Source organism: Peromyscus maniculatus, chromosome 1, assembly GCF_049852395.1.
Source record: "Peromyscus maniculatus bairdii isolate BWxNUB_F1_BW_parent chromosome 1, HU_Pman_BW_mat_3.1, whole genome shotgun sequence".
In the NCBI taxonomy this organism is placed as follows: Eukaryota; Metazoa; Chordata; class Mammalia; order Rodentia; family Cricetidae; genus Peromyscus; species Peromyscus maniculatus.
The window spans coordinates 51,970,246-52,080,465 of NC_134852.1; the positions used below are offsets into that span (position 1 = coordinate 51,970,246).

Sequence of the window (110,220 nt, forward strand, 5' to 3'; positions counted from 1 at the left end):
CTGGCTGCTTCTGCTTCATACCTGCTGAGTGGCTCAGCTGGACAGACAGCAGTGTGGCGTGACCGAGACAGCCCCGGCTGGAAGGACAGGTTTCTCCCTCCTGGCTTCTTGCCCAGAGACCAGTGCCTTTGGGTAAGAGGGGAGCAGAAAGGTGTGGGCCAGGTCAGAACGGGGATCTTAGGAGAAGGGGTAGCCACCTGGTGTCCGTTCCTCCTGCAGCCTTCCAGCCTTTTCGGGGCCGCATCGTTCTTCCACCTCTCGCCAGCTGTGGCACCTCAGCACCCCGTTTAGTTCCTCACCTGACGCGGAGGGTCCGTGGGGCTTGGTCCCTCGCCACTTCCCCATGCTTATCTCCCTGTCCTACCCTGCTGAGCGCAATGGTGCATAGCAACCAAGCAGGGCAAACCCCAATTCTATTTCACCCAGGAAAGTGAGTTTGTTGTTGTTTTTCATTTAAATGTACAACTTGCATCCCTTTACCCAACCAGTTCCGCTTCTGTGAACCTGTTCTGGATATTCACTTAGAAGTGCGTGCAAATGCATATCATCACAAGGAGATTCAAAAAGTAACAACTGGCCAGGTATGGTGGCACACACCTTTAATGCAGGATCCAGGAGACAGAGGTAGGAGAATCAGGAGGCCAAGGCCAGCCTGGGCTACATAGGGAGTTTGAGGCCACCTTAGGCTACATAGACCAGGAGATCCTATTTCAAAAAAACCAACAAATAGTTGGGGGGAGGTGTACATGCCTTCAGAGGCAGGTGGATCTCTCTGTGATCTACATAGTGAATTCCAGGACAGCCAGGGCTACATAGAGAGACTCTATCTCAAAACAAACAAACACTGCTCCAGGATTTGAGGACCCAAGAGAGTATGAATCAGACCCGTCTCTCCCTTCATAAAATTTACTTTCAAAGCCAGGTGTGTGGTGCACTTGGGAGGCTAAAACAGGTGATCTCAAGTCTGAAACCATTTGGGTTACATAATGACACCCTGTCCCTCATTTAAGAAGAGGGGCGGGTCTAAGAGTTGTAGTTCCTCATATAACACTTGCCTAGCCTGCCCAAAGCCCTGGGCCGGACCCTCAGGACCATAAAAACAGAAGAGAGACACGCGGGCCAGTAAGATGGCTCAGAGGTAGCAGAGCTTGCGGCGGTGTTGAGTGCTTTTCTGTTGCTGTGATAACACACTGTGACCAAGGCAACTGACAGAAGAAACACTTTATTGGGGCTTATAGTTTCAAGGGATAAGAATCAGTCACAGAGGAGCTGGAGAGATGGCTCAGCAGTTTAGAGCACCTGCTGCTCTTATAGAGGACCGTGGTTCAATTCCCAGCACCCACATGGCAGCTCATAACTGTCTGTAACTTCAGTTCCTGGGGATCTGACACCCTCATACCAATGCACATAAAATAAAGTTAAATTAAAAAATTTAAAAAAAAAGAATCAGTCACAGACAGGAGGCAGAGTAGTCATGCTGGCTGGAGCAGGATGCCGAGACATTGCATTTCCAACTTAAAAGACACTGGAAATGGAAGGAGAGATCTTACATTCTCCCTCCCTGTAACTTCTCCCAACAGCCCCACCAACTGAGGACAAGGATTCAAATGTCTGGGCCTATGGAGGACATTTCTTTTCTTTTTTTGGTTTTTCGAGACAGGATTTCTCTGTGTAACAATCCTGGCTGTCCTGGAACTCACTCTGTAGACCAGGCTGGCCTTGAACTCACAGAGATGCACCTGCCTCTGCCTCCCGAGTGCTACCACACTCGGTGATATTTCTTATTCAAACCATGAGAGTCTAACAACCTAAGTTTGATCAGGGGAAAGGAGAGATCCAAAAGACACACCCCAGTGACCCACTTTCTGTAACTGGGCCCCAATGCCTAATAGCCCACTCATCCATGAATTCATCAACTGATTAATCCATTATTGAAGTTAGTGCTTTCATGATCCCATTACTCCTCAATAGTGCCACCAGCTGGGGACCAAAGATGACACTCTTCCTGCCCTCATCCTTAAGCAGCTTGGGAGAACTTAATCTTTCTCCCTCTTTCTGAGGCAGGATCTGATCATGCCAACTCTTCACGACTAGATCCAAGCCTAAAATCCAAACAGCCTAAAACCTAATCCCTGGAACAAGGGAGATCTGCTCAGTGGCACAAGCAGGATCAGAGTTCAAATCCTTAGAGCCCTTTGTTTAAAAAACAAAAAACAAAAAACAACTGTGGTAGGCTGTGCCCACAACCCAACTGCTATGCGGTGGACATAGGAGGGTGAGACAAGAGGATTGCTGGGACTTGCAGGCTGGGAGCCTAGCTCCAAAAGCAGAGAGAGACCTTGTCTCAAGGGAAGAAGTTAGGAAAGCAAGGACCCCCGACATCCTCCTGGGATGGAAGAGTGGGAGTGGGTGAGGAGTCAGCGCCACGATTAAAATGTTCATGTATAAAATTCCCAAAGAATTAGTAAAAGTAAATTTTAAAAGCAAGAGACAGGTCAATAAATATTAGAGCAGGAAAAAACCATAAACCCCCATTTGTAGATAAGGCAAATCAGACCACGTGACTGCAAGGGCCACATCGGATCCTATTACACATCTACAAGGTCAACTCTGTTTAATCATAATGTAGTGTTTTGTTAGTTTGTCTCTCTTTTTCTCTGGGACAGGATCTCGATATGCTGCTCAGACTGGCCCCCTGCCTCAGATTCCCAAATGCTGGGATTACAGGCGAGCTCCACCATTCTCCACTCAACCGGACGTAGCTCGAAGGCAGGCCTCTCACAGAACAGGGACTGAACTTGTGTAACTTGAGACAATGATCACCCCTCTGACCTTCAGAGGTTAACTCTATAGAGGTGCACAACGCGATCTGTGGAGAGGGCTCATCAACCGCTGCTAACGCCACAGTGCTTCCTTCCGACCTCGCAGCTAACAGCTGTGGGTACTGAATGATACAGGCTCTTCCTCGTGCTGCTCTTTTTAGGATACTCATCCCACCCATCCCCACGTCTCCTCCTTTCTGCTCTTCCTCCGTAGGTCCCACGAAAGGAGGTGCGCCCGGCCGGGAAAGGCTGCAGGCTCCACGCCTCCGGCCCCCTGATCAATCAACAGCGAGAGCAGCCTCGGAGCCAATCAGGAGCGGCAGCGGCAGATCAAGGCCTGCCCCTTTGAGAGCGCCCTCGTGTTTCATTGGTTGGGTGCCGGGACCAGCCAACGAGCGGTGCCACCGCAGGCTGGGCCCAGAACTGGTTTGTGCAAGGTGCCTTCCTGGCCGAGATCCAGGGATTGGGCGCTGCAGTGTACTCATGGCTGCTGGCTCAGCAGGCCGTCGAGCCAGGGAGAATTACAAGTGCTGTATTCAGCAGAGTAGTATGGAAGTGTTTGTGGAAACAGGCCAATCATGGTGGGTCAAGGCGCTGCTACCCACACCCACAGCCGGCAGCTTCCCTGCCAGGACACGGCTCGTCATCCAGTCCATGGCGGTTTAGGAAAAGAGGCAAGAAAGGGGGCTCTCCAACGCCCTACTTCCCCTCACTTTGTTAGTGACAAGGCAAAGCAGATCCCTTCAAGGGCCTAATGCTGGTGAGTGCTGTCGCACCTTCAGAACAGCCTTGCATTGCTGGAGCGGTAGCTCGGTGGTTGGCAGAGCACATTGCGCTTCCAGAGGACCCAGTTTGGTTCCAGCACCCACGTTCCGGAGTTCATAACTGCCTGTAACTCCAGTGGATCCGACACCTCTGTTTTCTGAGGGCACCTGCACACATGTGGGTCACACACACACACACACACACACACACACACACACACACACACACACACACACACACACAGAGAGAGAGAGAGAGAGAGAGAGAGAGAGAGAGAGAGAGAGAGAGAGAGAGAGAGAGAGAGAGAGAGAGAGATTGTGAGTGGGGACGGGGACAGAGTTTTACTATGTAGCTCTGGATGGCCTAGCGCGTACTATGTAGACCACGCCGGCATCAAGCTTATAGAGATCTGTCTCCGGAGTGAAAATAAGTTTTTTGTTTTATTTTTAATCCTTTCTTTTTATTTTCAGGTAAAATTTTATGGTATAAACTAGGTATATGTAGGAGCGTACCTTTCCACGGTGTATCCCCAAAATGGGTATGTGTAGTCTTCCTAATAAATTCCTCACCCCTTCTTTGATGAAGAACACCCCCTTAGAAATTATTCCTGTGTTCTCCTCATTTGCTGCAGAAGATAAATCTTTCTCCTCTCTTTCATGCCTGGCTCTATTTATTTGGACTTTGCACTTACCAAGACGCATTCTCATTGCGTTAGGTAACATCTTCCCTGTGCATTGTAAATTTCCACATTGTCGGGGTTGAGAGAAAGGCTGGGTTTTCAGATTGGAGGTGCTCAAACAGAGGGCATAAACAAGAAGGATGGGGTGTCCTTGAGTTTGTGTGGAAGGAGCCTCCACGGCCATTAACAGTGACAGGGAGGGCAGAAAAGGACAAAATCTAGCCCATCCACACTGTCGCTGCTTGGTGACACATGTCATCTCAGCTTCACGCCTCGCCGCTCACACCCCCACCCCGACCAATCAGACTCAAGGCCCGAGCTCCGCGGCCAATCAGCTGCAGGGGAAAACCAGGCGCTTGACTGGCTGGTCGGCACCCAACAGGCACCAATAAGGAAAGAGCAGGGCCAGAGCTCCAGCCAATCAGCGCCTGCCTCAGGACCAAGCCGCGGAGGCTGTGCGCGCGCCGGTGGCCTCGAGCTTGGCCTGGCGTCGAGCCCCGCTTCCTAACGGCCACTCCGGCCTGTGCTGCCCTCCAAGTGGGAGAGGTTGATGTGGGAGGAGACCGAACTGGTGAGTGCCGTGGCTTTTCTTCCTGGCTTTCTTTGATATTGGGCCCAGCCCAGAGATTGCTAGGGCTGGGGTGGGGTGTCCTTGAGGTGTCGTCGAGGATGCGCAGTGGCTTTAGGGCGTGGGCCCAGGTTGGGCAGAAGGCGAGGCGGCGTGCCCGCGGACTGTTGTCCGTGTCCCCGAGGCCAGCCTCTGCCGAGGTGGGCAGACCGGGAGCTTGCGGTTCACTGGTGTGCGCGTGGAGGGAAGTGCTCTGGGGGCTTTGGACCCAGCTCGGACTGGGGTCAGTGTTCATGAAAGCCCACGGGGAAACCGTCGGGGCCATTTCCCCAGGCTGCGAACATGGTTGTTTTCCCGACATTAGGTTGAAGCGCTGCTCAAGGGTTTTCAGCATTGGGTCCAGGTTGGACAATATGACCAGGGCGTTTGGCCGGTGGTTCTCTGGAGGTTCTGGGGAGGAAGCCTTTAAATCCCAGCCAAACCTGTTGCCCAATAGGAATTAATATTTCCCTGATGGGATCTGTGGCTTCAGGAGCAGTTGTGCTGGTGTGTGACGGGGAGCTAGCTATGTGAGATCCTCTATGCTGTAGGGAATCATCTTTACTGGTGATCTTTTATTTTATTTTATTATTTTATTTTTTTGTGACAGGGGCTTGCTATGTGCTTAGTCTGACTCCAATCTTATGATCTTTTCGTGCCTCAGCTTCTGGAGTGATGGAATTATAAGCATGCGTTCCCACTCCTGGTTCACTGAGGTTTTGTTTTACCCTTGTGGGGCAGTGTGTTGACACCTAATTTCACGTCGCTGTTCAGTGGTGTTAAAGTTCTCAGAGTAGTTCAGGGTACACCCAGGATGTAGACATGGAAGACTGGACTTCCATGGTCCGTTTGCTCTGGAAAATCATAAGGAAATGTATGCACTTGAGTGTATTCAGTGGGGTTAAAATATTAACCTGCATAGGCACGGGCTTCAGAGCAATCTGTGGGATTTATTTTGTTATCCGTTCATGTGTAGAATGGTATTAGTGTCTAAATGTTCAATGTAAAGGGCTGCTCCTATGTCTGGATGGTGAGATCCTGAGAGGCTAAGAACCACTGTACTATGTATAGATTCTGGGCAAGACCACACCCATTGTTTCCCATGCTTGCTGTTGATCTCATTTTTTAATTTAATTTTAAACTTATTATTATTTGTTTTTTTGAGACAGGTTTTCTCTGTGTAGCCCTGGCTGTCCTGGAACTCGCTTTGTAAACCAGGGTGGCCTCAAACTAAAATTCCTCCTACCTCTGCCTCCCAAGTGCTGGCCAGGGTGTATGCCGCCACTGACCAGCGCGTTAGTCTCGTATACTAACCTGCACATCCATCTCCAGTCAACATGGGCCCTCAAGTATGCATCTGTTCACAGATAGTCCACTCTCAGGAACGGACAGTTGAGGTCCATGTGGGCTTAGCATCATTTGGTCCAGTAAACTTGGGGCTCTGGATTCCCAGATTATAGTCTAGGGATGTGTGGGTGGGTTTATGTGTGGGGTTCTCTCAGTACCCAAGTGGGCACTTCCTTGATGCCCTGGGACTCTTCAGCCCACAGGGGACAAAGCCCAAGAAGGCTAGAGTGAGGCCCTCTGCTTGGGTTTAAGTGAGTATTGATATTTGGTCCTCATCTTGAAGCAGCCCCCATAAGGAGGTTGAGGATTTGGGGAGAGGTTAGCGAAGATGTGGAGGTGCCTGTGGTTTCCGATGGCTAGCCCAGATCGTTGTCACCTAATCCACACAAAGTGCGCTATCACCGGGTCTCATGACCCAGGTTCAGCCCCCCCCCCCCCCCCCCCCCGCCCTGCCCCCCCAGTGTTGACTATATTCTGTTCTTGGGTTACGCCGAGTGCAAGTGCTTTTTTCCTTTTATTTATTTTTTCCTTTATTCCCATGTGCTGGTTTAAGGGAAGCAGGGAACAAATTCCCAGGTGTGTCTCTGCTCTGGTATGAGCGGGGTGTACTTGAATAGTGAACAGCTCAGAAGTTCTCAGATTTGGATAATTGGTCTTAATACATGTAAATACTGTGGAGAGTTTGGGAACCTTGCTTGGGGGGGGGGAAATGTGCTTCTGGGAAGACTTTTGCTTTAACAGGATTTTTCTAAATTGAATCTGTTTGGCTTGGCTTGGGGAGTGGACTCAGTATTCAAAACCCATGAGACAAAAAGGAGGTGTGATACCTGTAATCACAGCACTTGGGAGGCTGAGGTGGGAGGACTGACAGGAGACCAGCCTGGGCTACACAGTGAGCTCCTGTCTCCAAACAAAAAAGGGTGGGGGAGGATGAAAAGAGAACATTTTCCATATGAACAACCACGCTGGCATACTGTGATGGTCTAATTGTAATAGTTAAATAGAATCAGTACTTGTATTGCTCTGATGACATTGTTACATTAAGCTGCGTTTTGCATTACAATACAGTGATGTATATAGAATCTTTGGTTTTTAGATCCAGGCTGTGTGCACTGAGCACCTCACACATGTTCCCTGTATTGTCATTGACCAATCCTATCAGTAGGAATAAAAATGTCAGCCCTCAAGTTTGATTCAGTAATATGGGTGTTACAGAGAACAGAGGAATCTGGTTTGATGGCTCCTTCCTAGAAATCCCAGCACTTGGGAGGCAAAGGAAAGGCAAAGATTTCCATGAGGTCAGCTTCGGGTATAGAGTGAGTTCCAGGCCAGCCTGGGCGATAGACCTTATCTCAAAACAAAACAACTAACAACAAAACAGTGAGGCAATCATGCGTCTCTTTCCCAAATAATTCTCTTCCAATCATATGTCCTATCTATTCTCTTTAGCCTCTGCCTGGACACAGGCTGTGTTCTCCTGTGTAGATGAACTTCTAAATGGTCTTATTAAATAAAAAACACGGAGCCAAATATAGGGGTGAAAGCCTTAGATCAGGGAAATAGGAAAAGCCACCAGCCAATCTTACTTCACCAGCTCTGCAGCTTCCAAATGTGAGCTACTTCCTGTCTTACCTATGCCTTTATTGCCTTGCTGTTCTGCCCTCTCATTGGCTCTTAGCCCAGCTACCTCACTCCCTTGTCACTGCCTGTCTGTACAGACCTCCAGGTCTCTATGGTTGGTACTGGGATTAAAGGCGTGTGTCACCATGTTTGGCTCTGTTCCCTATTATGGCCTTGAACACACAGAGACCCTGCCTGCTTAGTGATCGGGATTAAGGGTGTGTGCTGCCTGACTTTGTTTACTTAAAATGGCTGGCCTTTCCCCCCTGAACTCCAGGCAAGCTTTATTAAAGCACAAATAAAATATCACCACACTCTTGACCTGTCCTTCCTTCCTTCCTTCCTTCCTTCCTTCCTTCCTTCCTTCCTTCCTTCCTCCCTCCCTCCCTCCCTCCCTCCCTCCCTCCCTCCCTCCCTCCCTCTCTCCTTCCTTCCTTTCATTTTTTGAGACAGGGTTTCTCTGTGTAGTTTTTGGTGGCTGTCTTGGATCTTGCTCTGTAGACCAGGCTGGCCTCGAACTCACAGAGATCTTGTTGCCTCTGTCTCCCGAGTGCTGGGATTAAAGCTGTGGGACACCGCCCGGCAACCTGTCCTTCCTTGACTCTGTCCCAGGGTGATGGTGGCAGATGATGCTCTTTGCATGAGCCTGGGAAGCAGAAAATGGGGACAGTGTTTGTTGTTTCATTCCTAGTGTCTCATGTTGCTCAGGGTGACTTCAAACTCATGATCCTCCTACCTCAGCCTCCTGAGTGCTAGGATTACCACCAACCAGCAAGTGTCACTTTCATCAGAGGAAAACTTGTTCCAAGAAAACTGAATCAGGTTATAAATCAGAAGCCAGATGCAGCAGGTTGGTTAGCTTGAGAAAAGATCAAACTTTGAAATGACCCCTCAGAGCTGGGCGGTGGTAGTGCATGCCTTTAATCCTAGCACTTGGGAGGCAGAGGCAGGTGGATCTCTGTGAGTTCGAGCTCTGGTCTACAGAGCGAGATCCAGGACAGGCACCAAAACTACACAGAGAAACCCTGTCTCAAACAAACAAAAAAATATCCTAGAGAGGTACTTCATTAGGAGAGAGTCTCAGCATAATAGGGGTCTTGAAGAAAAACCATCTGATCCCCAAGGATTTTTCTGACTTGTATAGGTTTCTATGAAGTAGCAGGAAGTTTCATACCATGTGATTTAGTCTAGTGGGATCTACATGGAGCCAGGTACTAGATAACCTTGTATTGTAATGAGAGGGAGAGTCTGCAAAGCCACAGAACAGCACCGCTTCTTAACTGTATCTAGAGAGCTGGAGAGCAGCCGAGGAGGTGGCTAACTGTCTGGGATAGCGAGAAAGGCACCCAGAGGGCCTGGGATCTAACAGCATGTCCCTACTCTTGGCAGTCCAAGTCTCTGCTCGCTGCAGGGTTTCTGTTGTCATTGCTTAATGCCCAGCGTCTTGGACTGCCCTTCCATGGCTGTAGGAAGAAGCTAGGGAGGGCCTCAAGTGTCACCAGCATACGGGCTCAGGTTCAAAGACCCTGTCAATACCTCTAAGGGGGATAGCCTTACCATGGGTGACACCAAGTGGGAGGCAAGATGGGGTTTCCTATTCTTAGGGGGCTTCTGTTTACTCAGTGGGAGTCCCCTTGCTCATTTCTCCCTTTGAGTACCCCGAAAGCTCACTGTCACCCCCATCAACTATCTTTGCTTACAGAGATACTTTGAGCAGCCCCCACTTCTTGGTCATCAGTGGGTAAAGCACACAAGTGGGGCAGCTGAGTCACTGGCAGGGGAGGGGAGGGGAGGGGAGGGGAGGGGCTGCCTCCTCTGGTGATGAGGCTTTTGCCAGACCCCAGCACCTTCCCCTCTACCACTGTGGCTTTGCCTCACTTCTTGTTTTTAGAGCCCATGTGTTTGGTGTTGGATGAAAGTTTGTGTTTGCACACCTATCAGGAGTGCACTTTGTGTCTGTGACATAGGAGTGTCTAGTGTGTTCCCAAGTGTGCGATGTTAGGAATTAGAAGGCTCAGAAATGGAAAATATTTAACATTCAGAGGAGCAGATGAACAACGTTGTCATTTGCATTTTCCTTTTCGCTCTGACTCATCTTCCCCTATCTCCACCCTGCTGCCCCTTCACCAGCCTCACCCACCGACACACCCAGACTGATCTAGGAAGGTTTGACACCTGCCTGCATCCTAGCTAGGACCAGAGGGAAGGAAGGCATCCTGGGTCTGGAGGGAGAGAGTAGCAGAAGGCAGGTCTGAATACCTTGGATCCTGGAGCCAAAGGGAGAAGAAAAGCTAATCTTACCTGATTGGGTCTAGGAGGGGGCTGGAATCTAGGGAGAAACCTATGGGGACTCAGACTGATTCTTGTCACCACAGCGGTCTATCAACATCTGGCTAGTTTCTCTCCTAGTTATTTATTGCACCTATAGGACACACCAGACACAATCCATGAATATCCCAAAATATCTGTTAAGTGAATGAAATGACCTGCTGAAGGATCAGATTGATGGAATGGAAAAAAACAACAGAAAAAAAAAAAAAACTTGAGTCTCGAAGGCTTTATCCCTTCTTCATCTGAAAGTACCAGAGCTGGGTATGGTGACACTGGCTGAGGCAGGACAGAGATTTTAAGGACACCTTGAGCTACACAGGAAGAGGAGAGAGAGAGAGAGGAAGGGAGGGAGGGAGGGAGGGAGGGAGGGAGGGAGGGAGGGAGAGAGAGAGAGAGAGAGAGAGAGAGAGAGAGAGAGAGAGAGAGAGAGAGAGAGTCTAAAAGTGTGAAAAGAGACGGAAATCTCCAGGGACCTTGACCCCTTGAGCAGAAAGTGAAAGAAGCCCCCTGGTTTTGATTTCAGAGAAATGTCATTTGTCATCAGCCCAGGAAAAGGAGATTTTTCTCTTCGAAGACCACCACAGGCTTCCTGGGGTTGCCCCCCCTCAGAGTCTGCTGGGAGGATCTGAGTCACACACACCCAGTCCTTGCTGTGGTCCAGGGAACAAGGGTCAGCCTCACAGAGTAAGAGGGGCTTAATGTACTAAGCCAGGGAGGGAGGGACGAGGTCCCGCCTTCGGTTCCCCTGTGCTTCAAATTCTGTTTCTGTCCTTATACTATGAGGTATCAGAAATGGTCCCCAGCTCCTCCATGCGACTCTCACCTCGGAGACAGAACTAATAGCAGCCGAGTGTTGTGCTAACTCACAGACCACTTCCTCATGAATGCCACTTCATCTCCCCCTGCGCACACACCTCGGAAAGATCACTGATATTTGATGCATGAGGTGACTGAGGCTCAGAGAGATGACTTGCCCAAGGTGATCCAACTAGTAAATGGCAGAGATGAGGCTGAGACTCAGACTAGTCCAAAGTTCCTGGCCCCACGGATTCACGTCTAATAAGGTAGAGGTAGAGTGAGGAACTGTCCGGGTTGTCAGAAGGAGATGGTAGTCTCTTGTAGGTCTCAGGCAGAGACAGAAGGTATAAAGCCACACCCCTTTGGGGGACTGTGGCAGATTGATACTTGGGATGACTGAGGACAGGGGTGGAGCTAGCTGGAGGGGAGCCCCAAGAGCAGTAGAGAGCATGCGGTGCTAGGAGGCAGCTACAGAGGTGAGTGACTGTCTCCCCGCAGCTAAGCCTTTCCTCCATTCCAACCTTTCTGTCCGTCCCTGCCACCTTGCACCACTCACCCCAAGGTGTCCGAGTAGTAGCCCTCCCTCCTACAAGGGCCCCTCACTCATGGAGCGGCTGCAATGGACGGCTAGGCCTGCTGGGTGCCAAGACACTTGGGCTATTTCTCCATCTCCGTCTCCAGTATTCTGGGAGGCCCGTGTGATGGTTTTGTGGGTGATTAAACTCTTGACTTGTTGGGCACTTGCTGGTCTTCACTTTTGGCTTATAAAAACAGAATCAAACCATGCGTTAGGCTCATTCTGAGAGGAGACAGCTTCCCCTCCTCAGGGTTCCCTTTCCTTTCTCTCCGTTCCACGGGCATCACAGCCGCCTCTAAACTTGTGCTGTGGCTCTCCATCACTGGACAGGAATCTCTGGGCTTCCTAACTCCTTCTCTGAGGATGTCTTCTGGACATGTCAGCCTTGGAGAGTGACGCCCTAGAGCCTGCTCTCCTGCTCTGTGACTTGTCTTGCTGCCTGCTCTGGCTTTCTGGGCTCACAGTGGGGTGGGGATGGGGGGACCCACAAGCTTTATGAGCTCTTTCATCTTACTCCATTAATGCCAGGTTTTGTGCGAAGTGAGGAAAAGCCCAGGCTGCTCAGAGGGTTTTCCCTGCAAAAGAGCCTGGGGAAGCAAAAATCTTGCAGCCTGAGTTGGCTAAACCCACTACTTGATACCTCTGCTAACTGCCTGGCTCTTGCTCCTTAGGCCCCAAACCTGACCCAGCATGGATTCTTCTACTGCCATATCCCCACACCTTGCCTTTGACTTAGTTTGACTCATTCAGGACACACAGCTCCAATCTGAGACCAGAGACTCACTCTTTCTCCCTTCCCCTCCACAGGCCTGAGAATTTGCGGTATCTTCCTCCCCTTTCTGCCATGGATCCCCCATTGTGACTTTTCTTCTGAAAACGGGTAGATTAGCCAGGAGCCATGCCCCAGACCCCCATGAGACTGATCAGCCCCTATGGCTCTGATAGGTTGGTGCAGTTAGCTGCTAGGCTTCGGCCAGCACTCTGTGATACCCTGATCACTGTAGGAGGCCTGGAGTTCCCTGCTCACAGCTTGGTGCTAGCAGGCGCAAGTCCACGGCTGGGCTGCAGGGGCCGGTGGGCTCTGGTCGAAGGCATCAGCCCTTCTACCTTTGCTCAGCTTCTAACCTTTGTGTATGGAGAGAGTGTAGAGCTACAGCCTGGGGAGCTGGGGAACCTGGAAGAGGCAGCTAGAGCCTTGGGGGTGCAGGCCCTGGAAGAGGCATGCAAGAGAGCTCAAAAGGACAAGAGTGAAGATGAGCTGGAACCAGGACTGAAGAGGCACCAGGAGGCAGAGGAACTCAGGAGGAAGTCTGAGAGAGGACTTGGGGGTCCTGGAGAGAAACAGAAGCCAGAGAAAGATTTTAGAAGTAGTGGGAGAGAACAGGAGATGCTAAATAAGCGCAAAGCAGCCAGAGAGAGCCCTGAGAGGGCAGGGATAACTAGGAAGATGAGATCAGAGGAGGCCCTCAGCCCAGCCCCTGTGGGCCACAGGGGAGCAGAAAGGAAGCAAGGAGAGGCCATACGAGGTATAGAGAGCCCTGAGCGCTCTGAGGAGTGTCTCCGTGGGTGCCCTGGTCCCCTTTCCCCACCAGGTTCCCTCCTAACCAGCCTCATTCCCAGGCCCTGGTGGGCTGAGGCCCCTTGGTGTAGAGAGGGCCAACCTAGCCTGTGGAGCATTTTCCTGTGGCCGCCCAGCTCTGGCACTCCCTTCTCCCTTAGCACCTCCATCACTGCAGCCTGGCAGGTCTGGCCTCAAGACCAGAGGTGAGTGAGGGCTTAGTGGAAGGTCTCCAGGCGGGAGGGAGGAGCTCAGGAGAGGCAGCAGGAAAGGGTGGAAGGGTACCACATCTCTGTACATTTCCTGAGTTAAGGAGACAGCGAACTATTCTGGTCAGGAGAGAGGCCAGAGTTGGTTAGGTTCTCAGGCTTCGCCAAGGCTGTAATTCTTCTCCATCCAGGATCCCACTGACCTTGAGCCACTCCAAAGGTCTCTGGAGTCAGAATCAGCTGGCCTCCTCCAGCCCCACTCCAGGTAAGCCCCTTATTCCGTCCAGGGCCTCTGCACAGTGCCTGGGCTCCAGGAGTCCAGCCTTAGCAGGGCCTCCAATTCACTCTACTTGCAGGATCCTTTCCCCAGGGCCCTGAACAACTCAGCCCTTGGGAGATAGAAGAGTCTGGGCCAGGGCGCACAGGTAAGCAGGGTAGGAGAACTGCTGCCTCTGCCCCACCAAAGCTCTCCATTTCTTGCCTGGATGTATTGATTCAGCCTCAGGGATTCTGGTCATGCCATTTTGACTTCTCTGTCCACACAGGCACACTGGCAACCTGTGTGGGTCAAGATCACACACTGAGCTGCCCATCTCACCAACACCCACCTTTACCCCCTCCTGCTCGCTCTCGGCCCTATTCTTGCTCTGTCTGTGGAAAGAGGTTTTCACTCAAGCATCAGATGGAGACGCATTACCGAGTCCACACAGGTATGGGCATCCTGCCCAGTGTGAATTTGTCTATTTGTGTTCCCATCGCTGGTCTGCCAGCTCCTCCTTGCCCCGTGGCTCGACGCACCCCTAGCTTGGCCAACTTTTGCCCATTTCTTCCTTCTCTGGCTCTCCCCTCCGCCTGTAGGAGAGAAGCCCTTCTCCTGTAGCCTCTGTCCTCAGCGCTCCCGGGATTTCTCGGCCATGACCAAGCACCTGAGGACACATGGGGCTGCTCCCTATCGCTGCCCTCTGTGCAGGGCTGGCTGCCCCAGCCTGGCTTCCATGCAGGCGCACATGCGCGGCCACTCGCCCAGCCAGCTGCCTCCTGGATGGACCATACGCTCCACCTTCCTCTACTCTTCCTCGAGGCCGACTCGGGCCTCGATCTCTCCTGGGAATCCTACCTCCTCCTCCTCTGCCACCTGACCGAGTGTTGCGAGCGTCCAACCCAAGAATGAACGGCGGGCGGGCGGGCTCGGCCTGTCTCTAGGGCTGCCAGGCTAATTTGACAGAAGCGCTGCGGGACAGGAACCACGAACCCTCTCCGGATGAGTGAGGGTTGCAGAAGTCTCGGCAGCTGGCGGCGAGTCCGAGTCAAAGACATTTAAAGTTGGCCGGAGTGAAGAGTAACTGTGGACTATCAATTTCATCACTATAATAAAGAGTTTCCTGTGTTCTGTAGTCAGGCTGAGTCCAGACTTTTCGTCTGTGCGGGTTGGGGGAGGGTGGGCAGTGGCGGGGGGTGTCCAACCCTTGCCCCTTGTCCTGTAGCGGCCCCTGCTGGGCATTCGCCCACTGAACAGAGGGTCAGACATTTTATTTCTGGGGATTCAGTATAATTCCCGAGGTAGCCCGCCGCAAAGGCACTCCAGACCCTGGGGGACGGGGAGGGTGGCTGTGAGGCCTCCAAGACAGGTGCGTTCCACAACAGTTCACCGCTCGCGTACGGCAGGGCTGGAGGAGAGCCCAGGCTCAGCTCGTGGTTTCGGTCACCCGTCTGCTCTCCCTGAGAGCAAGGGACGGGGGACCTGCCTTTCTAGCATCTCCCCTCCGCGTCGTGCAATGCGGCTACGGAATTGCGCCTGGAAATGAGCCTAAGCCAATATCACCGCCCTTTCCTCAGCCCACGCCTAGCGCAGTGGCTAACTTCGTTTGCCGGTGTCTGTCGGGTTCCCAGGGTCCGAAGCCCGCGGTACCCTGGGAATGGTAGTCCATGCAGGCCGCTAGTTCCGACTAGAACAATGGGAGGAGTCTGAACCGGGGACCACACCTCCTCGAGACCAGGAACTGGCTCTCCTGATCTCTGTGGCTGACCCCGTAGTCCCAGTTCTCGCGCCCTAGCTGTGGGCGGAAGGAGCAAGGCCGTCTGGACTACATTTCCCAGAGGCCCTTGCGCCTCCCGCTCTCAGGCCGCGACGCGGGGTCTGCTTTCCAGGTGTGGTCTGAAGGTGACGGGCGTCCAGCCCGGACTCCTGCTCCCGTGGTGCCCCGCGCGTGGCCAGCCCAGCCCCCGGCTCCTGCCCGCCCCGCAGCGGCGCTGGTTGTTGTCGTGAGCCGCAGCCGCCCCGCTTCGCCCCTCCCCTCCTCCCCTCCCCCCCGACCCTGCGCACGGGCCGCCCCTCCCCCCGCCTCCCCGGCCCCTCTCACGGTGCCAAGATGGCGGCGGCGGCGGGCGGCGGCAGTTGCCCCGGGCCTGGCTCTGCACGGGGCCGCTTTCCGGGCCGGCCGCGGGGTTCCGGCGGGGGCGGGGGCCGCGGCGGCCGAGGCAGCGGAGCCGAAAGAGTGCGGGTAACCCTGCGGCGCGGCGGCGGCGCGGCGGGGCCGGGAGGAGCCGAGCCCGGGGAGGACACGGCCCTGCTCCGTTTGCTGGGGCTCCGCCGGGGCCTGCGCCGGCTCCGCCGTCTGTGGGCTGGTCCGCGCGTTCAGCGAGGCCGGGGCCGCGGCCGGGGCCGGGGCTGGGGCCCGAACCGAGGCTGCATGCCGGAGGAGGAGAGCAGTGACGGGGAGTCCGAGGAGGAGGTGAGGCGGTCGGAGGCGTCTCTTGCGCGGGGTGGGGCGGAGGCCAGGGGCTTGCAGGGCTCCGGATAGCTCCGAAGGGTGTTGTGGACAAGTGGGATTCTCGGGGCTCTTGGAAATAAATAAGCATGAAGGAAGCAAGCTGCGCGGAGCTTTGGGGTGGCTAGGGCCTTTGAAAGTGGTCCGAGAAAACCTGACTGCAGCTAGACGCCTGGGCTCCAGGCAAGCCCTGCTGGTGTCCTGAGCTGATCTTTCGCGGTAGCAATGGCAGAGCAGGAGAGGAGTGGGTGAAGAGGCCACAGGGATTGCATGCCCGACCAGTGGTGGTTGACAGCAGCAGCGTGGCCTTAATGGACCAAGGCTAGAGCCTCATGGGCTCTTACTTGCAGGCTGCCTTTTGGGGCCTTATAATCCGCGACACATCCCTGGGTTTACCAGTGTCCCCGTTGCTCACTGGTTCTAAGGTAGAGTGGAGACTTCTGGCACAGGTTGAAGAGGGATAGACTGCTGCTGAGTCTTGAGTCGGGAGTGAGTGCAGCTCATGATTTATCCCTCTCAGCCTTTTGGAAAAGGAGGAGTGTGTGGATTCTATTGCTTAGGAGAGCTAGTAGTCCTCTGAGGGCTCAGAGTGGATTCTAATATGATAAACCATCTGCTCCACCTTTCATTCCCCACCCCCACATTCCCCATTCCCTTTTAGGAGTGCCCTAAAAGGGTGTAAATGAAGGACCTACTTTGTATTAAGTTGGAATTAGCCCTCGTTATAATGTCTACTGCTTAACTTGAGGAGAGCCTCGAGTGTTGTCTTCTGGGCCAGAGAACCACTGGTGGCTGTGCTGGTGTGGTCTGGTTCAGGAATGCATAGTACCTTCATTCCCTCTGACCTGGCCTCAGTCTTGTGAGTTCTTTGCTAAATAAGCAGGAGTACGTTAAGGTGGAAGCTGAGTATTATATCCTCAACACCTGAAGCCCAGGTGGAACCGGGGTTTTGGCACTGACTGCTGTTTCTCCCCTTCACCCCTGGTCCCCTAAATCAGGAGTTTCAGGGTTTTCATTCAGATGAAGATGTGGCCCCCAGTTCCCTGCGCTCTGCGCTCCGATCCCAGCGAGGTGAGTGATGGGGAAACTCGACCTCTCTAGTGGACGGGGATGCTCTGGCCCTTTGTGTCAGCTCTTTGGTGTTCACCTAGTTTCCACCAGGGACTGAGTGTGTTCTGTGTTCAGAGTCCAAGCTAGCCTGGGCCTTGGGGGACACAGACAAGGAAGACTTAGTTCCCTGCCCTTCTGGGGTGCTTTTATTAAGTCCTCAGGGCCAGCTTGACCCAACTCCCCACAACTGTTCTCCTTTTAGGTCGAGCCCCCCGGGGTCGGGGCCGAAAGCATAAGACGACCCCCCTTCCTCCTCCTCGCCTAGCAGATGTGGCTCCTGGCCCCCCAAAGGCCCCTTCTCGGAAACGGGGCGAGGAGGGCACAGAGCGGATGGTGCAGGCACTGACGGAACTTCTCCGGCGGGCCCAGGCACCCCACGCCCCCCGGAGCCGAGCATGTGAGCCCTCCACTCCCCGTCGGTCGCGGGGTCGGCCCCCTGGACGGCCAGCAGGCCCCTGCCGGAAGAAGCAGCAAGCAGTAGTGGTACCAGAAGCGGCTGTGACAATCCCTAAACCTGAGCCTCCACCTCCTGTGGTTCCAGTGAAGAACAGAACTGGCAGCTGGAAGTGCAAGGAGGGACCTGGTCCAGGACCTGGAACCCCCAAACGTGGAGGACAGCCTGGGAGAGGAGGCCGTGGAGGCAGGGGCAGAGGCCGAGGCGGACTTCCCCTTATGATCAAGTTTGTTTCAAAGGCCAAAAAAGTGAAGATGGGACAATTGTCCCAGGGACTAGAATCAGGTCAGAGTCATGGTCAACGTGGAGAAAGCTGGCAGGATGCCACCCAAAGAAGAGATGAAGATGAACAGGAAGGGGGCTCTTGTTGGAAGAAGCCAGAGCAGAAACTGGAGGAGGAGAAGGAGGAGGAGGAGGGGGGAGAAGAGAAGGAAGGAAAAGAAGAGGACACTGAGGACAAAGAAGAGGAAAAAGAGGAGACTAAGACAGCTGTGGCTGAGGAAGAAGGGATGCCAGTGAAAGAGAAGGAAGAGTCGAAGCTGCCATCACCACCCTTGACTCCTCCAGTCCCTTCACCACCACCTCCTCTCCCACCCCCTTCAGTATCTCCACCTCCAGCATCCCCTCTGCCACCCCCCGTTTCTCCTCCCCCACCATCCCCTCCCCCACACCCAGCCTCAGAGAAGCAAGAAGAATCTCCTCCTCTTGTCCCAGCTACATGCTCTAGGAAGAGGGGCCGGCCTCCCCTGACTCCTAGTCAACGGGCAGAGCGGGAAGCTGCTCGGTCAGGACCAGAGGGCACCCTTTCTCCCACTCCAAACCCCAGCACCACCACAGGAAGCCCTCTGGAAGACAGTCCTACTGTGGCCCCCAAAAGTACCACCTTCTTGAAGAATATACGGCAGTTTATTATGCCTGTGGTGAGTGCCCGTTCCTCCCGTGTTATCAAGACACCCCGGCGATTTATGGACGAAGACCCTCCCAAGCCTCCAAAGGTGGAGGTTTCTATTGCTCGACCTCCTGTTGCAACGTCCCCTCTTGCTCCCCAGGAGCCAGTACCAGTCCCCTCTCCACCTCGTGCCCCAACTCCCCCATCTCCCCCAGTCCCGCTCCCTGAAAAGAGACGGTCTATCCTAAGGGAACCCACGTTTCGCTGGACTTCACTAACCCGGGAGCTGCCGCCGCCCCCGCCTGCTCCTCCACCAGCCCCATCTTCACTAGCTCCATCCCCACCACCTACCCCCGCCACTCCCTCCCGGAGGCCCCTGCTCCTTCGGGCCCCTCAGTTTACTCCCAGTGAAGCCCACCTGAAGATCTATGAATCGGTGCTTACCCCTCCTCCTCCTGGGGCTCTTGAAGCCCCTGAGCCAGAGCTGCCTCCTGCTGATGACTCTCCAGCTGAGCCTGAGCCTAGGGCAGTGGGGCGGACCAACCACCTCAGCTTGCCTCGATTCGTCCCTGTGGTAACCACTCCTGTTAAGGTGGAGGTGCCCCCCAATGGGGCTCCAGCTCTCAGCAATGGGCAGCAGCTTCAGGCTCAGCTCCAGCAGCCCTCACAGGCCTTGCAGACCCAGCTCCTGCCCCAGGCACTACCATCACAGCAGCCACAAGTACAGCCACAGGTACAGCTGCAGCCACCTCCCTCACCGCAGCACACACCACCACTGGAAAAGGCCCGTGTTGCAAGTGTGGGGCCGCTGCCGCTGTCGGGGGTGGAGGAGAAAATGTTCAGCCTTCTGAAGAGAGCTAAGGTGCAGCTATTCAAGATCGATCAGCAGCAACAGCAGAAAGTAGCAGCTTCAATGTCGGTGAGTGGGGTGCTTTGAGCAGGCCCCTGCACTCAGTCTGTGCAGCTGTCTCCCTAGACAGTGTTGGACCAGTGTCTCTCCTAGACGAACACTGGACCAGTTCCCCTGTATGTCCACCTGTTTGTTCCCTAGTCCCATCCCTTCCCTCTCCTGTCCCCGTCCCCACGGGTCCTCACTTGGCAGCCTCTAACCCTGTTTTTTCCCCCACCAGCCAAGCCCGACTACAGTGCAAATCGAGGAGGCTGTGGGGACTGTCAAACAGACCCCAGACAGAGGCTGTGTCAAGTCTGAAGAAGAACCCGTAGACGCCAAGAGAGATCGAGCCTCGGTATGCAGTGCGAGGAGGGTCTTCTGAAGAAGGCTGGCTGCAGGACTGACAGTAGGGAGCCCTTTCCCACACCTTTCCTGCTCTTTCCTCTCCCAGGGCCCCGAGTCACCTGTGCAAGGCCCCCGAATCAAACATGTCTGCCGTCACGCTGCTGTGGCCCTGGGTCAGGCTCGGGCCATGGTGCCTGAAGATGTACCCCGACTCAGTGCCCTCCCTCTCCGGGATCGGCAGGACCTTGCCACCGAGGGTAGGGGACTTGTGTAGTGGGAGGCTTGAGGACAAGGTTTGTGCATGAGCAAGAGCACCAGGGGGCCGAGTGGAGGGATTTGGTGGGGCTTAGTGGGTGAGTGGGTTGGTCTTGGACAACCCCAGTTAGTGCCTGGGAACCTGTAGCCTGTCAGCATGGGAAAAGAGGGAGAAGCAGGAAGTGAGGTGGGATACCTAGCGTTTTGTGGCTCTGTCTCCCCTCCACCTGCTACAATAGATACATCGTCAGCATCAGAAACGGAGAGTGTCCCATCCCGATCCCAGCGGGAAAAGGTGGAATCCACAGGGCCTGGGGGAGACTTGGAGCCTACAGGGTCTGCAGGGCCCCTGGCCCACACGCCACGGCGGTCACTGCCATCTCACCACCATGGCAAGAAGATGAGAATGGCTCGCTGCGGGCACTGCCGGGGTTGCCTGCGTGTGCAAGACTGTGGCTCTTGTGTCAACTGCCTGGATAAACCTAAGTTTGGGGGCCCCAACACTAAGAAGCAGTGCTGTGTGTAAGTAGCTGGAGCGTGGCCTCGGGTCCCGTCTGGGGTTGTCAGTCGCCTGAGCCTCCTGCCCCAGCCCCTCTTGTGCCCAGCCGGACGGAGCAGTGGGATTGGCACCCTTGTGGAGAGCTTCCTCTCTTCCCCCAGACCACCAGTCCCCTACCCTGGTGACGTGCTGCTCCCCTCCCCAGATACCGGAAGTGTGACAAGATAGAGGCTCGCAAGATGGAGCGGCTAGCGAAGAAAGGTAATGATGTCTGAAGAGCTTCTTCTCAAGCCTTGCAGGGGTAGTGCATGACAGCAGAGGCCGCGTCGTCTCTGCTCCCTGCCCCGCCTTTGCGTTTGCTGCGCGTCCTTCTCCACCAAAGCTTGCATCTCTCCCGCATTCCTCCTCTTGTGCAGCACTTTGTGGCTTTGCTTTGTCCTGGTGCCCATGGCCCTTGCTGAGTTCAAATCCTACCAAGTCCCCTGTTCCCACAGGCCGGACGATAGTGAAGACGCTGTTGCCCTGGGATTCCGATGAATCTCCTGAGGCCTCCCCTGGTCCTCCAGGCCCACGCCGGGGGGCGGGAGCTGGGGGGCCCCGGGAGGAGGTGGGGGCCACTCCCGGGCCCGAGGAGCAGGACTCCCTCCTACTGCAGCGCAAGTCAGCCCGACGCTGCGTCAAACAGCGGCCCTCCTATGATGTCTTCGAGGACTCGGACGACTCAGAGCCCGGGGGTCCCCCTGCTCCAAGACGTCGAACCCCCAGAGAACATGGTGCGTTCTCAGTGAGCTTGTCTTACCTCTCTTTTCCTTTTGGACATTCTGGGGGTGGAATTCAGGCCTTTCAGAAGGGACAGGGATCCCAGGTCTGTCCTTGAGGGTAGCTGGGGACAAAGGAGGAAGTAGTTCTAGGGACGTACCTACACGGTTGGTGTGAGGCGCTCACTGAAGGTTTTCCTTGTGAGCCCTGGTTGGAGGAAGCCCTGGACGTCGTAGGTGCAGAGGGGTGGAGGGCCTGGCATGGGAAGGGTCAGCTGTCCTGTGTCCTGCCTAGAGCTGCCAGTGCTAGAACCTGAGGAGCAGAGCCGGCCCCGCAAACCCACCCTGCAGCCTGTGTTGCAGCTCAAGGCCCGAAGGCGCCTGGACAAGGTCAGCACGGCCCGCTCCGAGAACCCCAAGCCCTGTGTGAGGCATGGCTCCTGCTCTCCAGGAGCTACCTGGCAAGTCAGGGTGATGGGCACACCTGAGTGTCGTGGTGTGTCCTCACCAGAGGACAGGTCCTGAGGGATGAGGCAGGCCTTGCCTTTCTGGAAAGCCAAGTGGGATCTGGGCAAAAGGCAGGGTCTGGCAGGTTGGGGGAGGCCAGTGAGGAGAGGAGTCTGCAGAGGGGTGGGGTTGGCATCCTTTGACAACCCCGTGTCCCTCCTTAGGATGCTTTAGCCCCTGGCCCCTTTGCCTCTTTCCCCAACGGCTGGACTGGAAAGCAGAAGTCCCCTGATGGCGTGCACCGGGTCCGAGTGGATTTTAAGGTACAGGGTTGGGGGGTGGTTGTAGAGCCTGTGGTGGAAGAAACTTGTTGATTGTATCAGGAGTAAGCAGCTTTCAGCATGGATCCGACCTGTGCTCCTGGCTGCTTTCCAATCCTGTCTTCCTCCCTCACCCAGGAGGATTGCGACCTAGAGAATGTATGGCTCATGGGTGGTCTCAGCGTGCTTACTTCTGTGCCGGGGGGTCCACCGATGGTGTGCCTGCTGTGTGCTAGCAAAGGCCTCCACGAGGTGGGTACTTTGCCTTTAAAAAAAAAAAGAAAGAAAGAAAGAAAGACAGACAGTCCTGGCCTCCCAAGTCTCCATTTGCCCAGGGGTCATCCCCTGACTGTCCAGCCTCAGACTGTCCGTCATTTCCTTACTCCTCCTAGTTGGTCTTTTGCCAAGTCTGCTGTGATCCTTTCCACCCCTTCTGTCTGGAAGAGGCAGAACGGCCCTTGCCCCAGCATCGAGACACCTGGTGCTGCCGGCGCTGCAAGTTCTGCCATGTCTGTGGGCGCAAAGGCCGTGGGTCCAAGGTGGGCACTGGCAGCCTAGGGCAGGTAGAGGCCTGGGGTGGGAGGAGGTATCCTTATGCTGTGTGTTTAACACCGCTTTCTCTTCCACTGTCTTCCAGCACCTCCTGGAATGTGAACGTTGCCGCCATGCTTACCACCCAGCATGCCTAGGACCTAGCTACCCGACTCGGGCCACACGTAAACGGCGCCACTGGGTGAGAGATGAGCCCATGTTCCTTGCTCTGGCATCCTGCTTGTTCTGCCCTTAGATTTAACCTAGGCCGAAGCTCTTGTAAAGATGGAAGGGCTGAACGTCACTCTGAGAACGTGATAGGCAGAGTAGACACCTAGACAAGCTGCAGATGAAGAATTGGATTTTAGGAGCTCATGGGTTCAGGATTCCCAGCCTGACAGGACCTGCCCTGCCCTGAGGTCCACTTCTGCCCTCCTTTCCTCCTCCTCCTCCTCCTCCTCCTTCTCCTCCTCGTCCTCCTCCTCCTCCTCCTCCTCCTCCTCCTCCTCGTCTTACCGTCATCCTTGTACTAGTCCTGCACTGTTTTCCTCACCTGTCAGTCTGCTTCAGCCCATGTCCAGTTCTTCTAACATCACCCTGCTCCCCCAGATCTGTTCAGCCTGTGTGCGCTGTAAGAGCTGTGGAGCAACTCCAGGCAAGAACTGGGACGTCGAGTGGTCTGGAGACTACAGCCTCTGCCCCAGGTGCACGGAGCTCTATGAGAAAGGTGGGACCTGGTAGGAGAACAGGGCTTGTGGGGCAATGGTGGAATGGGCCAGGCTGGACTAGGACCCCACTCAGCCTCCAGCACCGAAAGGAAGAGAGCCTAGCAGATTTCCAGCTGTTAGCTACAGAACTTTTGCTTTGATTCAGTACCCTTCAGGCAGAGTCCTCCAGTATACAGATCATGAGCACAAGCAGAGCCACTCTGAGAAGTACGAGGCTCGGGAACCCGCCTGTTCCCTAAGAGCCCTCCTGGAAGAACCCCAGGCTTCCACTGGGCAGCTTGGAGACCGTGCTTTTGTCCTTCCGTCACCCAGCACATCTAGCAAAGTCTCGTTTCTTTTGGAGAGGTGTTGGCTACAGAGAAAACAGGCTTTGTCTACAGACAGCTTGTTAGGCTGAAGGCCATAGTGGAAGTAGCTTGTGTGGTTGTCAGGTGTGTGTGGCATCTGCACATGACTCAGCAGACATCAGTCCTGGCTGCTCTTGACTTGTACCTCTGACTTCTTCCCCCAGGGAACTACTGCCCAATTTGCACACGCTGCTATGAAGACAATGACTACGAGAGCAAGATGATGCAGTGCGCACAGTGTGACCACTGGGTGCATGCCAAGTGTGAGGGACTCTCAGGTGAGAAGAAGAATGCTTAAGGGCCCAGGTTCAGCCCTTGGGGGACCCTTTCCCCACCACAGGCCTGTAGAATGGCAGGTACACTCCCTGTCCTTGGGCTAAGGTGGGATCCTGGGAGCCCTTAAATCTTTCCAATCTGTTGTCTCCTTTGTCATCGGCTGTTCTAGATGAAGACTACGAGATCCTCTCTGGGCTGCCAGACTCGGTGCTGTATACATGTGGGCCGTGCGCTGGGGCAACACAGCCCCGTTGGAGAGAGGCTCTGAGTGGAGCCCTGCAGGGAGGCCTGCGCCAGGTGCTCCAGGGCCTGCTGAGCTCCAAGGTGGCAGGCCCATTGCTGCTGTGTACCCAGGTCTGGAGGGCCCCGGAGAGAGGCAGGGTGGGTGGGGCTGGCTCGGCATCAGCCCTTCTGACTTCCTGAATTTGTAGTGTGGGCAGGATGGGAAGCAGCTCCACCCAGGACCCTGCGATTTGCAAGCTGTGGGACAACGCTTTGAGGAAGGCCACTATAAGTCTGTGGTGAGTGGGACATTGGGGGGAGCAGGTGGCTGCCATGAGAAAGAGGGCAGAGCTGGGCTGGGGCTGGAGTCCGGGGTAAGGGCTCAGACGCTAAGAAACTCCCTTACAGCACAGCTTCATGGAAGACGTGGTGGCCATCTTGATGAGGCACTCAGAAGAAGGAGAGACCCCAGAGCGCCGGGCTGGGAGCCAGATGAAAGGACTCCTACTGAAGGTGAATGCTGGGGTGGAGCTAGAGAATGATCTGAGTGACAGTGGGGACAACAATGTGTCCTTCAGAGCCTGCCCCCATCTCTTCCTGAGGGAAGGCAGTTCTCATCCTGTTAACCCATTTCCCAGCTGCTAGAGTCTGCGTTCTGCTGGTTTGACGCCCATGACCCTAAGTACTGGCGACGGAGTACCCGGCTGCCGAAGTGAGCAAGGCTGAGTAGCTGGAGGGGGACCAAGGAGTCAGGTCAAAAGCAAGGGCACTTGGGATTCCAGGGATCGGGCTGGGAAAAGGAGCAGGGTTTGGGAAAAGGCTGGAGAGGAGGGTGGTGGAGCCAGGGCAAGCTTTCCTCATGACTTCTAGACTAGCAAAGATGTATGTGTGTGGTGGCTCTGTCTTTGCGCTTTTTTTTTTTAATGATTTTATTTTATGTGCATTGCCTGTATGTATGGCATGTATGTCCGTATGAGGGTGTCTGATCCACTGGAACTGGACTTATAGACAGGTGTGGGCTGCCATGTGGGTGCTGGGAATTGAACCCAGTTCTTCTGGAAGAGCAGCCAGTGCTCCTAACTGGTGAACTATCTCTCTAGCCTCTGTTTTGCTTTTTGAAGGCATTTGGGAAGTTCATGTTTCAGAGAGTAGGCAAGCACTGATGGCCCAGGTGGTTAGTGTGGTGATGCGGAAGCCCAAGAGGTTGTGGGAGCCTAGACAGATAAGCTGCTAGAGTCTAGGGATCAGGGAAAGTGTTCTGGAAGGGTGAAACCTAAGCTGAGCGGCAGAGTATTCCAGGAGCATGAGGAACAGCACGTCTAACTAGCACAGAGGAGCTTAGCTTATTTGGGAGAAAAAAAAATGCACGTGAGAATGGAAGAAAGGAGTCATGGTGTGCTGAGGCTTCTATTGCGGGTGGGCTGCAGTTGAGTTGCCTTTGTTGAGCACATCAGATGCTAACCCTGCCTCCACAGCGGAGTCCTCCCCAATGCCGTGTTGCCCCCATCCTTGGACCATGTCTATGCTCAATGGAGACAGCAAGAATCAGAGAGTCCAGAATCTGGGCAACCTCCAGGGGATCCTTCAGCAGGTACTAGGAAGCAGAGGCTGGAACCTGATTGGTTGGCCACGTTCTAGCTCCTGACTCATAGGTTTACTTTCCCACATCCTTTGCAGCTTCCCAGAGCAAGGACCCAGCTGCTTTCTCACACCTGGATGACCCCCGTCAGTGTGCACTCTGTCTCAAGTATGGGGATGCTGACTCCAAGGTAAAGGTTCCTGTGCAAGCTCTAGGTTGTGGGGCCTGGTCTTTGGAAACCCTCACCTCCCTTAATGCCCCTCCTCCTCCTCCTCCTCCTCCTCCTCCTCCTCCTCCTCCTCCTCCTCCTCCTCCTCCTGTTCTTCTTCTTCCTCTTCTTCTTCTTCCTCTTCTTCTTCCTCTTCTTCCTCTTCTTCTTCTTCTTCCCACAGGAGGCAGGGCGGCTCCTCTACATTGGGCAGAACGAGTGGACACATGTCAATTGTGCCATTTGGTCAGCTGAAGTATTTGAGGAGAATGACGGCTCCCTTAAGAATGTTCATGCTGCTGTTGCTCGAGGAAGGCAGATGGTAAGTGCATGGGCCCGGGAGGGTGGACAGCTCTCCGGGGTCACAGGTTGGTACTTCCTTCAGTGTATAACTATTACATGGACATGTCCTTCCATTCCACTACTGGTCCCTGGTACCTTTCTTGTGCTGGGAATTAAAATTAGGGCCTCACATGTGCTAGGTAAGTGTTTTACCACTGAGCTGTATTCTCAGTGCCTTCCCCACCCTCTTTTTTTTTTGGAGACTTAAGTCCTGAGCCCTGGCTATCCAGGTACTCAATGTGTATCCCAGTTTGGTTTCAAATGTAATCTTCCTGCTTCTGCTTCCCAAGTGCTGGGATTCTAGGCATGTGCTCCTTGTCTGGCTCCCTCAGTGCCCATTTGTTTGTCTCAAGACTCTGGCACTGATGATTGGCAGCACTTTTGATCTAGGCCTGTATCCCAAGAGATGGAAATTAAACACCTTGTTGATGGTACCTTCGTAGGACACCTTCCAAACACTGCCATCTCCCTCTTACTAGGCAGTCTCCTCCAGCCCACTCAAGTCAGCTTCAGAATCCTTTTTTTATCTGGGCGTTGTGGCACACGCCTTTAATCCCAGCACTCAGGAGGCAGAGGCAGGCGGACTCTGGGAGTTCGAGACTAGCCTGATCTACAGAGTGAGTTCCAGGACAGATAGGCCTGTTACACAGAGAAACCCTGTCTCAAAAACAACAAAGGAAGAAAAGAAAGAATCCTTCCTCACAGTGTGCCCCTGGGTAGAGTCTCAGAGAAGACTCTGCCCTTGGCAGGAGCTATTGTGATGGCTAGTGTGAAGAAGTACCAATCCGTAAGAGCTGATAGTGTTCTCCAGATGTCACTGGACGTTTCTGAGGTTGTTTGGGTGTGCCCCTGGCCCTGGGTACAGTTAGGGAAACTGTGTCAGATGCTAGGCCAGCCAGGGCCTGTGCAGATTATCAGTGGTGCTGAGCCACATAGTCTTCACTCAGCAGTCCCTTCCTCCCACAGCGCTGTGAGCTCTGCCTGAAGCCTGGCGCTACAGTGGGCTGCTGCCTGTCCTCCTGCCTCAGCAACTTCCATTTCATGTGTGCCCGGGCCAGCTACTGCATCTTCCAGGACGACAAGAAGGTTTTCTGCCAGAAACACACAGACCTCCTAGATGGCAAGGTAGGCCAGGATGCTGGGATCAGGTTTCCCTGTGGTCCTATAGGCCAAGCCCTTGAGTGCTGTGTCCCTGCCTACAGAGCTTTGCCCTCACACTCCTCTACCTCCTGCTAATCCAGCAACCCCCGTTTGCTTCTTGCCTCCCAGGAGATTGTGACCCCTGACGGTTTTGATGTTCTCCGGCGAGTCTATGTGGACTTTGAGGGCATCAACTTCAAGCGAAAGTTCTTGACTGGGCTTGAACCAGATGTCATCAATATACTCATTGGTGAGCCACTTGCTCTCTTATATACCATGCTACTGACCTTACCTGGCCCTACCCTGCCTGACCTCTCCTTTGTATCGCAGGCTCCATCAGAATCAACTCCCTGGGCACCCTGTCTGATCTCTCAGACTGTGAGGGTCGGCTCTTCCCCATTGGCTATCAGTGAGCACTCCAGGGCTGGTGGAGGGAGGAGGACTCCAGGGCTGGATGTGGTTTCTGGGTTCCTCTAACTCTCTTGTCCCACGTCTCTGCTCCAGGTGCTCCCGCCTGTACTGGAGCACAGTGGATGCTCGGAGGCGCTGCTGGTATCGGTGCCGAATTCTAGAGTATCGCCCTTGGGGGCCAAGGGAGGAGCCGGTTCACCTGGAGACAGCAGAGGAGAACCAGACCATTGTGCATAGCCCCACCCCTTCCTCAGGTAGCACTTGGGTGCTGCCTCACCCTATTCCTTAAATGGGGCCTCTCAAAGCTGTTAACCCCACCCCCATGCTCTCCTTATCTTGAGAAACTTCAGGATGTACTTATTCTTCCCTTTCTTGGATTGACAGAAGCAGTAGTAGTTGGCTTTGACGCATCCCCAGGGGCTGTGCTCAGCATTTCACAGGAAGTGAGGGAAGAGCACTGGGCTTCCAGTTCTAGGGAACCAGGAGTGTTCATAGCTGGCTTCCTAAGGGCTGTGTGCTCTTGTAACGTTTGATTGATCTTGCTAAGGTCACAGACTCCACTGCATTATGTACAAGGGGAATGGTTTATCTCTACAATAACGGTGGTTATTTCCTTGACTGTGTACATGAGCCGACAGAGGCCAGACGGGTCAGATCCCCGAGAGCTGGAGTGGTTGTGAGCCACTTAACATGGTTGCTGGGAAATGAACCCTGGTCTTGTGGAAGAGGAGCAAGTGCTCTTAACTGCTGAGTCGTCTCTCCACAGACTTGAAGGGGCATGTGTTGGGAGGTCTGGGGTATGGAGCCCCCACCTCCCCTAATGTAATTTTCTTGCCTTTTCAGAGCCCCCCAATCATGAAGACCTGCCCGATGCAGATTCCCTGATTCCTGGAGATCCTGTACACCACTCACCCATTCAGAATCTGGATCCCCCACTTGGGACAGATTCAAGCGCTGGCCCTCCTCCCACCCCCCGCTCCTTCTCAGGGGCTCGGATCAAAGTGCCCAACTACTCGCCGTCTCGGAGGCCCTTAGGGGGCGTCTCATTCGGTCCCCTGCCCTCCCCAGGTAAGCACATGGTACCAAGAGTGGGTAGAACAGCCGGGTGGTGGGGGCGCACACCTTTATTCTTTGCAGTCAGGAAGCAGAGGCAGGGCGGATCTCTGAGTTCCAGGACAGCCAGGAATGTTACCCAGAGAAACACTGTCTCCAAAAAAAAAAAAAAATGAATGAGTGGAGCTAGGAAGTGTGGAGCTGCTGGCTGATACTGACCCTTTCCTTCACAGGAAGTCCATCTTCCCTGACCCACCACATCCCTACAGTGGGAGACTCGGACTTCCCAGCTCCCCCGAGGCGATCTCGCCGTCCTAGCCCTCTGGCCACCAGGCCACCACCATCCCGGCGGACCTCCTCTCCTCTCAGAACTTCCCCTCAGCTCAGGGTGCCCCTGTCTACCTCAGTCACAGCCCTCACACCTACCTCAGGGGAGCTGGCTCCCCCTGACCTGGCCCCATCTCCTCTGCCACCCCCTGAAGACCTGGGCCCAGACTTTGAAGACATGGAGGTGGTGTCAGCACTAAGTGCTGCTGACCTGGACTTTGCAGCCAGCCTGCTGGGGACTGAGCCCTTCCAGGAAGAGATTGTAGCTGCCGGGGCAGTGGGGAGCAGCCAGGCAGGCCCAGGGGACAGCTCAGAGGAGGAGGCCAGCCCCACCACCCACTACGTTCACTTCCCTGTGACCGTGGTGTCTGGCCCTGCCCTGGCTCCCAGTTCCCTCCCGGGAGCACCCCGAATTGAGCAGCTGGATGGAGTGGATGATGGCACAGACAGTGAAGCGGAGGCTGTCCAGCAACCTCGGGGACAGGGGACTCCTCCTTCAGGACCAGGAGTGGGCCGGGGTGGAGTCCTCGGAGCAGCAGGGGACAGAGCCCGACCTCCTGAAGACTTGCCTTCAGAAATTGTGGATTTTGTGTTGAAGAACCTAGGGGGTCCTGGAGAGGGGGCTGCTGGTCCCAGAGAGGAGTCTCTCCCTTCAGCACCTCCCTTGGCTAATGGCAGCCAGCCCCCACAAGTCCTGTCTGCTAGCCCAGCTGACCCTACCCGGACATTTGCCTGGCTCCCTGGGGCTCCGGGTGTTCGGGTGTTGAGTCTGGGTCCTGCTCCAGAGCCCCCTAAACCTGCTACATCCAAGATCATCCTTGTCAACAAGCTAGGACAAGTATTTGTGAAGATGGCTGGGGAGGGTGATCCTGTCACACCCCCAGTAAAACAGCCGCCTCTGCCCCCTATCATTCCCCCAACGGCCCCCACCTCCTGGACTCTGCCCCCAGGACCCCTGCTCAGTGTGTTACCAGTAGTAGGGGTAGGAGTGGTCCGGCCTGCCCCACCCCCACCCCCACCCCCACTAACGCTGGTGTTCAGCAGTGGGCCCCCCAGCCCACCACGCCAGGCCATCCGGGTCAAGAGGGTATCCACCTTCTCTGGCCGATCCCCTCCAGTACCTCCCCCAAACAAAGCTCCCCGGCTGGATGAAGATGGAGAATCCTTGGAGGATGCCCACCAAGTGCCAGGGATCAGTGGCAGTGGGTAAGTGTGGGTCCCAGGCTGATGTGGCAGGTAGGGGAGGTGGGCAGGAGAAGGCAGTTGGGCCTTCTGTGGTTCCTTCCAGGTTGAGCCGCGTGCGGATGAAGACGCCCACAGTACGTGGAGTTCTGGACTTAAACAATCCTGGGGAGCCCCCTGAGGAGGAAAGCCCTGGGTGAGTGACCAGCTCCCTTCCCTGGAGGCTGTGGTCCCCCTCCTCCCCGGTAATTTTTGCCTCCTGACAGGTCTCTCTTCACAGGCCCCTTCAGGACCGGTGCCCTTTGCTGCCACTTCCAGAAGGTTCTGCCCGGGGCCTTGATGGTTCTTCAGACCTACTCTTTGAGTCCCAGTGGCATCACTATTCAGGTAGAGATCACCGTTTCCCTCACTGCCTCCTTGTGTTTGGCCCAGTGGTGACTGACGGATCCTGAATTGGTTACTCAGAAACTCAGTGCACACCAGGGCCTGAGGCCTTGGGCTCATTCTCTTAACACCAGAAACAGACAAAACCAGCATGCACTCTGGGTACAAGCCCAAAGTTAGGTGCTAGGGTTACACAGTTACTCATAGGGAGCTCCTGGCCTTGTGGCAGAAACAGAAGTAGTGTTAGAAATCAGGTTTAGTGGCCGGGCAGTGGTGGCGGCACCCACCTGTAATCCTCAGCACAGGAGCAGAGGCAGGCGGACCTTGGCGTTCGAGGCCAGCCTGGTCTACAGAGCAAGGTCCAAGACAGCCAGGGCTACACAGAGAAACCCTGTCTCAAAAAAAAAGCAACAACCAAAAAAGAGAAAGAAAAAAAGAAAGGAGGTTTAGTGATGTATGCTTGTAATGCAGGCAGTGCAGGCTGAGCCGGCTTTGATCAGATCCAGCAGTAGACCCTCTCTCAACAAAAAGAAAACGTCAAGGAAAAACAGTTCCATGTACAAGCTCAAATGGCAGGGCTTTGTGCAGCTGTGGGGTGCTATAGGGGTGCCTCTAATGGTTGGGATCAAAGTTAGTGACTAGTAAAGTCAAAAAGGGGGTCACCCAGGAAGGGTTGAGCCCTAGAACCCAAGTGAGGGGCAGGAACAATAGGACGGACGACTAGAAGAGTCCGGTGTTCCAGGGGCCAGGGATGGGGTTGTCAGCAGGTCACCTGCCACAGTGAGCCACCAGACCAGGCCTGTGAGTCCTGGATTGGCAGAGTGCATGAGCAGGTGGCATGGGGCGGGTAGGATGTTGAAGATAGTGGTTGGTGAGAAGCCAGAGCAGCACCCAGGCAGCTGGCCAAGAAGTTGAGCTAAGCATCAGGAGGAGGGAGGGCAGCAGGTCAAAGAGCTTGAGGCTATGAGGGCTGCAGCTTCAAAGCTGAGGGGAGGGGGAAGGGCAGCGGTTGAGGGAAAGGAAGGACATGGGAGAATAGTGATCATCTTGGAGCAGATGGCTCCGGGGTAGGAGAAAAACCAGGCAGGTATCCCTGCAGGTTGGATCCCAGGTGGGTGCTCAAGTGGTTTTTGTCTGCTCAACTTGGTGAGACTGGAAGTAAGGCTCTCTGGTGGTCTCTGGGGTCACTCAATGGAACAGTCAAGTAAGCTGGGGGGCAAGCTGGGTTTGCAGTGACCCAGCCCTGTCCAAGTGTTTGGGTTCTCAGTAGAGAGCTAGCCTGGGAGCACCAGATTAGAGCCAAGTGGACTAAGGCTGCCTAACGTGGCATGAGGGGATGATGGTGATGGTGATGGTCACATTCCTGTTCTTCGGGACCCAGGCATGGCCGTTTTACAGGCCAGGTACCCTGCCTGTTGGCTAAGCCGTGTGAGACGGAACAGTGGGGGAGGAGCAGCAGATGAAGTAGGGGGAGGTGTTAATGGAAGGCCTGAGGCCTGGAGATGATCTGACTTGTGTAGCAGGGGTCAGGGCTGTCGGACTTAGGGCTGGGGAGGGTGTTGGACAGACTGGCAGAGAAAGGCTCTGGTGATTGACTGGCGTGTGGGTCTTGCTCCCGGGTCATGGTTCCCTCCTGCTGTTGTGCCCACCCCTGCCCTAGAGACGGTGGTGGGTGGGCCTCGTGTGCAGTGCACAGGCTGGCAGCAGCACACGTGCGCTCTAGCCTCCCTCCTGAAAGCACTTCCTGCCCTAGCTTCCAGGACCCCGCCTTGTCCTCTCGCCTGATCATGCCTCCCTTGTTTCACCCTTCCGTTTCTATGTCTCAGGGCCGTGGCCTTGTGTTTGTGTGTCTCCCCCAGCCTGCTTTCTGGGACTTGGAGGCTCTTAATCCTGTCTGTGTTCTGATGGCTCCCACATCACTTTACAGCCCAGCCCTAGTCCCTGGGCTGAGCGCCTGCTCTCTGCTTTCTCCTGTCTGTCATCTCCACCATCAAGTTGCCGGGGATATTCTTGTGAGAGAGCTCTAAGTTAGCATGTCCCAAATAATCCTTGACTTTGACTCCAAAGTGTTCCTTATCCTCACCATGACACTTGTTGGTAACCTTACCTTTACTGTGTTCAAACCCCAGACCTCAGGGTTGCCCTTAACCATTCCTTTGTCACATTGTCTGCTGTATCTGGAGCCCTGTTGGCTTTATCTTCACAGTGTGACTGAAGGTGGTGTACATCTGTGATCCCAGCTACTCTGAGTTTGAGACAGGAAGGTCTCTTGAGTCCAGGAGTTCAAGGCCAACCTGGACAATGTAGTAGTGAGACCCTGTCTCAACAAAACTAACTAAATACAGACAGTCCCCAAGAAGACCCTTAAATGGTTTATTACAGTGGTTCTCAAGCTTCCTAATGCTATGATCCTTTAATCCAGTTCCTCAAGTTTTGGTGACCCCAACCATAAAATTATTGCATTGCTACTTCATAACTATTTTGCTACCATTGTGAATCATAATGTAAATATCTGATGTGACCCCAAAGGTCACAACCACAGGTTGAGAACCATTAGTTTATAATATAGAGTGTACTTGAATGTCTTTGTCCAATCTTACATATTTTAACATCTATAAACATGTGCTGTATATATTGACCTGGGTATGTAGATTGGTGATACAATGTTTACTTCACACATACAAGACTCTAGGTTCAGTTCCTAGTGCTCCCCCCATATATTATTTACTTCATATAAGTAATTCTCCAGGATCTATAAAGTCTGTTTTAGAAACAGGATAATCGTAGGTGTATGGGTGTGTATGTTGGGCTGGCTTTCAGTGAGCCTGCAGAACCCGGGCCTTCATACTTCTGTGCGGCTGCTCTATGGTGGAATAGTTTTCCAGGCCCCTTAGAACGTCCAAAGCAGTGCCACTAAGGAATTGACCCAAGTGGAGGGCCATCTGTCCCCTGTATCTGTGCCCAGGGGTGAGAGAGATTAGTATCAGTTGGGAATCAGGGGCACTGGGTCTTTTTTTTTTTTTTTTTAATTGAGACAAGGCCTCATTCTGTGTAGCCCTGGCTGTCCTGGAACTCACTCTGTAGACCAGGCTGGCCTCTCCCCCCACCCCACCCCCCAAGTGCTGTGATCAATATGTACACTGCTATCCTGGCAGCAGTGGCTTTTGAGTCAGGAAGGTGATCCTCTCCAATCTTACCTTCCCATGGAAGCAGGGGAGGCCTCAAGCTCTGAGGAAGAGCCTCCATCCCCAGAGGACAAGGAAAACCAGGTTCCGAAACGAGCTGGTCCTCACCTGCGCTTTGAGATCAGCAGTGATGACGGCTTCAGTGTGGAGGCAGAGAGCTTGGAGGGTGAGTTGGGGGTAACAGCAGCCCAGGGGGAGTGTTGAGACCTCATTCTGATGGCTCTGGCCCTCGTTCCAGGGGCGTGGAGAACTCTGATTGAGAAAGTGCAAGAGGCTCGAGGGCATGCACGTCTCAGGCATCTCTCCTTCAGTGGTAAGAGGTATCCCCAGGAATGCTGGGAGCGGGGCAGGGTGGGCCCTCCGTGTGATTGCCGTGTCCTCCCCCGTTCTCAGGAATGAGTGGAGCACGGCTCCTGGGCATCCACCACGATGCTGTCATCTTCCTGGCCGAGCAGCTGCCTGGGGCCCAGCGCTGCCAGCACTATAAGTTCCGCTACCACCAGCAGGGAGAGGGTCAGGAGGAGCCACCCCTGAATCCCCACGGGGCTGCCCGAGCAGAGGTCTATCTCCGGTGAGTGGTTGGGAAGAAAGTCTAGAAAGATTGCAACTGAGACACTAGGCCACTGGAAGAGTAATCTGTAGACTTCATGTCAGAAGAGTGGACTCCCACCTACCTCCTCTTGCTGACTTCAGCCTATAGTTAGTTCTTGGCAACGCTGGCCCAGATCAAAAAACGGCTAGGCAGCATCTCTTGGAAGGGATGGCTGTGACCCTCCTACCTTCCTCCCACTTGCAGGAAGTGTACCTTTGACATGTTCAACTTCCTGGCTTCCCAGCATCGGGTCCTCCCTGAGGGGGCCACCTGCGACGAAGAAGAGGATGAGGTGCAGCTTCGGTCCACCAGGTATGCAGAGCATTTGGAGTCCTGGGCCTGGTCTGAAAGGGCCCTAAAGAGGGTGCTGTTCCTGGGTACCAACTTATATGGTATTGCTCTCCCCTACCAGACGTGCCACCAGCCTGGAGCTTCCCATGGCCATGCGCTTTCGCCATCTCAAAAAGACGTCCAAAGAGGCTGTGGGTGTCTACAGGTGAGTGGGGTTGCCGGGGGTAGGGGGGGGGTGTCCCTTGGGTGGACAGATATGTGCCACGATAGGGAGCTGCCTGGTGTCATGTCCCCCTGCCCCTGAATTCCCCATGGCGCGTTCTGCCCTGCAGATCAGCTATCCACGGACGAGGCTTGTTCTGTAAACGCAACATCGATGCTGGTGAGATGGTCATTGAGTACTCTGGTATTGTCATTCGGTCTGTCCTGACTGACAAGCGAGAGAAGTTCTATGATGGAAAGGTAAGTGCCATAAGGTTATGAGGTGAGTGTTCATGGGCTGACCTGCAGGACAAACAGCTACTGCCTTCCTCCCATCCCTGTAGGGTATTGGGTGCTACATGTTCCGCATGGATGACTTTGATGTGGTAGATGCCACCATGCACGGCAATGCCGCCCGCTTCATCAACCACTCATGCGAGCCCAACTGCTTCTCCCGTGTCATCCATGTGGAAGGCCAGAAACACATTGTCATCTTTGCCCTGCGCCGCATCCTTCGAGGGGAGGAGCTCACCTATGACTACAAGTTTCCCATCGAGGATGCCAGCAACAAGCTGCCCTGCAACTGTGGCGCCAAGCGCTGCCGTCGCTTCCTTAACTGAGGCCGTCCGGGGCTGCCCCAGATGCCTCATGTGCCCGCCCGCCCGCCCGCCGCCATCTCACCCTGGCCTGTGGCTCCCTAGTCTCTCAGCGTCGCCCTCCTCCTCTCCTGTTCATGGTGGATGTGGGCATACAGGGGCAAGAGCCCTGCCTCCAGCCCACCCAGCCATCGCCTCCTTCCTGCCCTGGGGACCCAGGATGTAGATATTGTACAAAGGTTTCTAAATCCCTTCTTTTCTATGCACTTTTTTATTTAAGAGGGTGGGGTCCCAGGTGGGAGTCCCCCCCCACAATAAAGTCTGTCAATGTTTGGAGAGGTGGTGTTTCCATGGTTTTATTATTGTGGTAGTTGTGTGTGTGTGTGTGTGTGTGTGTGTGTGTGTGTGTGTGTGTGTGTGTGTGTGTGTGTGTGTGTGTGCTGTCTCATGCCCATAGAGGTCCGAGGACTGTACCAGAGATGTAATTCAGGGTTGAAGGCTTACATGGTAAGCCATTTTATCCACTGAGCCATCTTGCCAGCCCTGGTCTACAGAGCAAGTGACTTAACTCAGAGAAACCCTGTCTCAAAACACCAGAAAAAAATAAGAAAAGTAAAGGAGGGTTTGTGGAGCCATCACAGCAAGTGTGCTAGTTTTTACCTTTTTGCACAAGTTCAGTACAGACAATCAGTGACTCCAAGAGTGGCCAGGTAATAGGGTCCTGTTCATATTGGAATGGACCCTTTACAGGAAAGAAGGGTGTCTGTTGGCTGGGGGCCCCATCATGATTATACTTCAGGAAGACCCCTTTAATGAGGATAGCAGACACTGGCTTCAAGGGAAACTTTATTGACTGAGTAGTAATCCCCAGCAAGCCCTGACTCAGCCAAGCTTGGAGAGCACCTGCAGTGCGTCTGCCCGCCCTAGCTGGGCCAAGTGTATGCCAAGCTGTCCCAGAGTAGCAGATGGCTCCCTTGCCACCACCATCTCAATCAGGGCTCTTAGGGGTGAGCGATGGGGCCGTAGTGAGTAGGCAAAGGTAGACCAGGTGGCAGGCAACCCGTATCTTGCAGCCAGGTGTCGTGTGGTACCATAAGCCATGATTCCGCTAGGCCCAGGCTCAGGGTCCAGCAGCATAATCAGTTCCTCCAGGACTTCCAGCTCGTCCAGGAGGCGAGCCAGGGGCTGTGAGGCCAGGCTCTGAAGCTCTGGAAAACCAGGGAGGAGTGAAGGGGAGGAAGGACAAGCTTCGAGGTCACCTTCCCTCCTGGGCAGGGCTGCCCCCTACAAACCCCAGCTTGAGAGCTGCAGCAGAGACGTCTTCCGAGTGCTCCTACTTCCCAATACCTCCAGGGAGCCCGGAGAGGACCAGCGTGCAGAGGTGCTGGGGTCTCCCAAAGCCAAGCTGGGACAGGGCTGGGAACGGGCTTTTCTCTTGAACAGGAGGAGCAAGACCACTGCCAGTATCAGGAGCACCACCAGCAACGGTGCCGCCAGGGGCAGCACAGAGGACAGGGCGGAGGTCTCAGGGATGGTTGTCTGCCCCGGCCCTGGGGAGCTAGAGACTCCTGTTTCTTCAGTTGTCAGAGGACAGACCTCCTTGGGAGGGATGGGTTTCTGAGGACAGGTTTGAGAGTGAAACTAGGGCCCCTCAGCCCACGCCTCCTTAGGTCCCTAAGTGGAACACCCTCTCCTCCCCCCACCTGATCCTCCCCCCCAAGGCACTCCACTTGGGGATTCTGCTGTGCTCCCCATCTCCTTCAGTGAGGCTCCCCAACTGTCCCAAGCTTTGCCCATGGAACCCACAGCTACCTCAGGCAAGCCCTGGCCCAGAGCCCAGGCGTCAAGCACCTTTCTACACTGCTTCTGGGTCCTGCTGTGGCTCTCCATGCGTGCGGGGATTGTGGCTCCGCTGCTACAGGGCCTACACAGCTCTGTGCCATCGGGGTTGCAATACCCAGGAGAACACTTTCTGAAAGTTTGTGCCACGGTGTTGCCGAGGTCATCGAGTCCGCAGTTTTCCGTAAACTCGTAGTCTAGGAGACATGGGCTCCAGAGGTACATACATCTGAGCACAGGCCCTCCCTCTTCAAATCCACAGGAGGCCCCACCCCTTTCCCCACCCACTCTACCAAGCACCGCCCACACTCAAGTCTACCTAAGCCCTTTCTCCCCACGCACAGGGAAAATCCGCTTTGTGTTCCCATCCTAACCTATCCTTTCTGCACAGACTCGGTCCACCCTCCCAGTTTTACCTGCCTAAGACTCAGCGCCCCTACTCCCCAAACAAGCCCCACGCCAGCCAGGCCCAGCAAGGACCTGCCACTTCCTAGGCCGCTTATCTCCGCACCATCTAGAGCTCACCAGGGCAGGCAGGGGGCCCGAAACGCTGCAGGCAGCTGCGGCAGCATTTGTTGTCAGGGTTCCAGTAGGCAAGGCGGCCGCAGAGCCGAGAGACTTCCCTTGAAGCAGCCCAGATCAGCAGTGATGCCACTGTGGCTGTCCTGAAAAGGTATCTGGGCCCCATCTCAGCAAAGCCTGCCACCTGAGGGACCACAGGACTTCCACCCACACTTCGGCAGCACTGTCCAGGAAATCCAGGCCAGAAGGAAGTGGTGAATGTGGGGCACAGGATTCCAGGGCCTTCTTGGGAGCTGGTGTGCCCCCTACCCAACTCCAGGCCCACAAGGCCTAAAAAGAACTGGATGTGGATCGTCAGATTATTTCTCCTCACGTACCTGCCTTCTCATTTTCATCTCTAAGATGGGGTAACAGAACTTGCCTCTCTAGGTGAAGGCAGTGTGTGTGTGTGTGTGTGTGTGTGTGTGTGTGTGTGTGTGTGTGTGGTGATCAATCTACTAAAAACATCACAGTAGTCAGGCGTACTGTGTACACCCTTAATTCCAGCACTTGGAAGGTAAAAGCAGGAGGATCTCTGAGTTTAAGATCAGCATGGTCTACATGGAGAGTTTCAGGCCAGCTACAGTTACACAGTGAGACCCTGCTTCAAAAGCCAATTTAAACAAACCACAAAATGAACACCACAGTACCTAGAAGATGGCAAACTCAATTCAATGGGTTAGGTACTGGTGCCTTCATCTCAGGGTGGTGTGGTAGGCTCCAATGTCCAGGCCTAACCTCCTGCAGACTCTTACCAGTCCCCAACCACCTCTCTTCCCCTGCTTTTCTAATCCCCATCTCTATTAGGAATCCTCCAACCTGCCACCTCTCCCTAAAAGACACCTAGAATGGACAAGCCAAGGTCTTGGGTACAGAAGTAGTCCTGACTTACCGGTGCAGACCTAGACCCCAAGCCTCCTTTCACAGCTGGTTCCAAGATGCTCTACTGAGGCTGTGGCTGGTGTGCACTTTTTCTTAGATGTGGGGGTAGAAGGAAACCACAGACTTTTGTTAGACAAACTTCCTAAGCTTTATTAGAGAAGGGATGGGAGGAGGAAGTTACTCTGTTGAACAGATTGTATCATGAAGCTCTGAAGCCTGGGGATGATGGAGCTGGAAAGTGAAGAAGGCTTTGAGAAGGGATCCTGCACAGGAAGAGGCGAAGAGCACCAGTCTCAGAAGCGACCATGCCGGTGGTCTGGGGAACGACGTCGGTTTCTTTCTCGGGGACGGTGGCCTGTATGGGATCTTGGAGGTGACCTGGGAAGTGGGAAGAGGAGTGGACAGAGATAGGTAGGAATAGTTAAGAGTGGCATAAAGATTTTTCCAGGCCTGTCTCTCAGGGATAGGATGGTTGTTAATGTCATTTCAGGATTGGTACTCAGGGGTGGATATTCAGGCTAGTCTTGGGTTTGGGGTTCACACAGTTTTGGGCACTGAGACTAAGGTACTACTCTTCAGGCAGGGCTCAAAACTATATTTAGAGCACAAGAGCCTTGGAATGGTATGCCTACAAAATCAGAATCAGATTCCTTTCAGGGTAGAGGAGAACTTGGCAAGCTGGACCTGAGGTACCTATGCCTGGGTCCTCGCCCATAGAGCTGCCGGCGCAGGTTCCGGGATATGGGTCGCAGGTGCATGAAGTTGCAGAAGCCACCTCGGGTACATTCCCTAAGGACAGACAGAAGAGGCCACCATCACTGACAACCTCCTACCAAACACTCAAGCGTCTGAACTCTGATGCGCAGCCCGCTCTTCACCACCATACCCCATCTCATACTGCCGGCAGCAGGACTCTCGGAAGTCGGTGACGGGAGACAGCTCGGCATGCACAGCCTGTCCGTTGAACCAGCGGTTATTGAGTTCGGCCACAGCCCGCTCTGCATCCTCCTCCCGGCGGAACTGAGGGGAAAGTGGGTGACCATGGGCTGCGGAATTCAAGATCTTCAGGGGACTAGCCAGCTCTGAGGCTGGTCTCGACTTAGCGACAGTCCTCAGGTTGTGAGGGTTCAGTGGTGGCCACCGGGCACTGAAATATTTCCACTTCTGGGCTCTAAGCAGGGGGCAACAGGCACCTTAACGTAGACGTTGCCCACGAGGTGGTCTCCGAGGTTGTCACACACATTCATTTCTTCAATCTCTCCGTACTTCTCCTGCAGTTCCGTGAATACCTCCTGCAGGAGACGGAAAGGGCTCAGCTAAGATCTGGCACACAGGAAACCCAGCCGCCCCGGCAACTCTCACCTCAAAGAAGTTATCGTAGTGTTCTTGCACCTCCACATCGCTCACGTGACCTGGAGGCAGGGCAGAGGGAGAAATGAGGGCGTAGACTGCTAGGGGCTGTCCGCCCAGCCCCTGAGCTGTCGGGTTTCTTACTCACAGTGAGATCCATCTGCGGTTTGGGCTGTGTTCTGTGGATTCCGGTACAAGTTGAGGAGCACTATGGTCTGAACGAAATTTAAAAGAGGCCTGAGCTTAGTAGGCAGGGCTGCATGCAGAGTGGGTGTGAGACTGGGGAGTGAGATGGGAACTACTGGAGTTTTGTCGGCGAGGCTTGCTCCTAAGCAGCTACCTGGACAGCCGAGGGGCGTGGTCTGTGCACGGGGAGGCGTGGCCCAGCCCCTGGAAGAAGGGTCTACTCCGAGGGCCAGGTCAAAAAGCAAGAGGGAGAGGATTGGCTTTAGGAATCCGGAAGAGGCGGGACCCCGGGGTGATGGGCAGCAGATGAAGCGCGGGGAGGCATGAGTCTGGGTCTCACCTGGCTGAAAGTCGGTTTGTTGTGGAGTCGGGAGCACCGGTCCCCGTGCCGGCAGGCCCCAATCTTAAAGTAAAAAGAGCAGTTAACCCTGGAAGAGGTGCAAAGACAGAGGTAAACCGGGGGCCGGGAAGGCCGGGCATCCCACGAACACTGCCCTGTCCGCCCAGCCCACGGGGACCCGAGTGCCCCGGCTCCCCGAGAGGCCACTCCCTTCACCATTCTCACTTGTCCTTCTCAGTCCCGAATATCGAAGCTAAATATTCAGCCATTTTTACCCGAACACTCCAACGCTCCTGCTCCTTGCGTCACTTCCGTGGCTCAGGAGCGTTGGGAAGTGTAGTTTGCCCCTGCCTGTGGCGTGACTGCGCACGCGTGTTGGAGGCCAGCTTGCCTTCCGCGACGATCCGTGCGCAAGTTTCCTAGCAGCGCATGCGTACAACGTAGCCTCCAGGGGAAATTACAAAAAAAAAAACTACAAACTCCACGGAAACCTTCGGCGTCTCCCGTGAACGACCGCAGTTAGAAACAGCAAAGGGACCCCGGGCAGGAGGGATAAACTCCACTGGTGAGTTGTGAGTTGTCTTCGCCTGTTCGAGGCAGCGGAGGTGCCCTGCTCGTAGCAAACCCCCCTTTATCTAATTTGTCGTAATAGGGGCGTGGTTGGTCGGGAGCTTGCGCCTGTCGCTTGTCTTGGTCTGCAGACCCTTAGGACCGCCGAGCTCCAGCGCAGCTATGAACTTGGAGCGGGTGTCCAATGAGGAGAAGTTGAGCCTGTGCCGGAAGTACTATCTCGGTAAGGCCGATCCCCCTAGAGTTTCGGGTAATAGTGGCGACTGGACTGGAGCACCCCGAGGCTAGAGGACATAGGGACCTGGATTCGTGGCTCTAAGGGGGAGCGTCGACTGTGGTCCGCGAGAAGAGAGACCTCAGGGAGAAGCAAGCTGAGGCCTCAGTTTCTGAGTCCCAAGAGAGAAAGAATGAACGCCTGGGTCCAGAGAAGGAATTCCTGGATCTGTAGACGAGAGGCATAACCCCGGAACCCCTAATAGCGGAAGGTCTCCAGTTGAACGTGGGAGAGGATCTTCCAAATGGGCCTTCTAAGGCGGGGGTTTGGGAAGGGTCTTTATTGCCTTGTGACCAAGTGTGGGTATTTTTTTTTTTCCCTAGGTGGATTTGCATTCCTGCCTTTTCTTTGGTTGGTCAATATTTTCTGGTTCTTCAGAGAGGCCTTCCTTGCCCCAGCCTACACAGAGCAGAGCCAAATCAAAGGCTGTGAGTTCTTGGACCCCAGGGAGGTCTGCGGCAGAGATACAAGTGCTGGCCTGCAGGAGGCCAATCCTTCTCACTCTTGTTCTTCATTATAGATGTTTGGCGCTCAGCTGTGGGCTTCCTCTTCTGGGTAATTATTCTCACCACCTGGATCACCATCTTCCAGATCTACCGGCCCCGCTGGGGTGCTCTTGGGGACTACCTCTCCTTCACCATTCCCCTGGGCACTCCCTAACAACTCCACAAGCTGGTTGGTGATCTTGTCTTTCTCCCAGGATGGGCGTCTTTGCTCTAAGTTTTTTCTGAAACCCTGAAGACTGTCTGTCCCCCATTTCCCATCTGCCCCCAATAAATGACCCTAACTTTAAATATTGACTTCCTGGGATCCTTTGGAGGTAGAAGCATAAACGATTGCCTGCATTGAAAAGCACTTACCGAATGTGTTACGTGTTAGGCTCAGTGCTTCACACATTTGTATGAATTTTTATTTCATTGACTACCACCAGACCCTTCTGAAATAAGAACTTTCCTGTTTAGGAATCCTGTCTTACAGATGAAGGAGAAAAGAATGATGCTCCCACTTCTAGGGGGTGCTATCCTGTACTGGTAGTTGTGAATTTAAAAATAACAGCTTTCTTAGCCAGGTGGTTGTGGCACATGCCTTTAATCCCAGCACTCAGGGGGCAGAGGCAGGTGGATCTCTGAGTTTGAGGTCAGCCTGGTGTACAAAGCAAGTTCTAGCCAGGACTGATACACAGAGAAACGCTGAGGGGCGTGTGTGTGACAGAAACAACACCCCTCCCCGACTTTCTTGACTGGGGGTGTAGTTTAGTGGTGTAGTGTACTGGTAGTGCACCTATTTAGCATGAGAAAGATGCTAGGTTCAATTCCCAGCATGACAAACCAAACAAGATACTTAGTATTGTGTGTCTTAGTATTGTCTGCCAAGGAAGAATTCATCTGAGCCAAGACTCTAGAGGTGTCTACAGCAAGAGAAATATCTATGAGCTTTCTTAGGAAAGCTTCCTTGACACTCCTATTTTTATTCTTTATTTATTTTTAAGTGTGTGTGTGTACGTGTGTGTGCATGCGCACAGGTGTCTGGAGGCAGAAGGCATCTTATCCTTTGGAAGTGCTGTTGCAGATGGTTGTGAGTCACCATGTGGAAATCAAACCCTGGTCCCCTTGACCACTGAGCTTAACCAGTGAGCCATCTCTCTGGCCCCTTGATCTTCCTATTTAAAATTTCATGATTTTGGTGACTCATATCTATAATCCCAGCTCTTGGAAGCAGAGGCATGTGGATTTCTGTGAATTCCAGGCCAGCCAGAGCTGTATACTGATATCCTGTCCCAAAACAATAAAATAGAATTTCAACAGAGGGTCTGGTGAGATGATCTGGGTAGGGACACTTGCTGCCAATCCTGGCCTGAGTTTGATGCCCAAATCTCATAAATGGTCCTCTGACCTCTACAGGTGTGCCATGGCAGTGTGCCCCTCCCACCCCCACACCTCCAAGTAAACAAGCAAACGAAAAAACACCCAGCAGAGGGTGGTATTGTTCAAAGCCAGCTTGGATTACCTATATAGTTTCAGGCTAGACTGAGCCAGAGTGAGGCAATCAATCAATAAATAATGATATAATAAAATCTCAGTCCCTACCTTGATATTACCCATGACTATTTTAGGGCATATTTTCGTTCTTACTACATTTCACTTAGAATTTTCGGTTTATTTACTGACCATCTTCTATTCTCTACACGATAAGCCACATCAGGGCAAGGCTAAAACATCGCCTGTTTTATTCACTGCAGCGTCCCCATGTCTGGATGAATACCCAGCACTCTTCATATTCAAATGAAAGAGATTTTGCTCAAAAAAGACAGCAGCAGGTAACTGATTCCTAGCGAGCTCCATAAGAAAGGAGCCCGTCCAACTCCAGATAGGTCTCCTGTTAGGGATCTCGGTGACAACCGACTATGTTAGCTCAAAGCTATAAGTGGGTGTATGGACGGTACTAAAACATACCACCACAAGTCCCGAGAAGCCTTGCCATACCCCACCCTTTTTGTTCCCACAGTGCTCCGCGCGGTGCAGGCGGTGTTACCGCCTTGTTGCGCCTGGGAAGTTTGAATTATACGACCCCCGCCCTCCCCAGTTGCCTGGGTTGTCGTTGGTTTGTTTCCGGAAACAGGGCCTCGGGAAGGTGGAACTTAAGGCTGGGGAGCCAATGGCACAAGTTGTCAATTGGCCAGCGAATGGAATTGACGTTTTCATTAACTAATGGGAAACAGCGGCTGCCGAAGGGCCCGCCTACAGAAGGGAAAGAAGGGAAGTGGCGGCCCAGGCAATCGCGACTGGAAGGTGCTCGGCCCCGGGACCAGTGGTGCCCAGACTTACCTTTGACCTTTTCCTGCCCACTTCCCGCCTTGGCTTGTGAATCTTGCCTCCTCTAAGTTTTTCTGATCCAGCGAATTAGACCTGGACCCGAACCATGTTCCCGGTAAAGGTGAAGGTGGAGAAATCAGGTGAGGACTGGTGATCCAGGCACCCGAGAGACATGGGTTATCGCGGAAAAGTGAACTGTGTGACATCTCTCTGCAGCCCATGTGACAGACGCACGGAGCATGGCCACCCTCAAGCCATCCCGGGCTGTTCTAAGTAGCTTTGAGATTGAATGGTGGTGGTTCCGGCCCCGTGATGGTAGTAAAACCCCGGGGTCCTGAGCCCCTAACTCTAAGAAGGGTCCTTTCTTGGTCTACTTCAGTTTTCCTATTTCTGGCAGTGGTCATGAATCAGCAAATGGGGTGTGACCCTGAAATATAGGGAATCAATTCTCAATTGCTGTATTCAGTAACCTTAGGGTGTAGGTAGTGTGACGGATGAGAAAACGGAGCCTCGGGGAGCCTAACAGGAACCCTAGAATGGCATGGTGAAGGGCAGTGAGGAGCGGGTGCGGAGAGAAAAGGTGGTCCGTAGTAAGTAATGATGTGACCTAAAACAAGACAGGGGTATAGGCGGACTTCTGTGGCGGACTGTCGGCCCAGCATGCACCGGGCTCCAGGCTCCATCCACAGACCTGAAAAATAAGTAAAACCAGACCCTGGTGGGGAAGCCCTGTAGTAACAGCTAACCAAACTAGACAATAACTGGATCCCAGGACTTCATGGTCTGCCTGGGCATCATGAGACCCACATGATAGGAAAATACACAAGGTGGGAGGGAGGAAGTGGCTGTGTGAGGGAGTGGCCAGTGGGGCCGAGGGAGCAGCAGGGAGGTGAGGGTGGCTGGGGCGGTGAAGAGATAGAGCAAAGAGGTGATGGGGAGGAGGACAGATCTGTGGGTCCAGGAAGGGATTGTTGACTTTTCCTTGAGGGAAATGGGTGGTCTAGGGAGGTTTTTGAACCAAGGAGTGAGTTGGTAAAGGTGTACCACAAAATAATAATAATAATAAAAAAAAAGCCCAAACCCATACAGTCCACTAACAACAAAACTTGAGTGAAATAGTGGAGGGGCGGGCAGTTCGTGTTGGCAAATGCCTTTAATCCCAGTACGTGGAAGGAAGAAGCAGACCGATCTCTGAATTCAGGGCCAGTTTGGTCTAGTTAGCAAATTTCAAGCCATCCCAGGGCTACCTAGTGAGAGATGCTATACCTAAAAAAGCGGAGGGAGCCTCACTACAACTGTGTAGGTAGGACAAGGGTAAGCTTGGAAAGACCAGGCTGAGGACAGACCCTGTTTTCTGGGGTCAGGATTGTGGAATCCTGAAGAGTTCTATGCTGGGGTTGGTTGTCTGTTTTTATTATTTTTCATTGTTTTGCTTACTGTTTGAGTCAGGGTCTCATGTAGCTGAGGCTGGCCTTGAACTCTTTATCTCCTGCCTCAGCATCCAAGGTGCTGGGATAGCAGACATATGCCACTATGCCTAGCCAGGCTTGGCTTTCTTTTAGGAAGGTTCTTTTGTTGCATCGTGGAAAGTGGATCGGAAGAGGAGAGGAGCTGAGGCTGGGAGCTGAGCGGGAGGAGAGGGCGACGAGGGGAGGGAAGACATGGGCAGACACTCAGGACGCCAGGTGGGCTGAGACCAGGACGGGAAAGGAGTATCCCTGGTGGGTCCAGGAGCCTGTGGACTGGCGGGTCACTCTTCACGGTGTGGATTCAGGAAGCAGGGGTAGATTTAGAGAGAGAGACCTTTTAGAGGGCCCAGTGGAAGGACCCTAAGGGCTGTCCGTGGAAGACATCCAGATCACAGATTCTTAGTTTGGTGTTGTGTTGGGAGAGAAGCTAACAGTATGGAGCAGTGGAAGCAGCCTCACTCTTGGCCCCTGCCTGAGGCTCAGTTGCCCAGTTCTGTCTTCATCCTGTCTCTCCACTGAGTGGCACTAAAGCTGCTTTCAGGGCACCTGGACCAGACCATAGGATTGCCACAGAGGATGTGGGATGTGCACAGAGGGCTGACTCCTGCTCTGCACCTTCTGCCCTCAGAGATGGAGATGGCCAAAGCCCGGAACCAGCTGGATGCCGTTCTTCAGTGTCTCCTGGAGAAGAGTCACATGGACAGGTAGGGGTCTGGTCCAGCCTGGGAGACCACAAGGGTGAGAACTGTGTTTGGACTTTCTGCTTGTGATGGGGATCTGGATGGGAGCCTAGAGGCTGACCCAGGGAGAAGGTGTTTCCTGGGGGAGACTACTCAATATCGTCACGCTCTGGGCCCTTGGTACCCCAAGTCAGTAGTGCTGTTTTGCTCCCAGGGAACGTCTGGATGAAGACGCTGGGAAAACGCCCTCGGACACACACAACAAGTAAGGGGTTCTGATGGGGTTTGGACCTGAGAGTTTGGTTAGGTAACTTTTCCCTCCTGAGTCCTAACCATCTTATATGGACAGAGACACCTGTGGCATGAGTGGCTAACACCTTGTTTCGGGGATACAAGGCACCAGTAAACCCCAGGGTGTCCATTTTTGTTTGTTTTCAGTGCTAGGGTTGAAGCCCGGGGCTTTTTCCTCTCTGTGCAAATGCTCTATTACTGAACCCCATCGCCTCTGCCTTGGGGTGTGGGTGTTGAGCGGGTGCTCATTAAAGGCTCCGCCTGCTGATGCCCTGTCTCTCCCTGCAGGGATTGCTCCATCGCTGCCACTGGCAAAAGGTAAGGTGGCGGTGTCCCCAGCCCACCCTAAGGTCCCCGGTCCCCGCTCCAGGCCTGACACTCACCTTCACCACACAGGCCATCTGCCCGCTTCCCCCACCAGCGGAGGAAGAAGAGGAGGGAGATGGACGATGGGCTGTCTGAGGGGGGTCCTCAGAGATCCAGTGAGTAGGCAGGGGCCCGAGAGGGTGGGCATGGAGCCAGGGACTAAATAAGGGTGCTCATTTATGTCCCACCTCACCACCCCAGACACATATGTGATCAAGCTGTTTGACCGGAGTGTGGATTTGGCCCAGTTCAGTGAGAACACACCATTGTACCCCATCTGCCGTGCCTGGATGCGCAACAGTCCCTCAGTGCGAGAGCGTGAGCGGTCACCCAGCTCACCACTGCCCCCTCTGCCTGAGGATGAGGAGGTGGGATGAGTGTTGGGTCCTGACCCAGAGGCCAGAGAGAGCAGTGGGTGGCTAGGCTCAAGAACCCCCCTCCGTCAGTGGTAGATAGGTATGATCTCGGCCCCCAAATGTATAGAGAGTCAGGCAGGGACACAGCTCTGTGCCGTTAGGCTAGGAACGTGGACAGAGGTCCTTAGGCCAGATAGATATGGCTTCCTAGGGAACAGGGATTCCAAGAAATAAAAGGCTAAACAGGGATCTTTAGTGCAAACAGATGTGGCTACCAGATGGGGCCTTGGTGAGCAAATGTGGACCCTGTGAGCTGGGTGGAGGGTAATGGGGGTTTGGAAGTCATCTGGCCTAAGAGGGTAGACAGGGATCTCTGGGGCAGACATATGACTTGACTCTGTCCAGATAAAAGTAGATGTGGCACCCCCTGGACAATTCCTTAAGGCAGGCATCTTGACCCCCACCTTGGGCTGACAGGTAGAGATGGAATTCCATGGGCTTGCTAAGGGTAGCCCAGGGTTCTCAGGCTGACGAGAAGACTCGGTCCCTAGAACAGGAAGACCATCCTCTAGCTGGTGAAAGTATGTGTCCCTCTGCTGTGACTCTTGCAAGTACAGGTTTCTGGGCAGACCCTCGTGTCCGTGTCACTGGGAAAAGTAGGAGGGATGACATGTACTTTCAACCCTCTGCTCTGACTCTTGGGCCTCATAATGGGGCTTCGTCTCCCTAGGGTTCAGAGGTCATCAACAGCAAAAGTCGTGATGTGTACAAGCTGCCTCCACCCACAGCCCCTGGACCACTTGGAGATGCCTGCAGATCCCGAATTCCATCCCCACTGCAGCCTGAGACCCAGGGTACCCCTGACGATGAAGTAGGTATCCAAGGCTGGCCTGGAGCTTCAGGGCCTATGTTGGGGGTTAGGGCCTGGCCCCCTAGCTGGGTCTCTCTGTCCATGCAGCCCTCCGAGCCTGAACCTTCTCCTTCCACGCTCATCTATCGCAACATGCAGCGCTGGAAACGCATCCGCCAGAGGTGAGCATACCCTTGTCCCTGTTTCCTGCCCCCGTGTCCTCTGCGGCGATTGCTAAATCCTCCTTTACCTTCCTAGATGGAAGGAGGCATCTCATCGGAACCAGCTTCGTTACTCAGAAAGTATGAAGATCCTGCGGGAGATGTATGATCGACAGTGATGGTCCCAGTTCCCCCACCCCAATAAACCTGCCCCCAACCCACACTGGCCAGCCCATCCTTCCTGGCCCAGACATGAGGCAGTTGACAATCTCTAGCACATTTATTGGGGACTGAATATAGGAAGGGAATGAGGTGACAGGGGATGAAGGTGTGGCTGGTCTGACAGGGGAAGTGGAGGTGGTGCCCAGGATATCTGGCTGCAGATGGGGAGTCAGGACAAAGGAACTCGGGCTCTGGCTCATTGGCCTGTCACATCTGGGGAAGTTGAGGTGTCTGTACAATTTGAGTTTGGGGGTCCTGATTGGTTGGGAATAGCCGTCCAAGGATTGGGAGGTCAGAACAGGATTCAGGAACTTAGGCTCCTGGAGTTTCGAGTTTAAAATGGCCTGGGGCAGGGGAGTGTTAGGTTGCAGGGACAGGATCTAGAGTCTGGTGGACCAGGCCTGAATGTTCTGATGAGGAAGGCCTACGCGGTCAGTCAGACTGGGTAGCCCACGGGTCACTGTGGGGAATTGGGTGACAGGTCTGGAGTGGGGGAGGCCTGTCCTCATTGTACTCTGGTGTCGCAGTGCGGTGCTTTACAACTTAGAAGTGCAAGAGGAGGCCTGAGTGGTGGCATAAGCCCCAAATGGGGTCAGTCAGTGGGAGTCTGGGCAGAGGGCGGGATGGTGTTGGTGTTGTCTGAGAGAGGTACTATGGGTGGGGCCTGAAAGCTGGTGGGCGGGAGGTTAGGAGGGTGCCTAGGTTACCTAAGGCCCAGGTAGGGTTTGGGGTGGAAAGGTCCTAGGGGAAGGGGGGAGGACACTAGATTTGGTTGGGAGGAACTGTCTTGACAGCGATTGGGACATCTGGCTGGGCGGCGGAGTCAGATCGGCTTTTAAAAGGGAGCCTCAAGAGGCTTCCCAGGTTCGGTCCTGTCATGCCCGGACCCCTACTTGGCAGCAGGTGGCGGTGGAAGTGGGGCCTGGGCCGCTGCTGGTGTGGCCTGGATGGACAGGACACCCTCAGGGGACAGTGCCGAGGTCACGGCAGCAGGGTCCACGCCGGCAGGCAGGCGGTAGCGGCGGTGGAACTCTCGAGCAATGAATCCATGTTCATCCTGGACAAGAAAAATGGGCTTGAGCGTCCCACCCTCCTGCCCAGCCCTGCCGCCCCATCGGGCCCGCTGGCCTACCGGGCGCTCCTCATGCCGTGCGTGGACCTCCACATGGTCGCCGACCACCTTGACAGAGATTTCCTCTGGTGAGAAGTGCTTCACATCCAGCAGCACGGAAAAATACCCAGGCTCCGTGGGCACCTGCACACATCAGGTGTGGGTGTGGGACTTTCATCAGGTCGGGGCTGGGCTTCTGGGACTCAGCACCCCCTTCCCCATGTAGGTTCCAGTGCTGCTGAGGACAGTCCCCTTCCCGAGTCACCAGAGCCTCAGCCTCACATAAATAACTGGCCGCCTCCCTCCCCTGGTAGACACAGTCCACCTCTCCTGGGCTTCCTGGGTGACCAAGTTAGGTACCCGACCTGTATCCCCACCCCATGTCATTGCCTCCACAGCAGCCTCGTCTCCGCTACGAGACCTCACACTAGCAAACAAGACGTCACTTCCCCGTCGCCAGAGTTCTCAGGTCATGGGACCTCCTGTACCCTCTGCATTTATGGATACCCTTCCCCTGCTTTAAAGTGCTCAAGACCCCCTTCATCAAATCGCCCGACCTTTCTGGGAAACGCAGCATCACATGCACAACCTTCAGGGCATTCCAACCCTACAGGACTCACTGTCCTTTCCCCCAGATTCCCGGGGCACCTGCCTCCTTCAGTCATCAAGACTCCTCAGATAGTGATCTAGTCCTTCCGCCCTCACCCCTCAGGGCAACAATAACCCGGCCTCAGAACACCCACATTCAGAGGACCCCCAATGGCCCACTAAAGCGTGGCATTCTCCCCCAAACTCAAAATCAACAGACATTCCCGCACCCCCACCCCAGGGCGAACCAGACCGCTAGTCTTGTTTGTAGTTGGGTGTCCCTCTCCCCAGGCCTGGCACCTGTGCTGTGGGCAGTGCCACACTGGGGGCGCGCAGATAGTAGGGGGCGATCGCGGCAGGACACAGTGAAGCCAGCTCCGCCTCAAGCAGGCCCTCGCCGAAACGCTGGTCAAAGAGGCGTCCCGGAGCGGAAAAGCCGGGTAAAGGAGCTGAAGCGCGGCGCAGCCAAGAAGGCTGCACAGGCACGGGGATCTCCATTCTGCTCTCCGCTGCAGCCCGGGCTCCGAGTGCCCAAGCGCACGCACTCCCCGATTTATACTGTGCCCAGTGCGGCCCCCGCGGCGGGCCTCCCAGGGACACTGGGATGGAGGCCAGACTCGGCCATTAGTATGCCTTATTTAGAAACTTCAATAATGACTTGGCTAGTTATTAAACGCCTGCTGGATGCCTGGAAAAGGACACCAGGGAACTGTCATTCTCCATTTCTAGAAGGGGAAGCTAAGACTTAGGAGGCAGACCCTTAGGGGTGTGGCGAACCACTATGGCAGTTGGGAACCCGGGCCCCGAGAAGTCCACCTAAGAGTTCTCAGGCCTCTTAACATCTCTGCCGGGCTGGCAGGTCTGAGGATGACGCACCAGTCTTATTAACAGATTCCTGGAGAATGCTGCAGCCACGCCAGGCTGTCAGGAGGACACAGAACAGACCCTACCCCAGAGCAGGTCGGGCCTAATTCTGTGCCTCTGACTCAGCCTCGGGTGCTCAGCGACCAGGGGCGGGAGCAGGAACACTCCAGGTTGGCCCCGAGGGGCTGCGCGCAGGGGCCAGAAATAGCTCGTTTTGATCCCACTGCTTGGGCCAGGAGCCCGGGCCTGGCACGGAGTGAGACCAGCTGCTCAGCAGCAAGAGGAAAGTGGTTACGGTGACCATCAGGATAGGTTTGCCGGCCCAACAGACAGAAGGGTGGCAAAGTGAAGAGAGACGCCCCCGGTTAGCCCGGCAACAGTAGTTAGGCTGGAGCCAGGCCTCCCCGCTGCAGTTCTGGCGGTTAGAAAAAGGGGACTGTGAAAGCCAACACGCTTGGCTCTCTTTCAAGCTTCAGCGCAGCCTCCGATCCTTTCAATTGGTCCACAGTCTTGCCAATTACTGCTGCACGCTCCCCCGTCTCCAATCAAACCCGCGCTCTCAGCAGCTTTGCAGCCGGTCACGAGGGAACGCCCCCTTTCCCGTTACTTTTATTTTCTAGTTTATCATTGGTCATCTCGGAGGTCCCCGCCCCAAAGAGGGCGGAGCTGACAGCGTTCCTAAGCGAGGAGGGTAGGCGTCGGGCTGTCCCGCGAAGGGGTTCAGCTGGCACTGACGCTGAGGTAAATGCGGGACGGACTGCAGGTGAAGTTGGTCCCTCTCTCTGAGATCACAGAAAGCCCGGGGAAGGCAACATGGGTTTGCTAGAGCCTGGGGTCTCCGGCCCAACCGTACTGGAACTACAACTCCCAAGATGCTACGCAGGTTTGGGCGCTCCAGCCGTAAACTTCCCCATCTCATGACTTTTGTTCTCTCTGGGTGGCCCTAAGGGAGTCCAAAAGAAACTTGACATTGAGTCTGTTGGTTTCCAAATTTACCCAGACATCCATGTGTGTTGTCTTTGAACTTTCTCTCTTAGGAGGGGCCCGGTGAATCATGGGGATTGTAGTCCATGTACCCCGTCCCTCATTGGGTGTTGTGCCTCCACATACCCCTCCCCTTAACAGGTTTAACCGGAAACGTATTGTGTACGGTTTAGTCTGGTTCTTTGTTGTTGTTTTATTTTTGTCTATTTCTCTTTTGTTGTTTTCGTTCTTCTTTTTCCATTTGTGTCTTTTTTAATTACTTTTTTTATTTGTTTGTTTTTCGAGACAAGGTTTCTCTGTGTAGCTCTGGCTGCCTTGGAACTCACTCTGCAGTCCCGGCTGGCTTTGAACCCAGAGATCCTCTTGCCTCTGCCTCCTGAGTTCTGGGGTTAAAGGCGTGCTCCACCACGCCTGGCTAAGGAATTACTTGTTTTTTAGTCGTGGTCTTAATTGGAACTCATGAAATGGGCTTCATGGAAAATGTTTAAAGAGATGGAAATTAATTACCTTGATTTGATCGTAACACATTGTATATATGCATTGAAATATCATACTGTACCTCATAAACGTGTACAATTTACATGTGTCAGTTAAAAAAATACAAAACAATACAACACAACAGACTATATTTTACCTGGATGGGGCTGGAGAAAGGGCTCGGAGTTTGGGAGCAGAGGTTGATCTTCCAGAGGCCCGAGGTTCGATTCTCAGCACCTGCATGGCTGTTTTCATTCATCTGTAATGTGCTGATTCCAGGGGATTCGACACTCTGCTGGCCTTCGAGGGCACTGCACACACGTAGTGCACAGATACGTGTAGGCATAACAGCCATATGCACAAAAATAAATAAATCTTTAATTGCCTGGATGGTGTGAAGAAGATGCAGTGTCTAGCCTGTTTGCTGACACTGATTCTGTTAGCCGGGAGTGAAAACCATAAAGCTATAACATGTTATTCTTTGTTTGTTTGGTTTTTGTGGGTTTTTTTTTTTTTTGTTGTTGTTGTTTGTTTGTTTGTTTTTTGGTTTTTTTGAGACAGGGTTTCTCTGTGTGGCTTGAAGCCTTTCCTGGAACTCACTCTGAAGCCCAGGCAGGCCTCGAACTCACAGAGATCCTTCTGCCTCTGCCTCCCAAATGCTGGGATTAAAGGCGACTGCACCTGGCCGGCCCGGCCCGGCATAACATGTTATTCTTGCTTTGAGACAAGATCTCTCTATGTAGCCTTTGTGTGTGAGTGCATCTGTTTCTGTGTGTAAGTGTGGGTGCATCATGTGGAAATCAGACAACCTCAGGTGTCTGTCCTTACCTTTCACCTTGCCTGTCATCCTCCTCTTCCCCTCGCCACCCCCAACCCCATCCCCTCCACTCCCCAGCTGAGGACCGAACCCAGGGCATTGTGATTGCTAGGCAGATGCCAACTCTGTCTTTCACCTTGTCGAGACAGGGTCTCTTTGATGTTCACCTTTGAGCACTCCAGGCCCGCAAGCTTTTGGGGGACTCTCTGGTGCCCACCTCCCACCTCAGCGTAGGAGTACTCAGATTGCAGACTTGTGCTAGTACATCTGGCTGTACATGGGTTCTCTGGATTTGAACTCGGGTCCACATGTTCTTTACTCACTGAGCCAGCTCCCCCGCCTCTGGTCTGGAACTTTGGATCCTCCTGCCCCAGCCACTTGAGTGCTGGGATTGCAGGCGAACGTCATGTATCTGGCACGAGTGCATGATTTTGAAAGGCCTCTCCTAAAGCATCTGTAATTCTAGCACTCAAGAGGTTGAGGCAGGAGGATCATTTCAAGTGCAAAGCTAACCATGGCTACAGAGTGAGACCCTGTCTTAAAAATAAATAAATAATAAAAGCTCCTCCTAGGCCTGATCCAGAGTGGAGAACTACCAATTACCAGTTTCTAGGTTCTCCTCAGTCTCTTTCAAGAGGTCATGGGAATCATGCCTCTACTCACGTTGCCTTGACTACAGAGTGATGATTCGTGGCAGCTGTAGTCCATCTCCTCCAGCAATCCGTGGGGATTGTCAGCTTCTGTCCTCCTCTTAACATGCTGTGCTTCTTTCGTAGCCTGTCAGTTTTCACTATCCAAGACACCTTTGGAAATGTTCCCCAGGGTGGACAACACTATTAGCCATCAAGAAGCCAAAGCTGGAGCCCCAAGGTGAGGACACCTTGAGCTTTAGGTAAAGTTCTGTGCCTTAGACTTATAGCAGGAAATGACCACTAGAAGGTATGAAGTCATGTGATGAGAATGGGGATGAGAGAGTATGAGAAATCCCCTACCCCACTGCTGGTGCCCATCCCATTTCCAGCTCTCTACCAGCTGCATCCCGACCACAGACCCCCTTACCTTCCACTGGTAACAGTGTGGGCGGCTTCTCTTTTGGACTACCTGTATGTTTTTCATTGCCCACGGGGGTCACCCTCTGGTCTGACTTTTTCTTCTTGTCTTTTCTCCCAATTTAAATCCCGGGTCTATTCAGGTCTGAAAGGCCACAAGCTCCCAAGGCCACAGCAACCGATTCCCCTGAGCTGTCGGAGGCGTCCTGGCCGTCCAGTTCCGGGACCCCTTCCCCACTCAGCACTGAGGGACCAAGTGCCTCTCCACCACTCACCGTAATTGACAGCGGGGACTCGGTGGTAGCCAAGTAAGTACCAGAATCCCTGGGGGGCGGGGGGGGGGCGGAGATAAGGGGTTAAAGGGAGGAAGAAGGCATCCCATAATAACTATCAGAGACAGAGCTGTTTCTGCAGTACTCTTTAGGACCAGGCACTTCATGTGTGTACTGAGGGGTCTGGAGCTACACTGCCTGGGTTCAAATCCTGCCTCTGTTAACTTCTTGTCTGTATTGCTTTGGTCTCAACTTCCTTGAGTTGGGAATATTAATCTTGCACTGAGCCTGTCTTGAATCCACAGTTCCTCTGTATAATGATCTATAAGAACACCCAACATAGTGAGTACTTGGATCTGAAAGATGGAGGTTCAGATTCCGTCACAAAGGTCCTAGATTAATTACGGCTTAACCATGGTAACATTTATTTCTCCCATATTTAGAAGCGACCAGGGCTGACATTGCAGCCCCTATTTAAGGTGTTAGGAACATAGGTTCTGTCTGTCTTATTGTTGTCCTTTCCTTCATAGGTCAGAAATGGTTCTCACTGGCATTACTTTTCCAGAATCATACTCCCTTATTCTTTGTTGGTCAAGAACCAATCTGGCTGGCGATGTTAGAGTGCCTGTCTAGTGTGCACAGTGCCCTTGGTTTGGTCCCTAAAGCCACATTAAATCAGGCAGAGTGATGTGTGCCTATAGAAGGTAGAGGCAGAAGGTTCAGAAGTTCAAGGTCACTCTCAGCTACATAGTGAGTTCAAAACCAGCCTAAGCTAAATGATACCTTGTGTAAAAGCAAAGAAAGAAACACACAGGAAACAAGGGGCCAACAGGATGGTTCAGTGGGTAGAAGCACTTGCTACAAAGCCTGCAGCTGGCTACACAGTTGTCTTCTGTGATGTGTGTGCTACCCTATACACGTCAAGTGTGGAAAAGCACGCATACAGCCCGACAGCCCAGCACTCGGGAGGCAGAGGCAGTGCATCTCTGCACTTGTGGCCAGCCTGGCCTACAGAGCAAGTTCTAGGACAGCCAGGGGGCTGTTATACAGAGAAACCCTGTCTCAAAAAAAGAAAAAACAAACAAAAAATTAAAATTGGGCTGGCTATATGACTCAGTGGATAAAGGCGCTTGCCACCAAGCCTGACAGCTTGAGGTCAATCCCTGGGACCCACTTCCACATGTGCACTGTAGCATGCCTGCTCAAGTGTGCACCCATGCCTGTCTGCGCGTGCGTGCATGCGTGCGTGCGTGCGTGTTGTGTGTACACAGAAATAAAATGTAAAAAAACTCAAAATTACATTACTATATAAGAAAGAGAAATGGATATTTAAGGATAAGTACTTGCTTTTGGTAGATTTGAAGAAAGCAGTTATTTGTTTGTTTGTTTTTGTTTTTTCAAGACAAGGTTTCTCTGTGTAGTCCTGGCTCTCCTAAACTCATTCTGTCAACCAGGCTGGCCTCAAACTCAGAGATCTGTCTGCCTCTCCCTACCCCACTCTCATCCCCTAGTGTTGGGATTAAAGGCCAGTGCCACCACAGCTGGCGAAGGAGTTATTTTCATCTGGGCCACTGAGCACGACTTTCCCTGGTGCCTGATAAACAGAAGAACGAGCAATGGCTACTGCTGTTGTGGTAATCACTATTACTCCCTCTGCTTCTCATCCCCCGATGCTCACAGGTACATAAACAGGTTCCGCCAAGCTCAGCCCACAAGCCGAGAGGAGCGCCAGCCTGCAGGCCCGACCCCAGCTGACTTTTGGTGGCTAAAGCCCAAGTCATCAGACTTGAGCAGTTACCTCGCAGCAGGTACCTAAAACCTCTCCTGCTCAGTACCCAGTACTCAGTACCCTGCTCTTCCTGGTCCCCCGTGATTCAGCTGAGCTTTCCCAGCAGGAGCCGGTGAACCTGAAGGAGGATCCGCTATGACGGGTCCATCTCCCGCGGGGATGTGCAGTGCATCTCTGGCTTCAGCTCCTCTTCAGAAAGTAAAGCAGGTGACACTGTTACTGTCTCCCTCTCTGGTGTGCCTGAGTTGACAGCAGCAGCCCTGGCACAGAGTTAGAGACAATGACCAACTTAAGGAATCATCAAGAAAAAAGGGTGTGTGGGCATGGAGATGTGTGTGCATGGAGATGTGTGGGCATGGAGATGTTGCTCATTTGGGAAAGTGCTTGCCTAGCAGGTAGAAAGTCCAGCACCAAATAGAAGCAGGCCTGGTAGCACACAGTCGGGGTCCCGGCACCTAGGAGATGAAGGCAGGAGGGTCAGAAGTTCAAGGTCACCCTCAGCTGTATGAGGAGTTTGAGGCTGCCCTAGGCTATATGATATCCTATCTCAAAAAAAATAATAAAATAAAGTTTAACAAAAGGATTTGCTAGTTAAATGCAGTTTTGAACTCTAAAAGTAGATGTGCATGCATATTCATTATGTTCCTGTTCCTTTGACCAAAACACTTGACAGAGGCCAGGGAGGATAGGTATTGTTGGCTCAGTTTCAGCAGTTCAGTCCAGCATGGCAGGAGTGTGTGGTGGGAGTTGATCCTCTGCAAGAGCAGTCAGTTATCTCTGTCTTTCATTCACTCACCTTTGAGTTAATCACTGAACTGTTTGGTAGGATGATTTGATTAGGCAAGTCTGGTCAGGGAGATAGGTTCAATCTTTCCTTTTACATTTTGTTTTTGTTCCTGTCCTGGATCTCGCTCTGTAGACCAGGCTGGCCTCGAACTCACAGAGATCCACCTGGCTCTGCCTCTTGGGTGCTGGAATTAAAGGCGTGAGCCACCTCTGCCCGGCCTGTCCCCTTTTTAAATTTTAAATTTTAAATGTAGTGTGTGTCTGTATGTCTGTGTTTGAGCCTCTCTCTCTCTCTCTCTCTCTCTCTCTCTCTCTCTCTCTCTCTCTCTCTCTCTCTCTGTGTGTGTGTGTGTGTGTGTGTGTGTGTGTGTGTGTGTGTGTGTCTACGACCTGTACAGAAAGCACTTTCTCCACTAAGCCATCAATACTGGCATGGCTGAGGTAGTAGGATCAAGAGTTCAAGGCCAGCCTGGGTTACAAAGTAAGATCATGACTCAGAAACCCCAAAAGCAAAAGAAGAAAGTGAGCCTCTCTTCCTGAGGCAGAGAAGCAAATTGTAAGCGTCCCTGCCACAGGAAAGTAGCAGGTGGAACACAGGTCCCCAGGCCTTCTGTAGAGAGTCCCTTTCCCGGCAGCCTTTGGCACAGGGACTAGCTTGGCCCTCTCGCTGTGCAGAACCTGAAGACGTGGAACTCCTCTCTGCTGGACTTGGAGACGCTGAGCCTGCAGAGCAGGGCGGCCAGGCTGCTGAAGCGCAGGTGCTGCCCCTCCCCTCGTCTCCCTCGTCTCCCTCCCCACTGGCCAGGCCACTGCTCCTCTCACTCACTGGTGCCTTCTCCCTGCAGCAAGGCCTCCCTCTCCTCCTCCTCCTCCCTCAGTCCCGGCGATGCCAGCAGCTCTTCCTTCCCTGTCAGCTCCGACGGCCTCTCTCCCTGTTCTGTGACCTTCCATCCGGATTCCAACGAGAGTTCTAGTCCCAAAGAACCTGTGTCGGGAGGTAAGGATTGAGGGGAGCCAGGTTCGACTCCCGTCGTGGCCTCTTATTGGCTGCGTGACTCTGGCCTCCCTGGGCCTTGTTTAACTGGGGTCCAGGAATAGTTGGACCCCCCACTATACTCACGGGTATCCTGGGGATGAAATGAGTTTGTGAGTACATGGGAGTCCCTTCACACAGGCCTGTCAGCGGTAGCTGTCGGCTGTGGCAGGCCTGCCATGCTCCCTGCTGCTAGACAGTCAGCTCCAAACTCAGAGGCTCAGCACCGATTAGAGGAAGCAGTCATACTCGATTGCTTTTAGTTTTGTTTCTGTGAACCAGGGTCCTGCTGTGCTGCCTCAGCTGGCTTGGAACTCGTGTAGTTCAGGCTGGCCTTGAATTCTTGGCACTCCTGCCTCAGTCTCCCCCGTGCTGGGGTTACAGGAGCGCACTGCTATGCCCAGCATACAAAATATTGTTAATGAACCAGCTGGTCATGGTGGCGCAGGCCTTTAATCCCAGCACTCAGGAGGCAGGGACAGGTGGATCTCTGTGAGTTCAAGGCCATCCTGGTCTACAGAATGAGTTCCAGACAGCCAGGGCTGTTATACAGAGAAAACCTGTGTCAACCCCCCCCCCCCCCAAACAAAAAGGAAAATCACAGTGAACCAAATGGAACTTTTTTTTTTTTTTTTTTTAATTTATTTATTATGTATACAGCTACAGTGTTTTGTGTGCCTGCACGCCAGAAGAGGGCACTAGATCTCATTACAGATAGTTGTGAGCCACCGTGTGGTTGCTGGGAATTGAACTCAGGACCTCTGGAAGAGCAGCCAGTGCCCTTAACCTCTGAGCCATCTCTCCAGCCCCCCAAATGGAACTTTTTTATAGGCAAAAAAAATAGTTGACTATTTGGCAGTTCCACCTGGCTTGGCTGAGTCCTCACGTGTTCAGGTCTGGTGTGTTGTTGCAAACCCACATCTAAACTGCATACATCAATGCAGCTTAGCTAGAGCATGAGAACGGGTGAAGGTAAAAACTTCAGACATGAAGCTGGGGATGCTGGGGCATGCTGCAGCCCCAGCAGGAAGATCAGGAGTTCAAGGTCAGCCTCGGCTACATACTGAGTGAGGCCACATTGGCTATGTGAGACTGTCTCGCAGGCTGTAGGGAAACAGATTTTTCAGAGGGCACGCCTTCAGTCTCAGCACTCGGGAGGCAGAGACAGGGATGCAGTGAGACAAGGCCAAGAGCCAGAGATAGAGCAGTGTGGTTGGCGAGGGTCAGTCCCTCGGGCCTTGGAGGCCTGGTGAGGCATCTGTCTGTCAGTAGACCTCTGCGCATGGAGAGTCCATTGTCTTCTGGGATGATAATGGGTCCTGTGGTTGCTCCGAGCGCTTGGAGCATCGGGGAGGGAAGTGACCAAGTTCAAAGGATTCACAGAAGAAATAAAACAAGTAAGGAAAAATACAAATAGAGTCACAAACTGAGTTTGCTGACACTTGCCTGTAAGCCCAGGCTGAGGCAGGAGGATTGACAATTTGAACCCAGCCCAGGACACCAAGCAAAACTAAGAAAAAAGAATGCCGACCATCTTACTCTGCCCTGCCTGCTTCTCACTTCACAAAGGAGTTGGGTGGTGTCTGGGCGGCCTGTCTGAACAAGGCACCCTCTGCTCCCTCAGCCCTTTCCTCTCCACCCCGCCCCCCAGCAGCCCCAGGGCCATCCCAGGCCAGCATCCCTGCTCCCCGCCCAGCCTCCTCCCAGGCAACCCTTCGGCCCGAGGAAGACATTTTATACCAATGGCGGCAGCGGCGGAAGCTTGAACAGGCGCGAGGAGCTGAGGGTGATGGAACCTGGGTGTTGCCTCGGACCCCAGCCCTCGCCACTCAGGTGAGTTGGAGGAGAGAGCCTGACCGTGATAAGGGATACCTGAAGGTGACAGAGGCCCTCCCACCCCTCCTTCCTGTCTCAGATGCCTCTTTCTGTCTACAGACTCCTCCTGTCCCTGCAGTGAACCTTGGCTCCCTGGGGACCCAGCCTAACTGTGTTCCACCATGGGGCGCTGTGGCCCAGCCCCCTCCTCCACAGGCCTTCTATGTGGAGAGGCCTCCTCTTCCAGCGCCCTCTCCACACATCTGGGCCCCCGGCCCTCAGGGGTTCCTCTGGGCCCCCCAAGCCAACCCCTGGGTATCCCTCGGTATGGTTCCCAGCACACTGCTGGCCTCTACTGTTGCTCCCGTGGCCTCCTTCCCAGCACCCCCTACCACCACTCCAGCTGCCCCAGCTCCCACCCCTGCTCCCCCGGTCTCCACCCCCGTGCCCCCAGCCTCTGCTCTACCTCCCTGGGCTCCCACCCCTGCTCCCCCGGTCTCCACCCCCGTGCCCCCAGCCTCTGCTCTACCTCCCTGGGCTCCCACCCCTGCTCCCCCGGTCTCCACCCCCGTGCCCCCAGCTCCCACCCCTGCTCCCCCGGTCTCCACCCCTGCTCCCCCAGCTCCCACCCTCCCACCAGCTGACACCCCTCGGGAGCCAACTACCCTTGAGATGAGTGGTTCTGCCCAGCCCAAGAAGCTGAGTCCCAAACCTCGGAGGGCCAGCGCTTCATCGCGCCGGCAGACAACTGGTCCAGACACCGCAGCTTTTCAGAGTCCCAGTTCGCCCCTCAGGGGCGCCCTGGGCCAGGTAGTGACAGCTCGGCTGTTCCCTGACAACTTGGAAGACACTCATCTTGAGAGCCCGCTTCCATGTGAGGCAGAATCCCGGAAAGTTAAGGGCACAACTACTCAAGCCAAAGGTCCACCCCCTCCATCCAAGTCTCAGCGTGGGTCCCAGACAGAGTCCTCTACGGGCGGGTCGATGCTTCGGAAAGGTCAAGTCACCCTCTCAGCTGAAGCTAGGGATCCACAGCCGGCTGTAACCCCAAAGGCATCCACACTGTCAGAGGTCCAATCACCTGAATTCAAGACCGCCGCTCCCAAGGCGGGAGCTGGTGATGCTTGGACCACCGCTCCGCCTGCCTCAGGCCACGCCCCCTCCGAGGACTTGTTATCCCAGGCCGCCCGACTTCTGCAGGCTGCGGAAGGTGAGGAGGATTCCTGGGCCCTTGGGTATCTTGATGGTGGTCCCAAACCATGTGTCCTCCTCCTGGAGCTGAGCCTTTGACTCTTCAGATTCCGACGGCAGCGAGTTTCAGGAGGACCCTGTGTTGCAGGTGCTAAGAGCTCAGAGGGAAGAACTCCGGCAGCAGAAAAGGTGACCCTTCTCCAGGGTGCTATGACAACTCTATTGGGTGCCTTTCCAGAACCCCACCCACAGCCCCAGATTCTTATCTTGAGTACACGCCCCAGCGTCTACCTTCTGGTCTCTTTTTCCAGGAAAGTGGATGCCCAATTATCCCTCCTCCTGAACCACACTGAAGAACCAGGGTCTTCCTCTCCTCCAGCCAGCTCACCTCCCAGGTCCCCAAGAATGCGCTTGAGGAGGGAAGGAGCCTTCTTTGATGCCAGGAGACTTTGAATTGTGAAAATTCTGTTTTTTCCTGGGCTGGGAAGATAAAGTACTTGCAAGTGTGAAGGCCCACATAAAGGTAGCTGAGTGGCCAGGTGGCCCATGGAGACGGGGTCTCAAACAAGGTGGAAGGCAAGAACCTATATTCAAAGTCCTTTGACCTCCATACACGAGCTGTGGGGCACACACACACACACACACACACACACACACACACACACACAAATAAAGTTGTCTCCAATTAACATTTTTCCAGTTTACTGTTAATCTCTAAGAAATGGATTGTGCTAATAAGGAAATGTAACCCCTTCCCTGCCTCCCCTGACCAACAAAACAACATTTCCTTTCTGGTTGTGTGTGTGTGTGTGTGTGTGTGTGTGTGTGTGTGTAAGTAAACCCATGGTTCTAGGTAATATGGGGCGGGGGGAGCTGACTCATGTAACTCAGAAGTGGATTTTTTTTTTTAATTCGGAGCTGAGGACTGAACCCAGGGCTTTGTGCTTGCTAGGCAAGCCCTCTACCACTGAACTAAATCCCCAACCCCAGAAGTGGATTTTTATGTGTCAGGTGGAGAAAAAGGCACTGTCATCTGTGTTAAGAAACATCAATGTTGAGACTCGGGAGATGACTTAGAAGTTGACAGCACTGGCTGCTCTTCCAGAGGTCTTGAGTTCAATTCCCAGCAACCACATGGTGACTCACAACCATCTGTAATGAGATCTGGCGCCCTCTTCTGGCCTGCAGGCATACATGCAGACAGAACACAGTACAAAGAGGAGGAGGAGGAGGAGGAGGAGGAGGAGGAGGAGGAGGAGGAGGAGGAGGAGGAGAACAGAAGCAGCAGCAGCACCAGTGTTAGACAGCAGTACATATCCCATTCCTGCTACCATCCCTCCCTCTCCGGTCGCCATCTCCATCCACAGGTCCTTGAATTCTTGATCTATTCCCAGAGTTTGCTCCCCTTCTTCACTTTCTTCAGCTGTTCTCCCTGCTCAGCACCAAAGCCCGACTCCCCCTTCCCACACACAGTCAGTCACCTGGCAGGTCCCGACTTTGTGTTCTCTTTAGACTCTATCAGAGTCCAGCTCCTTTCCCTGCCCTCCCCTTGGCCTGGGCTTCCTCCTGCCTGTACCATTGAGAACCTGTCATCACTATAAACACATCTGCCTGTTCTCTGATACGCGTGCCATCCAGGGGACAGCCCTTCTCTTCTCCTTGAAACTGAGCCCCTCAACATAGTAAACACAACCAAAGGGGTGCAGCTTCAGTTAGAAGAGTGGGTACTGCCCACCTGTTTTCCCGTTTCTTCTATTTTCTCTGACTTAGAGATGCTTTTGAGAAGATGCAATAAAAATCTGATTGCTGAATGTGCTGGTACACACCTGTAATCCTAGGAGTCTGAGGCAGGAGGATCTTGTCTTTGAGGATACCCTCATAGTGAGACTTTGTGTTGAAAAAAAATCACTTGTTATACTGGGCAAGAAACACACAAGGGTGCCCGCACTGAGCTCAGCTTGAGACTGGCGAATTTCATTGAATGTGGCTGTTTTACTTTTCTTCTTTCTTTTTTCTGTATTGGTCTCTCTTCTTTTTAAATAATTTATTTTTATTTTATTTTGCATTTATGTTTTGCCTGTATGTGTGTCTGTGTGAAGGTGTCAGACCTTGGAGTTAACAGACAGTTGTGAGCTGCCATGTGAACCCAGGTCCTCTGGAAGAGCAGTCAGTGCTCTCAACTGCTGAGCCATCTCTTCAGCCCCTATTTTACTTTTCTATTGCTGTGATAAGACGCCATGACCAAGGCAACTTATAAAAGAAAGTGTTGATTTGGGGCTCACAGTTCCAGAGGGTGAGTCCATGGCCATGATGGCAGGGAGCGTGGCAGGGGCAGGCAGGCCCTGGAGCAGCAGTGGGAGTTCACATCTGGAGACACAAACATGAGGCAGAGACAGAGAGACACAGTGAATGGAGTCTTGAAACTTCAGAGCCTACCCCCAGTGACACACCCCCTCCAGCAAGGCCACACCTAATTCTTCCCAAACAGTACTAACTAGGGACCACATATTCAAACATGAGCCCATGGAGGCCATTTTCATTCAAACTACCACAGGGGTTTTTCCCAAAAGAAAATTATACTGAGTTCTAGTTAAGGAGATGTATGCTAGCTGGGCATAGTTGCACTCACCTTTAATCCCAGCAGAGGCAGGTGATCTCTGTGAGTTTAAAAACAACCTGTCGTACATAAGGAAATCCAGGCCAGCCAAGAATACATAGTGAAACTCTGTCTCAAAACAAAACAAAAGCCGGGCGGTGGTGGTGCACGCCTGTAATCCCAGCACTCGGGAGGCAGAGGCAGGTGGATCTCTGTGAGTTCGAGGCCAACCTGGTCTACAGAGCGAGTTCCAGGACAGGCTCCAAAGCTACAGAGAAACTCTGTCTCGAAAAACCAAACCAAAACAAAACAATTCCTGTTGAAATACTTAGATACCAATACTGTTTTTTAAAAAATGAAATCAGGTACATCTCAGGACGGTATGGATGTAATGGTTTGTTTGTCTTTTGAAACAGGGTCATATATAGCCCAGGCTCCAACTCACTAGGTAGCCAAACCTGGTTTTGAACTTCTGAGCCTCCTGCCTTCACATCCCAAGTGCTGGGATTACAGGTGTGTGCCACCACACCCAGCCTAATTTACTTTGAATGCACCCAGAGATGAGTTGGATGGGTGAATAAATAAGCAGATGGGAGATAAAAGGAATATAGTAAACATGTTAAGATCTACCTGGTGGATATGTGGGTGTCAACTTGCCATATCTTAGGAACTTTTCATAAATAAAACGATGGCGACTATATGATCAGGGTTGTTTTGACATGTGTATTTATGAAGAGAAATGGGATGAATTTCTAACAGTCAGTTCTCTAAGTCAGAAACAAGGTAAATATGTGTTTTCAGCCTTTTTGAACAAACCGCACATTTGATTGAATCAAGAAGGAAGTAGCTGTTTAGACATAAGGAACAATGAAAGATGTTTATAATAACATCCTGATCAAGTTGAAAGGGAGGACTAGAAGGCTGCCGGAAGAGGTTTGAGCTTCCATGTGGGTAAGGCTGTGTTTTTTTCTTGTTTTGATTAGTGGTGTATCCCCTAATTAAATGATCATAGTCTTGGAACGTATGGAGCAGGGACGGCGTGCTCCGGAGGAGGGCCCTGCTCAGGTCCTCATCAGTGGAAGCATCCTTCCGGAAAGGGTGTGGCTGCGCTGCTTTCTCTCTGGTCCTCATCAGTGAAAGCATCCTTCCGGAAAGGGTGTGGCTGCGCTGCTTTCTCTCTGGTCCTCATCAGTGGAAGCATCCTTCCGGAAAGGGTGTGGCTGCGCTGCTTTCTCTCTGGTCCTCATCAGTGAAAGCATCCTTCCGGAAAGGGTGTGGCTGCGCTGCTTTCAGAGCACTGCTCGCTCTATCGTTTGTATAAAAAAAGGAGACTGCGCCTGGCTTTCTGAGAGGCATGAATGTTCCAGCCCTCCATACGGAAGCTTTTCCCAGAAAAAAAGGAGCCAAAGACGAGAGGCTGGCCCGTCATAAGCGAATATGGGGGAAACAAGGGAAAATGTCCAGGGATGGGGTGAGGCCCAGTCGCGCAGAGCCTAGGGTGGGAACACAGGCTGGGTGAGCTAGATCAAAAAGCTTGTGGGTGGGGTCAGGATCGGGACTGACAGGGTGGGCACTGGAGGACCCACACCTCGAAAAGGCTGCCTGAGGGATGACGGTCAGAGAACCCACCGGAGCACGTCGGAGGAGCGACCGCGCACGCGGACTAGGGAAAGGGCGGACTGCTTAGGGAGAGAAGTGGCAGCGGCAGAGCATAAAGAATACGGGGCTGCATCTCCGGAGGGCGCTGACGGCCAATGCCAAGCAGCCGTGGGCGTGGCGCTGTCAAACTTCGGGGGGCGGGGCTGAGGGCCGGGCCGGGCGGGGTGGAGCCTCACTCCCAGCCAATAATCAGACGCTTTGTGGGCGGGGCGTACCGCTCAGGCCAAAATCGGAGCCAATGAGAAGGGCCTCCGCGTTCCCGCTGGCCCGCCCCTCATGGGGCGCGCGCCAGAGCCCCCGGCAGCCGTTAGGGGCGGGGCCTGCGGCCGCCCGCGCGCGCCTCACGCCCTCCCCTTTGTGTCACCATGGCGGCGGCGGCGGCGGCGAGGATTACGAACGAGGGCTCGAAAGCCGCCAGGGTCTGAGGAGGCTACCGCGACCATGGTGGTGAGGGGCCCTCGGGGCCATCAGTCTGTCTGTCCGCGTGCCAGTCTGTCCGCGCGGCCCCGCCCTGAGCGCCCCGCCCCCGGCCCCGCCCGAGCCCGCGGCCCGCGCGCCGCCCCTCACCCTCCGTCGCGGTCCCCATGGTCCCCCCCCCTCGGTCCGGTCCTGGGTCGCAGCCCGGGCCTCGACCCCGCCCCCTCGGCGCGCGTCTCCCCTCCCCCCTTTCCGGGCCCTGAAAAGGGGGTGACAGTGGCGGAGGACCGGGACCTCAGAAAAGAGGGGGCTGGTTCAGGGAAGGACCCGCGCCCCATGAGCGTCCCCCAGTCCGCAGGCGTCTGCTGAGGCTTCCTGGAAACCAGCCCCCGTCCCAGCGCCCTCCTCGGCATCCTCATCCTCAGCCGCCCTCCCGACCACCACCTCCAGCTCTCAACAGCCCCTTTCTCCTTCCTAGCCCCACCCCCATCCCACTCCATCCCCTGCCTGACCCTTTTCTTCTCCCTCTGCTTCATTTTCACCCCATGCCACCCGCTCGCAATCCTCCCACCGACATCGATCTGAACCTTTATCTCATCCTCTCCCGCCTTACTCTACCCTAGAGGCCAACATCGTGCCTCCGTTCCACTTGAGCCTTGGGGCTTCTCCATCTCCTTGTCTTCATCTCCCCTCCTCCATGTCTTCCTTTCCCACCATACTGCTCCCATTCAGCCATCCATTCATTCCCTCACTCCACAGACATTCACTGAGACCTCCTCTGTGCAGGCCCCATGCTCCAGGCACAGAAACAGTCAGATCACATCCTGCCTTGGGGAGCTTCATGGGCTGGCAGGGGACAGACTCTGAGGGTGAGACCCAGGGATGAACTCGGGGTTGCAGGGACATGGAGGAGGGAAAAGCCCAGTCCAGCAAATCCCTGAATCCCCATCTGGCAGCTGGTTAACTTATCAGATGTTGCCCGGTCTATGCTGTGCAGCTGGATTGACACTGCATATCAGGCCCCAGAGTGGAATCTTACATACAGTTCCAACTCTGCCCAACTCTGTCTGGGGCCCTGCTTCAGGGGAGGTCCGAGTCCAGTGGGAGAGTTGAGTTCTTTGCCAGAGGCTTCTAAGAGTGAGATGGATAAACTCAGGTGCAGCTTCCTACCCTGGGATGGGGGAAGCCCAGGGGATGGAGAAAAATGTGTGCAACAGCCTAAATGGACAGAGAGGGCTTTCTGGAGGAACACATGTACGAGGTGAGACCTGAGAAATGAGGAGAGAACCTGGTGAAGGGTGGCTGAACTAGGTTTCGGTCTGAGGGATGCCTTTGCAAAGGCAGAGAAGGAAAAGGAGAAGGTGGCACTTGTGTTCTGAAAAGTTCAGAGCTCTGAGAACGGGGGCAGCAGCGTAGAGGCAGGGCTGGGGAGGCCAACAGAACCCAGCTCAAGGAAGGGTGACTGTCAGACCCGAGAATTCCGACTTCATCCAGAATGCATGAGAGTCACTGAAGCGGAATGTAGGAAAAACAGTCACATTTGTACTTGGTGAAATCCATCCTGGCAGGAGGGGAGAGGTTGGGAGCACAAGACTAATGTGGATCGTGAAGGTCCAGACAATGGCAAGTGACTGTACCTTGTAGTTGTGATAGAAGGATCTTAAACATGCACAGACAGGACCAGCATACTCTCGTTCCTGTTGCCTGCTCACCCTTGGTCCCTGCACCTCAGTCCTTCATCCCAGACCACACACGAAGAAGGAGGCTGCTCTACAGCCCAGCACTCATCTCCTGTTGACCTACCCTTTTACCCCATGCTGCCGGACAGTGTGTAGAGCCTCCAGGCTCAAGGCCCACGCTGGCAGATAACAATGCTCCCGTTGTCCCTGCTCCCATCTCTGGGGGCCTCTGATTCTTCTCTCTGCTCTACAGGCCCGCAGCACTGACAGCCTGGATGGCCCGGGGGAAGGCTCAGTGCAGCCTGTACCCCCTACAGGGGGACCTGGAGCAAAGGGGAAGGCTGGGAAGAGGTGAGAGGATGCCAGGGGGCTTATCTTAGGAGAGAAGGGAGCTCCAGGAGAAAGCGGTGGCTGATACTTTGCTTGTCTCCAGGCTCTCAGCTCCTCGAGGTCCTTTCCCCCGGCTGGCTGACTGTGCCCATTTCCACTATGAGAATGTCGACTTTGGCCACATTCAGGTATGGGAACTTGTGCCCAGGTGAACTGCTAGCAGCCACTTTGGTCTGAAGCTCATCCCTGAGCCCCGGCCACCTGCATGTTTGAGCAGACACCAGCAGGAAACAGAGGCTTGAGCTGACTAGGAGGACTGCTCCCTCATTCATCATTTACTCTTCTATGTGTTCTTCCACAGCAATTTCCTGCTAGGCATCTGCTCCATGCATGCCAGGGCTCTGTTCCCAGACAGTGATATCGCCAGGCCTTGTCCTCGTGGAGGTCCAAGAGGGGAACCAGTTAAGAAAGGTCAGGTCTGGGGCAAAACTGAAGCCCTCTCTTTGGTTTGTGCTTCCCTCTTCAGCTCCTGCTGTCTCCAGAGCGTGAAGGCCCTAACCTCTCTGGAGAAAATGAGCTGGTGTTTGGGGTACAGGTGACCTGTCAGGTAAGGCAGCCCCTGCCTCTCTTCTAGCCTGAGGGCCTAGCCACTGTAGTCCTCAGCTCTGTGTAATGGAGTCTGTACCCTCTGTCCTGACTGCCCCCACAGGGCCGCTCCTGGCCAGTTCTCCGGAGCTATGATGATTTCCGTTCCCTGGATGCCCATCTCCACCGGTGCATATTTGACCGGAGATTTTCCTGCCTCCCAGAGCTCCCTCCACCCCCAGAGGGTGCCAGGGCTGCCCAGGTAACCTACTCGTCTCAGTCCATCAAAGGTACCTGCCTGAGCCATCCAAGGTATCCTCATCAGTCATGTGTACAGCCAGCAAGGCAAGGGAAGTAGTACAGATCTCTTGAGTTGGGCATGCTGGTGTAAGCCTGTAATCTCAGCACTTGGAAGGCTGCAGTCGTATGATCTGAGTTCCAACCAATCAGAATGGAGAAGCCTTAGAACTAGAACAAGATATTAGAGGGTCCCTTTGGTTTGAGGATTATGGCCACATCAGTTTCACTCCAGAGCTTAGCTCAGTGTGGCGTGACAGTATTTCAGAACTTAGCAGCTGAGCCATGCCCAGGCATCCAGGGTGGTTTTCAGCCTTGCTGAGAGATGAGCTTGGGCCCTGTGGGAGGGCAGTGGGCTCTGTCCTCATCCATTCACAGGAGCTCTCCTTGGCAATTTGCTCCCAGATGCTGGTACCATTGCTGCTGCAATACCTGGAGACCCTGTCAGGACTGGTGGACAGTAACCTCAACTGTGGGCCTGTGCTCACTTGGATGGAGGTGGGCCTGACATGGAAAACCTGGAGCTAGGATCTAGTGAGAGGTGTCTGAGGCACAAGGAACGTCTGGGAGTGTGTGGGCACAGAAAAGAAGAAAGCCAGAGGGGAGGAGGCATTGGTATTATTTTAGTGTCTGTGTGGGTGCATGCCTGCGAGAGAAAGGTAGGGGTGTATGTGTGTGTGTGTGTGTGTGTGTGTGTGTGTGTGTGAGTAGTTGGGTGGCTGTGGAGATTTAAAGGTATGCCAGTTAGAAATGTGTTGCTTGTGATTCACGTTCATCTGGCTGACAGTAACTTAAAATACTTGATGAATTTTGGATAAAATGCGTAGTGTCTGCTAAGAAGGATGAAAGTGCAGGTATCTATGGAGGCTTTGGGGACAGGAGAGTCTTGGGATAAGTCAGGGGTGGGGAAGAAGAAGCAACTTCTTTCTTGCTGTTGCTGTTACTTTGTCAGCTTTAAAACTGTTTTATTTTATGTGAGTAAGTGTTTTGACTGCAGAGGTTGGATGAAGGCATTAGATTCCCTGGAACTGGAGTTTCAGACAGTTGTGAGCTGCCATGTGGGTGCTGGGAACTGAACCTGGGTCTTCTAGCAAGTGCTCTTAACTGCTGAGCCATCTCTGCAGCATTTTTTTTTTTTTTAAGAAGAAATAAGAATCTAGGTGTTTGGGCAATGGTTTTGACTGACAGACAGTCTTAGGGACAGGTGGTGGCCTCACTGGACATGAAGGAAAGTTGTGTGACTTTACTAACTACCCTCTTCTGACGTCTCCTTGCCACATTTTGTGTCTATCTCAGCTGGACAACCATGGCCGGCGCCTGCTCCTCAGTGAAGAGGCCTCCCTCAATATCCCTGCCGTGGCTGCTGCTCATGTGGTCAAGCGGTACACTGCCCAGGCACCAGATGAGCTGTCCTTTGAGGTGAGGCTTGGCAGTAGCGGACTCTACCTGTGTTCCCTGTTTCTCCTGCCATTCCTGAACCCCTCCTCTACCCATTCCCAGGTGGGAGACATTGTCTCAGTGATCGACATGCCACCTACAGAGGATCGGAGCTGGTGGCGGGGCAAACGGGGCTTCCAGGTGAGCTGGGTAAGGTGGACATGTGCAGTAGAGCACTTTGTCCACCAGGGTGGCCCAGCTACTGACTGTGGTCCTTCCTCAGGTTGGTTTCTTCCCCAGTGAGTGTGTGGAGCTCTTCACAGAGAGGCCCGGCCCTGGCCTAAAGGCAGGTAAGTACCACGGAGAGTGGGCGCCCCCCCCTCCTACCACCTATCCTTTCTACTATTATCTACCCCACAGATGCTGACAGTCCCCTGGGTGGCATCCCAGCTCCTCAGGGCATCTCTTCTTTGACATCAGGTAATGAAAACAAGGGATCAGGTCTCTGCCCCGGCCTCACCAAATCAATTGCACTCCTGACTCTGAGTGGTCTGCTTTTGCCCCTCCAGCTGTGCCCCGGCCACGTGGGAAGCTGGCAGGACTCCTCCGCACCTTCATGCGCTCTCGGCCCTCCCGCCAGCGGCTGCGCCAGCGGGGAATCCTGCGGCAGAGGGTATTTGGTTGTGATCTTGGAGAGCATCTCAGCAACTCTGGCCAGGATGGTAAGGCCTGGCATCTCTCACCCATCCTGCCTCAGATGCAGCTCTGGCCCTGACCCTGCTCCTCTCTCCCAGTGCCCCAAGTGTTGCGATGTTGCTCCGAGTTTATTGAGGCCCATGGTGTGGTGGATGGAATCTACCGGCTCTCAGGCGTGTCCTCCAACATCCAGAGGCTTCGGTGAGTACTCACAGCCTGCACTTAGTAGCACCTTCTGTCCCAGCCCTGTGCTAGATGCCAGGGTCATATTTGTTGGGAGTTAGGAAGGCACGGTGCAACGGTGACCTGAGGCTCCCTTGAGGAGGTGACAGCCAGGTTAGCGCTGGAAGGCGAGCATAGAAGTAGCATCCCCAGAGGGTCAGCTCCATGGACCCCACTACAGGCCAAGCCTGACTGTAGGGCTGGGGTCCCACAGTGAATGACACAGGTGGAAGGAGAAAAGTCGATTGGGGCTAGTGGGGGTCAAAATAAACTAGGAGAAAGAGCAAAGAATAGTGCTGTACCAGTAATCACAGCACTTGGGAGGTAGAGGCAGGAGGTCAGGGATTCGGGTCATACTCGGCTACATAGGGAGTTCTAGGCCAGCCTGAGCTATGTAAGAGACTTTCTCAAAACACCAAAACAAAATGAAAAACCACCCCCACCACAAAAGACAACCAGGATGGAGAACTTGTAGTCTTGAGTAGTGGGAGAAGGAGGCAACCTCATGGGAAAGAGGAGAGAGAGCAGGGGCTAGCCCATCAGAAGTGCCCATAGTGGAGGTAGCACCCGTGCCAGGGGGAAGAGCCGAGACAGTACTGAGACTCGGCCAGGCAGCACATGCAGGGCCTCTGCACGTCAGCGCTGGGGTGACTGTGCACGCCAAGCAAGCACTCCATTCCCCAGCCCTTCGGGTGCTTCTAGGCAGGTGCTCTGTCAGTGAGCCGCACCCCAGCTCCTTGGACAGGGCCTAGGAAAGTTTGGACTTAAACCACCAGAAGGGTCTGAGCCAAGGAGGCATCAAGGTGGGAAGGAACAGGGCAAGGACAGGGCCACCAGAGACTACGGTGAGGGCTGAGTGGAGTCACAGAGGGGAGGGCTTTACTCGTGAGCAGCAGACACTCACAGAGAAGTGAGCAGGGGCACTGGGTCATCATTTCCCTGGGGCTGGCTAGAGCTCTGGGAATGGCACAGCGTGCGGCCTTTGGTAGCAGCAGAGCTGGACTCTGGAGTCAGCACTAGGTAGCTACAGGCAGAGGCATCATGCACCTGGGCCTCAATGCCCCTTTCTAACACTGGGGCTCCCTTGTCTTTGCCACTCAGGGGCAGTGGGAGGTTGAGCAAGGTTCTTCTGGATCCCTGCACAGGGCCTAGGGAAGAGCATTGTATCCATCCGTGGGACTTGTGGGTAGGGGTAGGGACCTGGCCTGATGAGCCAGGTTAAACACACCTTCCTCTCCTTGACCTGGGGATTCTCAGGCACGAGTTTGATAGCGAGAGGATCCCTGAGCTGTCTGGCCCCGCCTTCCTACAAGATATCCACAGTGTGTCATCTCTCTGCAAGCTCTACTTCCGGGAACTGCCCAACCCCTTGCTCACTTACCAGCTCTATGGGAAGTTCAGTGTGAGTAAAGGGACTGGCCAGGGCAGAGGGGCCCAGCTGCATGTGGCCCAGCACCATCATGTCTGTCCATCACCTCAGGAGGCTATGTCAGTGCCTGGGGAGGAAGAACGCTTGGTGCGAGTGCATGACGTCATCCAGCAGCTGCCTCCACCGCACTACAGGTAAGTGGGCAGGGTCAAGAAGGCCTACAGTAGGGATGCAGGGGACTGAAGTGAGCAGTTGTCCACTACGGCCTCTGCCCCCAGGACCCTAGAGTACCTGCTAAGGCACCTGGCCCGCATGGCAAGACACAGCGCTAACACCAGCATGCATGCCCGCAACCTGGCCATTGTCTGGGCACCCAACCTGCTACGGTAAGCTTCCCTCAAGGGGGTAGACTCCATTCATAAAGTAACACTTGAGTAAAGACCTACGTGGGACTCATGTGAGCATCTGGGGAGAATCGGAGCAGGCCGAGGGGGCAGGGTACACACCTGAGGCAGATGGGCGGGTGATTTGGAGGGATCTCAGGGAGATCTGCTGGGCTGCAGTTGAGGGAGTGAGCAAAGCCGCAGATGATGGGAGACCAGACTTGTAAGTCAGAGTGAAGACTTCCTGTGGGTTGAAGTAGAGCCAAGGCAGGCCTCTAAGCTGGGGGAGCCTGACTCTTTGGGGGCATAGGCTCTCTGAGGAAAGACTGCTGGAGCAGGAAGGGGCTACTGTGACATCCACATGGGCCAATGTGTCAGTCAGCTTGTGTAACTGTAACAAAATGCCCATAGCAGTGCTATGGGCATTTTGTTTCAGAGGTTTCGGTCCACAATCAAATGACTCCATTGCTCTGGGCTTGTGCTAGGGCAACATGGTGGGAGTTCATGGCCAGAACACAGGAAGGGTTAGGGGAGAGCCAGACCCCATGATTGTCTTTGAGAACATGCCTCCAGTGACATAAAAGCCCATCTCCTAAATCCCCACCTTGGCGACCAAGTCTTTACTGCGTGGACGTTTGGGGAATACTTCCCAAACTACACTAATCAGGATGAGGGCAGAAGGGGGTGCCAGAGCCTGAGCAGAGTTTTGGAGGTCCAGGTGCAATGGGCGGTTTGCTGACAGACTCAATGTGGGTACTCAGGACTAACTGAGGTGGAGGAGGTGAGGGAGGAAGCACGTTTGGGGGGAGCTGAAAGCCCAATTCTAGCTGTTACCACATCAAGACTATTGGCTGGAAGGACAGTGATCTATGCCATTGGCACCCGGCCCCTGTCAATCAGGCTCAAGGTAGGTGGCCTAACTTGCCCGCCTCCAGGTCTATGGAGCTGGAGTCAGTGGGGCTGGGCGGGGCAGCAGCCTTCCGTGAGGTCCGGGTGCAGTCGGTGGTGGTGGAGTTCCTGCTCACCCACGTGGAGGTCCTGTTCAGTGATACCTTCACTTCTGCTGGCCTGGACCCTGCAGGTATGTCCAGCCCATCCTCTGACGTCCTGGCTACTGCCCCTCAGTGTCAGGGCTGCAGTGGGAGGGCAGGTGGGCTCCTGGCCCCACCCCTACCCCACTGACTAGACCTCCCCCCCAGCTCCTTGAGGACCCCACCCCGGCCCATCCCTCCCCGCGCCCCCCTCCTTCTCATTTCAGCTCCTACGCCCAGGATCCCCACTTCTTGGCCAGGACGCCGTTCTTCCTTCACCCCTTATAGCTCCTGGGGGCGCTTGGGGCCTTGGGTCCACCTGGGAGGAGGTGGGAGGTCCCCAGACTTGACCCCACCCTGGCCCTGCCCAGACTCCCTGCCCTGCCCGGGACCCCAGCCCAGTCAGGATTCTGCTCGTCGGAGGGCCCTCTGGCCCGAGGTAACTGACCAGAGCCGCTGCCCTCGCTGGCTGCTGGGAGCTGCCTTCTCATCAGCTCGTTCTGCCTCACCCTCCTCCTCACCTGCCTGCTGCCCCCCATTCCCGCCTGATCTACACCGGCCCCTGCCTTGCCAGCCCGGGTGGGCACGCTGCGGGGCCGGGGCTTGGGCTGTGGCGCTTGGCTTTGCCTGTCGTCTCAAGTGGCCCAAAGCTTATAATTGTCCCCTTTCCGACCTCTCCAGGTCGCTGTCTCCTGCCCAGACCCAAGTCCCTTGCTGGAAGCAGTCCCTCCACTCGCCTGCTGACACTGGAGGAAGCCCAGGCACGAACCCAGGGCCGTCTCGGAACGCCTACTGAGCCCACAACTCCCAAGACCCCAGCCTCCCCAGTGGAAAGGTAGGAGTCGGAAAGGTGGGTGCCGGAGAGGGGAGGATTAGCTGGGAGGCTCTGGTTTCTCAGACTGCCTCCTCTCCCACCCGCACTCCAGAAGGAAAAGAGAGCGAGGGGAGAAACAGCGGAAGCCAGGGGGTAGCAGTTGGAAGACATTCTTTGCTCTGGGGCGGGGCCCCAGCATACCCCGGAAGAAGCCCCTGCCCTGGCTGGGTGGCAGCCGGGCCCCACCCGAGCCTTCAGGTCAGAGGCTGAGGCCTGTGGGTGGTGGGAGTGGCTATAGTGCTGGAGGGGGAGGTGACTTCTCTTCTCCCTGCAGGCAGCAGACCTGACGCTGTCACACTGAGATCTGCCAAAAGTGAGGAGTCTCTGTCATCGCAGGCCAGCGGGGCTGGTGAGCACAGGGTGGCCCTACACGTGCCCAAGTTGAGAGAGGAGGAACTGAGGCCCTGGTTTCACCTTTAAATGTTGTACTTCAGATTGGGGCAGAGGGCCTTGAGTTTTGTTTTGTTTTGGGGGGTTTTGTTACTGTTTTGAGGTGGGGTCTTGCTGTGTTGCTCTGGCTGGCCTGGAACTTGCTGTATAGCTCAGGCTGGCCCCACAACTCTTAACTGCCTTGGGCCTGAGAGCTGAGATTACATATGTGAGTCACCAGATCTAGCAAGGATTTAAACTTTTAAAACAGAAGCCTCAGGTGTAAGCTAGGTAAATTTTAGGTACACGTTAGATATAAATTGCTATTGATAGTACACACTGTATTCACTAGTTCATACAGGGCCTTTTGTTCATTCGTTTTGAAAATATTTAAATAATACTGTAAACACCCCCAAACTCCCTGGATGCAATTAAAAGAGCCGCTATATCTCCCTGCTGCTGCCCTGACCAGAGGCATCCTCTTGACAGCCATCACCCCTCACTTTGGAGGCTCACTCCCACACAGGTGCATATATATGTCAATATGTAAATACCTCGTTGCTCAGCCCCAGCTGCTTAGAAGCATCTGTGGGCAACGTGGGAAGTGGGAAGCATGCTGCATGTGCAGCTTGATTTTCAGAACACACAGACACAGCTGGCCAGTGCAACTTAGCTCCTCCCATTGCTTTCTTTTTCTGTCGTGTGTGTGTGTGTGTGTGTGTGTGTGTGTGTGTGTGTGTGTGCGCGCGCGCGCGCGCGCGCTCACTCACGCTCACCATTCCTCCACCCGGTGGCTTTGGCGGTTCTTGTCAGCAATCCCCATCACACTCACAGTGTGGGAGATGGCTCTGGCAGATGGGCAAGAGTGAAGCTGCTGTTGGGTAGGGTCAGCACACAGCTTGACAGGATCAGAAGAGCCAGTGGCTTTCCAAGGCACCCTGTAGAGAGCGGGCTAGCCTGCCCTTCTCCTGCTTCATAGGTTATGCAGTCACCAGACCCATTCTTGCTCTGGGTCTGAGCAGCTCAGAACCTTGTCCTACCACACATGGTCTGAACAGCTCTTTCTGAGTCAGGCTGGGTGTCCTCCCACCAAGTTGTATCCTGTCCTCACGGATGTATCTGTAAGATTCTCACCTCTAACTGTGACACCCCCTTCCCAACAGGCCTCCAGAGGCTGCACCGGCTGCGACGACCCCACTCCAGCAGTGATGCTTTCCCTGTAGGCCCAGCACCTGCTGGCTCCTGTGAGAGCCTGTCCTCTTCTTCCTCCTCCTCCTCCTCTTCATCTTCCTCCTCCTCCTCAGAGTCCTCAGCAGCTGGTCTGGGGCCACTCTCTGGGTCCCCCTCACACCGCACATCAGCCTGGCTAGATGATGGCGATGAGCTGGATTTCAGTCCACCCCGCTGTCTGGAAGGACTTCGGGGACTCGACTTTGATCCCCTTACCTTTCGCTGCAGCAGCCCTACCCCAGGGGACCCTGCACCTCCTGCCAGCCCAGCACCTCCAGCCTCTGCCTCTGCCTTCCCACCTCGGGCAACCCCACAGGCCCTGTCACCCCACGGGCCCACCAACTCTGCTTTGCCCACTGCCCTGGACATCTCAGAGCCGCTGGCTGTATCAGTGCCACCTGCTGTCCTGGAACTGCTGGGGGCTGGAGGAACACCTGCCCCAGTCACCCCAACACCCGCTCTGAGCCCTAGCCCAGGCCTGCGCCCCCATCTCATCCCCCTGCTACTGCGTGGAGCTGAGGCCCAGCTAAGTGACACCTGCCAGCAGGAGATCAGCAGCAAGCTAGCACCAACTGGTCCCCGGGGAGCTCCAGGCCAGTGCAGTGAGTCTTGTTCAGTAGACCTCACTCACACTAGTCCCCAAGCTGTCCCAGGACCCAGCTGACCTCCTTCCTGTTCCTCTCTGTATTGTAGGTCCTGGCATGGATTCACCATTATTGCCCCCACCCTTGTCTCTGCTGCGCCCTGGTGGGGCTCCACCCCCACCCCCCAAGAACCCAGCACGCCTCATGGCCCTGGCTTTGGCTGAGAGGGCTCAGCAGGTGGCAGAGCAACAGAGCCAACAAGAGCAGGGGGGCACCCCACCTGCTCCCCATTCCCCTTTCCGCCGCTCACTATCCCTAGAGGTGGGTGGGGAGCCTGTCGGGGCTTCAGGGAGTGGGCCACACCCTCCCTCCTTAGCCCATCCAGGTGCCTGGGCTCCAGGTCCCCCACCTTACCTCCCAAGGCAACAAAGTGATGGGAGCCTGGTAAGAAGCCAGCGGCCCTTGGGAACCTCAAGGAGGGGTCCCAGAGGCCCTACCCAGGTCAGTGCCCAGCTCAGGGCAAGTGGGGCTTACAGGGATGCTCCAGAGATGGCAGCCCAGTCCCCATGTTCTGTCCCTTCACAGGGTTCTAACCCCAGTTTCTTCTCAACCCCCCGGGAGTGTCTGCCATCTTTCCTTGGGGCCCCCAAACAAGGCTTGTACTCCCTGGGTCCCCCATCCTTCCCACCTAGCTCCCCGGCCCCAGTCTGGAGGAACTCTCTGGGTACCCCCTCAGCACTTGACAGGGGAGAGAATCTATACTATGAGATTGGAGCAGGGGAGGGGACCTCCTTCTCTGGCCCCAGCCGGCCCTGGAGTCCATTTCGCTCCATGCCCCCCGACAGGCTCAATGCCTCTTATGGCATGCTTGGCCAGTCACCACCACTCCACAGGTCCCCCGACTTCCTGCTCAGCTACCCACCGCCCGCCTCCTGCTTTCCACCTGACCACCTTAGCCACTCAGTTTCCCAGCACATTGCCCGGCGCCCTACCCGGCCTGAGCCCCTCTATGTCAACCTAGCCCTAGGACCCAGGGGCCCCTCACCTGCCTCTTCCTCCTCCTCCTCTCCTCCTGCCCACCCCCGAAGCCGTTCAGATCCTGGGCCCCCTGTTCCCCGCCTCCCCCAGAAGCAGCGGGCCCCTTGGGGTCCTCGTACCCCCCATCGGGTGCCAGGACCTTGGGGCTCCCCTGAGCCTCTCCTGCTGTACAGGGCAGCTCCACCAGCTTATGGGAGGGGAGGCGAGCTCCGAGGATCCTTGTACAGAAATGGAGGACATAGAGGGGAGGGGGCTGGTCCCCCTCCTCCGTATCCCACACCCAGCTGGACCCTACATTCAGAAGGACAGACCAGAAGTTACTGCTGAGCTAGGGTCAGGAAAAGACCCCCCCACTGGATCTTGGCCTGGTCAATCCTTTGTTTTGTATTTTGTTGAGCTCGCCCCTACTCCAGGTTTCTAACTTTGTAACTTGCTCTGATGTGGCTCCCTAACCCAAAATCATTGTATCCCTACCCTGAGTTGCAGGGTGTGACCATCCCCCATCCCCCTCCTGGGGGCCCTTGCACAAATTGGGGAGGAGCAAGGCTGATACCCTGTCCTCCTCCTCCTCCTCCTCTCTCCAGGAGCCTCCAGCCCGTCCTGCTGTCTGCACAGGGGTGGGAAAGTCCCTGTCCACCTCTTCCATGCACCCCACTAAGCCACCTGACAACATTAATGAATAAAAATGGCAGAAATTTGGCTGCTGGAGCCAGTGAATGAAGACGAGACGAGCTGGGGGGCTTACCACTTTCTTTGCTTTGAGGCAGACACTGAGGGATGGGGTCAGTCCTGGGAAGGGGTAGGGTAATGACTGCAGGGAGAGCTGTGGCTAAGAGTGGGGCTCAGCCTGGGTGTCTTCAAGGCGGCACTTATTCTGCAGCTCTGCCATGATCTCCTCCAACAGATCCATCCTGGGCAGCAGTAAGGCAGACAGACCTGGGCTTAGCTCAGGCTGAGGGAGGGGCCTGGGCCGCCCACCACAGCCTCTATATCTCACTCCTGTAGGCTGTCCAAGAGAGTGCCTTCCGTCAGCTCGCCAGCCTCACTCTCAGGCTCCTGCAGGAGGAAAGGGTGAGCTGCCACCGGCTGCCACAGAGCCCCAGAGCCCGGGGGTTTTCGGTGGCCTCCCTGGCAGCAGCTCTCTGGGCATTGAAGCCTTTCTGTTGGTCAGCATGCAGGGCTGGGTCCAGAACAAGCAGCCCAGGCGTGCCCCAGCTGCCCCTGCAGCTCTTCCCCTCACACTGCTCCTCAGAGCTCTGGGTCCCCAGCAAGAGGCTGGCTAAGGGCTGGTGCGCAGGGCAGGGTCTTGGGGGAAGCAGGGCTGCTCAGGGAGTCGGGTCAGGAGGGAGCTGGGTCAGGAGGGAGCTGGCAGACTTATGGAGGCGGGGCTGCAGGGTAGCAGGGTACTGGGGTAGCCGTACTGTTGAGGTGGGCTCCGGGCAACTGTGCGGGCTGGGGCTGGGGCTGGGGCTGGGCTCCACGCCGCCGGAGCTGGCGCCTAGAGGAAGACTGGGGCTGGGACTGAGGCTGCTGCCTAGAGTCAAGCTACTGCCCGAGTCCCAGGCTGCATTCTGCTGGACCCTCCTGTCATCTGTGACCTCGGGAGTCTCCAGGGCCTGCAGAAAACAAGGGCAAGGAACTGGCATGGTTGTCTGGGCCCCCACACCTCCTTTGGTCACCAGACCACTCCCCTGCTTCCTACCTGGGAAGGGTCTGGGAAAGGGAGCACGAGCCCTGATCTGGCCTTGGCCCTGGGAGTCACTTCACGGTACAGATGCTCTGGGGATACAGGCCAGATGGCTGGAATTTGATGCTCACCTCCACAGAGTCCAGAACACCCCATCATCATCTGCACCCTCTAACCTGGCAGGGAACCCAGGGTTACAGGAGACGGTGTTGTCCACTCTACTGGGGAGCTGACCTTGGGTGCTGATTCCTATGGGAAGGGGGTGAGATGTGACATGAGCCCTGCCTGGGGTTCCATAAGTTCCCATGCCACTCTGCCCTTCCTGTACCTTGGCCATGGCCTTTCGCAATAGGTACCGAGTGCTCTGCAAGCTGCCCCAGCGGTCAGCAGGCTCTAGGCCCAGGCCAGCTTGAACCAAGGCCTGGTAGGGGGCTGGCAGCAAGGTGTCCAGTGCCGGGCTCTCTCCTGCTTCCAGCTTGGCCTTCACCTCAGGCCCCTCTCCCCCAGCCCACGGCAGCTCTCCTGTGAAGAGGCACCATGAGGAGACCCACCCTAGTGGGATGTCTCTGGGTGGGGTGCAAGCGTAGGGTGGGTCACTGACCAGTGAAGACCTCCTGGGTCAGGATGCAGAAGCTGTAGAGATCTGAGGTAGTGGCTGGCATGTCACCACGGATCAGTTCAAGTGGCAGCCATGGGTACAGTTCAGGGGGTGGGGGAAGCCCTGGACCTGGGTCTCCCTGGGGGTAATCCTGTGGCAGCCTGGGGAGGCCAAAAGGTCTAGTGAACTAGAGGCTGCGGGGAGGGACACAGGGCAGACATGGGGGCAGGCTCTCACCTGGACTGCAGCCTAGGCTGGGTCAGTGGACGCCCGTGTTCCAGGTGGCTAACCTTGGCCAGGCCTGGCCGCACTAGCTGCACAGCATGGGAACTGAGGCCACCATGGGCCCAGCAGCGGGCCTGCAGGAACAACAGGGCCTCCACCACCTGCAGCAGCAGAGAGCCTGGCCGCAGGCCCGGCAGGCCCTGGGAAGCCTCGGCAACCGGTCTTGCTGAGTGCAGCAGGAAATGAAGGGAGCCCAGCCACACTGGCTCAAAGAGCAGGCTCAGTCTGGACAGGTCCTCTGAGGGGCTCAGTGCCATCAGCAGCAGCAGGCCAGGGTGGTGTAGGATGCTGCGAGGGAGCAGAGGGTCCTTACGATCTGCCCCAGTGATCAAGGGGAGGGGAGAACTGTCTCACCAGCCACCATGCAGGAAACACTGAGACCCTCCATCACAGCCTGGCAGTGGCAGAGCCGGCCCCAGCCCACCATACCAGCCTAAGGCCCCTCTCATCCCTTCCTCCTTTCTGGGTAGTACTCTGGTGCCCAGGGGAGGGGGGTGTCATTACAGCTGGAGGGCTCTGTGCTGGATGCTAGCACAGAACCAAAGCTTAACTACAACTATGGCAGTACCACATCCTCTTGGTTATGGACTGCTGGAATCTGTGGTCAGCTGGGCTGGTAACCTGCAGTGCTGAAGGTCAGCCAATAGCACATCGGGGTGAGTTTCAGGGGTCTTCAGCCGCCGTACAGTAACGGGGTGGCCCTTCCACAGGAGGCTGGAGAAGGGGCAGCAGGTGAATGACATGGGCAGGACTTCCTTGTGAGGGAGCAGGAGGCAGGGGCTCTCGGAGGGCATGGTAGGGGCTCTCACTTGGCCATGAGGGTCTGAGAACTGCTCTCGTAGGTGCGGTCAGGCTCACCCTGGGTTGATGCTAGCTCCTTGGGGTCTACCAGTGGGATGCCCATCATCAGTGCCGGTGGCTGCAGGCTGTTCAGCTGAGGGAAGAGGGCAGGGCTTTGAGCGCCAAGAGAAAGCAGGGGTCCCTGATCTCCCTTCCTCTCCCTCTTACCTGGCCGAACCCCAAGCCTGGGGTTAGAGGGGATCTCCTCATCCGCCCTTGCCTCAGTGCCCTGGGATAAAGGGCAGGCTGGGGGTAAGTATGGGGTCACTGGTGTGCTTGCCATGAAGGCTCAAGGGCGAGGGCTGTTACCTGTCTGCCTGCACCAGCCTTAATGAGGGAAGGGAGCCACACAGGCTGTGTCCAGAGATAGCTTGCAACCGACTCAGGGACACAGTGGGCGCCAACTCCCCGCTCTGCACCAGGGCTGACATGTGGGTACGACACCATTGTAGTAGCTCCAGCACCTGGGTGGGGCACAGGGTTAGACCAGGAGCACCCACTGACCTTGATGACCCCACTGTACCCTGGCCACTACTCACCTCCCAGCTCCGCTTGGCATCACCCTGCTCAGCCCAGTCTCGTGGTGTACGACCCTGCTGGTCATGCAGCCGCAGGTCACCTCCTGCCTGCAGCAGGTGCCACAACACCAACCCTCGGCCCGAGAAGGCCCCTGCGTGCATAGGTGTGCTGCCATCAAGGCAGCGGCTAGGACAGAACCAGAGGATGAAGAAAGGCGGGGGGGGGGGGGGGGGGGGGATGGGGGACAGGGGAAAGGGAGCTGGATGGAGGCTGAGAGGATGGGAGGAGTCCTGGGAAATGGGTTACATGAGAACTCAAGGGGGTCAGTGGGGGAGAGGGGAGAGGATCTTTGTGAGCTCTGGAAGGTACCAGAATGAGAACAGTCACTGGGGAGTGAGAAGAGACCCAGAGGCCAGGGAAGGCACCAGACGCTGGAAGGGGCTTTGTGCCCTCAGAGTGTTGGGGTACTGGGGTCTGTCTACTCACTGGTTGGGGTTGGCACCAGAGGCCAGTAGGAGACGCACAATAGAAGTATGGCCCAGTAGTGCGGACAGGAAGAGCCCCGTCTGCCCAGCAGAGTTCTCACCATCTACCTGGACAACTGAGGGACATCAAAGCCTAAGGCAGTGCTCACTCCATACTCCCGGAAGTCTCGCAGGCCACCAGACAACACACACCTCATGTATTCCAGGCTAGACTGGCACTCAGTATGTACCCAGAGATGACCATGAACCTCTGCTCCTCCTGTCTCTCAGTGCCAGGATTTACCAGCCACCACGACTGGTTAACATAGGGCGGAGGACCGGACCCGGGCCACTGAGCACCATGAACAAGCACTCTATCGACCGAGTCACATTCCTAGCACCGTGGCAAGGGCTCCGGGCAGTTCCAGCCCCCACTGTTTCCCTTTGGCTTGGGGCCTGCTCTGCCCCTTCTCCATCCATCCCACCCTGGCCCCTGGTTCGGTCCTAGCCATGGCCTTGATCCCTGTGTCCATTTCTGTGTCCTGGAACTAGCCCTCAACACAGGGCACTAGAAGTAACTCCACAGAGCCAGAACATCTGCCATGAAAACGGTCATCCTTCCCACGCCGGAGGCATCACATCAGGGGCCAAAGGTGGCCCTTCCCCAACCTCTCAACACCACATTCTCTGCCTCACGCTTTACTCACAGCCTATCCATCATCTTCTGCGACAACATCTTAATTGGTTTTTTATTCTCAACCTGTGTCTCAAAGGCATCTTCCAAAAACACAAATTGTTGCCAAGACTACATCATCCCACACAAGTTATTCCAAATCAAAAATACACTAAGAGGGTAAGGCCAGCCCTGACTTTAATTCCAAAACTGGATGACAGTTTCCAGAACCAGAAAATAAAACTAAAAACAAGATTTTTTTTTTTTAACATGCATTGGTGTTTGATCTGCATGTCTGTGTGAGGGAATCAGATCCACTGGAACTTGAGTTACAGACAGTTGTGAGCTGCCATGTGGGTGCTGGGAATTGAACCCAGGTCCCCTGGAAGAGCAGCCAATGTTCACAACCACTGAGCCATCTCTCCAGCCCCTAAAAATGGATTTTGTTTATGATCATACAGGCAGAAACCTGAGTAACTCTGACTTATCCCCAGAAAGCAGATGTGCTTCCACATAAGAAACCATCAATGTAACAGACCTTCATGGGTTAAAGGACACGATTTATATATCCTGGACTGAGGGTGTAGCTCAGTGGTAGTGCCCTGCCTAGAATCCCCCAGTGAGGGGCTGGGGGTGTGGCTCAGTGGTAGAGCCCCTGCCTAGAATCCCCCAGTGAGGGGCTGGGGTGTGGCTCAGTGGTAGAGCCCCTGCCTAGAATCCCCCAGTGAGGGGCTGGGGTGTGGCTCAGTGGTAGAGCCCCTGCCTAGAATCCCCCAGTGAGGGGCTGGGGGTGTAGATCAGTGGTAGAGCCCCTGCCTAGAATCCCCCAGTGAGGGGCTGGGGTGTGGCTCAGTGGTAGAGCCCCTGCCTAGAATCCCCCAGTGAGGGGCTGGGGTGTGGCTCAGTGGTAGAGCACCTGCCTAGAATCCCCCAGTGAGGGGCTGGGGGCGTGGCTCAGTGGTAGAACCCCTGCCTAGAATCCCCCAGTGAGGGGCTGGGGTGTGGCTCAGTGGTAGAGCCCCTGCCTAGAATCCTCCAGTGAGGGGCTGTGGTGTGACTCAGTGGTAGAGCCCCTGCCTAGAATCCCCCAGTGAGGGGCTGGGGTGTGGCTTAGTGGTAGAGCCCCTGCCTAGAACCCCCCAGTGAGGGCCTGGAGGCGTGGCTCAGTGGCAAAGTGCTTGCCTAGCATGAATAAATCACTGGGTTCTAGTCCTAGCACCAGTGGGGATAAAAAAAAAAAATCACATTTTAACTTTGTAGATACAGAAAAAGTGAAGTTAGCTGGGTAGTGGTGGTGCACACCTTCAATCCCAGCACTTGGAGGCAGAGGCAGGGGGATCTCTGTGAGTTCAGGCTAGCCCCGTCTACAGAGTAAGTTCTAGCACAGCCAGGGTTACACAGAGAAACCCTGTCTTGAAAAAAAAATGCAAAAAAAAAAAAAAAAGAAAGAAAAAAGTGAAGTTGATGAAATTTAGTACATGTGTATAATTAGGGAGAAAAAAACCTTCAGAAAACTTAGGTGGGAATTACTAATTATTATTATAATTATAAATCCCAACAGCAAGCATGATACTCAGTACAAAAACAGACTTAGTTCTTTAAATATAAAAAATAATTTTCTTTTGAGACAGGGTCTCATTAGCACAGGCTCCTCCTGGAGTCTTTATCGTCACCCTCAGCCTGAGGACTAGAATGACGTGTGCACCATGATGGATGTTTTCTCCCTCTTCAGCTAAGAGAGAGAAATATCGTAAGACTCAGCAAACCATCAGAGCTATTAAGCAAGCCTAGAAAGTGGTCAGATACACAATCAACTTACACAAATGAGTGAAAACTGTGAACCTGCTGAATGCTCATTGAAATGTGAATTTCCTGCTTCTGGTACCATCAAACATACACAAAATCCATCAACACCTCCACATCTTTGTAGTGATATGTAAGGAAAGCCTTTGTGCCTGGCTCTGAGAGAAATGTTTCAGCAAAGCCTTTTCCGTGCTTGGGTTAATCAGCAGAGGCTGAGAAATTGTTTGGAGGCTGTGTAAACCTTGAAGAGTTGTCTCTCTGGAGAGTCTGCCCTTGGTGCTTGCTCTATGTGAGAGCTCGAAGCTGCACCGACCTTGGGCCTAGGACACTCCTGGCAGACTTGGAGTTCTTAAGCCATAATCAAAAGGGACTGAGATGTGTGTGGGTTGTCTGCTCTCATGGGCAGCAAGAGCAAGTTGACTTTGGCAGGTGGAACATTTTCCAGCCCCAATTAACCTTGTAATTGTTGGAATAAAGTAACCGGAGTTGGGTCTTTTCCAAGAATGCTGTACCCCCCTGTTCCTTCGGAAAATGAAGGTTTAGCATCATGGTTAGTTTCTCTTGCTACTGTGGCACCTACGACCCCACATCAAACAATACATCTTCGCAGGCTCTTTATTATCTGGACCCAATACCTCTTCACACTCTTCTCCCTGAGTCTGGCTGTTCATACACATGCCCAGATCACTTTGACTTCAGGGCCTTTGCCCAGGCCATCCCAGCTCCCAAGGGTCTCTTCCCCCAGCTTTCTGCAGAAATGGGGGAATGGCTTACACCGTGAGACTCCCCATCCCATCCAGTGAAACCCCACCCCACCAGCTACACTTTGTGCCCAACCATCCAGAGGCCAGATACACCCTATATCCTATCTCTGACCATAGATCTTGGCACACAACAGGTGGCAGCGACAACACAGGGCCCTGGCACTCAGTTATGAACCAGTCGATTGAAGTTGTTGCTCCACGGTGCTGGTTGGCTCTTTCCCCACACTGCACCAACCGCTGGAGCCTCACCTCTGCGCAGGAGCCTGGCCAGGCCCCAGCATGGGCCTCCAGCCAGAGCTAGGCGATGCAGACGGCCCACCTGGGCATCTGGATCCCTCACAGAGCCCAGCTCCACAGGGAAGCGCGAGGCCTGTGAATGCATCATGCCGCAGTCAGTTCCTGGGATGGGGTCAGCTAGAAAGGCTCCTGAGGGCAGACTGGGGGTGAAGGACAAAAGCGCTAGTTGAAAGTGGGGAGCAGTGTAGCTGAGAAGGGGACTCGGGAGGGTCTGATGAAAGGGAGGTGTCTGGTAGGCCTGGTTAGGGAGCCGCACACCGGAAGCCCAAAGGATCGGTAGTGACAGTGGGAGTTTTAGGGCAGGGTGGGCATTCCAGGGAAACTCAAGGCCTGCGGGCACAATCTGCGCCCGGGGGCGGCTCTGGAGGGTGTTGGTGGGGCCCGCGGGCTGGGGAGGTCTTGGGTTTCCAGAAGGGAGACGGGGTCTGCGTGAAAGGTGGGCTGGGGTGGAGCGTGGAGATGAAGTGGACATGGTGAAAGGCCGAAGGTCCAGTTAGCTCTGGACCTGGTCTCTGGCCCAGACAGCCTGGCACCTACCGTTGGGCGCGCTTGTCACTGTCACGTGACAAGTGGTACAGCGACGACGGCAGTCTGCGCGGGAATCCTAGGCGCATGTACGCATGTGCACTGGCTGCTTCCTGCCACTTTGCACTTGCGCAGTAGCTCCCCTAGGAAGCCGCCCCACCATCCTGTAGCGGAAGGGACGGAGATGTCCGGCTCAGGAGGTTTCAGCAGGTTCTCCTCCCCGCTGGCCTGCTCCAGGACTTCAAGTCGGCCGGTGTCTCATTTTTTTAATTTTATGTGTGTGATATTTGAGCCTAGTACCCACATGGCCGGAAGAGGGAATAGAACCCCCTAGAGCTGGGGTTAAGGCTAGTGAACCCCCATGTGGGTGTTGTGAATCCATCTGGGACCTCCAGAAAAGCAGCCAGTGCTCTTAACCGCTCGGCCGTCTCTCCAGCTCCCAGCCGCACCCTCTTGGACCCTCTCAACCTTAGCTCCTCATCCCTGACTACTGCCTTCCCAGGCTCACCCACCCCATGACTATTTCCAGCCTCTGCCCGAGCCCCATACCCGAGCGCCCCCCGGGATGGCTTCCTTTAGACATCCCCTGGGCCGTTAAGCCCACCTGGCCTTAGCCTCCGAATCATCCCCACACTGTGCCTTCTCCCGGGCTCCGGCCCCCTTCCCCACATCCCTGACCCGGGGCCCATTCTCTAAGCCCCCTCCTTCCATCTCAGTCCTCACTTTTTCCTAGCTTCTCCAGGCTCTGAAACAGGCAGATGGGGACCACAGAAAAGAGACAGAAGACACATTCTGGGTCCTTAACCGGTTACCACTTTAAACACGATGTGTTCCCTTCCGCTTCCTTGTTTCTCTCCACAGCACTCATAGAACACGAGGGTGTTTACAAAGTACGAGCCCCCATGACCAGCACAGCTTCCCACTAACTCCACTGAGGCTCACGCCCTTGACCGGGGCTTATGGTAACAATCGCCCTTGGTTGCTCCACAGACACTTGAGCCAGGTTTACTGGCTCATTTCTGTATTCCCAGCACTCGGGAATCTGAGGCAGTAGGATTGCCAGGAGTTCAAGACCAGCTTAGGCTACACAGTATAGCCCCATCTCAACAAACAAGTAAGTACCAAAAATGTTGAAGGCTGCTCTTGCTCAAACACACACACACACACACACACACACACACACACACACACACACACACGCACGCACGCACGCACGAGATAGTGTCTCACTAGGTACTGCCTGCTGACCTTGAATTTGCAGCCTCCAGTTTCAGTTCCTAGTGCTGGGATTTTAGGCTTACATTATCACACCCAGCAAACATGGACTCTTTCCTGGACATTGTAGATAATTGATAGATGAGTGGTGTGTGTGAGTGTGTGTGTGTGTGTGTGTGTGTGTGTGTGTGTGTGTGTGTGTAAGGCTTGGCATCTCTGCCCTCACGTCATGTCTCACCCCTTCCTGCCTCAAATTTTGAATGAGACTACCGACCCAACTCTACATGTAGACATGTTGTTCCTTTGACAACTGGGTATTCAAGACTATAACACAGGATGAACATGGCCAGTGGCTCATTGCAGTGGGTGTCTGTTTTGTGTTCCTGAAAGCTCTGATCATCCTCTAGCCCTGTCCTGAACCCAGGACATCTAGCAAGTTGACCCCAGCAGCTCCAAACAGAGCTGACCATGTATTAACCCGCCAAGTACAAGCCAGGTTGCTCGTGGACAAAATGAGAAGGGACAGGGGAGAGCGCATAAAGCCGTAACTAGCCTCAAAATCACTGTGAGTTTGAGGCTGTCTGGATCTACAAAGTGAGTTCCAGGACTCCGAGCTGTTACACAGAGAAACTTGTCTCAAAAAACCACTAAATAAATAAGTAAATGGAATCAATCAATCAATAAATTTACTGTGACCTTGACTCCTAGTCCTCCTTCCTGCCTCTACCTTCCAACTTCTGGGATCCTGGCTCAAAAAAACACCTTTCAAATCAAAACCCTTGACTGGTGGGCAGTTAACCAGCCCTAACCCATCCCTGCCCCTTGCCAAAAAGTCAGTAACACTGACCTTTGTGCTGAGTGAGCCGTTTGGTCTCCTCCAGCCTGGGCTGGCTCCATTCAGTTTTAGATGGCCGTCTTACGTGGTCTGCATCAAGGAGCTTTGCCTCGCTTGTTCATAGGATGCAGCTTGGTCCCATTCCTACCTCTCAAAATAAGAGATCTCTGCCTGGCATCATTGCATTCCATTGGCCCACCCTCCACATGGTCGTGGAACCTGACGCATGTCTCCTCTGCCTATAACCCCCAGGGTTCCTCGTTGCCTCTGGCTGGAGCACAGACCAAGTCGGAGGCTACACCATCAAGCCCTAGGCATCCCTCCACCCTTATGTCCTCACTCCTAATCTGTACCATTTCTCTGTGGGTTTTCCTTTTTGTTGCTGTTGTTTGTTTGTTTGTTTGTTTGTTTTGAGATAAGATTTCTCTGTGTAGTCCTGGCTGTCCTGGAACTTGCTCTGTACCTTAAACTCAGAGATCTGCCTGCCTCTGCCTCTCAAGTACAGGGATTAAAGGCATGCGCCGCCATCCCCACCTCCTTTCCATCTCGGTAACTTTTATTATTATTTACAGTGCTGGAGATGGAATTCAAGTTCTTGTATATGTTAAGCACATGCTCTTCCATTGAGCCATGATGCCCCAGCCCCTCACTGGGAGATTGTTGGCAAGTGCTCTACTTATGTTCTATGTCCTTAGTTCTTGTTTGTGTTTTTGAGATAGAATTTCACTGCTGCAGGCCGCAAAAATATATGAAGTAGGAATTCAGCTGATTATGCCAAAGCTGTACCTGGAAGAATTAAGAACTCTTCCAGAGGTTGAGGCTAAGGCTCAAGGAGTCTTGGTGATACTGGCTTCTGATTATCAGCCGTTTCCTGCTATGAATTTCTCGTGTGCTATTGCAGCTTTTCCATCATCCATTGGGCACAATTTCCCCTCTACTAAAGGACTATTTAGATAACCTTCTGTACAGTAACACAGACAGGATCCCTAATTGCAGGCCTTTCTGTAATTATTGTCATTAGCAGCATCTGGCCAGCACCATCCCCAGATGAACAAAAGTATCTTATCTGAGATACTTCACAGACTCTCTAAGAACAGACTTAAGCATCCAGACTATCTGTTTGAGAAGGCCTGGCAGATGTGCTAATTAAGCTTAACTTTCTCCTTTCCAAAGTCTTATCTCTAGTTTTAGATTCACCCTTAACAACTAACTCAGAACTAACGGGTTCCAACTTACAGGTACATCTAGCTGTGAAGTTGCCTAGCCAAGTTGCCTAGCGACCGAGCACACTCCCCCCCCAGAAACAGCAGGAGCAGAGATAGCTTGGAGAGATAAGGGCCAAAGGGATAAAAAGGCAGTTTTATTTTCAGAGCAGGCATGGAGAAGAAAAAAGAGAATGGAAGAATTAGATGATAAGAGCTGGAGAGGAATGAACTGAGGTGGGGAAGAACTAGATTGAAGGGCTAGAAGAGAGGACAAGAGGAATGAGATGGAAGATGAGGAAGAGCCAGATGGGGAAGAACAAGATGAGAGAGAAGGAGATAGGAGAGGAGCTAAGATGGGAAGGAACTAGATGGATGAGAACCTAGATGGAGCGGAACTAAGATGAGAGAATTAAGATAGAACTTAGAGGGGACAGCAGATAAACGTAGAGAGAAATCAGGCAAGAAAGGAGCTAGGCATGAGAGCAGAATAGAAGCTGTGTAGAGAAAAAACTGACTCAGAAGAATAAAGCATATGGACTAAAGAATATCGTGTATGTAGATTTATTAGAAAATTCCTCAGATTAATCCACCAATGGTAGCATCTTTTCTGAGACTCTGGGAGAATGCTATCGAGGTGCAGGACCCTAACAGCTTTCAATATCTCACTATGTAGTCCAGGCTAGCCTTGAACCTGTAATACTCCAGCCTGTGTGTCTGTTGTAGTTTGAATGTAATTGACCTCCCCAAAATCTCATAGGAAGTGGCACTATTAGGAGGCGTGGCTTTCTTGGAGTGGGTATGGACTTGTTGGAGGAAGTGTGTCACTGTGGGGGTGGGCTTTGAGGTTTCCTATGCTCAGGATACCACCCAATCTGTCAGTCGGCTTCCTGTTGCCTGCAAGATGTAGCACTCTCCAGCACATCTCCCTGCAGGCCACCATGCTCCCCATTATGATGATAGACTGAACCTCTAAAACTGTAAGTGAGCCACCCCAATTAAATGTTTAACTTATGAGAATTGATGTGGTCACGGTGTTTCTTCACAGCAATAGAAAACCCAAACTAAGCTTCCTCGTGCCACCCTCTTTTTTGAGACAGCATCCCTCACTGGGACCTGTGGCTCACCTATTGGGCCAGGCCAGCTGACCAGTATCTGCCGGTCTCAGCCTGTGCCACTATGCTTGGAATTTTATATGTGTGCTGGAGATTAAACTCAGGCCCTCATATTTTTGTGCATCTGTAGTGGGTACCTGTTCTAACTATGACCTTGAGGTAACAGCCCCTAGGGCATGGCCTCTGAGCCAGCTTAAGACCTGAGGGGTGCATACCCAGGCCCCTTCTCCTCTCTCCCTTGTGGGCTTGGACAGTTGGGACTGACTCAGGCAGCAGAAGCGGTGTGGGACCGGCCATCAGCCTTCCAGGACTCTGTGATCGATTAGCATTATCCTGGTTAGTGAGTTGCTCTCTTCAATATAATTTTTTAAATAAATAGTTCCTTTATCAATAGCCGTGGATAATCTGCTATATGCATCAGACCTTTTACTGATGGAGACTTCTCCCCAGCCTGCTCATCAATGCTTATTAGCTGAAGGAACGGTCCACCCTCCTGGACCCATGGTCTTGGCCCAGGATTTACATAGTCATCAGTGTCTGCTCTCCAGCTGTGTTGTTTAGTACACAGCCTCTGAGATGGAAAGAGTTCTTGAACAGATCCCTGACCGAGTTCACTGAAGGAGAGATGACCACAAGTCATCACCACCCTGGGTCATCTAAAGACTGACTCCCCCTCCCTCCCCCTCCATCCCTCCTTCCCCCCCTCTCCCCCCTTCTTCCTCCCCCTCCTGCTTCTCCTCACTATGTAGCCCAGGCTGGCTTGGAACTGATGATCCTCCTGCCCCAGCCTCCCAAGTGCTGGAGCATCCCACCACAGAGGACTAAAGATCTCTTGAGTTTCAGACATGTCCCCCTTAGCCAAGCTCTGCTAGAGGTCGAGATCAGCCCTTCTCCAGGGAGGTAGCTTCAGGGAAGCACAGGCAGAGGCAGAGTCTTGGGACCTTTATTGAGCACATGCCCCAACAGTGCCGACGGAGTGACCCTTAGGCCTTCCTTCCCAGCAGCCTCCGCCACAGTTCTCGGCCGAGCAGGGCTTGTTCCCTGCGGACACCCTGCAGCACACTCCGGTTCTCCTGGGCTCTCCGGATCAGGTAGGGGATCACCTCCTCCAGGCAGCCATAGGGAATAGACTTATAGACCACATATCCAGCCTGTCCTGTTGGGAAGAGTATTGGCAGAGTGCGGGCTCAGAGAGAGACAGAGAGAGACAAAGACAGAGACACAGAGAGACAGAGCGAGACAGAGACAGAGAGGTTCCTGGGCATCAGCAGTAAATGCTGCTTCCCTTGCTCAGAACATGGCAGACTAGGTGAGTTAGACATAATTCACTACTAAAAACACTTAACAGCAAACATTTAAAAGACATCATTTTCCTCTTCTCCCTCTGTCCATTCCTCCCTTCCTCCTTTCCTTCCTTCCTGTAGGTTGTTAGGAGATTGGCTTTTATTATGTAGCGCAGGCTCAATTCCAACCCCAAATCCTTCTGCCTCAGCCTCCTGAATGCTGGATTACAGGTTTACATCACCACACCTGGCTAAAAACAAAACAAAACAAAACCCCCCTCAGTTTATTAAGATACTGCTAAGAGAGCAAGAAGTTTACTAATTCAAGAATTAAGACAGTAGAAACTCAGAGAGAGAAGGGGACACAGGAAGCCACTCCTTCCTCGATTCATGTTGAGTAACCTAACATGTATGTCGTTACATGGGAGCCTGACTGGGCTGGGCATTAGAAGAACTCTGTCCCATATTAAGCTAGAATCGAAACAACTGTACCTTTTGAGAGAGCGTCAGTGAGAAGTCACCTCCTACCTCTCAACACTCCTAGAGAGTGTGTTAGGCCCAGAGAAGCCAGAAGCGTTCACCCCGCTTGGCTGTTCTGTGGTCATGGGCCAGCTTGTTCACACACTGGACACCTCAATTTGTATCAAGATATCTATGGAAAGAAGCCTCAGGCCCGATGTGGTGGCATACACCTTCAACCCCAGCCCCCTGGAGGCAGAGGCAGAGGGTTTCTGTGAGTTTGAGACCAACCTGGTCTACTTGGGACATCAGGCCAGCAAAGACTGCATAACAAGACCCTGTCTCAAAAACCAAGTAAGTAAACAAATAATAAAAAACACTGTAGTGTGTGGATCGAAAGCAAGTGATCTTTGAAAACAATAACGTCTCTGTGGTGTGTGTGTGTGTGTGTGTGTGTGTGTGTGTGTGTGTGTGTGTGGTCAGAGGATAACCTGTGGGGGCAGTTCCTCTCCTTTTTACCTTGTGTGAGAAGGTCCTCTTTGCACTGCATAAAACTAGACTAGTTGGTCGCAAGCTTCTGGGCAGCTTCCTGCCTCCGCCTCCCATTCCTATAGACATTCTCGGATGGCAGACATTTACACTGCTGTCTGGCTTTGGCATGGGTTCTGGGAATTCGAACTCAGGTCTTCAGGCTTGCATGTTAGGTACTCTACCCACTGAGCCATCTTCCGAGTAATAAAGTGCTTTTGTCACCCTTAGTACCCCACAGGAAGAAAGGAATCTGGTCTAGTCCTCAGGGAGCAGCAGGCAGGACCCTGAACAGCAGGAAAGATAGCATCATACATAAGAACCAGCACAAATCAGGAGAGAAGACACGGCACAGCCCTGCAGGGGCTTCAGATTTGGAATGCTGATCTGTCCGGAAGGAGCTGGGGAGGAGCCAGCTGCAGGTTCTCTGTGAGAGTGGGGCCAGATAAGGTTGGAAACGGCAGGAGGGATCTGGGTGAGAGGGAATGGGAGGAAGAGGGTGGGGGTCAGTGGGCATGGAGGGATGGGCCATTCACATACCTAGTGCCAGGGAGACGTGGTCACACATGCCCAGAAGTTGTCCAAAACAGACAGGCCCATCCAGAGGAATGCCCAGCTCCCACATGCTGCAGAAGGGGTCACATTATCAATCCAGACAGTGGTAGGTCTAGAGAGCAAGTCAGTCACCCAAGAATCCAAATATGGAGGAAGAGCAGGTGGCCAGCTGGATCCACAGGTCCACACCCACAGATTCAGCCAGGGATCAAATATGAGGGTGGATCAGTCTGTGCTAGAGAGCTGCCCAGGTGTCTCCCTTAGATTGTCCTCAACAGTGCAACTATTTATGTAGGGCCTGCATCCATTGTTCTAGGTATTAGAAATAAGCCTGATGACTTCAAGCACAAAGGAGGATGTTCATATGCAACTACTCAATAGTACAACATCCAGTATGAGGGACTTGAGCATCTGAAGATTTTGGTCCCCATGGAGACTGGTCCTTGAACAAATTCCACAGGTTCTGAGAAATGACTCTACCCTCAAACTCAATGGCAAACAACCACTGCAGGGCTGGAGGGCTGGCTCGGTGGCTGAAACACCGACTGCTCTTGCAGAGGACCTGGGTGACACTCCCAGCACCCACATGGCAGCTCACAACTGTCTGTAACTCCAGTTCCAGGAGCCCTGAAGTCCTCTTCTGGCCTCTGCAGGCACCAGGCATGCACGTGGCGCACACATTATATATGCAGGCAAAATACCCAAATACATAACATTTTAAAAATAAAAATAGGTCGGGCAGTGGTGTGCACGCCTTTAATCCCAGCATTCGGGAGGCAGAGGCAGGTGGATCTCTGTGAGTTTCAGGCCAGTCTGGTCTACAGAGTGAGTTCCAGGATAGGCTCCAAAGCTAAACAGAGAAACCCTGTCTTGGAAAAACAAACAAACAAACAAAAATATAAATAAATAAATGAAATGAAATGAAATTTAATAAAGAGCTCTTGCTCTTCCCAGTTCCAGGGAGTCTTGCGCCCTCTTCTGGCCTTCCCTGGTACTTGCATTCATGGGTGCACACATACTCACACATAAAAATCAAATCAAATCAATCAATCAATAACAATTCTCAGGAGCTCTCTTGAGACTTCCACCCATTGAGCCTCAGCTGCCCTCTGGAGTCCTTAGCAATCCCTATGTCTCAGCAAATAAGGGACAATGCCCTGTCACCTCGGAGCCTATAGAAGGGGTTAATTTTTTTTTATTTTTTAAAGATTCTTACTTTGTAACCCAGGTTGGCATCAACTTCTTGAGCTCCCTGCCTCAGCCTTCTGAGAACAACATCTGTGCATCATCATGCCAGGTTGGAATTAAATAAACGTTTTTACTATTCCCTCCATGCACCTCCTCACTGGACTCTTCCTGCCCCCCCTACCCTTCCCATCACTGTCCCGTTATCACAGAAAGGGACGGGGCTTCTGAGGAGCCCTGGTTTCTCATCCCTCAACCTCATACCGCTTAGTTGCCTGGCGAACAGATTCTTCGTTGTGGGAAGCCACCATGAGGTGGCACAAAGGACCATGTTGGGACACGCGGCGCAGCATCAGCTCCAGACAGCGGCTGTAACTAAAGAGAGAGACTCTGCTCAGCTCCCCTAGGGAATGAGGACCAAGTCCATCGGACAGGACTCCTGCCTCTTTTGTTCTGCGGGCACAGCTCCTCAGAGCCATTTCCCTCTCCTGTAACCTGGTGAGTTCCCTTAGCAGGAGTCAGGATGGAGGATGGGGTGAGAAGCAGGGTTTCGGTGAGTTCTGACACAGTCTCACTATGTAGCCCAATCCTCCTGCCTCAGCCTCTCATGGACAGGGATGACAAGCATGTGCTTCTAAAGGCCACCCGTGAACGCTGCTGGCCTGGTGACTGTCCCACAGCAAAGTCACGTCTGTGCCCAAGACGGCATTTACCCAGACTAGTCACTGCAGTGTGGGCGGACTTTTTCTTAAATTGTATTTTATTCAGTGTGTGTGTGTGTGTGTGTGTGTGTGTGTGTGTGTGTGTGTGTGTGTGTTCTAGAGCATACTGTGGAGGTCAACTTGCAGGAGTTGGTTCTCTCCTACCACGGAGGTTGCAGGGATGAACTCAGACCATTAGGTGATGGCAAGCTCCTCCACCTGCTGGGCCATCACCTCAGCCCTGTGCTTGGTTGTCCTAATTCTCAATATGGCATGATGTGGAATTATGTATAAGAGGGCATTCTTGGTATGTCTGAGATGACATTGCCACAGAAGTTTAACTGAGGAAGAAAGGCCTCCCACCCTGCAACACACCTTGAATGCACCGGGTGGCACCATTTTATGTATTGTGGTACCAGGTTGAAAAAAAAATGAGAAAGTAAAAGCCAGGAGTGGTGGGCACACCTTTAATCCCAGCACTTGGGAGGCAGAGGCAGGGGATCTCTGTGAGTTCCAGCCTGGTCTACAGAGTGAGATCCAGGACAGCCAAGACTATACAGAGAAACCCTGTCTTGGAAAAACAAAACAAAACAAAAACCTGAAAACAAACAAACACCCCATCCAGTTCTCTGCCTCCTGACTGCAGATGCGATGTGACCAGCTACCTCCCGCTGTCATAGCGCCCTGACACTGTGAACTCTGACCCCGCAAACATGAGTCAGAACCAGCCCTTCCTTCCTTAACTCGCTTCTGTCGAGGATTCGTCAAGCATGGAGAAGTGTAATGACTGTACCTACAGCCATTAGTAACGACCCTGGGCCCACAAATGGGGAAGCAGCCATGGAATGATGATGCGCAGGAGAGCGGGGAGCTGGGGGTGGTTGGGGGCTAGGGGGTGAAGGAGGAAGGAGGACGCTGTGGCTCAGATGGGAAACAAGGTTCCCGTATCCTGGAGAGGAAGTAACATGGACACACACACACAAGATGCTGGAACACAGCCCCGTGGCAGGTGATGAGCAAGTGAAAGATTACACGGTGCAGGCTGCCATTCCAGCTATTTTGGACAGTGAGGCAGGAGGATTGCAAATTCAAAGCTTGCCTGTGCTACAGAGTGAGTTCAAGGTCACCCCAGGGAACTGAGCAAGAGTCTGTTTCAAAAACGAAAGTAAAAGGAGAACTGAGAATATTCTTCAGTGGTAGAGCCCCAGCCTAGAACCCCCAGTGAGGGGCTGGGGTGTGGCTCAGTGGTGGATCCCCTGCCTAGACTCCCCCAGTGAGGGCTGGGGTGTGGCTCAGTGGTGGATCCCCTGCCTAGAATCCCCCAGTGAGGGGCTGGGGTGTGGCTCAGTGGTAGAGCCCCTGCCTGGAATCCCCCAGTGAGGGGCTGGGGTGTGGCTCAGTGGTAGAGCCCCTGCCTAGAATCCCCCAGTGAGGGGCTGGGGTGTGGCTCAGTGGTAGAGCCCCTGCCTAGAATCCCCCAGTGAGGGGCTGGGGTATGGCTCAGTGGTAGAGCTCCTGCCTAGAATCCCCCAGTGAGGGGCTGGGGTGTGGCTCAGTGGTAGGGTGACTGTCAGGCTTAGGCAATCTGCTTTCCCTCAAAAGAAGAGTTACATGCTATTTTTTAAATTTTGTGTGTGTGTGTGTGTGTGTGTGTGCGCGGCTCCCTATGTACGCACATGTAGAAGGCAGAGATCAACGTTGGATGTCATCCTCCAGCTCTATGCACCTTACTGCTGGAGTCAGGGTCTCTCTCTGAACCTAGAGATCAATGTTCCAGCTGCATTGACCCCAGTGAGCCTGTAGCACCTGCTTGTCTCCACGCCAGAGCGTTGGAGTCATAGATGTCTTCCGTGGCACACGGCCCTCATGCTCATGTGGCAAGCACTTTACCCACTGTGCTGGTTTGAAAGAAAATGGCCCCCAAAGGGAGTGGCACTGCTGGGAGGTGTGGCCTTGTTGGAGGAAGTGTGTCCCTGTGGAGGTGGGCTTTGAGTTCTCATATACGCTCAAGCCATGCCCAGTGAGTCAGTCTACTTCCTGTTGCCTGCATATCACCATGTGGCAGTTACCTCCCCAGCACCATGTCTGCCTGCACACACCATTCTTCCCGCCATGACAGTAATGGACTGAACTTCTGAACTGTAGCCAGCCCCAGTGAAATGTTTCCTTCATAAGAGTCGCCGTGGTCATGGTGTCTCCTCACAGCAGTAGAAGCCCCACCTAAGACACCCACTGGGCTTCCTCCTCAGCCTTGTGACACATTAGTAGTGTTATCATTTCTCCTACGGCCTCTCAGCTCTGGCCCTACCTTCGGCTAGTGGCCTCATAGTCAGGCTGAACGCAGTCTTCCTTCCCGTGGAGCTGTGTCAGGGCTCTCTCCTTGTCCAGATAGGCACCTCGGACCAGCTTTACCCCAAACGCCAGGCCAGCCCTGTGTGCGGCCTCGGCATCCCTCTCCAGCCGTGTGTGCGTTCCCTGCAGGGCACACAGGCAGGCTCAGGAGGGTCAGGGTGCTGGGTCCCCACCCACAGCCTTTTAGAGCATGTCACCAACCTTCAGATAGGCCTGGTAAGTGTTCCACACCCAGGGCCCGCCTTCCTCAGGTCTGTTCCAGCGCGCGGCCAGGGCAGCCACAAACAGGGAGAGTGCAGGGTTGATGAAAGTGTACTCAGCATCCACCAGGAGCCTCACATGCTGGGCCCGGGCGTGCTGAGGGGGAGAGAAAGATGTCAGGGCCAGCGGTGTCCAGGGGGTGGGGAGCCAGGCCACCCACACGTTACCTGTGCCACGCGGTGCAAGCGGCTGAGAGAGGCCTGCAGGTGATGATTCTGTTCGGCGCTGAGGTAGGAGAGCTGGAGGTTCTAAGGGCCATCAGGGAATGGGAGACTACTCAGAACCGCCGGCTCCCGCCAGGACCGGAGTCTCTCTCCCACCAGTAAGGAGTGCATGTGGGCGGGCGTGCGTGCGTGCGTGCGTGCGTGCGTGTGTGTGAATTTGTGGGAAATCAGAAAAGTGACTCGCAGAGTGTAGTAACACATGCCAGTGATCTTGCAGTTTGGGAGGCTGAGGCAACCTGGGCTGATCTATCCAGTGAGAAGGAAAGAGGGTCAGTGAGATGGTTCAGGGGCTGAAAATGGCTGCTGCTAAGTCTGATGACCTGAGTTCAAGTCTTCGGACCCATGCGGTGGAAGGAGACAGCTGGCTGGCTGCTGCCCTGGAAGCTGTGCTCTGATCTACACTCCATGCTTTGTTGTGCGTGTGCGCGCGCACACACACACACACACACACACACACACACACTAAATGAATAAATAAATGTAGCAGAATTTTAAAAGGTAATAAAAAAGGAAAGAAAGAGGAAAAGAAACGCCAAGATGAGATCCAGTCTCAGAAAAGAAATAGAACCACCTCATAAACCAGGCATGGCAGTGCACACCTGTAATCCTGCCAGGAGATGAAGGCAGGAAGATGGGGAGCTAAGGGCTATCCTGGGCTACAAAGTGAGTGAAAGGCCAGCCTGGGCTATATGAGACCCAACCTAAAAAAATAAATAAATAAGTGAAAAAAAGAAAAGAAAAGATCAAACAAACCCAAAATGCATCCTCAGACTGATGGAGAATTCTGCAGTGATGGGAAGGGTCCATGTATGGAAAGAGATTTGTGTGGTCCTACTGTGTGTGTTTGCTGAAGTTCATCTCTGCCCCCTCCCTCCACTTATCCCCCAGGATCTCATGTATCCCAGGCTCACCTAGAATTTACTGTGTAGCAATGATGATCTCCGACTTCTGTTCCTTCCCCCTCTGCTCCCCCAGTGCTGGATTTGAAGGTGCTTATAACCAAACCTGCTTTGATTTGTAGTTTTCATTCAACATAATTTTTTTTAATTTTTTTACATAAAGCCTACAACACCCGGTAGAGGAGGAAACTGATGTCAGCTGTCGAAATGCATCACAACATAGGACGGATTCATGGGCAGATAGGTCAGATTTTAAGCAGGTGCTGTTGGCCCTCCCAAACTATAGGTTCTGTTTCCATGGATTCAGCCCATGACAGGTCAAAAATATTCAGAAATGCACTGCAGAGCTGGAGAGAATCTGTCCTGCTTTACCGGAATCCGGTTTCCAGCCTCACAGCAGGAGGCTCACAAACGCATGTAACTCTAGCTCTTGGAGACCTACCGCCCTCTTAAGGCCACCGAGGGCACTGCACACGCGTGGTGCACACACACTAAAAATAAAACTATTTGCTGGGCGGTGGTGGCACACGCTTTTAATCCCAGCACTCGGGAGGCAGAGCCAGGCGGATCTCTGTGAGTTCAAGACCAGCCTGGGCTACCAAGTGAGTCCCAGGAAAGGCACAAAACTACACAGAGAAACCCCGTCTAGAAAAATCAAACAAAACAAAACAAAACAAAAAAACAATTTATTTAAAAAGAAAAACCATGCATTTGCACTGAGCACAGACAGTCATATGCGGTCCTTATTCCCTGAGATGGTTAGCACCGTCAGATTGATAGAATCTAGAGTCGTCTTGGAGAGCAGGCTCTGGGCAGGCCTGTGGAGGATTATCTTGTGTTGAGGCTAGGAGATCCACCCACAGAGGTGGCACATGGTCCTTGGTGGGGACCCTGGATTGCACAACGGAGAAAGGGAGCTGAGCAGCAGGAAGCTAGTGCTGTGGCACCCTGCTTTCTGATCCTGGATGCCCCATGACCTCCCGCTGCCCCCATTTCTCGGATGATGGACTGCACCACACATTAGGAAGCCCAAACAACGGGAGTATTTTATCACAGCACCAGAAAAAGACACTTCTACACATCCTTACCCATGCTGCAGAGCGGCTGAGTATGGAGCATTTATGCTACACTCGATGTGACGAGCCACCCAGAGAGGATTAGAGTGCAGGAGAGTCTGTGCACAGCATACAGGCCAACATGGTGCTATTTTACATGTTGGGACTTGAGGACCCTCAGATTTTGGAGTCTGAAGGTGGTTTACAGGGATGACGGTGTGGCTAAACATTAAAGGTGGCCAAGTGTGTGAGTGGTCACTGTACAATGAACTTTTCACTTTTTAAATGTTTTCCCTGCAGTGCTGAAGATAAAGACCAGGCAAGCTCTCTATTACTCATCCACATCACAACTCCTCACTGGGGATTCTAGGCAGGGGATCTACCACTGAGCCACACCCCAGCCCCTCACTGGGGGATTCTAGGCAGGTGCTCTACCACTGAGTCACACCCCAGCCCCTCACTGATATATACTAGGGAAATTCCATAGCTCTTTTGAGGGGGGTGGGGACAGGACCTCACTATGTAGCCCAGGATGGCCATACACTTGAGATCTGCTCACATCAGCCTCTCAAGTGCTGGGCATCTAGATGTGCACAGCTGTGCTTTGCTTCTTAACATTTTGTTATGAAAAATTTCAAACACATAGAATAGTAAAAAGGAGGTCAGATACAGTGGCAAATACCTGTAATCCCAGCACTGGAAAAGCTGAGGTGGGAGGATTGTCTGTTCCAGAACAGGCTGGGCTGCATAGTGAGACCCTGTCTCAAGGAATGAGTTAGGAAAATATACTCCTCAAAACAGTATACATTTGTCATGCCAAAAATCTCAACAAGACTCCTAGCAGTGGGAGTGAGGGGTGTCTGACTCTTCTGTCTGCTCTTAGGACCCCTTGCCTCCTACTGGGTCGCCTTGTCCAGCCTTGATCTGAGGGTTTGTGCCTAGTCTTATCGGAATTTGTTAGGCCCTGTTCGGTTGATATCCCTGGGAGCCCTGCTCTGTTTTGAAGGGAAATGTAGGGGAGAAGGAAGGTGTGTGTGTGTGTGTGTGGGGGGGGAACTGGGAGGAGTGGAGGGAGGGGAAACTGTGATCAGGAGGTGTGAGAGAAAAATAGATAAAAAATATTCAGAGCCAATAGCTGCTTTTAAAAGCTAAAAGGAAAAAGTGTCCACAGGGGCTAAGGTGATAGTTTGGTGGGTGAGTTCATGCTGGACAGGTATGAGGATCGGAGTTCTGGTTCCCAGCACTCACGTGAGAACCTAGGTGAAACAGCATGTCTGTAATCCTAGTCGAGTTTCAGGGATGGAGACAAGGGATCCTGGGGCTCTGCCAGCCAGTGTGGCCATCACAGTGAGCTCCAGGTCAGTGAGAGCCGCCTGCTAAAAATATAAAATGGGACAGCCAGGTGTGGCTTTAACCCCAGCACTCGGAGGCAGAGGCAGGCGGATCTCTGTGAGTTTGAGGCCAGCCTGGTCTACATAGAGAATTCTAGGACAGCCAGGGCTGTGCAGAGAGATCTTGTCTCAAACAAAACAGAAAGATGGAGAGTGATAGAGGAATATACCTGTTTGCCACCTCTGACCTCCACATTTGCACATGCATGCTCTCTCTCTCTCTCTCTCTCTCTCTCTCTCTCTCTCTCTCACACACACACACACACACACACACACACACACACTGCATATGCACATGCATAAATAAGATATTGGAATAATACAAAGGAATAAATGAATGGAAGAATGAATGAATGAAGCAAGAACCTCATCAGGATCAGGCATGACAGCAAACAATAACCCCAGGACTGGGGAGGCTGAGGAGGAGGATTGCAAGTTCCAGGCCAGTCTGGGCCACATGGCGAGATCCTGCTTCAAAAAACAAAACAAGACAAAAGGAAAACCTCACTGGTCTTATCAGAGTTTACATGCAGCAAGCACACGCCAGTGTAGCTGCTGACTGACTAAAAAATATTTTCTTTAAACCAGACACAAGGGCACACGCAGGTATCTCTAGCAAGTTGGGAGGTGGAGGCAGGAAGATCAGGAGTTCAAGACCAGTGTGGGGTACACAAGACCCTGTCTTAAAAACAAAACCACCGCCACCACCAAAAACATATGTATAGTTCTTTTTAAGTTATTGTATGGATGTTTTGTCTGCATGTCTGCATGTACATTACAGGTATGCCCGGTGTCCATTGCAGTTGGGATAGAGAGCTGCATTCTCTGGAGCTGGAGTTATGTATGGTTGTGAGCCACCATGTGGGTGCTGGAAACCTGGGTCCTCTGCAAGAGCAACAAGTGTTCTTAACTGCTGAGCTATCTCTCGACCCTGTGTTTTCCAGACAAGTCTCTCTATATAGCCCAGGCTGACCTCAGGGACTTGATCCTCCTGCCTCAGCTTCCTAGGTGCTGGGATTACAGGCGTGCCGTGCTCAGCAGCTAGCTGACCTCTGTGGAGAAGGTGCTGCTGTCCTGATCCTTCCTCTGGAAAGCTTCTCACCCAAACCCCTCCCCTAGACCCCATGTGACCCATATTTATCCATGTCAACCATATCCTCTTACATTCCTTACCTTGCCTGATTCCATGGCCTCTGCCAGCCTCTCAGGGCTCAGCTCGGAGGAGCTGGCTGGTCTTTGGATCCAAGCCGACAGCTCCTTCTGAAATGGGACGGTGGCTGGCATGGTGAGGGTGGCCTGGTGGGCGGCCACACCTGTGTCCCCCTCCCTCTTGTCACTTACACAAAGCTGAATGCTGGTTAGCGCCGTCACCTTCAGCTGCATGAGGCTGTTTCTGGCTGCTCCAGAGGTGTCCACGAGAGCTCGTGACCAGTCCACACAACGTAGCATGGTGTTGAGGTTCCCCTCATACCAGGCTTCACTGTCCGGCCAGTGGGGGTCAGCTTCCAGAGCCTTGCGAGCCCCTTTCCTGTCCTCATCCCTTCCTCCCGTGGACCCCGCCTCTCTCTACTCACCTGGTCTTGGCAGTGGAGTCCGGTTCCTCCTCTGTGGGCACCGCCAGCAGAGGCAGGAGTCCCAGGGCCTTCAGCTGCTCGACACAACCCCTCACCTCCTCTGCTGTCTCTCCGGCCACAAACTGTCCGTAGAAGGATGCTCGGAGAAGTGCGCCCGAGAGCCGAGAGCCCAGGAGTCGCTGAGACCAGGCCTGCACCTGGGTGACAGGGAGTGAGGACTCAGAGCCCGGTGTGGGCAACTTCCAGGCCAGGCCGTGTGCCAACTGCTCACCGCTAGTCCGTGGGTGACCAAGGGGGGCCAGGCGCATAGGCGAAGCACCAGCCAAGCCCGGGCCAGCTCGGCCGTGCCCTTGAGATGGAAGGCCCCGCCATCAAAAAGCAGGGGCTTCCAGCCACCTGTAGAGGGCTTGGAGAGGCCGTAGAGGGGCAGACGTGTCCAGAGCATTGCTAAGTCCCTGGTCACACCACACCAGGGGCAGAAAGCAGGTCTATCAAATGCCCCTTGCCCAGCTGGGGGGCAGTGACTCATTAACTGGGCAAGTCTTTAGGATAGCAGGCTCTTTGGGAGGGGGAGGTTAATAATTAATGGTTAGGGACAGAGGTCAGAATAACAGTAACAGGACAGGTAACCCCCCAGTGACAGCCCCCAATAACCTTCAGCCAGACAGGACAACAGATCTCAGCGCCCAACTTGCGCCGCTGAATAAGCAGCTTGACTCAGGAGCAGGGGACTGGGGTTTAAGTTGTCTTCGGTTGCAGCGATTTCGTCCTACAGGGAGCAGCAGTAGAGCTACTGCATACACTTCAACTGCACAGCCCCGCTACCCGTGCTGAACATGCAGCCTACAGAACTTGAACATGGGCATCAGAAAAAATGTCCGTAAGGACACTAACCCCAAGTGAAAGCAACCCAAATATCCACCAAACGGGACTGGGTGATGACATCGAGGTGTACGAGGAGGAACTCAGGCAATGAAAAGAATGAGATATTCATACACTGCCAAGTCTTTCTTTTACTTTTTTAAATTTTATTTGTTTTTTATATGAGAGTTTTTTCCCCCCTGCACTGACTTCTGATTACCACATGCATGCAGTTCCCTCAACGGCCAGAAGAGGGCATCAGATTCACTGGCGCTGGAGCTAACAGAAGGTTGTGACCTACCCTGTGGGTGTGGGAAACCTAACTTCAGTGCCCTCGCTGCAGGAAGCACTTGGAGCTATCAAGTTTTTAACTATCAAGGCCTCTCTCCAGCCCTGAATTGTTCTTATCTGCCAAGTTGTCAGGTTTGCACTGCAAAGCCCTTTCATCCAATGACATGCCTGCCCTTAGAGTGGTTTTTTTTTTAAAAGAACTATTTTTAATCACTTTAATTACACGTGTGTCTGTCTGTGTACACGCGTGCAGGTACCCATCGAGAGGCCTCAGATCCACCCGGAGCTGGAGTGACAGGCATCTGTGAGTCAACTGACATGGTGCTGGGAACTGAACTTGGGTCTTCTGGAAGAGCAGCTGGGGATCATAAGTCCCAGAGTCATCTCTCCAGCCCCGTTAGACTATTTAAACGAACAAACAAAACAGCCTCACTGTGTAGCCCAGGCCAGCTCTTATCGTGGACTATGGGGGTCCAGCCCCTCGATTGTCCCCTCCCAGGGTCCGGGAAGAATCTACAACCAGCTGATAATTAATCTTTGATGAGAAGAAATGAATCTATGTACACGAAACTCCTTAGTCCATATACTTTATTATTCTGTGTCAGTTACCAGCTTATATTTTGCTCTCATATTTAGCTCATTTCTAGCCTGATTTCTCTCTGCACTTGTCTGCGGTCCCCTCTAGGTTCTATCTTAATTCCTTCATCTTAGTTCTGCCCCTTCTAGGTTCTCATCCATCTTGTTCTTTCCCATATCATCTCCTCTCCCATCTCCTTCTCTCTCCTCATCTCGTTTTTTCTCATCTTGTTCTTCCCCATATGGTTCTTCCTCATCTTTTATCTCGTTTTTCTAGTCCTCTCTTCTAGCCCTTCAATCTAGTTCTTCCCCATCTCAGTTTGTTCCTCTCAAGTTCTTACCCATCTAGTTCTTTCATTCTCTTTTCTCTTCTCTGTCCTCCACATGCTCTGGAAAGTCCTGGTATATATACACTTACAAGCAGTAATCCCTTAGCAGTGCAAAGCCAGGCTTCCAGGGTCAAACGGAGGGCTGATAAGAATTACATAGAGACACAATAACCATTAATTATCATTTGCAACCCCAAAGGAAAGTGACCAATGGGGAAATGAATTAACTACAGGCTAAATTCAGGTAATATCTAAGAAGAGGGCTCTTATGTGTTCAACTATAATCTTAAATGTGATTGGTAGAAAATGTTAAGAATCTATAAGTTGCTAGGCCAATGGGAGAAAATAAAACTGTCTTCTTTTTTCCTGTGGCTCCTATCTGTCCAAGCTATCTGCCATTTTTCTGCAGGGTGGGGGGAAAGTGTGCTTGGTCGCTAGGCAACCTGTACAGGTAGATGCCTCTGGTGATAGTTAAGGGAGATCTGGAACTGGAGGTAAGATTTGGGAAAGGAGAAAGTTAAGCCTAATTGGCACATCTGCCAGGCCTTCTCAAACAGGTAGCCTGGACGCTTAAGTCTGTTCTTAGAGAGTACAGAAGTATCTCTGATAAGGTACTCTCCTCCATCTGGGGATGGACCTGGCCGGATGCTGCCAATGATGATAATTACAGGGAGGCTTGAAATGGACTTCTGGCTGAGTATAGCTGTCAGCACAGAAGGTAATCTAAATATTCCTAGAAGTGGTTAGGTAAGGAGTTAGAGGTCTATAAAGTTAGTAAGGATGTAAGAAAAGAGGGTCCGAGCTAAATTGTGTAAAGCTATTACTTAACGTCCACCTGACCTAGGTGGTGTCTCCTTGTGGAATTTACCTTAAATCAGGAGACTAGCATATGGACTGTTATTACTGCTAGTCCTTGAAAGTGGCTAAGGGAGATATCTGATTCCAGAGAAAGCCTTTCCTGAGGCTGTTCTCCAAATACCTGGAATGTGTATGTCCAGAGAGTGATCAGTCCATACCTTAGCCCTTCTTAGGGAAAAACCAATTGGGAAAACTATGAAGGCACATATGATTTTCATAACAGAATACAGCTGATATATGACAAGCCAAGCAACACCAAAAGCTCCTTGGAATTTGGCTTCCTCTGGAGGAAATCCTTGATCCTTCCAGGTAGTGACTTTGCCATAACCAGCTGAGTTCTTATGATATTCCTGCGGCCCGCAGCAGGCTCTGAACTTAGAGCAATTCTTCTGTCTCACCTCAGCCTCCCAAGTGCTGAGATTACAAGCATGCAACACCATGCCAAAGGTGTGTGTGTGTGTGTGTGTGTGTGTGTGTTTAATATGTGAGCCCTGAAAATGACACAGACTCTTCAGTTTTCACTGGGTGCAACTCCTGTGGGGATCACAGACACATCAAAACAAGGAGGTGGGAATAAATACGGCTCTGGAGGAAGACAGCATCCTGACACTCTGGCGGCACTGAGCTAGGGCCGGGGCGTGAGAAACTGGAAAATGAACCAGGCATGGCGGTGCACACCTGTGATCCCAGCACTGAGGAGGATGAGGCGGGAGGGTGACCTTAAGACCTTGCCTCAAAAAGCCAAAGAAAAACAAAAGCAAAAAATAAAAAATAAGTTAGTGTCTCAGTGTTTAAGTGCACAGGCTGCTCTTCCAGAGGATCTGAGTTTGGTCCCCATATGGCAGCTCAGAAACCTCCATTCCAGGAGATCTGACACCTCCGGATGCACATACAAGCAAAACACTCACATCCAGGGAGAGTAAATAAATACAATAGAGCCGGTAAGACGGTTTAATGGGTGAAGGAGCTTGTCGACAAGTCTGGAGTTCAATCCTCCAGACCCACGAGGTGGACAGTGGGAACTGACTCCCACAAGCTGTCCTCTGACTAGCACATGTACTCTGTGGCATGTGTGCTGGCCCACATTCTCATAAAATAAATAAATAAATTTATTAATTAAAAAACCAGTTAAGCTGAGAACAAGTGTGAGGAAGATAGACAGAGGCTGTTTGGGGAGCGTCCAGTGCCTGCCTGCATGCACATAACGCGGTGGGCTGGCTGCTCAGTGGTTGGAGCGGGAGGTTCTTGGATTGTTTTGTTTTGAGGCCTAAGCTCGCCTATATAGTCCAAGCTAGTCTGGAACTCATGATCCTTCTGCCTCAGTCTCCCAAAGGCTGGGATTAGGGGAGTGTACCACCATGTTAGTCTCCTGGGAAATTCCTGAACAAAGTTTTGTGGGGAAATGAGTTTCGAGAAGGTCCCTCCCACTAACATACTCCTGGAATCCTGCCTCAACGCTGGCATGGCCTCTGACCTTGATGTTGGGGCCAGGGACGGTTTACCTATAGGAGACACCCCTCACCAGGTTTAGTCTCAGCCCAGCTCTAACTCAAACCTCCAGAGTGCAACACATATGAGTAACAAGCCCCAGCTAGAGCAGGTCTTTTCAAATGCGCTAGTACCGCCCCCTGGTGGAGATTAGGGAAATTGCACAAACGTCTGCTCTTGCTTCATTAATAGGCTGGTCCCTTCTTCACCAATCTCAGCTGTGCAAAAACCATGTGTTCTATTAGCTCACTGGCTATCCCACCCCCAAAGTGTTATTTTAATGCGCAGACATGGAGGTGCATGCCTATAATTCAGTACTGCTCCTTTATCAAAAAGCATCTGGCTAGGGCTAGAGAGATGCTTAGCAATTTTGAGAACTTGTTGCTCTTACAGTCTTGATTTGGTTCTCAGTCACACATGGTAGCTCACAACTATCTGTAACTCCAGTCCCCAGGGATCCAGCGCCCTCTTTGGCCTCTTCAGGCACCAAGCATGCACATGGCACACATACATATGTGCAGGCTAAGCATTCATACATGTAAAATAAAAGTAATTTTTTTAATGTCTGGCCATATATAAGAGGGCTTATGTCTTGGATTTCTAGTCTAGTCCATAGAATATTCTGGAATAAAATAAAGAAATGAAATAATGTATATGTTTGTCCTTGTGCCAGCACCAGAATGTTTTGATTACTGTTGTTTTGTAGTAGGTTTGGAAGAGAAAAAGCATGAGTCCTGGGCATGCAAGATGGGCCGGGGGTAGAAGCACTTTGCCAAGACTGAGGGCCCAAGGGAAAGAGGCAACTCTCAGAAGTTGTCATCTGAGGGCTGGAGAGGTTGCTCAGTGGTTAGGAGTGCTGTCTGCTCTTGCAGAGGACCCAGGCTCAGTTCCCAGCATCCACATGGCAGTTCACCACTGTCTGTAACTCCAGTTCCAGGGTATCTCTTCCCTCCCTTGGGGACATGGTGTACAGACATACAGAAATACAGATACTACACGTATTGCTTCTAAACCTTTTGACTAAGATCAACTGTAGATACTACACATAATTTAAAAATAAAAATACATCCTGGCTGGGCGGTGGTGGCCCATGCCTTTAATCCCAGCACTCGGGAGGCAGAGCCAGGTGGATCTCTGTGAGTTCGAGGCCAGCCTGGTCTACAGAGTGAGCTCCAGGACAGGCACCAAAACTACACAGAGAAACCTTGTCTCGAAAAAACCAAAAAAAAAAAATTATCTGTCTTTCACATATGTGCATGGTGGTATACACTCTTAAGCCCACGAGCATGCACATGCACACATACACACAAAATAAGTAGATAAATAAATGTGTGGTATTTTTCTCAAAATAGGACACCTAGAATTCCACAGTCCCTGAGGCCCAACTGCACACCATGCTCTTGGCTTCTGTGATGTCATCGTTCATCATTACATTGAGTCTTTAATTTTGATTTTGATTCTGTATTGCCCACATTCCTCCAGTGTCAGCGTTTAAGTTTGACCTTATCTTTTTCTGTCTCGGTAAATGTGCATCTTTTTATTTTGAAAATAAATGGAAGGTACCATACCATCTAATCCTTAGTATATATTAGTGCATGCTTCCTAAGCTATGCCCATAAATGAAACCATAAGTGTGCATTTTTTTCACATCTATATTCTTTTGCTGGATTCTGTTCCTGTTTGCTGTCAGTTTATACGTTTCACAAACTATGGAAAATAAAACAGAACAGCTAAAATCTGGCAATGGTATATCATTATTATTAACTGTTTCAGATATAACTAAACTCAAAATGAACTGGGGTTTTGTTTTTGCTATACTGGGGATTGAATTCAGGGTCTTGTGCATGTCAGGCAAGGGCTCTATTGTTGAGCCTCTCTCCCAGCCCCTCACTGGGGGATTCTAGGCAGGGGCTCTACCACTGAGCCACACCCCAGCCCCTCACTGGGGGATTCTAGGCAGGGGCTCTACCACTGAGTCACACCCCAGCCCCTCACTGGGGGATTCTAGGCAGGGGCTCTACCACTGAGCCACACCCCAGCCCCTCACTGGGGGATTCTAGGCAGGGGCTCTACCACTGAACCACACCCCAGCCCCTCACTTGGGGATTCTAGGCAGGGGCTCTACCACTGAGCCACACCCCAGCCCCTCACTGGGGGATTC

At 53.5% G+C, this 110,220-nt stretch overlaps 11 protein-coding genes and 1 long non-coding RNA gene across 43 annotated transcripts; 6 read left to right on the plus strand and 6 right to left on the minus strand.

Annotated features, from left to right (window-relative positions):
• The first annotated feature begins 3,262 nt into the window (after positions 1–3,262).
• On the plus strand, positions 3,263–14,707 carry Zbtb32 (zinc finger and BTB domain containing 32). 6 transcript variants are annotated; one of them, XM_042268502.2, is made up of 7 exons: positions 3,911–4,837; positions 10,695–10,855; positions 12,354–13,310; positions 13,505–13,578; positions 13,670–13,738; positions 13,859–14,023; positions 14,172–14,707. In XM_042268502.2, the coding sequence occupies exons 3-7, from the start codon at positions 12,445–12,447 to the stop codon at positions 14,450–14,452; spliced, it is 1,455 nt and encodes a 484-aa protein (XP_042124436.1). In that variant the 5' UTR covers positions 3,911–4,837; positions 10,695–10,855; positions 12,354–12,444; the 3' UTR covers positions 14,453–14,707. The 6 variants fall into 6 exon arrangements, with proteins under 6 accessions (XP_042124427.1, XP_076404912.1, XP_042124436.1 ...); XM_042268493.2 differs by lacking the exon at positions 10,695–10,855 and having other exon boundaries at positions 3,263–4,837; XM_076548797.1 differs by lacking the exons at positions 3,911–4,837; positions 10,695–10,855 and adding an exon at positions 3,263–3,582.
• A 960-nt stretch (positions 14,708–15,667) lies between these two features.
• Kmt2b (lysine methyltransferase 2B) lies at positions 15,668–35,981 on the plus strand. 2 transcript variants are annotated; one of them, XM_076543183.1, is made up of 37 exons: positions 15,668–16,045; positions 17,080–17,152; positions 17,394–19,453; positions 19,665–19,781; positions 19,878–20,028; positions 20,266–20,548; positions 20,731–20,786; positions 21,020–21,298; positions 21,579–21,673; positions 21,955–22,053; positions 22,189–22,302; positions 22,443–22,589; positions 22,688–22,783; positions 23,191–23,308; positions 23,821–23,934; positions 24,102–24,286; positions 24,364–24,453; positions 24,563–24,667; positions 24,793–24,866; positions 25,630–25,745; positions 25,832–25,923; positions 26,126–26,263; positions 27,250–27,408; positions 27,553–27,673; positions 27,754–27,832; positions 27,928–28,088; positions 28,678–28,902; positions 29,121–30,420; positions 30,503–30,592; positions 30,677–30,783; positions 33,991–34,131; positions 34,204–34,278; positions 34,359–34,536; positions 34,762–34,869; positions 34,970–35,053; positions 35,181–35,310; positions 35,394–35,981. In XM_076543183.1, the coding sequence occupies exons 1-37, from the start codon at positions 15,683–15,685 to the stop codon at positions 35,667–35,669; spliced, it is 8,199 nt and encodes a 2,732-aa protein (XP_076399298.1). In that variant the 5' UTR covers positions 15,668–15,682; the 3' UTR covers positions 35,670–35,981. The 2 variants fall into 2 exon arrangements, with proteins under 2 accessions (XP_076399298.1, XP_015856127.3); XM_016000641.3 differs by having other exon boundaries at positions 33,994–34,131.
• A 492-nt stretch (positions 35,982–36,473) lies between these two features.
• Positions 36,474–38,902, minus strand: Igflr1 (IGF like family receptor 1). The gene is made up of 4 exons (XM_006982044.4): positions 38,010–38,902; positions 37,497–37,681; positions 36,938–37,262; positions 36,474–36,853 (listed from the first exon to the last, which is right to left on the minus strand). The coding sequence occupies exons 1-4, from the start codon at positions 38,170–38,172 to the stop codon at positions 36,528–36,530; spliced, it is 999 nt and encodes a 332-aa protein (XP_006982106.1). The 5' UTR covers positions 38,173–38,902; the 3' UTR covers positions 36,474–36,527.
• Positions 38,903–39,051: 149 nt separating this feature from the next.
• Positions 39,052–41,167, minus strand: U2af1l4 (U2 small nuclear RNA auxiliary factor 1 like 4). Of its 2 annotated transcripts, none has more exons than XM_006982045.4 (8): positions 41,029–41,167; positions 40,804–40,891; positions 40,426–40,492; positions 40,290–40,339; positions 40,121–40,219; positions 39,814–39,947; positions 39,621–39,716; positions 39,052–39,305 (listed from the first exon to the last, which is right to left on the minus strand). In XM_006982045.4, exons 1-8 carry the CDS (start codon positions 41,070–41,072, stop codon positions 39,221–39,223), a joined length of 663 nt encoding a protein of 220 aa, XP_006982107.1. In that variant the 5' UTR covers positions 41,073–41,167; the 3' UTR covers positions 39,052–39,220. The 2 variants fall into 2 exon arrangements, with proteins under 2 accessions (XP_006982107.1, XP_015856129.1); XM_016000643.3 differs by having other exon boundaries at positions 40,804–40,866; positions 41,020–41,127.
• Positions 41,168–41,463: 296 nt separating this feature from the next.
• On the plus strand, positions 41,464–42,441 carry Psenen (presenilin enhancer, gamma-secretase subunit). The gene is made up of 3 exons (XM_006982046.4): positions 41,464–41,596; positions 41,971–42,075; positions 42,168–42,441. Exons 1-3 carry the CDS (start codon positions 41,536–41,538, stop codon positions 42,305–42,307), a joined length of 306 nt encoding a protein of 101 aa, XP_006982108.1. The 5' UTR covers positions 41,464–41,535; the 3' UTR covers positions 42,308–42,441.
• Positions 42,442–43,619: 1,178 nt separating this feature from the next.
• Positions 43,620–48,854, plus strand: Lin37 (lin-37 DREAM MuvB core complex component). 2 transcript variants are annotated; one of them, XM_042268664.2, is made up of 9 exons: positions 43,620–44,600; positions 46,471–46,633; positions 46,824–46,874; positions 47,189–47,218; positions 47,297–47,382; positions 47,468–47,634; positions 48,353–48,493; positions 48,581–48,654; positions 48,731–48,854. In XM_042268664.2, exons 1-9 carry the CDS (start codon positions 44,567–44,569, stop codon positions 48,810–48,812), a joined length of 828 nt encoding a protein of 275 aa, XP_042124598.1. In that variant the 5' UTR covers positions 43,620–44,566; the 3' UTR covers positions 48,813–48,854. The 2 variants fall into 2 exon arrangements, with proteins under 2 accessions (XP_042124598.1, XP_006982111.1); XM_006982049.4 differs by having other exon boundaries at positions 43,977–44,600; positions 46,558–46,633.
• Positions 48,855–48,894: 40 nt separating this feature from the next.
• Positions 48,895–51,518, minus strand: Hspb6 (heat shock protein family B (small) member 6). Its single transcript, XM_006982050.4, has 3 exons — positions 50,855–51,518; positions 49,988–50,110; positions 48,895–49,912 (listed from the first exon to the last, which is right to left on the minus strand). The coding sequence occupies exons 1-3, from the start codon at positions 51,050–51,052 to the stop codon at positions 49,745–49,747; spliced, it is 489 nt and encodes a 162-aa protein (XP_006982112.1). The 5' UTR covers positions 51,053–51,518; the 3' UTR covers positions 48,895–49,744.
• Positions 51,519–51,586: 68 nt separating this feature from the next.
• On the plus strand, positions 51,587–62,320 carry Proser3 (proline and serine rich 3). 15 transcript variants are annotated; one of them, XM_076545380.1, is made up of 11 exons: positions 51,587–52,159; positions 54,473–54,566; positions 54,889–55,053; positions 56,698–56,825; positions 56,913–57,013; positions 58,268–58,350; positions 58,438–58,589; positions 60,250–60,458; positions 60,561–61,650; positions 61,739–61,820; positions 61,943–62,320. In XM_076545380.1, exons 2-11 carry the CDS (start codon positions 54,508–54,510, stop codon positions 62,082–62,084), a joined length of 2,211 nt encoding a protein of 736 aa, XP_076401495.1. In that variant the 5' UTR covers positions 51,587–52,159; positions 54,473–54,507; the 3' UTR covers positions 62,085–62,320. The 15 variants fall into 15 exon arrangements, 14 of the variants coding, with proteins under 14 accessions (XP_076401495.1, XP_076401531.1, XP_042124057.1 ...); XM_076545416.1 differs by having other exon boundaries at positions 51,615–52,159; positions 56,910–57,013; positions 60,277–60,458; XM_042268123.2 differs by having other exon boundaries at positions 51,964–52,159; positions 56,910–57,013.
• A 3,803-nt stretch (positions 62,321–66,123) lies between these two features.
• On the plus strand, positions 66,124–79,066 carry Arhgap33 (Rho GTPase activating protein 33). Of its 6 annotated transcripts, none has more exons than XM_076543665.1 (22): positions 66,126–66,333; positions 68,236–68,333; positions 68,416–68,500; positions 68,839–68,919; positions 69,022–69,159; positions 69,600–69,692; positions 70,491–70,613; positions 70,695–70,772; positions 70,855–70,921; positions 70,992–71,051; positions 71,141–71,293; positions 71,366–71,468; positions 72,747–72,891; positions 72,970–73,052; positions 73,137–73,244; positions 74,177–74,322; positions 74,954–75,107; positions 75,199–75,344; positions 75,421–75,495; positions 76,679–77,347; positions 77,439–78,700; positions 78,952–79,066. In XM_076543665.1, the coding sequence occupies exons 1-21, from the start codon at positions 66,163–66,165 to the stop codon at positions 78,692–78,694; spliced, it is 4,032 nt and encodes a 1,343-aa protein (XP_076399780.1). In that variant the 5' UTR covers positions 66,126–66,162; the 3' UTR covers positions 78,695–78,700; positions 78,952–79,066. The 6 variants fall into 6 exon arrangements, with proteins under 6 accessions (XP_076399748.1, XP_076399780.1, XP_076399821.1 ...); XM_076543745.1 differs by adding an exon at positions 67,090–67,172 and having other exon boundaries at positions 66,156–66,333; positions 77,439–79,066; XM_076543833.1 differs by adding an exon at positions 67,063–67,172 and having other exon boundaries at positions 66,239–66,333; positions 77,439–79,066.
• On the minus strand, positions 70,173–74,182 carry LOC143269178 (uncharacterized). The gene is made up of 2 exons (XR_013045576.1): positions 73,365–74,182; positions 70,173–73,076 (listed from the first exon to the last, which is right to left on the minus strand). It is a non-coding gene; the product is annotated as an uncharacterized LOC143269178 (long non-coding RNA).
• A 33-nt stretch (positions 79,067–79,099) lies between the features above and the next one.
• Positions 79,100–87,883, minus strand: LOC102914239 (inactive serine/threonine-protein kinase TEX14-like). 3 transcript variants are annotated; one of them, XM_076544832.1, is made up of 17 exons: positions 87,546–87,883; positions 86,835–86,986; positions 86,250–86,437; positions 82,783–82,897; positions 82,317–82,482; positions 82,087–82,241; positions 81,946–82,006; positions 81,747–81,871; positions 81,559–81,651; positions 80,890–81,225; positions 80,656–80,813; positions 80,383–80,576; positions 80,231–80,303; positions 80,070–80,146; positions 79,789–79,983; positions 79,365–79,423; positions 79,100–79,278 (listed from the first exon to the last, which is right to left on the minus strand). In XM_076544832.1, exons 2-17 carry the CDS (start codon positions 86,909–86,911, stop codon positions 79,197–79,199), a joined length of 2,154 nt encoding a protein of 717 aa, XP_076400947.1. In that variant the 5' UTR covers positions 86,912–86,986; positions 87,546–87,883; the 3' UTR covers positions 79,100–79,196. The 3 variants fall into 3 exon arrangements, with proteins under 3 accessions (XP_076400947.1, XP_042124010.1, XP_015856118.1); XM_042268076.2 differs by lacking the exon at positions 87,546–87,883 and having other exon boundaries at positions 86,835–86,991; XM_016000632.3 differs by lacking the exon at positions 87,546–87,883 and having other exon boundaries at positions 86,250–86,847.
• A 4,233-nt stretch (positions 87,884–92,116) lies between these two features.
• On the minus strand, positions 92,117–104,179 carry Prodh2 (proline dehydrogenase 2). 3 transcript variants are annotated; one of them, XM_042268477.2, is made up of 10 exons: positions 103,928–104,178; positions 103,657–103,853; positions 103,424–103,562; positions 103,247–103,342; positions 98,681–98,761; positions 98,454–98,609; positions 98,209–98,375; positions 95,464–95,574; positions 94,000–94,085; positions 92,117–92,345 (listed from the first exon to the last, which is right to left on the minus strand). In XM_042268477.2, exons 1-10 carry the CDS (start codon positions 104,099–104,101, stop codon positions 92,173–92,175), a joined length of 1,380 nt encoding a protein of 459 aa, XP_042124411.1. In that variant the 5' UTR covers positions 104,102–104,178; the 3' UTR covers positions 92,117–92,172. The 3 variants fall into 3 exon arrangements, with proteins under 3 accessions (XP_042124411.1, XP_006982100.1, XP_076404684.1); XM_006982038.4 differs by having other exon boundaries at positions 103,256–103,342; positions 103,928–104,177; XM_076548569.1 differs by lacking the exon at positions 94,000–94,085 and having other exon boundaries at positions 103,928–104,179.
• Between the last annotated feature and the right edge of the window lie 6,041 nt (positions 104,180–110,220).

Coding starts and splice junctions, on each gene's coding strand:
- Zbtb32 (XM_042268493.2), top strand. CDS start 12,445: ATGCCCCAGACCCCCATGAGACTGATCAGCCCCTATGGCTCTGATAGG. Junction 13,311..13,504: donor GTCTGGCCTCAAGACCAGAG/GTGAGTGAGGGC, acceptor TTCTCCATCCAG/GATCCCACTGACCTTGAGCC. Junction 14,024..14,171: donor GCATTACCGAGTCCACACAG/GTATGGGCATCC, acceptor CTCCGCCTGTAG/GAGAGAAGCCCTTCTCCTGT.
- Kmt2b (XM_076543183.1), top strand. CDS start 15,683: ATGGCGGCGGCGGCGGGCGGCGGCAGTTGCCCCGGGCCTGGCTCTGCA. Junction 22,784..23,190: donor CACGTAAACGGCGCCACTGG/GTGAGAGATGAG, acceptor CTGCTCCCCCAG/ATCTGTTCAGCCTGTGTGCG. Junction 23,309..23,820: donor CACGGAGCTCTATGAGAAAG/GTGGGACCTGGT, acceptor TTCTTCCCCCAG/GGAACTACTGCCCAATTTGC.
- Igflr1 (XM_006982044.4), bottom strand. CDS start 38,172: ATGGGGCCCAGATACCTTTTCAGGACAGCCACAGTGGCATCACTGCTG. Junction 37,263..37,496: donor CCCAGAAGCAGTGTAGAAAG/GTGCTTGACGCC, acceptor ACCTGTCCTCAG/AAACCCATCCCTCCCAAGGA. Junction 36,854..36,937: donor GCTGCAGCTCTCAAGCTGGG/GTTTGTAGGGGG, acceptor CTGGTTTTCCAG/AGCTTCAGAGCCTGGCCTCA.
- U2af1l4 (XM_006982045.4), bottom strand. CDS start 41,072: ATGGCTGAATATTTAGCTTCGATATTCGGGACTGAGAAGGACAA. Junction 40,493..40,803: donor ACAAACCGACTTTCAGCCAG/GTGAGACCCAGA, acceptor AATTTCGTTCAG/ACCATAGTGCTCCTCAACTT. Junction 40,220..40,289: donor ACTACGATAACTTCTTTGAG/GTGAGAGTTGCC, acceptor CGTCTCCTGCAG/GAGGTATTCACGGAACTGCA.
- Psenen (XM_006982046.4), top strand. CDS start 41,536: ATGAACTTGGAGCGGGTGTCCAATGAGGAGAAGTTGAGCCTGTGCCGG. Junction 41,597..41,970: donor GTGCCGGAAGTACTATCTCG/GTAAGGCCGATC, acceptor TTTTTTCCCTAG/GTGGATTTGCATTCCTGCCT. Junction 42,076..42,167: donor GCAGAGCCAAATCAAAGGCT/GTGAGTTCTTGG, acceptor TCTTCATTATAG/ATGTTTGGCGCTCAGCTGTG.
- Lin37 (XM_042268664.2), top strand. CDS start 44,567: ATGTTCCCGGTAAAGGTGAAGGTGGAGAAATCAG. Junction 48,494..48,580: donor AGGGTACCCCTGACGATGAA/GTAGGTATCCAA, acceptor CTGTCCATGCAG/CCCTCCGAGCCTGAACCTTC. Junction 48,655..48,730: donor TGGAAACGCATCCGCCAGAG/GTGAGCATACCC, acceptor TTACCTTCCTAG/ATGGAAGGAGGCATCTCATC.
- Hspb6 (XM_006982050.4), bottom strand. CDS start 51,052: ATGGAGATCCCCGTGCCTGTGCAGCCTTCTTGGCTGCGCCGCGCTTCA. Junction 50,111..50,854: donor TGGCACTGCCCACAGCACAG/GTGCCAGGCCTG, acceptor TGATGTGTGCAG/GTGCCCACGGAGCCTGGGTA. Junction 49,913..49,987: donor CACGGCATGAGGAGCGCCCG/GTAGGCCAGCGG, acceptor TTTCTTGTCCAG/GATGAACATGGATTCATTGC.
- Proser3 (XM_042268093.2), top strand. CDS start 52,232: ATGGGTTTGCTAGAGCCTGGGGTCTCCGGCCCAACCGTACTGGAACTA. Junction 52,302..54,472: donor ACTCCCAAGATGCTACGCAG/GTTTGGGCGCTC, acceptor CTTCTTTCGTAG/CCTGTCAGTTTTCACTATCC. Junction 61,821..61,942: donor GAACTCCGGCAGCAGAAAAG/GTGACCCTTCTC, acceptor CTCTTTTTCCAG/GAAAGTGGATGCCCAATTAT.
- Arhgap33 (XM_076543633.1), top strand. CDS start 66,163: ATGGGGCGCGCGCCAGAGCCCCCGGCAGCCGTTAGGGGCGGGGCCTGC. Junction 66,334..68,235: donor AGGCTACCGCGACCATGGTG/GTGAGGGGCCCT, acceptor TCTGCTCTACAG/GCCCGCAGCACTGACAGCCT. Junction 75,345..75,420: donor GGCCCCACCCGAGCCTTCAG/GTCAGAGGCTGA, acceptor TTCTCCCTGCAG/GCAGCAGACCTGACGCTGTC.
- LOC102914239 (XM_016000632.3), bottom strand. CDS start 86,769: ATGTCCACTTCATCTCCACGCTCCACCCCAGCCCACCTTTCACGCAGA. Junction 82,483..82,782: donor TCTGGTGCCAACCCCAACCA/GTGAGTAGACAG, acceptor GTTCTGTCCTAG/CCGCTGCCTTGATGGCAGCA. Junction 80,304..80,382: donor TGCGAAAGGCCATGGCCAAG/GTACAGGAAGGG, acceptor CCCTTCCCATAG/GAATCAGCACCCAAGGTCAG.
- Prodh2 (XM_042268477.2), bottom strand. CDS start 104,101: ATGCTCTGGACACGTCTGCCCCTCTACGGCCTCTCCAAGCCCTCTACA. Junction 98,762..103,246: donor AATCAGGCAAGGTAAGGAAT/GTAAGAGGATAT, acceptor GATGGCCCTTAG/AACCTCCAGCTCTCCTACCT. Junction 95,575..98,208: donor TATGAGGCCACTAGCCGAAG/GTAGGGCCAGAG, acceptor CTCTCTCTTTAG/TTACAGCCGCTGTCTGGAGC.